This window comes from Vitis riparia, chromosome 19 (assembly GCF_004353265.1).
Source record: "Vitis riparia cultivar Riparia Gloire de Montpellier isolate 1030 chromosome 19, EGFV_Vit.rip_1.0, whole genome shotgun sequence".
Taxonomy (NCBI): Eukaryota; Viridiplantae; Streptophyta; class Magnoliopsida; order Vitales; family Vitaceae; genus Vitis; species Vitis riparia.
The window spans coordinates 3,125,275-3,267,154 of NC_048449.1; the positions used below are offsets into that span (position 1 = coordinate 3,125,275).

General features: G+C 33.3%; 17 protein-coding genes and 1 long non-coding RNA gene across 23 annotated transcripts; 12 read left to right on the forward strand and 6 right to left on the reverse strand.

Annotated features, from left to right (window-relative positions):
* Nucleotides 1-2,960: 2,960 nt before the first annotated feature.
* LOC117908525 (ribosomal protein S2, mitochondrial) lies at nt 2,961-3,893 on the reverse strand. Its single transcript, XM_034822157.1, has one exon. It carries the CDS (start codon nt 3,778-3,780, stop codon nt 3,115-3,117), a length of 666 nt encoding a protein of 221 aa, XP_034678048.1. The 5' UTR covers nt 3,781-3,893; the 3' UTR covers nt 2,961-3,114.
* An 899-nt stretch (nt 3,894-4,792) lies between these two features.
* On the reverse strand, nt 4,793-5,450 carry LOC117909213. The gene has a single exon (XM_034823155.1). The coding sequence runs from the start codon at nt 5,362-5,364 to the stop codon at nt 5,023-5,025; it is 342 nt and encodes a 113-aa protein (XP_034679046.1). The 5' UTR covers nt 5,365-5,450; the 3' UTR covers nt 4,793-5,022.
* Nucleotides 5,451-9,037: 3,587 nt separating this feature from the next.
* Nucleotides 9,038-10,277, reverse strand: LOC117908597 (fe(2+) transport protein 1-like). The gene is made up of 3 exons (XM_034822249.1): nt 9,669-10,277; nt 9,423-9,572; nt 9,038-9,343 (listed from the first exon to the last, which is right to left on the reverse strand). Exons 1-3 carry the CDS (start codon nt 10,275-10,277, stop codon nt 9,038-9,040), a joined length of 1,065 nt encoding a protein of 354 aa, XP_034678140.1.
* An 8,509-nt stretch (nt 10,278-18,786) lies between these two features.
* Nucleotides 18,787-26,011, forward strand: LOC117909165. Of its 4 annotated transcripts, none has more exons than XM_034823073.1 (10): nt 18,787-19,648; nt 19,765-19,767; nt 20,405-20,716; nt 20,944-21,157; nt 21,358-21,467; nt 21,555-21,754; nt 23,425-23,528; nt 23,980-24,167; nt 24,254-24,453; nt 25,457-26,011. In XM_034823073.1, the coding sequence occupies exons 1-10, from the start codon at nt 19,396-19,398 to the stop codon at nt 25,688-25,690; spliced, it is 1,818 nt and encodes a 605-aa protein (XP_034678964.1). In that variant the 5' UTR covers nt 18,787-19,395; the 3' UTR covers nt 25,691-26,011. The 4 variants fall into 4 exon arrangements, with proteins under 4 accessions (XP_034678964.1, XP_034678966.1, XP_034678965.1 ...); XM_034823075.1 differs by having other exon boundaries at nt 18,788-19,648; nt 20,513-20,716; XM_034823074.1 differs by lacking the exon at nt 19,765-19,767 and having other exon boundaries at nt 18,788-19,648.
* Nucleotides 26,012-28,409: 2,398 nt separating this feature from the next.
* Nucleotides 28,410-29,904, forward strand: LOC117908391. Its single transcript, XM_034821966.1, has one exon. It carries the CDS (start codon nt 29,070-29,072, stop codon nt 29,502-29,504), a length of 435 nt encoding a protein of 144 aa, XP_034677857.1. The 5' UTR covers nt 28,410-29,069; the 3' UTR covers nt 29,505-29,904.
* Nucleotides 29,905-30,989: 1,085 nt separating this feature from the next.
* LOC117908073 (cytochrome c oxidase copper chaperone 2-like) lies at nt 30,990-39,213 on the forward strand. Of its 2 annotated transcripts, none has more exons than XM_034821732.1 (2): nt 30,990-31,093; nt 38,695-39,213. In XM_034821732.1, the coding sequence occupies exon 2, from the start codon at nt 38,709-38,711 to the stop codon at nt 38,934-38,936; it is 228 nt and encodes a 75-aa protein (XP_034677623.1). In that variant the 5' UTR covers nt 30,990-31,093; nt 38,695-38,708; the 3' UTR covers nt 38,937-39,213. The 2 variants fall into 2 exon arrangements, with proteins under 2 accessions (XP_034677623.1, XP_034677622.1); XM_034821731.1 differs by lacking the exon at nt 30,990-31,093 and adding an exon at nt 36,079-36,197.
* A 4,690-nt stretch (nt 39,214-43,903) lies between these two features.
* On the reverse strand, nt 43,904-62,693 carry LOC117909078 (vesicle-fusing ATPase). The gene is made up of 21 exons (XM_034822980.1): nt 62,357-62,693; nt 61,855-61,950; nt 61,685-61,766; nt 60,568-60,618; nt 59,514-59,684; nt 59,073-59,227; nt 54,822-54,930; nt 54,184-54,283; nt 54,052-54,107; nt 53,878-53,943; nt 53,673-53,755; nt 52,677-52,810; nt 52,093-52,303; nt 48,211-48,342; nt 48,078-48,138; nt 47,932-47,991; nt 47,561-47,619; nt 47,338-47,425; nt 46,937-47,059; nt 44,563-44,628; nt 43,904-44,331 (listed from the first exon to the last, which is right to left on the reverse strand). The coding sequence occupies exons 1-21, from the start codon at nt 62,527-62,529 to the stop codon at nt 44,188-44,190; spliced, it is 2,220 nt and encodes a 739-aa protein (XP_034678871.1). The 5' UTR covers nt 62,530-62,693; the 3' UTR covers nt 43,904-44,187.
* Nucleotides 62,694-63,473: 780 nt separating this feature from the next.
* Nucleotides 63,474-83,539, forward strand: LOC117908929 (probable ubiquitin-conjugating enzyme E2 26). Its single transcript, XM_034822786.1, has 8 exons — nt 63,474-63,534; nt 74,063-74,430; nt 75,566-75,703; nt 75,807-77,000; nt 77,084-77,147; nt 77,435-77,574; nt 77,680-77,991; nt 82,848-83,539. Exons 2-8 carry the CDS (start codon nt 74,350-74,352, stop codon nt 83,169-83,171), a joined length of 2,253 nt encoding a protein of 750 aa, XP_034678677.1. The 5' UTR covers nt 63,474-63,534; nt 74,063-74,349; the 3' UTR covers nt 83,172-83,539.
* A 3,107-nt stretch (nt 83,540-86,646) lies between these two features.
* LOC117908930 lies at nt 86,647-88,704 on the forward strand. Its single transcript, XR_004650293.1, has 2 exons — nt 86,647-88,035; nt 88,166-88,704. It is a non-coding gene; the product is annotated as an uncharacterized LOC117908930 (long non-coding RNA).
* A 122-nt stretch (nt 88,705-88,826) lies between these two features.
* Nucleotides 88,827-93,326, forward strand: LOC117909070. Its single transcript, XM_034822973.1, has 2 exons — nt 88,827-88,895; nt 90,408-93,326. The coding sequence occupies exons 1-2, from the start codon at nt 88,827-88,829 to the stop codon at nt 93,324-93,326; spliced, it is 2,988 nt and encodes a 995-aa protein (XP_034678864.1).
* A 5,667-nt stretch (nt 93,327-98,993) lies between these two features.
* LOC117909250 lies at nt 98,994-102,219 on the forward strand. The gene is made up of 2 exons (XM_034823204.1): nt 98,994-100,722; nt 100,768-102,219. The coding sequence occupies exons 1-2, from the start codon at nt 99,251-99,253 to the stop codon at nt 102,047-102,049; spliced, it is 2,754 nt and encodes a 917-aa protein (XP_034679095.1). The 5' UTR covers nt 98,994-99,250; the 3' UTR covers nt 102,050-102,219.
* A 1,284-nt stretch (nt 102,220-103,503) lies between these two features.
* On the forward strand, nt 103,504-106,131 carry LOC117909071. The gene is made up of 3 exons (XM_034822974.1): nt 103,504-103,893; nt 103,998-105,658; nt 105,720-106,131. Exons 1-3 carry the CDS (start codon nt 103,504-103,506, stop codon nt 106,129-106,131), a joined length of 2,463 nt encoding a protein of 820 aa, XP_034678865.1.
* A 2,208-nt stretch (nt 106,132-108,339) lies between these two features.
* On the forward strand, nt 108,340-109,935 carry LOC117909072. Its single transcript, XM_034822975.1, has one exon. It carries the CDS (start codon nt 108,340-108,342, stop codon nt 109,933-109,935), a length of 1,596 nt encoding a protein of 531 aa, XP_034678866.1.
* Nucleotides 109,936-109,967: 32 nt separating this feature from the next.
* On the forward strand, nt 109,968-111,088 carry LOC117909075. The gene is made up of 2 exons (XM_034822976.1): nt 109,968-110,482; nt 110,557-111,088. Exons 1-2 carry the CDS (start codon nt 109,968-109,970, stop codon nt 111,086-111,088), a joined length of 1,047 nt encoding a protein of 348 aa, XP_034678867.1.
* Nucleotides 111,089-112,715: 1,627 nt separating this feature from the next.
* LOC117909264 lies at nt 112,716-115,982 on the forward strand. Its single transcript, XM_034823220.1, has 2 exons — nt 112,716-113,109; nt 115,655-115,982. The coding sequence occupies exons 1-2, from the start codon at nt 112,788-112,790 to the stop codon at nt 115,669-115,671; spliced, it is 339 nt and encodes a 112-aa protein (XP_034679111.1). The 5' UTR covers nt 112,716-112,787; the 3' UTR covers nt 115,672-115,982.
* A 2,086-nt stretch (nt 115,983-118,068) lies between these two features.
* Nucleotides 118,069-118,551, reverse strand: LOC117909076 (E3 ubiquitin-protein ligase RING1-like). The gene has a single exon (XM_034822977.1). It carries the CDS (start codon nt 118,549-118,551, stop codon nt 118,069-118,071), a length of 483 nt encoding a protein of 160 aa, XP_034678868.1.
* A 2,275-nt stretch (nt 118,552-120,826) lies between these two features.
* On the reverse strand, nt 120,827-121,306 carry LOC117909077 (E3 ubiquitin-protein ligase RING1-like). The gene has a single exon (XM_034822978.1). It carries the CDS (start codon nt 121,304-121,306, stop codon nt 120,827-120,829), a length of 480 nt encoding a protein of 159 aa, XP_034678869.1.
* Nucleotides 121,307-128,565: 7,259 nt separating this feature from the next.
* Nucleotides 128,566-138,723, forward strand: LOC117909170 (terminal nucleotidyltransferase 4B). Of its 2 annotated transcripts, XM_034823082.1 has the most exons (13): nt 128,566-128,902; nt 129,663-129,775; nt 129,877-129,933; nt 131,313-131,408; nt 131,479-131,549; nt 132,440-132,482; nt 133,757-133,837; nt 133,962-134,021; nt 135,656-135,706; nt 136,741-136,838; nt 136,948-136,996; nt 137,329-137,373; nt 137,806-138,723. In XM_034823082.1, the coding sequence occupies exons 1-13, from the start codon at nt 128,581-128,583 to the stop codon at nt 138,211-138,213; spliced, it is 1,494 nt and encodes a 497-aa protein (XP_034678973.1). In that variant the 5' UTR covers nt 128,566-128,580; the 3' UTR covers nt 138,214-138,723. The 2 variants fall into 2 exon arrangements, with proteins under 2 accessions (XP_034678973.1, XP_034678974.1); XM_034823083.1 differs by lacking the exon at nt 135,656-135,706.
* The last annotated feature ends 3,157 nt before the right edge of the window (nt 138,724-141,880 follow it).

Genomic DNA, 141,880 nt, shown 5'->3' on the forward strand with positions numbered 1-141,880 from the left:
AACGGTCTGAAGATCAAGCAACAAAAATAATATACAAAAGAAGGGACCAAAACTACCTCGACTTGATTAGCGATTAAGTCCTAAGCTGTCAGTCCTTTACAGAGTTCAGTGAGAGGCCTACATGCAATAATAAGGATTAGGATAGATATAAAAATTCAACAAAGGCTTCATAAGAAAATGAAATACAGCACCATGAAGGAGAGAAAAAGACAAGTAAACAAATGAGGATGGCACAAGTGAGTACTGATTCATAGGAAAGTTAAATACGGCACCAATAAAAATTCACAATATAAAATATCAGCCGTGCAAGGAAAGGATTACAATTGTCTATTTGTTTTTTTCCCCATATGGACTAAGTTATAATTTAAGGATAAACATTTGAGGAAATCAACATAGATAAATATAAGGGTTATTTGATTAAAAGGGTCCGTGAAAACCCGAATTTTGAAATTTAACCCTCTGTCCTTTTTTTTTTTTCTCATTTGGACAAAAATACCTTTGTTATTTTCTTGTAAAAATAACATTTTCTTTGAAAACTTATATGTAAATGCTTGAAATGGTAAAGGACATTTATGTTAAAAATGGGCTACTTTCCAAGTAAAAATATAAGAAGGGTTAGATTCACAATTTGGGAATTATCTCATCCCTTTAAACCAAATATTTCTAAATATAACTGCATCTATGTTACCATGTAAAGTAGGTAGTTGGTGTGCCCAATCTATGATTCCTAAGATGCCTCTATTCTTGTTACTTAACATGCAACACAAGAAGTGCATAACCAGTAAATATCATCGGCTTCAGTTTCCTACTTATAGATCTGACTTATACTGTGGAATCAATATGTCCTATAAAAATCATTTGTATTTTTGATATCTTCAAAGTACCACAAAATTCATATCTTTCACAAGAATTACAGCCTTCATGTGCCTAGAATTATGTCCGTTTAATTCGGAGCAACTCATTTCAACTAGGGAAAGCCACTGCCATGTTTTGAAATTTTTGGGCCAATTTCAGTCATCTACAAGGAACACACAAAATTTTATGGATGTCATTAGGAACCCTTTTTTTTTATTTATTATTTTGGGATAAATAAGAGAATGTATTAAAAGTGCAATTAATGCATGAGAGTACACAAGACGTATACAATGAGCATCAAGAGGCCAAAAAAAAAAAAAAGAACTACTCCCTCCCAACCAATCTACAAAGTCAATTAAGGACATAGTGCTTCCATCTATGTACACGTGAACCCACATAAATAGATTGTTAAGGAATTAGCTTTTAAGTCTTTGATCTAACGTCTTGTCATCTTCAAATGCTCTTCTATTTCTTTCCTTCCAAATAGTCCAAAAAATACAAAAGAGAGTGCTCTCCAAGCCTTCTTTTGCCTTCAACCCACAAAGTAACCATGCCACCCTAGGAGAGTGTCCCTTACTGAGGCAAAAAGAACCTAAGGGATACCAAATAAAGAGAACAACAATAGCCATAAAATCCTAGTCTTAGCACAATGAAGAAGAATGTGATCGATGGATTTTGTCTCCTCTTCGCATAGAGCACACCTAGTGACTACTAACCAACCTCTTCTTTGGAGCTAGTCCAAAGTCAACACCTTATCCCAGCAAGCTCCCATGTGAGAAAGCTCACTTCAGGAGGGATCCAGGAGTCCCAAAAAATCCTTGAAATTGAGTGTAACTCTACATTTAAAGATTCCAAAACAAACCCCACCCCAACCCAGCCCAACCCAAATACAAGAAATCCACCCCAAACCTGAACCCATTCCAACCCTGTGTTACTAGTGTCAGAAACACCCATAAGAAAATACCCTTTGACTAGCTAAAAGAACAGAAAAATTAAGAAGATTACATTGTTGGTTTAGTGGCTGCACTTAAGTTTACCTCCTGTGCTGGTTATGCTACTCATGATCCGGGATCAAGCCCTTGATGTGTTTAATGGCCTTCATCTATCAGGTGCAACTACAAATGGTAAAAACATAGGCAACTAGTTTAACTGTTCTCTCTTATGGATTCAAGGTATTATATATTGGTTTATATTTTATTAGAACCAAGTGCCAACATGGGGTGAATGCTAGCACAAGGGGAGTATACAAGGAAACATCCTAAAGAACATCATAAGCTAAGGCCAAACAAATCAGCGCATCAGTAAAACTTTCTACAAATTCAAACAAACATAAATTTTCCTCCTTAGCCCATGACAAAGGAGATCTAAGCCATGGTGTTTCCTCTTTTCCTTGCAAAGAAAATACAAACCCATATCTCGAATATCTTCAACAACATACTGAGACCTTTACACAAATTTAAATTTCCATTTCCATTTTTCGCAGCTAATTTCTACTAAAGTTTACATTCAGAAGCTTAATCAGATAGTGGTAATGAATCTTCCATTCCTTTCATGGATCTAGTTGAAAGCAAAGCTAGGCATTGTTTCAAACACTTGACAGCCACAGATTGCCACTCCCTCCTCTCAACTCTCAAGTAGGCTAGTGGGGCAAACAAGCAAGCAGGCATGCATTTCCCTCATATGGGTTCACTCCACCACCCCATGTCCACCAATCCAAACCCCTTAAGTCTTGCTTACTAGCCAAGAAGCCATTTTTCACACTGCAACCACTACTGATTCCACCCCATAACAACAAACCCACATCAAAACACACTCTTACAACAACTCAACCTTGATATTCTAAAAGAGATCAAGAAAAAAAGGTAAAAAAAAATTACCCTAGATGGGAAATCATTAGGCAGAACCAAGTGGGTTTTGCAGAAATTGCAGAAAAAATTACCATCACAGATGGGGGTGCTAGAATTGCATACCTCATTCATAGTATCCATTCCCCCTCTTCATTTTGTTGCACTTCCTAGCTTCAATCGAGTATTCCAGCCGAAACAAACCGGCAGATGAATCAAGAAGCCCTTTTATTGGAAACCAAAAACAGAACACGCTACCACTGATAATGAATCAAAAGCCCACTTTATTGGAAAACAAAAAGATAGAATATCGCAATTTAGAGGGTTCAGACACAGTTACCCATCAAAATATATAAATTTGAAACCAAAAAGATCCAAATTACAATCAAAATGATTGAAACTTCAAGCACAATTCTCATTTCTCATTTTTCTCTGCCTTCTGAACCGCCAATTTCCGGGCAGTTTCGTCCTCTTTCTTCCCAAGCCCCATTTTCTTTTGCTCGTAAAGAAATGTCTTGGTTATCAAATTACAAAACAAATACACAAACTGCACTGAATCTTTAGCTGGAATAGGATAGGCGATCTTCTTAAACGTGTCCAGCGGCATACTCGGATCCACCACCGAAACAATCGGTATCTCCAGCCGAGACGCCTCCTGAATCACCGAAGACTTCCTTTCGGTATCCAAAATCACGACACAGTCAGGCGGCTGACTCGGGCCGAAAATGATCTTCTTGTTTCGGGACCGAAACTTCTTGGGACTAGAACTGTTGGTGAGAAAGCCGCTGAGTCGCCAGGGGGCGTCGGGGGTGAAGCATCCGATTTTTCGGGTCATCTGCTCGACGATTTCATCGAAGAGGGAGTTGGTGTTGACGAAGAGGAAACGGCCCTTTTGGCGGACGAGCGAGGCCATGAAGTCGCAGGCATTTCGCATGCAGATGAGGGTCTTGTCAGAGTCGATGACGGCGCACCCGTTGCGGAAGCCATAGGTGTAGACCTTGAAATGGTGCTCCACCAAGCGCCGCCCCATATGGGCGTTGGTGCTCAGAAGCTTTTGGATAACGAGAGAATGGATCGTCATTTTCTTCGATGTCGTCTTCTTTTCCTTCAGTTCCGCTCCATTATTGGGTTTTCTCCAAAATATCGAATGCCCAGAAGAGATCGAGATTTCTCTCCTGCCCGTAAATTTTGAGCTCACTCTTCTAGGGTTTAGGGTTTCCTTATTATTATTATTTTAATATTTGCCGTATTTTGACCATTTACTCAACGTATTAATTTCATAAATTATTTTTAAAAAGATTGATGTATCAAAAAAAATTTATTAATTTAAATCTTAAAATTTTTGAAAGTGATTTGTAAAGGTATAATAGTAATTCTTGAAAATATTTTTAATATTTGAATAATAAAATTTTTTAAGTAAATACAAAAACACTTTTTAAAATTATTATCAGATTTTAATTTAAAAATTTAGATTCAATATGTAAAATAATCATTTTAATCAATTCACTTATACATTAAATGCACTAAAAAGGTGATTAATAGGGTTTTAGACCTTAATCAATTGAGCAATTGGTTCAATCGCTCAATAATTTCTTGGTTTTTCCTTAAAAGCAATTTTTTTAGAAAATTATCAAGTAAAGGAAAATTTATTAAAAAAAATATTTCATGTTTATTTAAAAAATAAATTTAAAATAATACATAAAAATAATTAATTTCCTTCCAATATTTCTTCACTTTGTTCTTTCTTTCTAATCAAATATACCCATAATATTTCAAAATTTTCATGGTCCCTTACAAACTTATAAATGTGTAAGAATAATTAAAAAAAAAATCTTTAAAAATGTTTATAAATTTCTCATTCAAAAATCTAGAAAACAAAAATCAAAATCGATGAATCTGAGATTGAACACTACATAAAAAATAATTTAAAAATACATTCTGCATTCCATTTTCTATCATGAAAGAAAACAATGTTCGATCATCTACAGCTCCGGCCATGAGATTTAACAATGTTATGATAAAAATTATGTAAAGCTGTTTCAATAAAACTTCAATGAAACCCTAATTTTCCAACACCGAAGAAAGAGAGAAACTGAAGCCTTAAAAGTTCCTTCGTCACCAGTTATCGCGTTCTTCAAATTGAAGATCTCCTAATTACCAAACAAATATCCAAATTCCAGATACATTTATGCTCTACATTATGAAAATTCATCTATTGTTCGCATTACTAAAAAAATATAAAAAGGAGAAAGTTAGGGCAAAAGTAACCACAACTACAACACAGAACCATCGATAGATTCAAGAAATTGGCGAAGAACACAAGTTATTTACAGTAACGATCGGCCTTCTTCTTGACTCGATCATCGAGCGCCTCCTCCACCGACGTCGAAATCGTCTTGGGATCGTACCCGAACTTCTTCGCCTCCACGGGGAACAACTGATCGTACTTCATGCGCTTCGCGGCATCGATCGTGTACACCTCTCCAGATCCTCCAGCTTCTCCTGAGAGGACTTCCTCATGCTCCAGTGCTTCTTCCTCCGATATGGTTTTCTTGCTCTTCTTCTTCTTCTTTTTCGCTTTGTCTATGGTTTTGCTGCGAGTGGCAAGATCCCCTCCTTTGAAGGTCAGTCTCGCTCCATTAACTTTCTTGAATGGATCCGCCATTGATAGCTCTTTGTTAAGCTTTTCTTCTTCTAGGGTTTTTTTCCTCTCAGAATTTTCCCCAAAACCTCAACTTGATTCTTTCTTCCTGATTTTTCGCTCGAGAATTTTATTTCTGCCAAAGGCACACGTCCTGCACGTGTCATGGTACTAATAAAAGCTAAAAACATATCCGTGGTAAATTACAAAATCTCAATTTAAATTTTAACCTCAAATTTTAAAAATAAAAAATCTAACCTCTAAATCATAAATATTAAAGGGTTGTTTGATTAAAAGTTTCATTGAAAACCCAATTTCAAAAACCTAATTATTTCATTATTTTTTGTCTCATCTCGATTAAAATACCTTCATTTTCTTGTAAAAATAATTATTTCTTTTAAAACATATTTTAAATACTTAAAATAGTTAAGGACATTTACGTCAAAAATGTGTTATTCTTCAAATAAAAACATCTGAAAAGATGAATTCGCAAATATGAAGAATATTTCGTCCATTTTAATTAATTATTTTAATATTAAATAAATCATTTTTAAAGGATTCTTATTAGAAATAAAAGTAAAAATATAAGAATCATTTTAATAAGTTACATAACCAACTATTTAAAATCATCAATAATCTAATACTTGAATAATTATTTTTTTTATAAAAATAAAATTAATAATAGGAGATAATATAAAAATTATGAAAGAAAATAAAACGTATTGAAAATAAAAAATCAATTTAAAGTTAATAAATCATTTTAAAATATTTTTTCAATTTTATTTGAATTTTTTTTTTCATGGTAAGTAAGGAGAAAATAAATTTCTTTAATGCTATATGTAATTTAAAAAAAAAAAATGAGAGAAAATGTGAATAAAAGAAATCAAGATGAAAAAAAATAAAAACAAATTAGTTCTATGTATCTCTTCAAACTTGCTTCATTTATATTCTTTAATTTTATATAAAAGCTAAAAAAAAATTATTAATATTTTTTTCTTTTCTTAGTGCCTTTTGAAAAAAAAAATCGTTTTCTTATTTTCTTATTATTTTCCCAAAAAATGTATTTTCACACGCTCATATAAAAATAATTACAAAATAGGATCTTTTAAAAATAATTCAAATTTCATGTATCTAGTGGTCAAAAGTAATACCCCAGATAATTAAAAGATAGTACATATATCATTAAAAAATAGTATGTGAACAGTCAAAGGTGTTTTGTGATTTTTTTCATATGAATGTATAAAAACCCACTTTTCATAATAACAGAAAAAAAAAAGTGTTTTTGATTTTTATTGCCCAATTGAAATTTTATATTAAATTATTTTGATAAAATAAGTGCAAACAATTTTCTTAAAAATTGAATGCATTTAAAATTGAATCAAGTCATTTGTTGAAATAAATTGACTTCTTTTAAAAAAATAAACGAAATAATTAATTCAAAATTTTTTAATAAAATCATTTAAAATTTCCTGAAAATTAATTTTTTTAAAATATTATTATTATTTTAAAAAATCATTTTGTATAATTCTCTTGTTATTTATTTTGTACATTATTGTAATTAGATTTTATTCCTATAATATTGATATCCATGATTAATTAATTAATTGTCATAATTCTCTTAATTCATTTAATAGAGACCGGTTATATATGAGTTTAGAGGGGTGCGAGGTGTTACTAATCTAATCCCCAAATTCAGATTTGGTTTTTACAGACATATTTTTCAAAATAAGGAGTCACACATGTTTTCTTTTTTTATTTTGTTTTTGTTTTAAAAAATAAAACAAAAATAAATAGTGACTCAAAATCTAAAAAAAAAAATTCACCAAATAAAAATTTCATCGTCCAATGAGGATGCACATAAATAAAAAATGCAAGTTCACAACATTTAAATTGATTTCATTAACAAATCTAACCCTTTAACCAAATTATTAACCAATGGAGGCATTATGGAAAAAGGGTTTTTTGGTAAATATAAATTAAAATCAAAGTATAATAACCCAATTATCCAATTTCTAGAATTTAGATATGGTTTGTTTATTTTCACTTGGTAAATGGAATGCGTGTTTTAATAGATTCTATAATATAAAAAGATAATTACATATATAAATTATATGAGTGGAAAAGGTAAACAAAAGAGAAATAAAAATTTACTGTTTCTTATTTATCATATTGCTTAATTTAATTAATTTAAAAAAAGAAAAAAAAGAAGAATTCAAATGGAACAGAAAATTTGAAAAATGGGACAGAACAAAAAAAAAGTAATCATGTAACTCTTTTTAATTGGTAAGCGACGATATATTTTTTTTTTAATTTTGATTACATATATTTGGGAAGAATTAAAATACTTTAATAAGTATTATCATATTTCACCTCGATTTAATTGAAAGAGATTAAAAAACCGGAAGAATTAAAATACTTTAATAATAAGTATTATCATATTTCACCTCGATTTAATTGAAGAGATTAAAAAACCTTCTCATTGACCCATTGTAAAATTAATTTCAAAATTGAACTTTTCAACTCATTCTCTCTTATCTCTCTTATCTCTATTTTTGTTACTTTTGTGTTGAGTAACTTTTTTCTTATCCATATAAAAATCAATCCAAATAAAAAAATATGAGTTATTAATTATAATTTAATATTTACAAAACATCATGCATGTGAATATATATCTTATATTATACTTAATAATCGTTATATGTTCAATGTTTGAGTAAATTACTCTTAAATATTCTAAATTCATTTTTAATACCCTCTAATATCTCAAAATAATTAAATATTTATTACGTTATTAATATAATAATTAATGCTATAATAACGTAATAAATATTTGGTATGCAAACAAAAATTTAAACTCATTATTGGTATAAAGCCTTTAAGAGAAGGATATAAATAGACAATGTTTAATTGAAAAGAACGTGAAAAAAAAAAAGTGAGGAATGTGAGAAGCATAAATGCATGACTAACCACAACTCCACACATCATATCATATTATTTTTATTTATCTCAAATAACTTGATTTTCTTGAATATTTCCTTAAACTTATTCCCAAAAATTGTTGCATTTTCATCAATAAGATACTTAGATAAAGGAAAATAAAAATAAGAAAGAATAAATATAAATTTAGTTGGAAAATTTAAGAAAAAAAAAACTCAATAAAAATTAAAAAGAAATTAATATGAAAGTCCAAAAGTTTAATTTCATTTATATAAGATTTTTTTTATTTTTTTTATTTTTATGTTTAATAAAACTTTTACAAGTCGATATCTTATTTTAAAAAATGATGATTTTAGCTTTGAGTTCAATTACCCATTAAAGTCAACAAAATGAATTTTTTATTATTATTTTTTATAACTTGTTTTAATTAAAAAATGATGATTTTAGCTTTGAGTTCAATTACCCATTAAAGTCAACAAAAATGAATTTTTTATTATTATTTTCTATAACTTGTTTTAATTAAAATTGAATCAATCTTTCAAATCAAATTTATTTAAGATTGGTTTGGTCAAGATTTAGACGTAAAATCCAATTTATTTTTAAAAATAATTAAAATAACTTGGTTTTAAGTTTAAAATAAATTTAAATTTATAGTTCAAAATATGATAGTTCTCTAAGAATAGATACATCTCTTTTCAATTACTAAGATATCAAAGAATATAAAAAAATCCAAAGATATTAATCCTAAACATAAGGGATTTCACGCCCATATTGCCATCACGGACATACCACCAACGCCCAATATGACAGCGACATAAGCCCACATTTGAAGCTTCATGTTTGATTGCAATTTGGGGCCCATGAAATCAGCGCCCAGCAGGTCCACCAGCGCCATGTAATTCAGTAGCCCAGCAGATGTAGCGTTCAGCACTCCAACCACTATCAGAGCCGTCGGGCTGTCGTCGCTGTACACCTTTGATAAGCCGATTCCCAGCGCGATCCCCAAGGGGGTGGTGACCGAGAAGAAAAACACCATGATGGCCTTCGTCCTTGCCTTGTATTCAGCCTGGGGATGGAGGTTTGGATTAATATATACTGATATTGAAAAGTACATGGCTGGTTTTGAGTTAGAAATCGATCGTCACCTGTAGAATGCATCCTCCAAGCCCCATTCCTTCAAAGAATTGATGGAAACAAAGAGCAGCAATGAGAGGCCTGATTGTACTGGCATTTTCAGAGGCCCCCATTGACAGCCCAATCACCACTGAGTGCACCACAATTCCCAGTTCTAGCACCTGCATCCTCAATGTTAAAGAGCATGATATGAACCCAAATTCTATATTTAAAGTTCTTTAAAAAAATTGGTCCAAAACCTATGTTTCGAATCATACCTGAGCGATAATTTGATATCTCAATAGTTTTGAGGATTCGTCATCAAGCTTCTTCACACCAACTCCATGTCCGTGTCCATGAGAATGTCCCTGATCATTCTCTATGTGATCCCCATATTCGCATTCTGCTCCACTCATACCATGTTTCTTGTAATAACTCATTGCAAAAGAATCCATCATCAGTGTTAAAACCGCTGCAACCATGGCTATGAACGTTGAAAATGGGAATTTGCTCCATGGAGCCTGCGGCAGACATGGAGAAGTCAAGCTCTCAATTGAATCCGGCAGCACGTGAACGTAGCCTGTGGCCAGGATAACCCCCGACGCAAATGCCTTAATCAAAACGAACACTTTTCCATCCGGTTTAAGCAGTGGCATGCCTTGTAGAAGTATGGGAAAAGAGATGCCCAAGATGCTAGCAATCAGTATCGTGAATATTGCTATCACCTTCAGCTTTAAGGCTGATGTCTGTTCCTCGGATCCTCTCTTGGGATCACCGCATTTCGATCCCGCTCCGCTGGCATCTTCCTTGCCGGAAGTTTGCACTGTCAATGAAAGTAGGAGGAGAAGAAGGAGAGTTAGAGCTCCAACGTTTTTCAAGGAAGCCATGACTATGGAGCAATGGAGCAGGAGTGGAGATTGGAGAGTCTTAGATAGCAAACATATGCCTAGGACTAACTATTATATGTGCTTGCTAGAGTCAAAGACCCTTTCAAGTTTGGTATTTTGAATTATCTAAAGTACATTAAAATATGTTCTATTTTCAAATTTAGTGTTTTATATGATTTGAATGTTTTAAAACTAATCTTTCTGGTATTTGTATATTTCACATACTCTTAAGAATTTTTTAAAATCTAAATATTAAAATATTCTTAAATTTTAAAAAATAATGAAAGATTAAATAATAAATTAATTAAATATTAATACATTTTTCACATTGAGTTCAAGTAGGAAAGCACCATACCATTGTGGTTATGGTGGGAAGATGATGTCTTGCTTACATTAGTCAAATTTTGACTCCCAATGAAAATTTTCTAAATTTTCCATAGGAAATACTATAATATTAGAGTATGAGTCAATCAAATATTAAAAAATTTGAATGGTCACACACTTATCCTATCCCTAATATTATTTTTATTTTAAAATTTTAAGGTTAATTATGATACCCACAATATTTCAAATTCTAAAATATTAGTTGAGAAAGGTCGTATTTATTAAATATAAACTTTTTATAAATTATATTTATGATATTTTCATATTGAAAAATGATATTAAGAGTGAGTTTGATGATATTTCTATTTGAAATATTTTTAATAAAAGTATTTCCTTTTGAAGTATTTTTAGAAGAATTCATTGTGTTTGATAGTGATTCTAATAAGAGTTTCTTATATTTTCAACATTGAAATTTTTTTATTTTTTAAGTTTTAAAAAGAAACATTTTCTAAACTTTTTATTTTTTAAAAGTGGGTTTGAGAGTAATTCTAAAAAGTGTTTATAATATTTCTAAATTTGAATATGTTTATTTTCAAATATTAAAAAAGTTAAAAATAGTTAATCATTATCAAATATACTCTTGATAGGTGTCTTTTCAAAAACCACTTATATAAGTAATTTTTTAACAATTGATTGTTTAGATTCCTAAATTTTCTTAGACACTATATTAAAATAAAATCACTATTAAACAAACTCTAACGTGATTCAAGTCATTTGAAAAAAAAAAATATTCATCATTTGAAAATATGGGTTCTTCCTATAATATTAAATAATAGAATATTATTGTATTTCAATAATTAATATTAATTTCAATTATTTACTTTAATATAGTCGACTGACGTGCTTGACAAGAGAAGAGGGACTATTCTACCGACTATTGTCTAGTGACAAGTGACCATCAAGGTGTTGGAATAGACTAAACACATCACGAGCCATCTTTCTTAAGATTTTTTAAATAGGATGGGGCAATGTCAATTGAAGAATACTTAATATTGGAATAAAAAAAAGTAAGGAAGAAAACAAACACTTTCTCCTCCTGTTTCTTCTTATAAAGAAAAATATTCTATTGAATTGACGTAGACAAATACTAACACATCTATATCAAGGGAATTGTACATTGAAATAAGAGTTGAAAAGTGCGAAAATTCGGTGTTTCATATAAGCGAGGAAATCCGGTCTTTCATATAAGCGAGAAAATTCGGTCTTTCGATCTTTCATATAAGTGAGGAAAACCGACAAGAAAGGATAGTGATGAGTAACTAACAACTTGATGATAAGAAGGTGGATTTTTTCAAAATTTATTGCTTGAAACCATGGGTAAAAGAGAGAAGAATAATTGGAATAAAGATTAAGAAAACCATTTTACCATTCAAGAATTATATTCTATTTGTAAATAAATTTTAACTTTTATTCATTTATTTACTATTAGGGCTCTGCTTTGAGAAAAATAATTAAAATGCATTTTAGAGGGTTTTAGAAAACGAAGAAATATGGCTGAGACAATTATTCCCATCCATTTATTGTCTAATTTTATAGGAGTATAACTTCAAGAATATTTAAATTAAAAATAAAATAAAATAAAGGATTTATTTGATATTATTTTTAAAAATGTCTTTAAAAATAGTTTTCAAATATTTTTAGAAATAAAATTTTATTTGAAACTAAAATATGTAAAACAGTTAAATAAATTTTGAAAAATAGTATTTTGATTTATTATTTTCTATAGAAGTAATGTCCTTTATTGTAAAATATAAAAGCTTTTTAATTATTATTTTTATATTCTCAATAATTCCTCATAATACTCTAAAAAACATTTAAAAATAATAAAATATCTTTAAAAATATCTAAAGTGCATTACCATATTTTGTATTTTCAAATTTAAAGATTAAATAATAAATTAATTAAATATTAATACCTTTTTCATATGGAGTAAGAGTCGGAAAGCACCCTTCGTGCTACTATGGGATGATGACGTGTTGCGTACATGAGTCAAATTTTGACTCCTCAGTAAAAAAATTTCTCAATTTTGAGAAAGAAAATACTCTATAATATAATATTAGAGTATGACTCAATCAAATATTAAAAAAAATTCTAAAATATTAGCTGAGAAATGTCATATTTATCACATATAAAATTTCAATTTATTTAAGTATAAATTACATTTGTGGTCTTCCTATAATATTAAATAATAAAATATAATTATATTTCAATGATCAAAGATTAATTCCAAGTATTTACTTTAAATTTTCATTTGGAGAAGAATTGGAACCTTAAAAAGGCTCAAATAATACTTGTTTTAATTTTTTTTTAAATATTATATTTTTACTATTTTTAATCTTCAATATTCAACTATTTTAAATTTTCTCTCAAATTTCTCCCAAATAAATTTTTTAAAAGTGATTTCTAAAATTATACCAAATCCTAACTTCTACAAGAAAAAATACTTTCAAAATATTATATATAAAATATTTCTAATATTATATTTTCTTATAGAATAAGGAAAGTTATTAGAAATACTTTTATAAAAAATCTAAGAGGGGAAAAGATGATGAGATAGAGATGAGTTTATAAAAACTATACTATGTGAATAAAGATGACGTGAGAAATACTGAAAGATACTTGATGGAGTGAGGGGACTCGTGTGGTAAGGAGTGCAGAAATACGAGATGTTTCGAATCTGATGTTTCGAATCTAATAATTGTATCTGATTTTGTCATTTATAATATTCTTTAGGTAGAGTAAAATGATTTTTCTACATTAATATATATAAATATAATTGATTAAATCACGTTAAAACCTCATATACTGTATATATATATATGATTATTTTATCTTTATATTCTTAAACTAACATATTTGCATTAAAATTTCCCTGGGCACATCATTATAAATCCCCTACAACCCTTCTAAAATTTTTCAATCCAATCTTTACTAAAATTATCCATGCAATTCATCTTTTTGGTGTCCATCACCATCAAATTAACGCACTAGAAATTATAATTCTTGCTAAAAATGGTGGGAAATTGTTTTTGACACTCAAACCTTTGAAGTAGGCAAAGCATTACTAATTTAAGATAATGTTGAATTTTGATAAAAATTCTTCCTTTTTTGGTAAGTATAATGTAAGATTCCTTGCACACCATGTATTCAAGCCAAAGGATGGGAGATGTTAAGCTTCATTATTTGCTAAAAAGGGAAAAAAATGGAAAGAAATGGTTTAATAGATAGAAAATTTTGGTCATTTGTTTTTTCAAATTTTAAAACAAATTTCATCATTAAACCCTCTAAATTAAATGTAATTTTTTGTTACTATAAAAAATTTTTGTGACAATTTTTTTTATTTTATTCATTTTTCTTTAAAGAACAAACATAATATTTTATTTTGACATAGATATTGGATTTTTTTTATTCAAATTATAATTCTTTGTTTTCCTTGAACTTTTAAGGTTTTGTTTGGTCACGGAGAGTACAAAGAAAATAAAAAAATAAAATAAAAAATAATATTTTTCTTCATATTTAAAATATTAAAAAAAATAAAATATAATTAAAATTAATAAGAAATTTATCCATGTTTAAATTATTTAATCCTTATATAAAGAAGTTAAATGAGATTGAAATGGTATATTAAAATACTTTATTATTTTTTATTTTTTTATTTATCTTCTTTGACCTTTTTCTTTTTTCTACTTTTCCTTTTTGATATATTTCTGTCATATTTTCTCTCACATTTTTCATAATCAAATATAACTTAAATTCATTATTTTTCTCTTATCCAAAATTCCTAATAATTTGCATTATTTTTCAATTAAATGAATGTTTAATGATATCTTATATACCAAATCGAGCACATTAGGTCAAACTCACTTCAAATACAGATTCAAATTATTGAAAGCCTAATCCAACTCAAATTGTTCAAATCGAGTTTAATCCAAACTCAAACTCAACTCAGATGTGAACCTCTATAGTCAAAAACTTAGTTCAACTTGAATGGTTCAAATCAAGTTAAACCCAAATATATTTTTCTAAATTCATATTGAATTTAGGGTAAGGTTGTTACGTGGATGTTCAAATTGATTGGACTACACAGGTTGGACCAACCATAACAAAACAAACGAACTTTAAATCAATTTAAAAAGAGGTTGACTACCAACTACAACAATTAAATAAAATAAAAACTAATTATATAATGATATTTTATGTCTTGTTAATGACAAAACTAACAAGGGTTAAGATACATAGCTGAAGTGATATATATATAAAGACAATTGATTAATTCTAAAAGAGAATAACTCGGAGCAACATAATAGTAGAAGTTTCTAGAGATGCAATACATTGGATAGGAGAGAGTTTTTTGTGTCATATAAATATAAACTCTTTTTAATCATTTAGACATTTTTAAAATCGTAAGGGTCCTTTAAGTTAAAAATAGACAATATTTACAAGATTGGATGTGACCCATTATAAAAGGTATCGGATTCAATCTTCAACTTTGATGTGGGGGTTAGTTTGATCCTTGAGGTATTTCATGAGGGTTCTATTTTGGACCACGGTTGGGTTTTTTTGGGAAGGGGGGTTGGAAGGATTATTGTTGTATTTTACTTGTTTTTGCATGAATTCTTATATAGTTTTAGGTTTTGTATAATGATTTTTTTTTAAGGAAATATTGTTAAATTATACTTAATTATTGACTTAATTCGTATTTTAAGTATTAAGGTTATTTGATAAACTTAATTTAAAGTTTATTCTAAACCATCAAATTGACATATATATCTTCATGAATTATAAGTAGGGTAAAAGAGGTCAAATAACAACTGAGGTCGTGAAGTAACAAAAAAAATCATGGAGATAATTAGGACAAATAAAAATAAAAAAGTAAAATAAGGATATAAACTTAAGATAAGTTAATTGTTTTTACTTATTACTTAAAGTTATTTATTATTTTAAGTCATATTATTAAATTATTTTACCAAATATACTTAATTTACTTAATGACTTAAATTAAGTTATTAAGTGATCGTAAGTTATTAAGTTGATTTACCAATCACCCACTAACTTTCATGTTTTTGTTGTTATAAGTAATCTTGGTATTTTAACATATTCCAAAATATTAATTCTTATTTTTATTAAATTATTAGTTTTCAAGTATGTTATTTTGTTTACATAAAATAGAAAAAAAAAAAACATAATAATTGTTTTTTGTAGGAGCAATGATATGTAACTACTATTTTTTTTTTTTGTTGGTAAATAAAGATAAATTAATAAACTTGAGATAAATTCAAACATTAAAAAAAACAAATATATTAATTATTTTATTTTTAAATTTCGTTTGTACTAGTTGATTAATTTTATATAAAATTTTAATAGTCAAAAATAAAATAGAAACTATTCTTGAGAAATGTGATAAATTATTTTGGATATTTAAATTGATGGACCCTAAGAAAATGATGTTTAAAGGGAAGGGGAAGCTCACCCTCACTTTCTCCCTCACCATCATTTTGGTCTTCTTCCTCAAATTATTTCTTTAGTGGATTGTTACTTCATGTGAAGCCAAAACCAACATTATCATAAGAGACACTTATCATAGTATAAATTCCCAATAATCTCTTTTAAATTTTATTGGTATATTATATGAAGTGTTTTGTCTTGTCATACACCAACAAAAATGGAGGAATTTTTGAGATGGTACTCTCAAATGGGAAATCACTATTTACAACCACTAACTTATCGAGCTCAATTATATTTTTTTAATCAAATGTATTAATAAAAAGGAAAAAGAAAAAAATCCAAAAAATAGGAAAAATTAGGGTTTGTTGGATAACTATTTTTTATAATAGTTTTATGTTTTTCATAATAAAAAACCTGAAAAATACGTTTAGCAATGGAAAAACTATTTTTTGAATAGAAAATAAGGTATTTTCAAATAATATTTTAAAATTGTTTTCAATTATTTTCACTTGTTTTTTAGAGTTGTTTTAAAAAATAATTATATAAACATGTATAATGATTAAAAATAAAACTATAAACATAAAATATATTTTTAAAACATATTTAAAAATATTAAAAACAGGTTAAAAATATTTCAAATTCCTAAACATACTTTTATTTTATAAAACATTAAAGAAAAATTTTTAAAACTATTTTTTTGAATTATTTTAAAAAACACGGGGTCTTATATTACACCCAATTTTATTTTTCTTTTGTTTGAAATCTTTATTATATAGTAAAGCCCATTGCTAAAATCCCCACAAACTAAAATTTATTGTTACTCCAATTAATTGGAGCCATGAATTTCATGATGTCATGTGATTTCAAAATACCACTGAATTATAGCCAGTTTATTGAAAATTTTGAAGGAAAATAATAATAATAATAATAATAATAATAATAATAAATATGAAATAAAAAGTAAAAGAAAAAAAAAAAACACCTAGATGTAAATCCAATAAATTATCTTTATATGGTTTTTCATATTTATGTCACTTATTTTTCCTTGTTATTTTTATATAAATATTAAATAATTTGAATATGGATAAGTTTTTAATTGATTTTAATTATATTTGATTTTTCCTATTTTTACTAATAAACCTAATATATGAAAATTAATTTTCTTACCATTTTTTTTTTCATTTTCTTAATACTTTCCTAAGTCAGACATAACATTAATATTTCCTTTTAGAAAAAAAACCCATAAATTTTGTTAGTAGTGTAAGACTTCATTTATAATCTTAATAATTTTAGTTAGAGAATTTGAAAATGGATCTGATCTTAATCAGAAGCTTAAATTGATTAAATTTTAGGTTAAAAAATTGTTTCATATTTAATAAAATCTTCATAATATCAATATTATTTGAAAAGACAAAAGAAATATTATTAATTACAATAAAAGAATTATATTGCAAAATACAATCCATATCGAAAAACATTATGAGACTATTTTTTATTTTTTTTACAAATTTCTTTTGTAATTATAATATTAATTAATTTAGGCTATATTTGATTTTTAGAAAATATCGAAAAAAAAAGCTAAAAGAATATATAAATGTAACGGAAAACGAAGAAAAAAAATTATATATATATATATATATATATATATATATATATATATATATATATATATAATTAATAAATTATTCTTTATACTTTTTAAAATTCATTTACTTGTTTTTTTTTATTGTATATAAATTAAATTTTATTTGATAAACCAAATATTAAAAAATTATTTTATTTTTAATTTTCTTGAAACCAAAACACAATAAGACAAAATGAAGGGAAAAATATTAAAGATCTATTTGAGGACTATTTTTTTATAATAATTTTCTATTATTCAAAACAAAAAACAATTTTTGGTTACTAAGCTTTTTTTTCGTTTTTCGATTTTAAGAACAAACAATAAAGTGTTTTTAGATAATATATTTTAATTATTTTCACTTATTTTTCGAGTGCTGATTTAAGAAATAATTATACAAATATGCAAAATAATTAAGGTTTCCAAACATGTTTTTGTTTTAAATAATCTAAATAACAAAATTCCAAAACTGTTTTTAAAAACCATTTTTCAGATTTATTAAGAAAAAACAGTTACCAAATATGCCCTAAAAGATTTTCCCCTCAGTTATAATTTTCATTTTATAGGAAAATTTTATAAATATTTGAAATATATTTTTTGTTTCCTAATAATTATTTTCTCTATTTTGTCACACGCAAACTTTATGATAACCAATTATGGTAGGCCAATAATGTATTATTATATCTCATAATTTATTTTTGCTATTTAATTTTTAAATAATTTTCATAAAATGGCAACATATAATGATTTGTAGAAAAAAAATTGTGGATTTTTAATAATCAAATAATATTTCTTAAAATTAATATGGGTATAACCTTAAACAAGTGACATCCATTTGGAGATTCATGATCGATTAATCATCCACTTTTACTCTTTTGTCCCGAAAATGACCCTACATTCACTCACGTGCTAAGCACGTGACAATTATGAGCACATGGGATTATTATTTATTATCCCTGTCACTTTAAATTTTTGAAGGCATATTGTATATTATAAATTTTCACAAAAAGAATTAAAATTAAATTAAAATTAAAATTAAGAAATAGGCTAGCTGTGAAAATACTGTGAATTTGGAAAGCACGCGGACGGGGGAAGAGATGTACAATGGTGGAATCTGACCTAATTCAGAGAATCTCCAGAATTTGAATTGGGTTTTTTTTTTTGTGGAATTGGAAGACATTGATGGAGGGAGCAATTCATCTCAATATCGCATTTGCATTCAATAAATTTTGATTTTCTGTTGAAATTTCTCACACTTTTTGTTGGGTTGGGAGGTGTGATTTGTGGGTTTGGATCAAAGGTTGGGTTTTGGATTTGGATTTGGGGGAGTTTTCAGACTTCTGGGTTTTGATTTGGTTTTCGTCTGTAATCGTTTTCATACTTTTTGTTTAGTTTTTTCCACAGATGATGTTGGGTTTTCGCGATTGAATTGCGTGTTGGCTTAGATCGAATGTTTGTTTTTCCTTTTTCAGAAAATTTGGCTAGTGGTTCTGCTTTTATGGATTGATTTGTACCAGTTTTGGAAAAGAATTGTGGGTTTGGTAAAGGAGGAGGGATTGATTGGGGGAGTTGTTGAGGCGTTCTCCAATTGGGGTCTGCAGAAAAACTTGTGGGTTTGTGAATGTGAGGGTTTTCTTTGGAGATGAAAGGCGAAGCGGCAGAAGTACAATGACTGGAGGGTTGTTGGGTTTACGTAGTGGAAGTTATGGGTCTCTGCAACATCTTCAAAATGGTGCGTTTCATCCTCAGCCTCAATTTGTTGGGCGCAAACCTTCAAAGATGTTACCTTCTGGTTCTAGGGAAAAGGAAAGGCTTCTTCCCTATCTTTTCAGATTTTTGAGTCGCAGAAGGGTTGGAATGCTTATTTTGGTTGGCTTTGCCTTTTTGGTATTCTTATCAGGTTTCTCAACTGTCAGTAAAGGTTTGTTACTGTATCATTTGCTTATTTTTCTTTCCATTTTTTCTCAGTTCTTTTGATTGTCAAATTCCAGTGTCTGAAGCCTTGCATTATCTCTGCCTAATGGATGTTTTTTTTAGATGGTGAGTGGACACTTGTGTAGTCTTATGTTTATCTTAGCTTGATTGATGTGATTTGCATAGGTTTTTTCCAAGCTGAAGCCTAATTGATGCTATCTATACTATCTTTGATGCTTGATGTTATTTTAATGGATGTTATTTATATGACCTTCTATGTTTTATGTTGTGTCTATTTTTGAGTGGGAAATGTAGGATAACTTTTGATGGCGACCATGGGCAGGCTCTTACATAGTGTTGGAAACATGCCCGGGGTTGTGACTGTTTGTTGATGAAATAGTACAACTTAACCTTATTGTATTGTATTAATCTTCAGAGCAATGAATTTCATTTGGATCGGATGTACCTCTCTTCTAACAAGTGAGGAGTGCAATAGACAGGTTGCTTAGGATCACCGGGTTTTTTTATTTACTAAGAAATGTTGGGAACAGTATTGATCTTATTGTGGCTATTTGTGTCCTTTGAACTGGGTTTGGGGTATACATACATTGTGACTTATTTAGGTTTCATTCTTCTTCTTCTTCTTATTTTTCTGTTTTTTCAACTGTCACTGTGGTATTTTGGTTTTAAGTTTCTCTTGTTATTTGTTATACTTTATATGTTTGAGTAATAACCTATGTAATTGGCCTGTTCTTATATGAAGATGCACCGGAAAGCAATAGTGTGAGCATTACCCAGCATATCCATCACATAAATCCTTATGACAATGGGGAATCTGATCAAGATCTCCCATTTTTTTTGCCGAGGATAGAAGTCAAGCATAAGGATAATGTTGATTATATACCAAGCACTGTGACAGAAAGTGGAGAAAATAATGCCCACCGTCCTCCCCTTCCTCCTAGCACTTCTGCTGTTGCAGCTGTTATAGGGTATACCCCTCCATTGCACCATCCATGTGAAAATTTTGCATTTCCTCCACCTCCTCCACCAGATAGGAAACGGATTGGACCACGCCGTAAGTTTGAAAATTTCTTTTACTTCTATTTTTTTTCCTGCCTTACAGCTGATCCATTCATGTAATGGTGTAATAATTTGATGATATAATTTGAAACTCCTTGTCTAATTATTTGGTTTTTGTCAAATGAGTATTTGAGAAGCTATATTATCAGTTAAAATGACAAAGCTGCATATTTAGTATATGTCCTAACACAGTGCTTTTTACTTTTTGTCCTTTTGTTTCAGCATGTCCAGTGTGTTACATTCCAGTGGAGCAGGCTATTGCTAGCATCCCAAGCTCCTCATCCCCATCACCTCTGCTTAAACAGTTAAATTATGTTCATGAGGAAAACCCAATTAAAACTGAACCACATGGAGGCTCTGAATTTGGTGGATATCCTTCACTAAAACAGAGGAATGATTCCTTTGATATAAAAGAGTCGATGACTCTGCATTGTGGGTAGGTTTTGCTCTTGTTATCAGTTTTGTTTAGATGCATTAATCATATATGGGTATATATATTATCATTGTTGTCCTTTAGTCATGATGGCCTTTGACAGATATTCATTATGTTTGATCTAAATTCATCTTATTGTTCTTCTGCTGGGGCATCTCATTTACAACTTGTGTATATCTACTGTGCATATTCTGTTTTATCAGATTTGTCACAGGAAGTAAGCCTGGTCATCATACTGGATTTGATATCGATGAAGCTGATCTTAAAGAGTTGGAGCAGCCTCATGAAGTCATTGTTGCATCTGCTATATTTGGTATTGAGGATAAAACTGCTCAAATTTATTTGAAAGGTTTTTGTTTTCTGTATAAAAATAACTTTTTTGCATATCATTTTTTCTCAGGAAACTATGACATTATACAACAGCCCAGGAATGTTAGTGAAGCTGCCAGGAAAAATGTCCCCTTTTATATGTTTATTGATGAAGAAACAGAAGCATATATGAGGAATTCTAGTGTCTTGGACAGCAGTAAGAGGGTTGGATTATGGAGGATCATTCTTGTACATAACATTCCATACACTGATGCAAGACGCAATGGAAAGGTGAGTTCACTTGTTAGTGTTCTATTATTTTCTTCCTTTTGGTTTATGCTAGGATGTGCTTTAGATAACTCTTGGTTGTTTTACTGTTCTGGTTGAACAGAATTTGGGTTGTGATGATATGACATGATGCAACTAAACCAGCTAAATGACAATGGTAACATAAAAAATGCATGGGATTGCACTTAGATATCTATGCTAATGTTTTATACTGTGATGAAGCCTTAGTTCCTACCACTTGGTCAACCTGCTTAAATGCTTTTCTCATTTAGCCCTAGCCATATCCTCTTTTAAATTCTTGGCAACATGTATTGAAATTATGTCTTTAAAGGAATGAACTAATTTTTAAGGGTTTTTTTTTTGTTTGGAAAGAACCACCAAGGAGATCGTTCAGCTATTAGTATGAATCATGCCTTAGGGTCCTTGACCTTTAAGGGGTTACTTTGTTTTTTTCCCCAGAGGTTTTGGAGGCAGTTTTTTATACTCTTATTATTACTCAATACAGTCCTTATCACGCGTTGTGTCCTTCTCAATATAATGTTAAACCTTAATGTTTTTTGTGCTCAATTTGTGAACCCAATTTTGATCAATTTTCTTCATGAAATTTAGGCTAGGCATATAAGGACTATCTTTAAAGTGTAATAGACTGCTTTCATGTTCTCATGTCCATTGATTGTGTCAACAACCAAAAAGCCAAACTGGATCTCCTTTCAATGGTTCCAAGGAAGAGGAATGATCTCAACTTCTATTGTTCTTGTTGGTGCAGATTCTTTTAGTGTTATAAATGGATTGGAGGTCACAAACAAGGTGCATGGAAAATTTCTAACATTCTAAAATAAGCAGTTAATCCATCCAAAACCTGACTACATCTTACTTGGTTGTTGCTATGAGCCTGCAAGAAATAAAACCCATACTTAATCTTTGCTAAAAGGGCCACCTTAGCCTTGGCCGATCACTTTGGAACTTCATTTATTTCTTCACTTTTACATAAAATCTTTATTTCCCAATTTTCTTGAAGGGATCAATTATACGATTTTGGGAGACGACATTACTATGTTAAGGCTAAATTACAACCTGACAAAAAAAGGTGGGGCAATTGAGCTTCATTTTGAGGAATTGGATAACTGAACTTACTTCAGAACTGAAATGCTCTCCAAAAAGTAATAAGTTTGGTTTTAACAACAAAAGAGAGTACCCAACATATGTTAGAATGAGATCTTTGACATGCATGATATCAACTGGTTAGTTTCTAATTCTAATGGGCTTACATCCAAGGTTGACATTAAGCTCTTAATTTTTTGCATTGGATATGGATGCAATGCTTATGAATACATCAGAGTCAATTGGCTCTTTAAAATGTCAATGGTATTTTTTAGGTTGTGCATCTAGTGTATGATAAAAATTAAGAATATTTGGGTTGCCTAAGTTATGAAGGATTTTGAGCCAAGTAGATTGAAAATAGGATCCATAAAACTCACCATCAAATAAGTATGATACTAAAGAGGCATTGTTCTTATAATTAGTCTACTTATTTTGGAAGTCACTGTCTTTTCCTTTTAACTTGTAAATAAATAAATTTGGAGTTGTTTTGGGAGCCAAAAGAGGCATACCATATAGCATCGTGATTTTATTACATAAGCAGTACTATTAATTTGCTTGCATGCTTGTGACAGATTCCAAAGCTTCTATTGCACAGAATCTTTCCCAATGTCCGGTTTTCCATATGGATTGATGGAAAACTTCAGCTTCTTGTGGATCCATACCAAGTTCTTGAGAGGTAGATTTTCTCCTGTTTGGATGACTTCTAATGAAATTTGACATAGAATTATTAATTAGAAGATTTGAAAATATCTTTCCTATGATCAAGTTAATAATTTTTTATCCACTTGATCAACCTGATCGATTGATGGTTAAATTTCACAACTCCTTGTCCTTCATGACTTTTGATCTAACCACAAAATAGAGACTTAGAGAAAAAAAATTTGAACTTTAACTTATAGGAATTGAACATCATTCTGCCATTTTGTTAATGTACACTTGCATGAAAGTGACTTTAGCAATTTTAACTTGATGTAGGAGTCATTTTGTTTTAGTCATCTTTCATATGATGCTCATGGATGCATCAAGAACAGTGCATTATTAGGATTTAATTTTGACTATATATCTGTATGCCTCTGCAGTGTTTCTTAGTTTCTACTGTATGATACCTTCATTTATCTATTATTCAGGTTCTTATGGCGTCAAAATGCTAGTTTGGCAATCTCAAGACATTATAGGCGCTTTGATGTGTTTGAAGAAGCTGAAGCTAATAAAGCTGCAGGGAAGTATGATAATGTCTCCATTGATTACCAGATTGAATTTTACAAAAATGAGGGTTTAACACCTTATTCCGAGGCTAAGCTTCCTATAACTAGCGGTAAGTGTGTGATCCTTATGTGTATTGTGTGTGTTATTTTGTATCTTGAAATTGAGGTTTTTGGCTTTATGTCTGAGTTGCTGCAGATGTTCCTGAAGGTTGCGTGATTGTAAAGGAACATATCCCCATTACAAATCTTTTTACCTGTCTATGGTTCAATGAAGTTGATCGCTTTACTTCCAGGGATCAGTTAAGCTTTGCCATAGTGAGGGACAAAATAACGGCACAAGTTGATTGGAACATCAGCATGTTTTTGGATTGTGAAAGACGAAACTTTGTATATCAGGTAACATTTTATGAACTGCAACATTTTAAGGATTTGTGTCATTTGGACATCAAATAAGTAGGATGTAACTCTAATCCTATGTTTAGTTCATGGAAAAATTGAGAGATGATACAATGAAAAGAAAATAAAGAAAAAAATGGAAGGAAAGAAAAAGGGAAGGAAAATGAAACATAGATTAGAAAAAAGAAACGAAAGGAAAAAAAAAAAAAAGAGTGAAGGAAATAAAAAATAGATTTAATGTTAATAAATTATCTTTACATGTTTCTTTTACCTCATTTAACTTAATTTAATTCTTCTATATAAAGATTAAATAATATGAAAATGCATAAGATGTCCAACTAATTTTAATTATATTTAAAAATGTGAGAAACTCATTTTCCTTGACATTTTTTTTTCCTTTTCTAGGAACTAAACATGGTTTAAATGCATATTATGATTATCTTTTTCTTTATCTTTGCTATGAACTTTGCATAGAAGATATGGCCTATCTTTTTAGGTTAGAAATAGAAGGTTTGCCGAATTACCTTCTGATTCACAAACCCATGCATGTTATGATTATATACATCTTAATTCTTGATCGGCTTGGAAGGCCCACAAGGTGGCACCATTTCAGGTGTCATTTACATCTTCATGGATCATCAGTAGTAGTGTAAACCTGTTAGGTTACCATTTCTATCTTCCTCAAACTTGGCTAACACAGGGTTTGGACGACCTATGCCTTGGAATGCAGCAATTATGGGAAATGGAGTCCTCACCGAGGATGATATTTATTTAACATATGGAAACCTTCAGGGGGTTGTAGGAACACAAATAGAAAACACAATGTACTTATCACAAATCCTATCAATAATGCAGAAAACGATTATAAATTTAATTTTGTGGTGAAAAATGATCATTCTTTCTGTTTACATACATATTCTATGTTTGTTTGTGGTTTTTTTTTCTTTAAAAGCCAGTAGAAAATGTATATACATTTTGGATATATTTGATCTTTGGCATACAGGCATACCATAGAGATTTACTGGAGCACATGGCTCCCCCACCACCTGTGGTACATCCACCACCTCGAGATGTGGTGATCCCAGGCAATCGTCGAGGTGCGGTCATCCCTGAAAATGTGGCTGGAAGGACCCCTGCAAGGAAGAACCCCCCCAAACGTGGAAGAGGAGAGAGGAGATCTGGTTCAAGGCGTCACCGCAAAGTTGGCCCTGGCTTTAGGGATAACAATTCAATTTGAGTATATTAGGCAACACAAAATAATTTTTGGTCTTTAATTTCAAATTTATTCTTGATGGGTTAGGAGGATTTGGGCAGATGAGTGCAAGTTTGATTGAAAATAGAGAAAAGATGGTCCAAATTTTTGTTTGGAAAGTGTCAATATCTATTCATTTTTGTTGTAAATACTAAATACCTCAATTCTGAATAAGCTTCATACGAGTTAGCTTCATTTTCTTGTGATCTGGAATGCTGTCATGTTCCCTATTTCCATATTTATGAACTCAAAGATACAATCTCTCTTTCCCTTTATGACACAATAGAAGAGTGACATTCTCATTTACTGGATTCAACTTTTGTTTCTATTTTGTCTCCTTCAAAATTTGTATGCTCTTCTTCCTGCATTAGGTTTACTTTTTAAGGATGGATGTCTTGTTTATGTCCCCTCTAGGTGTAGCTCAACAGTGGGGGTTTTTTTTTTCCCCTTTCAATAAAGCAAAAGTCCCATTTAGGATGGTCTCAAATGTCTGTTCCAATCACTTGAGTTTGGGATAAATGTTTGTGATATCACTCAGGTTTGCTTGTTGAGCATTTAGATAAATATCTTGAGTTTGTTTGAGAATGTTTTTGAAAACTAGTTTTCTCAACTGGTTCTGTCAAGGTAATATCTAAAAGATGTTTTTTTATCAAAATTTTGTTAAAATTATTATTATTTTTTAATTCTTTTTTAAAAATATTTGGACTGGGTGGGAGACTGCATATTATTTTAAAATTAAAACTTAAAAAAATAAAAAATGAAAGGAGTGGTGAGCACGACACAACCTGTACTGAAAGCTTTGCTGGATTGAAATATATGTTTGGAAGATTTTGTCTTTTTGAACACAATTATCAGAGAATCCTCACCCTCACAGCTGTGAGAGTGGACCCATGATTCATGGCATCCTCTGCAGACCAATTTTATCATATAGTTGGCACTGGGTTGGTCTCCAAATTCAAATTTTCAAATAGTTTCACCTTCAGATATGATGGGTTACCACTGATTTGACATTGTAACTAGACATTTCACACCCCCCTTATCATCAAGAATATTTTGAAAAATGAAAGACAAAGGATTTGGTACTCTTTTTTATTTTTTATTTTTTATTTTTTTGGTACCAATTCATAAAACATTTGATAATTTTTTTTTAAAAAAGAAAAACTTTTTTTAAAGTTTATTTTTTTGAAAATAAGTTATAAGAAAAACTTTTTTTGAAAGTTCTTTTTTTGAAAATAAGTTATTTTTTAACAAATTCAAGGTGTTTTTCATTATTTTTTTGAAGTGTGTTGAGTAATAATTTAAAATATGAATAATATTTATTCATATTTGAATTTATTTTTAAAATTAATTAAAAAAATATTTTTATTATTTTAGAAAACCAAATTATACTATGGCACAACCATTTGATTTCCACAATATTCCTCTTTCTTATGGCAATTTTTACCATGGAATTTAATGCTTGGCAACCTACCATTTTAATTTAGTAAGCTGTCATTGAATTGGAATACCAATCAAATGGACTTTCCATTAAATCTGTAAGGATTGGTAAAGAAAGTTGATTGGATTAATGATACTGTCATTTCATTAATCTTTATAAAGAAAAATCACTTTAAATTGTCTCAATCAAGACAACTTTTCAATTCTTTATTCAACTTATTTTTTTTTTCCAATTTTCATTGTTGTTATACCATTTATTTTTTATTTTTTTTACTTTATTGAACCATGTTCAAAATATATACCTTTTATATATTTTCTAAAAAAATGAAAAATATAGGAAATAAATATAATTTAATATTTTTCTTAAAAAAAAAAATATTATTATATAAACATTAAACCAAGTTTAATTTGGTTGAACCTTATCGAGCTCAACCAAAATTAAGCTTGGATTGAAAAAACATAATTCAAATATTGAAAATAATTATTCTTACTCATCCAAATTTTGGGTTAGATTCAGATTAGATTTGGTCAAATAACCTAAATTGCACCCCTAATCAAGTGTACGAGACATCAATTTTTTTTATTAATTAAAATTAATTCTTTATAAACAGAATTTGGAGTAATATCATCTTAAGAAATTTGGAAGATTAACGATCAAATTTGAACATGAAAAGATAGTGAAAACTCATAAAGATCAAATGTATTTAATCATTGTCTAAGGACGGACCGAATAATTCGAGGTTATAAAAATGTGAAAGTTGGCTTCTTTGACAAATCTCATGAAATCTTCATTTTAATATAATGACTTATGGTAAGATGCCACCATTATAGGTCATAATTGTTGAAGTGAAAGATAAAATTTAAGGGATTCTATCACAATATTGAAAGAAGTCATTTTCAGGGATCAAATTGTAATTGATGTTGTGTGGAAAGATCTTAAGGTTGTTGACCTTAAGAAGTTTATTGAACAGATTTGATTCGACCCCTTCAAAGACGAACTTCATTTCCTATGGCCTGATTTCTTTGATTTTGAGAATATCTTAACATTTTTCTATTTAAGACATGAAAATGCTTTTTAGATATGGTAAGGTAAGAAAAGAAAAGGCTGATAATACAATACCCTACCATGGATTTTATCTAAAAGAATCTAAGGCAATGGGCCCTTCTCATGCAAGCCTCCAAGAAAATGAATAAATAAAAGCAAAAATCCAAAATAATTATTAGGTGATAAAAAGGGTGATGTAAGCCCTAAGGTCCATGCCAGGGGATATTCAATAGCTTTGTAAAAGAAGCAAGCATGGCATTTTCTGCATAAAGTATGGAAGCCATTGAAAAAAGACTCTCAACCCATCATCATCGTCATCATCATCATTCATCCAAATCCAGAACCCAATTGCCCAAATAAATCGTGGAAAATCATTGATAGTGCAGAAAGAAGTGGAATTCACCATTACTGGCAATTCCAAAATTCAGTCCTTTCATATCCACAGAAAAAAAAAAAAAAAAAAAAAAGTTTCTCCCAATTTTTAGAAACCCGTTTCAGTTTCAGTTTCCTTTATTGGGTGTTGCATCCGGGTTTGATCGGATCTCCTGCAATGAAATTTGGGTTTGGAACCTGAATTGTTGAAGAAATCTAAATGGCGTTAGAAAATTTTGTCGGTTTCATTGTGGTTTAATTGCTTTGGGCGTGGTGGGTTTTTTTTTTTTTGATCCAATATTTATGTTGAGGTCGGTTGAATTGGAGAGAAAAGATCTATATAGGGTTCTAATCAAGGGATGGTTCTTCTGGGTTTCTTGCCCATGTACAGTTGAATTTAGGGTTGGTATTGAAATCACAGGTCCATTTGTTTGCTTTGGGATTAGAGTTTGGTTGTTAATCTGTACTCTGTGAATTCTTATTCAAGATTTAGAGGGTTGTTTGATCAACATGGGATCAGCTGCTTTCTTCCTCACATGCATTCTCCATTCTGTGATAGCTCTCACTTGTGGAGCTCTAATGATGTTCTACACAAACGAAATCTTTGTGTTTGGGCATGGCCCTGAGATTGCCCGGAAGCTTCAGGGCTCCACACCCCATGATCAGCTCTTAATCCGAACCTCGGATTCATTCTCTGGATTGCTTTTATTCGCCATTGGGTTCCTCCTTTTCATGGTGGCCTTTGTCAAGGACAGAGAGTTTCAGAGCTTCTTCGCCAAGGGCTGCGTCACTCTTCATGTTTTCATGGCTTTGTGGAGAATTTACTTTGAGAGAAAGCTTGAAGATCTGGCCTGGGACTGGCCAAAGCAGGTTGTGGGAGACATTGTTCTGGCCCTTTCATGGGTTTTCCTGGTTGTATACTCTTGGAGGGAGAAGTATGATTAGGATTTTGGAGGTGAGCTTCCATTGATATGGAAATAGAACTTAGATGGTTGCTCAGTGGCTTGCTTCCTTGATCCACCAATACTGAATAGAGTTGAATTGAACAGGAACTACACAGATTTCTCTGTTTGGGCAACTGGGTTTTTCCAAAATTTTCTGGGTGACTGTTGATTTTCTTGGAAAGTGGCAGTAGACGATGAATTGAATGACGGGTCAGTTTGTTTTTTATTGAATTTGGTTGGGAAGTTGTGTTAGATTGCTTTATTCTATGAGGTTTGCAGGATGGTGCTTGAAAACAGGAGATGAGTCTGTCTATAGCTTGTTTTTGCCCCAGTTGGATCTTTGTAATTAGAATTGTAAATTTTCTTGAAATAATGATGAAAATTGTGATTTCTTACTGTTAGATCTTGCTTCCTTTGGTTATGTTGCTGACCTTTTGTTGTTCAGATTCCTTGAAGTTTCCCTTCTTTTCCATTTTTAGTTCACAACATTGTATCATATTTTGACAACCAAAGGCTGTGGGTCAAAAAAAGCTAAAAACTGATACAAGTCCATGTTTTTGCCAAAAATGGTTCTTAAGAACAGCTACTAAGCCCAAGTTTGGTAACTATTTGCCAAAAAATTTCCTGTTCTCTATAAAAAGAAAAGAAAAAAAAAAGAGAGAAAAAGGCTAGTTTCTTATTTTATGTTCTTAGAAAATAGGATGTATTTAAAGAATATTTTTAATTATTTTTTATTAATTTTAGAAGGGCTATATTAAAAAATAATTATAAAAATATGGAAAGTGATTTAAAATGAAACATTAAATATAAAAATTATTTTTAAAATCTTAAAAACAAGTTCAAAAACTTTTTAGTTTTTAAATAAATTTTTGTTTTACAAAATATTAAAAATAGTTTTCAAAAATTATTTGTTAGAATTGTTTTTTAAAACAAATACCAAATCGGTCCAAATTTGTTTAGTAATTGTTTTCAAAAATAGTTTTAAAAAATAATTTTTCAAAATTGTTTTATAAGGTTACTTAAAATGATCTACCTGTTGTTGATTGGAAATTGGAAATTGTTATTCGAAATAAACAATTGCTTAACTACAATATTGATTTCGAAATTTATAGATTTTGTGGTAATTGCGTTGAGTATTGTCTAATAAATTGTTTATCAATGATAGAAGAATATGAACTTTTCACTTATGATCGTCACGAATTAAATTATAATCAAATTGCTTTAGGTGTTTGTTTGAAAACTTTGTATATTTAAAATAACATGGTACTTTCAAGTAATACGGATGTTTCTATTTATTTTCTAAAAATTTTAAAAAATAATTATATAAATATAAAAATGTATTAAAAATAAAGTATTACATTAGAAGTTATTTTTAAAATATATTTAAAAATGTTGCAAAATAGATTTATTAAAAATACTGAATTTTTAAAATTTTAAAATCCAACTTTTTAAACCTCCCCAAATACGATTGCAACCCGACGCCCAACCTAGCCCACCCACCCCTTGTAGCTCTCTGCAACCGGCGATCCCCAACCCTCTCACCTCATCCCTGTGTAGCTCATTGATTCCACGACACCAAGCTTTCTCGAGGTAATTTCTTCATTCTCCTCCTCCATCGCTCTCCATCCGAGACTACACAGTTGGAAAGACTCTCCACTTTTTTTAATGTTTGTCTTGAAATGTTAGTTAGGGTTTTTGTTTTTTAGGATTTCAATAGAGCAGTCGAGTCTCATTTCCCAGTACTTCTCTCTCTAAAACTCTCATTCTCTATTCTGGTTCACATATGCAAGTGCTCTGTTTAGGGTTTTGAGTTCACGTGTTGCAGGGCCGTTTCTTTTTTAAGGAAGAAAAACTTTGTTTGGTGATATCTTGTTATTTAGAGCCCGTTTGATATGGTTGTTGTCTCATTGTTATTAGGATTTTGTGGTTTGTTTGATTGTTGTGATTTTTGTGGTTTGTTGGGTTATTAGGATTTTATGGTTTGTTTGATTGTTGAAACCTAAAGGAAAATATAAGAAAATTTTGGGTTTAATCTTATTGGTTTCATATTATAGTTTGTTGGGTAGAGCATTTGCGCTCAAATTGTTTGTTAGGATGCCCATGAGAGTTCTTAAATCATGTGGAATACCCCCCTCCAAATGATTGAACGCCACTGAAAGCTGCTGAAGAGATGAAAGGTTTCTCAAAGTAAATGGGATAACCCCTGTTAGACTGTTCCGCCCAAGCCTCAGAATTAGCAGTTTCGACAAATGGCCTAAATGGAAGGGATCTGCCCGGTCAGATTGTTCCTTGTCAAGTACTAGCATAGACACTGCACAAAGAGAGGTGTTTGATTAATTGGGCTTGTATTTGTTTGCCCTCTTGGAGAGCCAAGGCTTGGGCACATGAAGTGAGCACAAAACAGAAAGTGTACTCATTGGGGTATAGGCCTTGGTGGAGCAGCTTGTGGTAAATGTGGAGGGAATCAAGTGGATGTGAAGTTTGTGAAAAGGCTTTAATCATAATGTTGTATGAGTATACATCAGGGTTTTGTATTTGCGAAAATACAACATAAGCCAGGTGAATGTTTGGAGGACTCAAAGAGAATGAACTAGCTACAAGTAATCTGCTAGCCGGAAAAGCATCACGGGACATGCCAGTGGTGATCATTAGGCAATGTATTTGATTGAAATGGGCCATGGTTTGGCATTTTGATAGTAAGTATAAAACAGGGTGGTCTAGATTTAGGGGAGCAATAGCAAGATTTTTGGCATCCTGGATGTTGGGGGGTTTTTTGAGTCCTCTTCGTAAGGTTGCAGGGGTTTGGATCATCCAAAAATGGCTCCTGCACTTGCCTACTGTATTGGAGCTGTGCATCATCCTGTCCTGATGTGAAATAGTTTAGAAGGATCAGCCTATCTTGAGCAGCATGGGCTTTTCTATACAGACCATCTGAATAAGCAACTGCAGTAGCCTTAATTAGATACATTCATTTAGGGTCGTGCAGTCCCATTGTGACAAAGTTTAATACGGTTCATTAACAATTAGAACCCAATACATTTTTTATGGGTTTAGGATGAGTGTAATCATATTTGGATCAAATTTGGATTGACCACATAATCTATATAAGAAATAGGTAACTTTTGGATCAACCCACATAATACGAAATTTGATGGAATCAGTCCATTTAATAATCATATTGATTAATCTAATTACAATTTTAAACTATTTGACCATATTTTACTCATTTTAAATTTGATTTAAATAAATAAATCAATTGAATTATAAACATATCTGGTTTGAACAAAAATATCTCTGATTGAGATGCTGCAACCGTCGCAAAAGACCAATGTCAGTGGGGATAGAACCCTGCAAGTTATTGTTAGACAACACCAACTCTCCAAGGAATGTTAAGTTCCCAATAGGAGGTAAGGAACCAGCTAAGCTCTGACCCTCCAACCTCAAGACGGTGACCCTCTGATGTCTCCGACTGCATGTAACCCCCTGCCACTGGCAGAAATGCAGAGAGTCGTTCCAGGAACTCAGTACTCCATGTGGAACATCAACCAGATGATTCTTGAAGACAAGCAATGCAAGCTTGTCAGTTTACGAAACAACAATCCCAAATAAATAAACTTGTAACCATAAGAACTCAACAAGCTGCTATAAATAAACACTTACAAACTGCTACAAATAGACGCTTACAAGAACAATTTATGAAAGAACAAAAACTTGAGTTCAACCATATAATTCTTTCATGGAAGAAAGATTTTAAAAATCAAACAACTCCATGTAATGATAATTTATTTTATGAACCAAATATTTTAAAAGTCAAACATCTTCATGTCATACTTTTGTGGAACATCATATTACTTCCTGTATAAATCCCAACAATTATCAGCCAAGAAACCCACAATGAATCTTGAAGTGAGTGTTTGTATTCTTTAAAAACCCACGAATCATGACAATACTACCATACAGTGTTCTGAGTATATTTATTGAACGTGCCTTAGGTGTGCCCATCGTCTCAGCCTGCTTGTAGTTTTTCAGTTTCAGCTTGCATACCACATTGTTAAGGCTACAACTAACCTCCAGCACGCTACCCTGCTCCTCTTCTTCACCAAAAGAGGAATCATACTCAATGTACTGTGCTGCCTGCATTGCAAAAAATAAAAATGAAAATTACGGTTTAGTAGTTTACAGCCAACTCTTTTCCCGACTCAGATGAACCAAAGGTCTATACTGGATCAATAGTGATCCCATCAGCATCAATGGAAAAAATTATGATTTACAAACCCATACAGACATGAGACCCATCAGCATGTACAAACACCTCCCTAGATAAGAATGAAATCAATGAAAATTAAAGAAATTATTAAATTAAGTCAGAGAAAAAAAATAAAAACTCTTGGCCAATAACAACTACAATCTCAGAGCAAAGATCACACATGCTAATCTGAATAAACCTTCTCCAATTGGAGTGTCATTCCTTCCAAATTATGCCAGCAAACAATTGATTTAAATAGACACTCTCAAATTGGTACAACCCATTTAAAAACAAGGCATATTATGTGCATTAAATATACAGAATCACACACATATTATTTGTAAGCATGGGTACAAGTTACCAATGTATTTTCAGCTTAAATTATTTCCATACATGTGCTATTCCAGCTGAATATGGCACTAAATCAATTTGTTCTCAATTTGTGGTTGTTGAACTACTGGTTAAACTACATTCAGTTCAGTTGCAATGGACCTTAATTGGCATTTGGATGTCATGCTGAAATCTGAAGGATTTCTTGATGTTGAATTTTTTTTTTACTGTATGGTTTAGGATTCCAATCATTATCTCATCTGCATATTATTTGGTTTGGCAATTTCACCATGGTGCACTACCAACTAGTGCATTAAAATGTGATGGACTCGTTCAGTTTTCATTAGATGTCCCAATGTGCCCTAACAGAAAGTCTACTGTAAAATTGGGTTGATTTCTCAAAGCAACTTTAAGGAAAAATGAATACCAATGACCATAAGGGCAATCTTCAGGTTATTTTCAATGGGGCATAGGGATTACATTTATATACTAATGTAATCCACCATAGGCCAAAAAAAAAAGAGGTGTACTCCACGACAAATCTCTTGAATGAAGGCAGAAAAAGTCGTTTTTATAGCTCCTCTCACACAGACATTTTCTCTTTCAAAGATTTCCAAAGACTTCCATTTACGTTGGGATTCAGGCAGCATGGTAGGTACCATTTATGTTTCCATGCAAACCCTATGAATGTTTATTCAAGCCAAATCTTTTTCCATATATAATTGTACAAGATGTTCCTAGATAATTATGTTTATAAAAATTCTAGATTCGGCTATAGTTCAGAATGATATCTGAGAATTCAAAATTTTCAACAATAAAATTTGAAAGGTTAAAAGCATTCAAAGAGAAACCCTAGCCCTCTGTTTGGTTCCGAAGAAAATAGAGCAATAAAAGAAAAACAACATTCTCATTCCTACGTTTTATGTTCTCTAAACAGAAAACAGAAACAGTTAACTGAAAATAGGGGCACGTTTGGTTCATGTTTTTAAGAACTATTTTCTATTCTTAAAAACAAAAAACACAAAAATTTGTTTGGGGAAGGGGGTGTGTTTTTATTTTTTGTGTTCTCAAAGATCACTTTTTTTATAAATGTTTTCATTATTTTTTTAATGTTTAAAGAATAGATTGTTTTTCGTGTTTTCTCTTTTTTCTTTTTGTGTTTTCTTAGTTGTTTTTTGTTTTTCCACAAAGGTGAGTTCCACGCAATCACCACACCTCCACCCCCACCTGCAAACCTTTCTTTTTCCTTAAATTATTAAAATTAATATACTTATATATGATGACAAAGTCACCATTTGTTTAAGAAAATTATAATTAGTGTAAAAATTTTAAAATGAAATAATTTTTTTTAAATTTAAATGAATCGTGCATATGAAAATTATTTATATATTTATAATATCAAGTTAATAGAAGAAAACATTTTATTAATTAAAAAAAATAACTTTCAAAACATGTTTTTGTTTTACTTATTTTAAAACACTTTTTTATTAAATCAACCAAAAATGTTTTTTTTTTTTTTTTTTTTTTTGAGAATAAAAACTGTTTTTCAGAATTTAGTTCTCAAACACAATTTTTTTTTTAGAAAACACAAAAAACTGTTGTTAAAAACTGTTTTTCAAAATAGTTAACAACAACCAAATAGGCCCTAATTTTCTGTTTTCACTGTTTTTAAAAATAGTTTCCAAAGTGGCTTTATTTTCAAGAACAAAATTTTATTTGGAACTCATATGAAAAACAAATTGTCCACTTTATTTTTAATGAAAACAGTTTTTAAAAACAGCAACTGAATAGGCCCTAGTTTTCTGTTTTCACTGTTTTTAAAAACAGTTTCCAAAGTGGCTTTATTTTCAAGAACAAAATTTTATTTGGAACTCACATATGAAAAACAAATTGTCCACTTTATTTTTAATGAAGGGTGCTATACACTTACTATTATAATACAAAAGTTCAAAATTTGGGCCGGCCCGGGTCCAGGACCAGGCCCAGCCCATATTACCTGACTGAACGCATATACCATCCCTCCAAACTCTGCGTCTCGGTCGATACCCGTAGAAGGTGCCGCGATCGCTATCTACACAACCTCCAAACGCTGCACCTCGGTCGATTTCTAAGTTCAAGGTACCATTTCAATCTCTATTCCCAATTCAATTAATTGGATTTACGTGAGTTATAATCGTTTGGATGCTGAGAAAATACAGAGAATCGTTTGAATAGTAATTTTTGCACCATCTAGGGTTAGGGTTCGAGAATACAGAAAATCTCACTTTACCTAAAACCGATATGATTGTATGGCTTAGTTGATCTGATTTTTTATTTATTTATTTTGTTTGCTTTGGATTTTTGGCGGCACGGAAAGTGAGAGAGATAACATAGTAATCGATATGTAGTTTTCTTTTATTTTTTTTCTATGTTTTCTTGGTAAACAATAGGCTGGATTTCACTCTAAGTGCTTTATAGGGGAATGCCATTGTTGGAAGTTTTGAATTCTAGGGTTTCTGTTTGTACGCATTATTGCCAATTTGGATTACAACTCACACTGGAAAAGTTGTTGTTAGTTGAACTGTCGTTGCTGTTTGGGAATGTTTCCTTGTATAAAATAAGTATCTGGAGGTTTGGGATTCTATGGCTTGCCGGTGAATAGCCGTAGAAGTATTGCCAGTTTTGGTTAACTGAAATTTTTGTTAGATTAATGGTCTTTGCTATTTGGGGATGTTTTATTGCATAAAATAGTTTTAGTTTAGATGCAGAGAAAATATGAAAAAAGTAAATAAAATTTTCACCTACCATGATTGGGGAATACAGAAAAATGCCATTTTACTTAAAACTCACACTGTGGGGTTTTCCCCCCTTTTTGGAAGCAAAAGATGACAAATAACATAGGAATGAGAATGTTGTTTTTCTTTTATTGCTCTATTTTCTGCGGAACCAGACAGAGGGCTAGGGTTTCTCTTTGAATGCTTTTAACCTGTCAATATTATTGTTGAAAATTTTGAATTCTCAGATATCATTCTGGACTATAGTCAAATCTAGAATTTTTATAAGCATAATTATCTAGGAACATTTTGTATAATTATATATGGAAAAAGATTTGGCTTGAATAAACATTCATAGGGTTTGCATGGAAACATAAATGGTACCTACCATGCTGCCTGAATCCCAATGTAAATGGAAGTCTTTGGAAGAAAAGGAAGAAAGTACAACCAAAAGGATGAGGAATCTTTATGGAAATCTTTGAAAGAGAAAATGTCTGTGTGAGAGGAGCTATATAAATGACTTTTTCTGCCTTCATTCAAGAGATTTGTGGTGTACACCTCTTTTTTTTTTACTGTTTTTTGTCAATATATTCTTTTTGTTTGCCTATCAAAACAAAATACAATGAAAAACAACCAACCACAACTTTAGAGGGATAAAAGTTTTGCGTGAATCCAAACTAGAATCTGCTTTGCCTCTTAGCAGGCCTTTTTTTTTTTTTTTACTGTGATAAGACTCTTAGCAGGCCTATTCACTTCCTTGTTTGCCAACCTCAGCTTCCAACAGCAAGAATTGCCATACCCAGAGTAAGATGAAAGACATCTCTCAAGTTCTCAACTATAATCATATGGCCATAGCATTTCTTTTCCTTTGCTGGATCTCTCAAAAAATATGATGGTTATATCTTAGATCTTCTTAGGAGCCAAAATCATTATATCATGGTTCTTCTTAGGAGCACCAAATGACTGTAGGGTTTCATAATCTGAAGTAATCATTGGTGTTGACATTCCTAGCTACCAACCATGGGAGAAGTATAGTTCTTATGATTATTTTTTTTGGCCCATTTTTTTTCCTCATACTGTGAGTGAGTTTCTGACATGATGTGGTTTTTTGACTTGTTAGACATCTGAATTCCTTGTGGCTATGCTTCAGCAATTGTGTGGCTGTGGCTGTATAAAGTGATGAATGCAAACTGGAATTTCTTTTGAAATATGTTTTGTTTTCATTTGTTTGTCGTTCACCAATCTCCTCAGTCTTCCTGAGGTGTACGGGATAGCTTATGATTTGCTTTAAGAATAATGATTTCTATACTTTTCTTGACTCTAAGAAATAAGAAGAAAAAGGAATGTGAGTTTTGGTAGAAAAACACCTCCTCTTCACTTGATGAGGAAGCATGAGGAAAATTTTTCAGGGTGTTTTTATTTCTCTTTTGCTGTTGTGTATGTAAGTCTCTTACAATTAAGGAAAAGGATGGAGCATAACTCAGCCCTAGTTTATGCTATGTATGCAAACTCAGTTTCAGTCTTTCAATTTTTTTTGTCTCTCTTTACTAGGCAAGTTTGCAGTAATGCTTACACTTGAATGTATCTCAATGGCTAAATCCTACAAGGGGTTGTATAGTAATATGCATGGCGTAGATTTTTCTTTTAATTGAACTTTAAAGTACGGCCTTAGGTTTTTGAGGAGTATATTTGTGTCTGTTTTTCTGTTTTTGGTTAAGTGTTTAGTGTCTTTAAAAAAGACTACCATTTGGTTGGTCAGCCTATCTTCTGAAGATGTGGATTTTGTTTTGTGTCAGTTTGGGGTTATTCGTTTTCATTCTTCTGCACCCCCTCACTCTGTTTTCATTTTTATTTATCTCCAGGTACTTGTGATATAATGGGTGGTCTTCCTACTGAACAGCCCGCCTCTGCCTTAACTTTGGCAGGGTTGCAGCAAACGCGGGGATCTGAGCCTGTGTCAAAGCCCAAAAAGAAAATCTGCTGTGCCTGCCCTGATACTAAGAAGATCCGAGACGATTGCATTGTGGAGCATGGTGAAGCTGCTTGTGAAAAATGGATTGAAGCTCATCGTAGATGCCTTCGGGCTGAGGGGTTCAAAGTTTGAAATTTGGCAAAAGATTGCAGATTTGATAAACTGAAAATGAAAAAGTTTTGATACCCAAATTGTTTACAACAGGATTTTACTTAAATGGTCAGACTTGTCAATGAAACTTCAGGTTCAGGAATAAAGCTATGCTGGGGAACTTTGTTTACTGTTACATTGAAATTATTGATTAATAATTTATTCTTAACTATAGGGGTTGTTCCCCTTACAGAAATGATGTGGCAAAGATGCTTTGATCAAGAATAATAGTATACCCCTAGAGAATAAATTTGCGAAATCAATAGCCTATTCTTTTTTGCTAGTCTTTTATTTCTTTGTTCTTAATCTGTGCATCTCATTTTATCACAAATTCCATTTTATTTTGATCTTTCATGCTTTTAAGACACTATCAGGATGTTGCATATGAAATCTAAACTCTAGCCAGCAAAATGAAGATCAAGGAGACTTATGATATGTTTGGGAAGCAAATTGAGGAATAATTGGCTCTCAATTCCAGTCAAAGCTGATCCATGATGTCCCAATTGGGCAGCTTTTGTGATTATAAGCTTTGTGAACACTGTAATTTTTACAGAAAAGATGAGTGGTATCTTTTGATACCAGAGCTCTGGACCACTTCCAACTTCTTAATTTTCAAGGTAGTGTTGATGTTCAAGAAAATTTCATACTCAAATTTCAGTGGTAACTAGGTCTTCTGAACATCCTTTTTTAAGTGTATATCTATCTGGGTTTTTGAGGATAGTCCATGCTAGATCCTTGCTTCCTCCTCTTATTTAGATGGTTATTTTTAGGGTTTTCATGGATGATCCACAAATGTTGAAAGCACAGTTTTCATGTTGTCAAGCCATTAATAACAACCCATTGCCCTGGGTTGGGTTGGATGATCTTACCATTGAAGAACAACAAAATGAAAGTTTATGCTATGACAAAACTTCCTTTCCTGCTATATTTTACTCTCCACCAACCTCATCTATTCAAACCCCAACTTCACAGAACTATAGAAAATGAAAGAGAGAGACAGAAGGAGAAGATGATATACTAGTAATGGTAGAGTTTCATTTATCCACGCAACTGAGACACAGACCAGGTCTTGGAGACATGGCCATGGAGAAAACACATTTGACACCAAACACCAAACCTCAAGCCACAAGTAATAATACAAAGGACACAAACTTAATTATTTGGCACACAAGTACACAACCAACATTATTCTTTAAACCCTCAAATGCAATTCCTCCTATATCATCAGCGTCACATCTTATTCTTTCTTATATCATGTGCTTACTGGCCACAGGTGCAGTCAATACAGGCGCAGCTATCACCACACTTGCAGCTGCCCTCGTGCTGGGCTGCTGGAACCTCCATCACAACGGTCCCAACATAGCTGCAAAAACACAACAACACCCATTATCATCATCATCGTCATATCTTCTTTCATAGAAAACAAAAACGGAAGAAGAAGAAGAAGAAGAAGAAGAAGAAGTTGTTTTCTTCCTTGAAATATATTAGGGTTCTTGAAGTACTGCAGGAGGGTTTTAGGTTTACCTCTTCTCGGTCTCTACGATGTCGATTCCATAGCCGTTTCCCTTCTTCCTGAAATCACACAAGATTTATTAGTCCATAGCAACCTTTGTTATGGAAACATTGGCAGAACCTTGATGCTGGGTAGCCATGAAAGCCATGCATAAATACAGACGCTAGTATTGAACCAGTAAGAGTATATGGGGCACTTACACGCACTGGCTCTTGTCAGCGCAGTCGCAGTTGCCGCAGGTCGACATGGTTGAACGTAAAAACTGGGGAAAGTCGGAAGTAAGACAAGGGTGTTTTTAGATGGGTTTATGGGTACTTCTTGCTTGCTATGCCTCCAAGGAGTGATATTTATAGGTGGAGGGGTGGAGATGATAATGGAGAAGGGTGGTGGGGCAGAGGCCATGAGAGGAGCACACGCCTTTCGCCGGAAGCATCCGAAGGAATCTTGATAATGGGAGGTGGTGGGCTGTTATGCTCCTCTCACGTCAACTTCATTTCTCTTCTGCACAACATACCATTTTGAAGATATACATATCCTCCGTCTTCCCTGATCCATCCAAAAAACCTTCTCAGCCCCACACTCCTCACAGTCGGCTTGTGGCACACGCCACCATGACATCTCGATCACAACCCTTCTGAGACTGATTTTGAGAGGTTCATACTATGCTTCCTCGAAAAATATTAAGCCCCTATTTGATAATTTTATTTTGTTTTATTTTTTTAATTTAGAAAACACATTTGGTAAACTTATGATCTGAAAATAATTTTTTTTCTATGAAATAATGTAATATAAAAAATATTATTAACGATATTAATAAAAATATTACATATTAAAAAAATTTAAAATAACTATCAAATAGACTTTTTTAGGCTTATTACATTGATCGAAATATCAATCATTTGTGATTAAAATTTGTTGCATACAGTAGTTGCTTAATTAAGCCCAAGGAAACTTTGATGGGTTTGTGCAATTATGAGGAAGAAAGCGATGCTTAGACAAATTGAGCTAAATGATTTTTGCTAAGATTAGCTGTTAATAGGCCATGAAGCAAAATCATGTTGTGCTTGTTTCTATAAGCTATAGTTTTTAATATGCAACTTGCATTTGTACTTATTTGGAGGATCAAATCCTCTTTTTGACTCCTTTTTTTTTTAATATATATATATATATATATATATATATATATATATATATATATATATATATATATATATATATATATTTTATAATATGATTATTATTTGGATGGTGTCACACATATCATCATTCTTTTACCATCTTATTATAAATAAATTATGATTAAATATAAAAATAATTTATTAAAATTGATTAAATACTTCTTACATTTATGAATTTATTCTTTCATATGTTTTTGTTGGAAGAATAACTAATTTTTTTACATAAATATTTTTAACTATTTCAAATATTTAAAATATTTTTTTTAAATATTATTTTTATAAAAAATTTATCAAAAAAAAGAAAAAAGAATAAGGGGTTAAATTTTCGAAATTGACACCCTTTTAATGAAATGACCTTAGAATATAATAAAAAAAAATTATATCTATTTATTGATATTAAATAATATATGTATATAAGGTAGACATATAATATATTAAAAATAATGGTGATAAAAGGTGACATGATGTATATTTTTCATTATAATTTTGTTGTTAAATTTATTTATTTTTTAGTTTTTAAATTGTAAAATCATTGCATATATCCCACTATTATTCCAGGATATTATCAGTACACCAGGGCACAAATGCCAATGAATCCCCACCACCAAATGTCAGGCTTCCCACATCCCTTTTGAAATATCACAAATTTCACTGATTCCCAGAAGGGATTGGCTCAAACTGGAATGGAACACAATTTTAAAGAAATAGCAAAAAGATTTGTTTCAACTGTGAAAGATATGGTTGGTTTTAGAAAAAAATACTAAAAATTAAGAATGAAAATTAATTTTTACTTGATTTATGATTAAAAAAAATTAAAATAATTTTAAATATTATGTAAACATAATATATTGATTTAAAATTTATTTTTTATTTTTCTTTCTTTTTTTTTTCTTCTCATTTTCAAAAGAAAAATATGGATGGAAAACTAGAGATATTGTTAACAAATGTGAAATTAGAGCAAACAAAAGCTTTATTTGGTAGCCAACCCTTTGAAATCCTCTATTTTCAAGCAAAGCACAGCCTTACATGCATCCTTTCAATCTTTCTATCACCAATGCCAACAAAAAATCATGCGTGTCCTCTTCATTTTCCCCTCCACTTTCTCTTCCAAACATGTCCATTTCAGAATTCTATACGATATCCATGGAGAAAAAGAAGAATGAAAAGAGGAACCAAAATAAAAAAAAGATATGAGTCTTATTCAACCAACTCAATGAGTTAAGAGCAATATATGACTCACTCGGAACATAAGGTGGGAGGAGGCAATAGCAATAATGGAAAATGAATGGAGGGTCGGTCCCCTCCTTCCCCATGAAAGCTGCTTCCATACCTCTGCCTGGATATGATTGCGATCGATCAATCCAAAAGACTGGAAAAGATGAGAATAGCTGACATTTTAAAGCTTGGACTGGAAAGAAGGTGAGCCCAATCTCATGTGAGCTTCACAACATGTCAAGAGCTCAGTTGTCTGAACCCCAAAACCACAAGTGTTCAATCACTTGCCATGGGATTGTCTGGTCATCATTCAAGAAATCAATACCATTCAAACAAGTCAAACGTTCCCAAAGAAGAAAATAACTGAAAAAATCGAAACGAAACAACCACCATGACACCTTATGAGCTGAAAATTCTAAAGATTCAAAATCTAAATGGAGCCTTCAGGAATTAAAGCTCGAGAAATGATCCATCCAGAGAAGAAAGCACAAGAAGTTCCTATAAAATTGGACACTACCCATATTCTCCTCATGAATAAAATCTGAGAGTAATATATTTGAATTGAACTAATTTCCAGTACAGGTTTTGAATGTTAATCAGGCCTGTATGACAACTTTGGAGATTTACCCGTTAGGATAGCCCAATTGATCAGGGCAAACACTAGGAAGTGTGGTCCCAATAAGTGGCACATGGTCTTGGGTTCGAATCCTGCTTGATATCCTGAATTTACCCGTACGAGGCGGTCAGCACCCCGAGGTTTAGGTAGATGCACATATATGTGACAAGGAGAAAGTCTGAAAGATGATTATGACCCAATAGCATTGAATCAAGAGAGTTTTAGCGTTAAAGAAAGCCTAATACGACCAACCCTAATTCGGAATTCCTATTAAAGTTCATTACACCATGTGTTTCTAGTTGCGGTAATTAATATCATATGCACAACACTCCCAAAAGCTATGAGACTCAGTGTGATATGTGTGTGAAGGTGTTCATCATAGTCACAAAAATGAGAGAAGTACCAAGCCAGATCATTTTGACAGGGCTAAGAATTAAACGCACTTGAATGGAATTGAACTCCAAATAAATTTTAGGAGAATGAAAACACAAAGGCTATGTATCCATAGATGGAACATGTACCTTGTACATTGAGTTTCTCAAATCCTGATGAATTCTTTCCTACATTCCCGCAATCACAGAAGATGAAACAATGACACGAAATATCAGAGAGAGAAAATGATATATGATATGAAACAAGCATAAGAAACAAAGCTGTGGTTCATAAACCTGGAGGGCGGTAAGAGCAGCATGTTTACAAACTGGTATAACACTAATATCGGATCATGTCTTGAAGGCAATCAAAGAAATGAGAGATTGCGATTTTTTCTTTGCCTGAATAAATGGCCTCAGCCTCCCCACCGTGTTCTCCCTGGGCGGCCATTTCAATTAACATGTACAGTTTCTTGATTGGCATCTGCAATAGCAACACACCAAATTATGTAAGTCTAACAACCGGGGAACAAACACTCCTTTCAAACTAAAGGTCGCTGTTCTAAAATCCTTCAGGTATATTAGCATTGTGAGAAAACAAGCAAATATAATATTAAAGAAAATGAAAATCAGAAGATATACAAATTTCGATGTGGCTTGTGTGATATACACACACATACAAGCACAAGTACACATGAAGTTTATTCAAGCTTACATCATTCAGGGCCTCTGCAGCAGAATCAATGTCATCATCTGAGAAAACATTTAGCTGTTGTAACACCTGCAGGTGAGGAAAAGAGACAAAAATCAATACTTTGAAGCATAATTAGATGGAAGATTATCATAGTAAGGGATGCCACCTAAACTTGAACCCATATATTCCAAAGTACAATTTAGTTCACAAGGGCTTTTGCCAAATAAGAGGGGAAAAAATCCAAGCTGACGTTATGCATTAATACCTAAGCTGAACCAAAGGAACTTCTTTATAGGAATTCAAACACCGATGATTCCACAATATGGGGACACCATTTCACCTAAATAGCATGTTAACAGTGAAACCGGTGCGGCTTTTTATATTCAGGCACAAAGTTTGATAATTGTAGAATCCTAGGAGGAGCCAAGACATGGAAAATGAAGATCGAAAAGGCACATGCTTTAGAGACAGCCTAAGGTTATATAGCAGGTAGAGAACAAATATTTTCGGTTGCTTCAATCCTGGAAAGTTCTTAGATGGTGTAGAGTGTAGCAGCTCGCTTTAAAGCCTAAGGTTGATTCAACATCCAACAAAGACAGATGCTACTGAGGCTCTTGTAGTAAGAGAGATCAAGGAAAAAAAGTTGAACATTCATTATTTTCCTCCTATTTGTGCTTACTCTGCCTTCCTTTTTTCCCTTTCTGCTTCACATGGTAGATGTTCTAATAAAATGGTAATATAGAACAATTGACATTAAACAATTAACTGTTTATCAATGCCATGAATACACAAACAAACCACACAGTAAACCAACTACAATAGCATCTGCATATAAGAATGCCAACTGCAAGAACAAACTTTCGCACTCATCACCAAGGCATGGTCCAATGGTGAACCAGAAATTTGGTTAAAGAGGAGCAATGTTTAAAACTTAATTAGAAATAGAAAAAGGACTAAAATTAACAATAAATACAAATTGTGATACTTATGAACAATAGATAGAAATATTTATGTTTTTAAGTTTTACATGATTGTTTTATTATAAGCGTCAAAAAAGTTCATTTCAACTATATCCATAAGCAGAGTAAAAACTCATATCCGACCCATCCAAATCATATTTTTTGCTCATCTAAATCCAAGTTAACTCGATTGCCTTTAGTAAGGCTGCAAAGCAATATAGTTCAACTATGTCTCTCATCTAAATCACATTAAAAATTTCAGCGTTGGACTCATTATCACTCCAAGTTTCCTGCATCATCCTGTTACCCTTCTTGGAATTAGAGCATTCAGCAACAATGTGGCCTTAGCCTCCAAATGATAGACTAAACAGTACTGTTCTTCTTGGGAGGATTTATTCATTAGTCCTTGGGTACAGACCTTTTTTCCTTCTTAGAGTCCTTTTTTTTTATTTTTTTATTTTTCTGGCCTTTTGTACTCTCATATATTTCCTAAATTTCTTGGAAAAACATGGTGACCATTCCATTAGACATGAACCTTGAATTTTCCTCATACTCAATAGAGTCAACCTTATAAGTTCTTAAGACAACACCTTTAAACTTCTTTTGTAGAGGCAACTTCATTTCAAATGTTCGCAATGAGACCACAAGCTCATCAACTTAGACAGCATCAATATCCTTGCTCTCCTTGCAGTTACCTTAGGTCTAAACCTCTCAAGGTGAGATCTCAATATATTTATTTCTTACAACTCTAGAATTGAAAATTTTTTCACCAAGGTTGGAACTAGAATTCATAATATCACTGAGTTTATTCAAAAAAAAGGAGGAAAAAAAAGGAAGAAGGAACTGAGTGAACGTTTATCAAATTCTTTACTCATGTTTTCAAACCTAATGTCAATCTGTTGCAACTTTGGATTCATACTACAAGAAGATTACACTTTAGAGATGAATTCTTTATTTACAATTCATATGTTACCAATAAAAACTTATTTTTAGTGGTGGAAGTATAATGTTGCTGCTAAAATTATTACATTACAATGACTGTACATAGTGCAATCAAAATGTTATAGTTAAAAAATGGCAGTAATTTCTTGGCATCAAATTTTAACACTTCGGGAATATGGAGGAAAAAGATATTAAAAACATCGCATAATTTTTTGTCACTGAACATATATGAAAATTTCAAAGGAGTATTTGCACTTCTCAGGCCCTAAGAATCATTTGTCGCTTTCACACCCTCTCAACTATTTCAAAGCCAAGCAAAACAAGAACACCATTTTGGTATCAAAGAGGTTGTCATATTGCCCATCATCACATTCTTTTTCAGGGCTTTAAGCACTCATTTATGTTATACCTATTTAGTAGTAACGCAGGTTCATGCATGATTCCATAATATGATTTGGCAACTGGTAATAATGGTGATGGAGGTCACATTTTACCTTTTTAGCATCTTCTGTCTTTAATGTTGGAACATGGTATGTGACAGAGAAAGCATCACGAATGCCAACTGAATCTAAGAAAGACACTTCGCTTGTTGTCCCGATCACTAACACGTTTTTGCCCTAAAAGAAACAACAGAACAAAATAAGACAATTTTCTAAAGAAATCAATGTTAAGTTGCAGTTAGTTCCAATGCTTTGTAGTAAATTTGAACACCCACAGATAGCCAAAACCGATCAACAAACTTTACCATCTAGTCAAACGGCACATGAAATGTATTTTACCTTATATAGAAGTATTCAAGCAGTCAGAAAAAAATGAGTGGGCACATCGCATTCTTGTTGTGGTGAAAAATGTAACAATATTCTAGTAAAACAAAGGAAGGAGATGTAGGAAAAACCTTTGGAGGAAGCCGCTTGATGAGGACCAACAGTGTTTGGGAAATTATATTTGAAAAACGAGGACCGATTGCAACATACTCTATTAACCTGCATCAATAGGCATAGGATCAACCACTTACAAAGAAAAGGAAAAGGAAGGGTGAGTATATCATTAAAATAATAACAATAACAATAATAATAATAATAATAATAATAATAATAACAATGATGATGATAAATTACCTTTCAATGTCATCAAGAACAATAATGCTTAATTGTGACTTATAAGCATCCTCAAATACCTACAAATAGTTAAGTCACAAATAGTTACAAGAAAAGGATTTTAGTTATTCAATACAAGTCACAAATAGTTAAGTGAGGCAGCAAGCTCCGCATGCTCTCATGTGGTACTGAGCATTCAGTGGCAATAATATCCAGATAGAAATGAATTTAGATATTATTTAAACCAAGTAACCAGCAAGTTTCTGAAAGCACATTTAAAAGAGTGATGTTATATTTTTTTATTTTTTTATTTTTTATTTTTTTTATTTTTTATTTTTATTATGATAAGTCACCTTTGAAAGAGTGATAAAATTCATGTAAATGTATCAAACCTTGACAATCCTTGCACATTTACTGCTTTCGCTAAGGCCTATCATTGATTCTGCAGAAATCTACAAGGAATGATAGATTGAAAATAAGAAACATACAAAAGAAGAGTAAGGACTTGAAAATTCAAAGAAAATAAGAAGCCACTTACAATCTTGACATAGGGGAAATCACTGTCAATACCAATAGTAGCTGCCAGTGAAGTCTTACCACTGTCCAGGACAAAGAACATTTAGGTAAATGAACGAAAAGTAGCAAACAAAAAATAGTGAAACCATAGATACCTGCCACTTGGGCCTTCCAGAAGACAGGTGATAAGTGGGCTTCCTTTGCTCACTTTTACTTGCTCCACCAACAGCATGGCTCTTTGATATATGTGCTCATGTCGTGACCCACATTCAGCCATGCCATTAACTCTGCAAGTCATATTTAGTCAGTGCAAAATGACCAATTTAATTAAATATAAATTTATTTTTGGGAAATGAAGTCTAAAACATACAATTATACTGGCATGAACTGAATTTAATTTTCAGTCATCAAATCTCAGAGCACCAACTTGCCAAAGCATGATCTGAGATAATGATTCAGTAGAAAGCATGAAGCTCTGCCTTGTCTTCTAGGAATTTTTTTTCCATTTAATTTCAAAGGATTTGCCCCTTCCAACTTTTTAACAAGCAAAAAGATGTAGAAACTATACAAGAAAATCTACACCCTAAAAGATCTTATATATGAGACTTAAAAGTTCCCCTGTTATACGAAAATAGAGTACATGCCAATAGCAGTTTACAGAACTGCATTACAAGCACTTGATTAGCCTACCAACAATAAAATCATCTTAGATTTAGCTTCTCACTCAAGAAAAGGGGAGTAACAATCAGCTATTCTCAAAATCTAACACTGAATGAAACATATCATATGAACATCAAAATTATTTTAGATATGCACATAATATAGAACCAATTTTGTGTTTGTGTATTAAGTTTGGCATAACATCAGCAGAAGTTCCTTCTAGAAGTGCCATTTGGCACCTTGAGAGAGTGCCATGATTATCAACATGTTAAAGACAAGAGGGACCTCCTCTAACAGTTTTTGTGTTGACATGGGATAAGGCACTGAGATACCAGAGTCCAGACCAACTTCAACACCAGCTCATCCATTCCAGGACATCATGGTTCCATGCTATCTTGATCCCAGGTTTTCATTCTCCCAAAGGAAAACCTTGATGTTTGGACAGGTTACATCTCCAAACTACCCTACAACTACAGTAGGCAAGCCACTCTAAAACTTGATGTCAGCCTAGGTCGGGAGAGGAGAGAAGACAGCCATATGAGCTGAGTTCTTGTGGGCAATGGACCATAGAAGTATTATATTGGGCAAACATGCTACAACATCCCGCCAACTGACTGTGAAAAGACTTGACAGAGTTGGCTCAGTGCAAAATCTATGAAAACAAAGGCAATTCAAGAAACAACAGTGAAAAGTTACACTTGAATTGAGGTTTTTTATTTTTATTTTTTTAATAAGCATTTGCCACTTTGCAACCAAATGGTGAGGAAGGCACCTGCCACCAGTTAACTTACTAAGGGGAGAAAGGGAGGCACTCCACCATCATCATCATGTTGTCTGACAAGAAAAATACTCTTAAGGCACCCTTTTGTCAGCCTTGCACCTAAGCCTATAGGCCCTACAGTTGTCGGTCTTAAATCTTTACACAAAATAGTTTTTTTTTTTTACCAGGTATAAAGCAAAATATATTAAAAAGCGAATGGAAAAGGCAAACCAAGTACACAGGGAGTATACCAAAATGCGCTGAAAGCAATCAAAGAGAAAAGAGAAACTCACCACAGCCTAATACAAAAACAATGCCCTAAAGTTCCAGAAAAACAGAGGGCACCCATAAATCCAACTTGCAGCCAAACCAAATCTGCCAACTCTTGACCGAACAGAGCCTTCATCTCTCCCCCAACCTCCCAGCCACTCTTTACAACTCTAGCCTGAACACTCAGAATCCACCTTCTGGCTCCTTCTCTATCTTCCACTTGATTGATTGTAATTAAAGGACCTCTCCAACTTCCAAAGCTCTCTATCAAAATGACACATAAACAAAACTCTCCTCTTAATACTCGAGGCCCCCACTGAACAACCCTTTCTGGCTTCTAAAATCCTCAATAAGGACACAACTTCCTTCTCAAAACCATCTATAGGTAATCCCAAAGACTTATTGAAGGAGATGAAATTCTTAAAAGAGGAGAGGCTCCCATCTCCCAGCATGTCCTTACTGGGGCTGTCCTTTCCTGGGGCCCCCTCCTCACTGCACAAATCAATGACTGAACAACTGGCATCTTTGCAAGAATAGTTAATCTTCTTACAAAACAAGTCCTTAGGCCTCCCATCACTTAAAACTTCATGTCAGCCCTCCCCAGTGGCTGAGCACTCCCATATTACCATACTCCACTCTCTATCTTCATCTCAGGTTGATGATTTCCTCAAAAAATCTCAACTATCAACAATCTAAAAACCTCAAAGCTCCACCTACTGGGTTTCAACTAAACTAAAGCATAATAAAAGGCAGCAAACCTACCAATCAAAAAATAAAGAAATAAAAGGTAGCAAACCCAGAGAAAATCAGAGAATGCTTGATATAGCAGCTTCAGGATTAGAAGATCTACAATGGATTGAACTGGTAACAGCACTAAGCAAGGTACATTGTCAACATTACAGGTTACATAATTCCTTGCATTCTGGATTTGCTTGAAAGAAAACAAAGCCACGGGCTGCTGCCTTTTTTTTCTTCCTCCAGTATTCATGGTCAGCAACAAATGCAACAAACAATATCGTAAATGTAAGTCTAGTTCTTGTTATGAATTTATGCAGCAAAGGCACCAAGGATTTTCTACCAGCACAGCAATGCAATATTGTAATTATGAAACTCTTGATTAGACGTCTACATTAATGAAACACAGGATTGAAAAAAGAGTATACATGAGGTAGATTCATCATTATACATCAAGCCCATAAGAATGTAAAAGAAACCAGAGCAACAGTGGAGTAGGATCCAAGTAGCTTTCAAGATGATGACAGCAGGATAATGTGACAATAACTAACCATTTACAATACTTTGAATATGTTGGGACCTATGAAGACCATGTCTGATGAAATAATCAGTAGCTAAGGGAAAACATGATGAGGCAAAACAGAAGTGAATGCCTCATTGCTTGGGGTCAGTGCAACTGTCCAAAGTAAATTTAGTATGCTTGAATTAATGTGTTGATGTAGTGTAAATGCACATAACATTTGTCAGCCTGAAAATTGGAATCTAAACTTTGTGAGGGATTTCAATGATTGGGAGATGGAGTTGGTTGGGGATTTTTTACATATATTGAGGGGTCACAAGCCCTCTCTGGAGGAAGATTCAGTCCTGTGGAGGAAAGGAAAAAGAGGTCAGTTCAGGGTCAAGGAAGCGTATAGCTTGTTGGCGAGGTCTGCTGATACAGATTTTCCTTCTAGGAGCATTTGGGTGGCACGGGTGCCTACTAAAGCTGCTTTTTTTGCGTGGGAGGCGACTTGGGGAAGGTGCTCACTTTGGATAGACTTCAAAGAAGAGGGCTTCAACTTCCAAATCGCTACTTCCTATGTGGTTGTGAGGAAGAAAGTGTAAATCATATCCTTATTCATTGTACAGTGGTTAGAGCTCTATGGGATATTGTTTTTGGTTTAGTTGATGTGAAATGGGTTTTTTCCAGAAAGTGTAAAGGAGGTCTTAGCTAGCTGGAGGGGCTCGTTTGTGGGAAAGAAAAGGAAAAAGATTTGGGACGTCATTCCGTTGTGTATTTTTTGGACGATGTGGAAGGAGAGGAATAGATTAGCTTTTAGGGGAGGTGTGTTGAATGTGCAGAAGTTAAAGCATTTTTTTGTTTGTAATCTTTGGAGTTGGGCCAAATTGTATGTAGGTGAGGAGGCGTTCTCCCTTATAGGTTTCCTGGAGTGGATAGCTTCCAGTTAAAGGGAGGTGATTCTTTTGTTCTTGTTGTTGTTTTTTGTAGCCTTAGCTGCCTTGTATACTCCCTGTATACCTTGTGGCGTTGTGCCTTTTGAATGAATATCCTTTACTTATCAAAAAAAAACATTTGTCAGCCTGAAGAACTGCGAAGTTATTGTAACCATACCTGCACCGTTCAAGGTCATCTGTGGATGCTCCAAATGCAGGAATAATCTCTTGGAGGGCATTCAGAAAATCCTCCATGGTGACTTTTATACTCTCCTCATCCACTGGCTTAGTAAGATCATCCATGCTTAGTTGCCGATTCAAAGCAAATGATACTGCACTTTTTACAACGCCTTCAAGCTCTGCTCCACTATAGTTCTTTGTCCGAGCAGCTGCATTAAGAAAAATGAATTTCTCTAAGACATCTAAATAAGTTCACTAAAAGTCTTCTCAAACAACCTTACATGACAAACATTCAATAGAATCAATACTTAATAAATAAATCATATAACCTATCAAATTACAAGTCTAAAAGTTCCTCTCCTGGTATTTACAAGATCAATGATTGCACTAGTATACAAGATCAATGATTGCACTAGTACATGTTGAACCATCACACTTAGTATTGGGAAAATACAATATAGTATACATACAGGTACAAAACAAAAACCAGAAGTAGTAAGCAGCATAAGGAGAATTTTTCAATGCATAATCTTAGCTTAGAAACAAAAATAATTAAACTCATAAAAAGCATAACCAACATACCAAGCTCTTGCAAGTTCACATCTGGAGCAAGAAAAGAATTTTCTTTCATTTTGTTTGTATGAATTTGAAGAATTTGTAAACGACCATTCTCATCAGGGAGGCTTATCTCCACTTGAACCTCCAAACGTCCAGGCCTGTGAACACAAACAATTAAAAACTAAATAATTGAGTTATTAAATTCAAACACTTCAGAGAATTGTTGCTTTTCAGGAATTTTTCATAAGCAGCAACTTTACATCCTACTTATTTCATTGAAATGATTTTATGTCCCCTCAAAGGTTGAGGCCCTCGCTTGGTTAGTAGTACATGGGAAGGTAAACACCAATGACAAGTTGCAATTGAGAAGACCCTACAAATCCTTCTGTCCTCAATGGTGCATTCTTTGCAAAGCAAATGGAGAATCAATCAACCACCTTTTTCTTCATTGTCCTGTTACTATTGGACTCTGGCACAAGCTGTTCAATTTAGCAAGGTTGGTTTGGCTTGGATCCCTCCAAGGAGTATTATGGACATGATAGTTATTGCTTTTAAAGGTTTGGGGAATTCTTTAAGAGGCAAGACACTTTGGCAAATCACTTGCCTTACTTTGTTATGGATGGTGTGGCAAGAGAGAAACAATAGGATTTTTGAGGATAAGGGGAGAACGGAAGAGATGTTATGGGACTTGCTTTTTTTCTATTCCTCTCTTTGGGCCTCTTGTACTGCAACTTTTAGCGGAGTTCCTCTTAGTGTTTTATAACTCCACTAGACTGCGGTTTGCGCTTCAAAAGTTTGAGAGTGTTGGGGTTTTTCTTTGTATTTAATTTTCTAAAGTTGGGTGTTTTCTCTTTAGTTCAGTTTTTGTTTTTGTGGGAAGGACTTCTCATCCTTCTCTTGTTTTCTTCTCTTTCTCTTGTATCTTTTCATCTTTTAGTATAATTTTCTTCGTTTCTGATCAAAAAAAAAAAATTGAAATGATTTTATGTAGCACAAGAATGTATGAGAGAAAGGACGCACCTCAGAAGTGCTTCATCCAGCAAATCCTTTCTGTTAGTCATTCCGATGAGCAAAACGTTATTCAAAGACTCGACACCATCTATCTAAAAGACCAAGTTAATTCCAGTCATTTAATGTCATATATAGCCAGCAGTAGCTTTAAAAAAGCTATGAAATTCCCCTGTTGGTTCTACCACACAAAGGACCACTTAAACATTAAACTAACCTTTGTAAGGAGCTGGTTAACAATGCTATCATGAACCCCAGTACCATCTCTAGTGGAACCTCTCGACTGCAAATGCAAATAAAACGCATAAATTGCATAACCAAACCAATTGTGAACAAATCAAAACTTATGGCAAGCAATGAAGAACTATTAGGCAACCATGGGAGCTCCTACCTTACAAATTGCATCAATTTCATCAAAAATGATAACATGCAAGTCACTTTGATCACCTAAAACCAGACACGAAAAGCATTATACATAAGAAGGGACAACTAGAAGAATATTTAGCCAGCACATTTCTCTTACCGCGAGTTCTTTGGTCATTCTCGGCATCAGCAAATAAATCTCTAACATTCTTCTCAGTTTCACCAACAAACTTACTTAGCACTTCAGGCCCATTCACAATCTGGAATTCACAAAAGCATTAGTCAAGCTACAGCAAACCCAAAATATAATGAGAAACAACCTTAAATCCACCATACTAACCAAAAACAAAATTATGTTCTATGTATTTATGGAAATCTTTGCAAGGGCAAACTCCTCTGTTTTTCCCTTGCTTTATTGCAATTCTTGCAGTTAGCAGTCAAAGCTTATCAGTGTTGTTGGGAATAAAACACCCCTACAACTAATTCATACCCATTGTTTTGGTAGGTAAAGACAAATAACTACAGAAAAACATAATTCCAGGGGATCCGGCCTCTAAGTAATGTGAGAAGCAACAGACAGAAGAGCAAATAATTTCATTGATGGAGTAAAAGATGTCCACATACCACAAAATTTCCATAAATAATAGTTGATTTTCATTAATGAAGAGTAAGCATTGATTTACAAGTAGACCACGATCAGAATAACAAGCAACATGTAGAGTAATGATTGTTTCAAGCAGCCATCCATCCCTTTCCCCACATTGTTACAGACAACCACTAATAGCTTCATTTTTATACCTTTGGTTCCCTGCCATTTAACATCTTTCCAATCTGGCGAGCCATTAGTGTCTTGCCAGTACCAGGAGGTCCATAAAGCAGCATTCCCTTGACATGCTTGATGCCTAGTCTGCAACATTAGAAAAATTCCAGTCAGAAGCACAAGTGGGACATATGTATATTCTGAATGATAAAGAAATAGTATTGGTTTCATATGATTGAATCTACTTGATCCATAGCCTCCTTGAATATTTTTTTTTTATAAGTAAACGCACAAAAGAAATATATTAGAAGAAAGGGCGCCTTAAGGCTGACCCAAAGCATACAGGTATACAAGAGTAGCCAAAAAGCAAGAACAAAAAGAGGAGGGGATACAAAAAATCACCAGCCCTTATCTAGAACCCAACCAATCAAAAAAGCTTATTAAAGGAAGAGGTCCTTCATCTACAATCGACTTAGTCCAAAACCAAAAATTACATACAAAAGAATTTTTCATCCTATGAATCGAAAGTTCCTCATTTTCAAAAGCAATTCTATTTCTTTCTTTCTAAATGGCCCAAAAAAGACGTAAGGAGGCTGTCATCCACACCTTACTACACTTCTTGCCCATGTTGATACCACACCAACCAATAAGGGTATCTCTAACCGAATAAGGAAGGACCCACATTACGCCAAAAGGAGCAAACAATAACTCCCATAAAACTCTTGCCTTGGTGAAATGAATTAGAATATGATCAATAGACTCTTCTTCCGCACAACAAAGGAAGCATCTATTAGCTAAAGTCCACCCCCCTTTTTTAGTTGATCCAAAGTTAACATCTTAGCCCAAGAGGCTTCCTAAGCAAAAAAAACCCACTTTAGTAGGAACACAAGAGCTCCAAATGATGTTATTTGGAAACTGAACAGCTCTTCTTGAATCTAGAGCACTATAAAGGGATTTGACAGAAAAAATCCCGTTTCTTAGTCTCTTTCCACAACATCCTATCTTCCAAATTAGGAATAAGCCTCCTTCCTCGTATTGTCACAAGTAACCTCTCCACCTCCCAATCATTGAATGGCCTAGAGAACCTAGGACTCCACCCTCCTTCCTCTCCCGATGAGTCCCACAAATCTACCAACCAAGCCTCTTTAGAAGCCGCTAAGGCATACAAAGAGGGGAAAGAATCACAAAAAGCAAAGTTCCCACACCATTTATCTTTCCAAAATTTCACTCTTCTACCATCTCCCACAAAAAATACAACTTTGTTTTGCAAAAGAGACTCTTCCTTCCTGATTTCCTTCCAAAATCCTACACCAAACCCCTCCCTTCTTCTTCCCCAAACTTCCTACAAATAATAAGCTTCCAAAGAGTCTCCCTTTCATTCGCAAAACGCCAATTCCACTTATATAAAAGGGCCCTATTGAGAGTAGAAAGACGTCTAACTCCTAAATTATCCTTGAATACGGAGATATGAAAGTTCTGTATCAAGGGTTTTGGTGCAAGCTATTAGCAATTTGGTTAAGGTTTTTGTCAATTCTTATTTTGATTGAGTGTAATTTGGGTTTTTATAGACAAAAAGAAATACATTAAACAGGCGTCCATCAAAAAGGGGCACAACACAAGCACATAAGATGTATACAAAGAGCACCAAATCTCAAACAAGAAAAAGAGCTGAAAGAAACACATCATTGGTTAATGATGAGTTCAAGCCAACCCCAAAATATTAATAAAATCTAATAATAAGAGACTAAAATCACCCAAGCTATTTCATAGGCAAGACCCTTTGGAAGATTGCTTATCTCATTGTGATTTGAATCATATGGTGAGAGAGAAATGCTAGGATCTTTAAAGATAAAATGGAATCCTAGGTTCTCTAGGCCCTTCAATGATTGGGAGGAGGAGGAGGTGGAGAGGTTATTTTTGACAATTCGAGGAAAGAGGCTAGATACTAATTTGGAGGATAAGGTGTTATGGAAAGAGACTAAGGATGGGAATTTTTCTGTTAAATCTCTTTATAATGCTCTTGATAATAGAAGTGCAGTACGGTTCTTAGCTAATAAATGTTTCCTTTGTTGTGTGGAAGAGGAGTCTATTTTGATCATATTCTAATTCATTGTACCAACGCAAGGGTTTTATGGGAGTTATTGTTTGCTTTTTTTGGTGTGATATTGGTCCTTCCGTTCTCAGTTAGGGATATAAGGTCCTTCGTGGGCAAGAAGCGTAGAAAAGTGTGGATGGCAGCCCCATTATGTCTTTTTTGGTCGGTTGGGAAGGAAAAAAACAGAATTGCTTTTGAAAATGAAGAGCTTTCAATTCAAATAATGAAAAACACTAAGTCAGTTATAGATGAAGGACTTTTACTTTTAATCAACTTTTTTGATTGGTTGGGTTCTAGACGAGGACTGGTGAGATTTTTTGTATCCCCTCTTCCTTTTTGTTCTTATACTTTGGCATCTCTTGCATACCCCCTATATGCTTAGGGTTGGCCTTTTGGCGCCCTTTTCTCTCTTTATATATAATATTTTTCTGTGCGTTTACTTATTAAAAAAAAAAAAAGATGTCAAAGATATTGTGGGATTTACTTCACTAGCCAACTGGACAACTCTAACGAGTTGGGTTTCTTAAGCCATGGAACTTAGGGTTTCTACCTCCAACTAATCTCTTCCAACTCACTAGATGATCATAGTCCACCTATGGTCTTTCCCTGTACATCCCCTTCCTCCTTATCCCAACAACTTATTTACTAAAGAGCTTTAGCATAATGAATAACCAGATTGCCAAAAACTTCTCCTTTGATTTTCTTAAGGACTTACTTTAAAGTCTTCACCTTCTTAGCCAATTTGAAACTTGGGGTTCTATAGAAGCTATAGAATTCTCACCAAGTCTTAACAAAGCTTCCAAACTCACTTTCCTTTAACCACATATTCTAAAATCTGAAAAGAGTTCTCCAAATCTTAATCCACCACTATGAAGAGGATAGAGCAATGATCAAACACTAGTTTAAGTAAAGCAACTAGGACATTTTTGAAAAATGTGTCCCCCGCTTACCATATCAAATAACGGATCAACCTTAGGCATTGATTGATCTCTACAGCCTCCTAAGTTCCTAACCAAGTAAATGCAACAAATACAAGAGATATACCCAACAACTCAGAGTCTTCAATGAATCATAAAAATTCCCCATCGCAGTAGAATCTCTAACAATTTTCTTGTTAGAGATTTTGGTGAATATGCTTTTATCTAAAAGAGAAGCACAAAGACACTTTACAATTTTACACGCTTTGCCGGTGAATCTACCTTCATTGGTTTATCTTCTAGGTGAGTCCCCTACAAGGACTGAAATCTATCTCTCTCCCTACTCTAAATCCCACCATCCTAATGGTTTTTTGTTATAAGTAAATGAGAGAATATATTAAAAAGCACTAGCAAAATGGCGCAACAAAGTATACAAAAAGTCCAAAAGGCTAGCAAGAGAGAACAAGGAAGAGTGAATATCAACCACCCTAACAACAACCAAACAACACCCAAGAATACCAGACTGTCCATGGAGGGAATGATCAGAGAACAACCAAAACCAACACCAAAAGAAACACCTAAAGCCTATAAAAGGCCTAGGAAGGAAAAGAAAACGCCCTTGAGCCCTTCTGCAACCAAAACCCTCAACCAATTTGGGAGCGGATAAAGCAACCTCATATTGAGAGAGCTGAAACCCCACTACTCTTCCCCCTTCCCTTGACCGAGAGAGGAGAGTAATTGTAATTAACCGAACATTCTAGTTTTCGGATTTCCCTTTCCAGACGAGTAGACGAGAATGATTTTCTATTTCCCCTTGAGACCTTAACCCCACGTCCTTTTCTTGACTCCATCTTCCTTAGGAGTGAACTAATTTCCTTTTCCATCACCCCAAAAAGCTGCTGAAATTGGCAAACTCAGTGGGAAGACTAGCAAATCCAAGCTCCTCCCCCTCCAAAATGCAACAGGCCTACAAGGCTTTGTTGGCCTCCAACTCCTCAGCCCTAACCACCATCCTAATGTTAAAAGTTGTACCTGTTGCTTGCTGTCTAGACATTCTAGTAATCTTTTATTTTAATTCCAACCCATAAGACAACTTAAACAAATCATTATTCCATCCATAAATTCTAATTCTACCTTTCCACCAAAACCCATTAATAAGAGGCCTAGAACTGTTAATTACAGGCAGCAAAACCAAGGGTTTCTGTATGTTATTGTCTGCCCTTAAATTCATGACAACAAACAGCATGATCAGAAACAACATTGAAAATGAAGATTACCTGCTGGTCACATGGGAAGGAAAAACTCTAGAGGCAAAAGCTCTTCGAAATATATCCGCAAACTCTGCACTTAGACCACCTATACCGAGTGACTGGAGATTAAACTCTTTCTGCCTAAAGATGTTGCTACTAGCAGCCTCCCGCTGGTTCACAATCTGCATGGAGTACAATGAATATCACTAAATAGTAAATTGCATTCTTTAAAAATGATTAAAATCCATCATGGCAGAGAATAAAGCAGCTAGAAAAGTTAACATAGGAGATGATGCATATGATGTGATGAAAATTGCACCCAGCTGCATGCAGCATAGCTCCTTTTAAAAATTATACAATTTTTTTCACCATTTAAAATTTATTAAGCTGGTTAGCATTAGAAAACCAAGCAAAATCAGGAAAGGAAAAAACACATCTAGGCATACTGCAAGGACAATGAAAAATTACCTTTATTCCACTGGAATTTGGTGCTTCAAAAATAATATACGTTTCAGCTGCAATTATCCCTCTTTCAATACCTTTTGATTTTTCTTGCCCTTCTATGACTGCCTGATTAACTGTGAAAATATAACCATTGCCATGATACTCAAATGTTACCCTCTGTCCTGTTGTCATAACCTACACCAAATAAAACCTGTCATCTTTTCAGGACGTAAACCAGATAAAGAGATATGCTAAAAAACATATATTGATTAATCACTTTGTTCCTTGGGCTAGTTCTGGATGCTCATTTTCTAAGAACACTTTGAATCCAGAGACAATGCCAATAACACAAGGAATGGATTTGCATTTTCTAACTTCCTATTTCTGAAATCGTATTCCTTCTAAATAACTACCATATCATTTGCTTAATTAACTCATGTTTTTTTCCAATTATAAATTTACCATTTGTTGGTTGAATAAATTTCTATGAAAAAAATGGGATTTGACCTAATGGATAAGTGAGAAAGAAAAAGCATGGTAGCATTTATTGCCAAAAGTGCTCATCTGAAAGCCCTCAAATGAAAGTTACTATTATAAGGAACAAAGGAGGACTAAAAGAGTCCAGCATAGAATGTAGTCCACTTTCAAACTCTTTTCATGCAACTCAAATTGTAACATTATGCAGAACACTCCATCTAGATTTTACAATGTACATTCTGAAAGAGCAGCAATCAATTATTGCAGTGCACTCAAAAGCCAAAGTGTTAGGCCATAGCACATTCGCATCCACCATGGATTTGTATTTTTTTTTTTGATAAGAATCCACCATGGATTTGTATACAACATGCAATACAGAAAGACATTCTGAATTGGATAGATCTAAGGTTTCTTATAAGAAATAAAGGAACAACTTCAACTAAAAATACTTTTGCTGATACCTAACCCATGAAGCAAAGGACTTCACATATTCAGATACACTGAACAGAAGAAGCTCACATATACTTTAGCAAATTTGCGCCTGGATGACAACCATGTACGCATGTAAGAAAGTAATTAAGAAAACCATGTGCGCCCTCACCTGGTTAATAAATCTCTTCCTAAGTTGCTGAGACAACTGAACAGCATCAATCTGCAAAAGAAATATGTTTCAGTCACTGCCAAACCATATGGACAATAGCAATAAGTTATAAGACATCGGTATGTCGGGATGTAGTGATGTAGGACAACCCTAGGATGGTTGTCTACACTCAAATAGGTGGGCTAAGGTTTTTATTTTTTAGGGTTTAAGGGGAGGAACAAAGGATAAAGTTTATGTTAGAGAAAAATAAAATTAAAAAAAAAAATAGAGAGAAAGAAGATACGACAAAAAAGAGATAGAAACCTTAGAGTCTCATTAAGGCTTTCTAGGAGTCTTACCTAGAAAAAAATCAATGAAGCCTCACCATTGAGGATTGCAACACTAGCAAGATCAATTACTTTGATTTACATCAATTAACCTTATTAATAGGCTTCTCCAAGAAATTCAAAGTCTACTAAGATTTTAATAACCCATTAGGCTACGTTTCGTTCCGCGAAAACGGTAAGGAAAGAAAAAAATGTTAAGGAAGATAATTTTCTTATGTTTGGTTTTATTATGAAAAATGTAAAAAAAAAAAAAAAAGTTAAAATATATATTAAAATGATTTAATCTATATATAGAAGAGTTAAATTTGTGAAAAAAGTTTGAAGTAATACATAAAAATAATTTATTAATTTTAAATCTTTTTTTTTTCTTTTCTTCTACTTTCCTCTCTATTTTCTTTCCCTTACATTTTCCTTCAAACTTTCTCAGAACCAAACATAGCCATTGTGATTCTAATTCTAACTGTCTTATAACCTAATTGGCTAATCCTAATTTGACTCCAAATACTAATCTTACTTTAATTCCAACTAATGTTAATCCTATTTAAATTTTATTTGTCTTTCCTTTCCTTTCCTTTCTTGAATACACTTTAAAAGGCTTTCCCCCCATCATGTAGTCATGCCTAAGCATAAAACCAAGTAGCTAAATAGAACAAAAAGGTGCCAGGATAGTGATTGTAATGTAGAATCTAGCAGTGCCAAGTGCCAACCTATTAGATTGCAATAATGGAGTGGTTAATGAATCAAAAAGAAAAAAGATTCAGGAAAAAAAAATGATAGAAAGAAAGGCATACCTGTTCATCTTTAGTCCCTTTTTTCACAAACTCCAACTCCAGAGTGAGCAATGCTAGGTTGAAGTCATCAGGTGGGATAAATCTAAGAACAATGCCACCATAAAATAATTAGAAAACTGGAGAACATGCACTAACAACTATCTAAAACAGTCGAGGTATGAAAACCAAACCTGCTCACAGATACTGAGTCCCCCGTAGAAACTCTCGCGTGGCGACGTTGGATAGCATTAAGACCAATATGACCATTAGGAATGCTCTCATGGGCAGTATCTTTTGGTTAAGAAAACAAGAAAGTAATTCTTCTCGATAAAGAAAGATGATAATCATACCATTTGAAGTGGTTAAACATATAAACATCTTTGGAACATGGAAAGGATAACTACTTAGATCTCCTGTGTTTTGATATTATGCCAGACTTTCCTCGATCACCCAATAACATGTTAGAATTAAAACCAGTAATGATGAATTTTCCGATTTTGAGGGCATCCCCCGAATTCTTTCACAAGCTTATAACCTATGTCAACATTTGATTCCACATTTCCACTCGGAACAACGAGCAACCAATCAAACAAACCAACCAAAAAACAACAAGCATACATACAACATTCAAACAAATCAAGCACTCCACAAAAATCAATGCGAAAACATGCAACTATATATAGAAATGGATATGAAATAGAAAGAACGTATGAATCCCCAACCGATGCGAGAGCGAGATTGGATCCATGAACGGCGAACTTGCGGAGATCGGAAGGGGAGCAGTAGGCGAAATTGGTGTAGGCGAGATCTCTAGCTGGGGTGTTGGTGACGATCATGGAGGAATCGTGGCCTGATCTCCCGGCCATTGCGTGGGATCGAAAGAGTGTGTTAGGGTTTTGAAGATGAAGAAAATGGCGTATGCTTCGCTGCTAAGGAATTGAAACAATGGAGCAGATGGGTTTTGGTTCAAAGCCAGTTCAACACGGAGAGAAGAGGAATGGGGACAAACGTACGAATTGAAAGCAAAGGGCCTGTTTGGGGCTATGTTCGCACTGTTATTTTCTTTTCCAACTCATAGAACGAAAAAAAATCAAGTCAAAATTTAGGTATTATTTGGTATTTATTTTTCAGAACAGTTTTATATTTAAAAAAAAAAAACATGTTTCTCAAAAAAAAATCAAATAATATTAATAAATTATTAATAAACGGTTGTTTTAAAAACAATAATTATACAAATATAAAAATAATTAAAAATAAAGCATTACCGTAGACCTTCATTTTTTGTCTATAGGTAGGGGACATTTTTGGAGTATATTTTTACCACTTTTTAGGAGATTTTGGCAACATGAGAAAAGGGGTTGGAAATAACATTTTCTTAAGGCAACTAGCATACGACAGGTGGCATGGGAATATTCTGTAGGGCATTATGGAGGAGCGTAGTGGTAGCTTGGAGGGCAAGATAGCTTAGGGAGGGGAAAATCGACCAGAAGGGGAGGTGAGTATAGAGAGAAAAGAAAAGAAAATTTCAGAGAACGAAGAGATATAAGGATGAGAGGTCCTCCTGGAGAGAGCTGAAACGGGGAAAGAAAAATAAGTTGAACGGTGAGCTTGAGTAGGAGCATGTTTTAGGTGGCTTAAGGGAAAAACAAGATAGCTAGAGAATGGGAGAAGCTTGAAGGAGATTAGTAGAGGGTGAGATAGAGTTGCAGGAGGAGAAAAATAGAGCATGAGGGGGGTATAGCTTGAAAGAGATGAGTTGAGAGAGCCATTCGAGGATGAGAGCTAGCAGAAAATGGGGAGATCTTATTGATCCGTGGGAGGAGAGCAAAGCTTGAAGCCAATCAACTCTTTGCTTAAGGGGAGCTTTCCAGGTATAATTACTATGAGCTTTTTATCTCTCATTTCCATGTTGATTTACTCTTATTTTCAGTTATTTTTTATGGGCATTGATTTGTTGGTTGGTGAGGCTATTTATCATGTTCATTATGAGGCATCTAAAGATATTGGCTACATTTTTTTTGTTTTGAATCGATTTGTGATTTTTCCACCAGTATGAGTCCATTGAGCGATCATGAAATGTGGCTATCATTGGTTCATTTTTGTTTTTTGTTCCTATGCTCTGTTTTCTTGGTTGTCTTCCTCTGTTTTCTATGAGCATTTTGGGTGCATGACATTATGTGTATCATCAGTTGATGATGTTAAAGATTGGCTTTTGGATGTTGTTGGAGCTTGATACCCAAGTCTAGAAAAAGAGAACGGGCTCAGTAATCTCTTATAAGATTACTGTTTCATGGAATGATCGGCTAGTATTGAGGCATGAGTTACCAGAGAATAATGAATATATGGTTTGGGTTTTCATTGAGGCTTTTAGCAAGTTTGGATGGACCGATTGAATGAATTTGATAGGATTGGGTTTTTGTGGAATACGTAGCTGCGCAATGAAGAAAGTCTTTCCCGATATTCTTATTTTTGCTACGAGAGTCAATGTGGGACTCCAACATTACCTATCTTTCCACTTTCTCATCCTACACCATTCATACCCAACGCCATGCCCATTTAATCACCCTTCATACCTAATGTACCCATCATTAACAATTGGTTTCACACCAACCTACCTTCAATCCACAAGGTCGTCATTCATATCCATTTTTAAAAGAAAACTGACCCTTGTTAGACAGGCTTGACTGTATGTATCTCGGTCCATTTCAACAATACAAAATGTGTCATAGAGAGCGGACTAATTAGGTGATGCATGAGTACATGCTTATGGATGAAGAATTGAAGAAAACAAGTTTGGCATAAGATGCATTTGTATTGTGTTGAATCTTTCAAAAGAGTGGCTCAAGTCCAAGGAATGGTGAGCCATATGGGGTGTCATTCATTAAGGAGAAGTGGGATGAGGATGAGGATGTGGTGGTTTTTGTCCTAGGTGAGTTGGTTGTAGAAGTTGTTATTGGTCATGAACCATCTGATGAAGCTGTTGATCTTGAGAAGTGTCTTGACATAGGTCTTCCTCCTGAAAATGATTATCTTCCATTGAATTTCTATTATGGAGATTGCAACAAGTATGTTGAGGATTCCAAGGAATTTAATGAAAATGAACAAAAGCCCTTCATAGGTATGGAGAAAAATCATTGCGGTTCAGGGCTACCTAATGACCATAAGATCTTTGATCTATTAGAGCAGCATGAGGTGGATGCAAAATCAGTCGAAGATGAACATTATGTTGCACAAAGCAATAATGTGAATTCCATGGAAGTTGATTACTTACTTGATGAACCATACTTGGATGCTTATGATAACCTTGCATTTGAGGATGGATTTTTCCTAGAAACTGATGATTTCTCAAACCCTATTGAGGCAGATCTTTCAGGTTTTGACATGCTTGATGAGTGTCTTGCATAGCTTGATGCAGATGGTGACAACTTACAACAAATGGCTTTTGATTCTTTTGAAATGATGGGAAATGAAAACCTTCTTTATAACCTTGCACCACTTGATTAAGAGCATGTGAATGGAATAACTGAGAAAATGTCTATCGGGAGTAAGCAGCTCTTAGAAGCATATAGTGACAGTGGATCTTCTTCAAATAAAAATCCCGAGGCTACAGAATTTGAATCTGATATCCCATATCCATTCATCAAACAGGCAAACTATCAGTTGTGGGGTAGTATCCCTATTCCTTTTACATCTGCTTTGGATGCCCCTACAAAAGATGTGGTTTTTCAGTTGAACTCAACCATGCAATCTTCTAGTTCAGTCCATCTCACTACATCTTCACATCTTTCCAAACCTACCAAACCCACTTCCATCCATACCTATCATACCCATCACCATTCGTGCGCATCACTTCCCTAATCACACCACCCATACCTTCATCTTTCATTACCCATTACACTTATTTCTCTTATTACATGTCATCACTAATAACCCACACCTTTCATACCCACGAAGCTCATTCCTCTCATTAATTCATTCACCGTTTATTTTCTGCTTGGTTATTTTCCATCCTAACCCAATGCAGGTGACCTTTAGCAACCATGGCCTCGAATCTCTTCACCCCTATGTGCATGTTAGCATCACCCACCAGTTCAGGCACTATCAGTTCAAACAGAACCCTAGCTTCATTCTCTTTCAAAGCCAATCTCTTTTCTTTGTACGTCAGTGGTAGTATCACCTCTGATTTCTTCGAGCAGAAATTTTGACATTCGTCTCTCTAATCTTCGTCGTTTTCGGGTTCTCATGCTAATAGATGTGGTGTCACCATGGTCATTCCTTTTACAAGGGGAAATGAACTAAACCGCCTTGTTGGAGTGAACAAAACCTACCACTTTGTGTTGACGGATTTCATGAAAATGTCATTTTCAAATGACACTTTTTGATGCAGTGCTTGCAATAGAAGTCACATGCCATGCACCAGATGTGCTTCATTGTCATAAGGAGATTGGTCTTGGTGACCAAAGCCATATGTTTGGCTATGCCACCGATGAGACTCCAAAGTTGATGCCCCTCAATCATATCCTTGCAACAAAGCTAGGTGTCCACCTCACTGAAGTTTGCAAGAATGACACCTGCCCATGGTTGAGACCTGATGGTAAAACCCAAGTAACTGTCAAATACCACGACAATGGTGATGCCATGGTTCGAATCCGCGTGCACACTGCCCTCATTCCCACTAGCACGATGAGACTGTCACCAATGATGAGATTGTTGTTGATCTCAAATAGCACGTCATCAAGCCTGTAATTCCTAAGAAGTGCCTTAATGAGAAGCCCATATTCTATCTTAACCCATTTCCTCATGACCGCTATGTTAGTTTGCCATTATGCCACCTATAGCAATAGGAGATATGGGAATCAGATTTTAAATGGCTCTGGCAATGGACTTGTTAGTAATGATGCTCTTATGAGGTAGAACCCTGCAATTGTAAATACATCGACAACAAATATGTATGAGGAAAGATCAAAGCTTTCACTTCAGAGGGATCCTTCGGACGATACAACTATGAAACAGAGGTTAGGTGACAATGTGGGCCAACTTATTGATCTGAACCATGTCTCGCTGTTGAAATCAGTTGTAGTCAGTGGCCAACCTCTGGGGCAGACACTACATGGTGCACCTTATGCATGGCCACCTTTGGGCAACGTGTCACTCTTCCATTTATTCATCCTTGATTTTTAAAAATAATTTCCCAAACCTCAGTTTGCCAATAATTTTCCAAATTCTAGTTTTTCAAATAATTTTAATTCTTCAAATTTTCATTCTTAAAATTTTTAAGTCCTAAAAGTCCTGTTTTTCAATAAAATTTGTTGTCATTTTCTTCGGCAAGCAATTTTCACATTTTCTTTGATTTTTAAAATATTTTAAAATAAGCACGAATAAATTTCATAATTTCAAATAATGGAATTCATGAAATTAATTTGTGTAAGAATAAATCGGGTTTTGGTGGGACCCACATATGTGATTTTCTCATGATTGATTGATTGTCATGCTTGATTGATTTGCTTTGGGACACATGTGATTATTCTATGTTCGTTCATTAACCTTTGTTTTCCATGAAGCATTTAGCTCATTACTCGGGTACACTCCTTGACTTTCTTGTTCATTCGATTATTTTTAGATTGATATTCTTTTGGTATCCATGTTTGATCAATCAATTGTCATACTTGCTTCATTTTATTTAGTAGAGACCCGTTTTAGGGGCTTAGAGGGGTGCTACGGTCTTTTCCGTACCTTCCTTATAAGTAACTTGACCCCCGATCCAAGATTTGGTTTTTTGCAGACCGACTTTTCTCAAATAAGAAGTCACACTTAGTGTTTTTTTTCTTATTTTGTTTTCTCTTTAAAAATAAAACAAAAATAAGTGGCGACTCCAAGTCATTTTCTTAAAAGATAAATCATTTTTTTAAAAAAAGTGAGTTCGCCATCGAGTGGAAACGCATGAGCAGAAATGCGGAGTCCACAAAATGGCAACTCCACTAGGGATCACTAAAGAGTCAAGCTTGAACATAAATTGAGGCAAATGTGGCGTTTGATTGGTTGATCAGTGGGTGTCTACCTTTCTTTGTGTTTTTGTTTGTTTGACTATTTATCACACATTGAGAACTCTTGATATCATTATTCTTGGTGCATGCCTTGTTATTGTATTCGTTTGAGGCATTGACATGTTGATTATATTGATTGATCATTTCGACTATCCTCACATATTGACTCTTCTTGTTGTATGACTACTCTGTACATTCTTCTTGTTACTTATCTCGTTCATCTTGACATGATTGATTCTCTTGGTTGTATATTATCATGATTGTTATAGAGCATGCTATCCTTGCCATATATTCATTTCGATTAGCTTGTGTGTAGATTTGGATGATATATACCTATTTTGCATGGTTGTATGGTGCATGACTGCTCTTCTTCTGTGTGATTGCATGTTGTTTGTCTGCGTGGGTCACACATCTATCCTCTTACCTCAAACCCTCTGGTTTCGCTCATTTCCTTCATTTTGACTCTTACTTTTGCAAATGTGAGGTCTTCTATGTGTTTGTTTCTCTGACCGAGCTAGATGTTATGAGTAGGGTCTAGTGACGGGCTATATCTATGTTTGGGAGTATTTTGGAGGTGGTCGACACGTTGATGTTGATCGGAGTTCGACCTTTGAAGACTTGTATAGCCCAAAGCTTAATTTCAGGATATTTGTGTGGCCAATGTGTTTTCTTTTAGTTTCATAGGATTTTCGAATGCACCCACATCATTCACTATGCACCTTAGATTACCACTGAATGCTGAGAGTTGTGAGAGCTTTCACCGTAGGAAACCCCTTGGGATGTCAAGCCAGTGCATATGTAGAGGTGATGATCACCTTGTATGGAAGCACACTGTTTCTTTGGAGGCGTGCAAAAGGTTGCATACCATCGGAGGGTATGATCGCTTTTGCTAGGGATATTTTAAAGTTCACCCATCTCCTTTTAGGGTCACCTTGACCTTGTAAGATGAGTTTATATCCTTTTATTAGGATCCATTCCTCACACGTGGGTGCATCTGAGAGCCTTTAGGACTGCCTTAGTCACTACCTGGATCCAATGTTTTCTCTTTTGGTTTCCAATTGAGAGTGCTCAGAGATCAGTGCAAGTTTAAGTATCAATTGGACCACCTTTTATCATGTAGTGTTGACTTCTTCTAGTCTTTCGTTGAGTCTAGCATATGTTCTCCCTAAGGCTTTAGATAGTCTTATTTTCTTGAGTTGACACTTTCTTTCGATTTGTTGTCATTTTCTGCTTGATGTTTTGGGATATGCTCATTGATCATGCTCACTTTTTTACTTTCTTTCCGTGTCATGGGCTTGATACTTCATTATTTGGTCGATTTGCCTATTTCTATTTTTAACCCGATATTTTCATTACAGAAAGGTGAAAGACATGTTTTCACATTCACATCATTTTTTAGAGGTTCGCCTTTATCACCTTATCATTTTTCTTTATTGAACTTGGGTTGAAAGTGAATCGGAGATATTTTGTTATAAATGAAATATCGATCTCATGACAGTGTTGTTTTTTTTTTTTTACACCTCATTCATTTTATGGATTGCTGATAAAGATTCTTTAGTCACACTTGTAGCCTTCTCACAGTGGACACATTTATGACCTTAGAGTTTTTGTCATTTATCCAGTTTTAGATTGCCACCACATGACCATACATCGTGTGATATGCCAGACTTTCAATATGAGACATCTTTCAATATGCCAATTTTTAGTATTGACTATGTGAGATTTTGAGAGTACGATGTTCGAGGTAGTGGTCAAATGATGGGTGACCATCATTTCATGAGCCCATTTACCCTATCACCCTTACCTATAGAGTTATCTGTTGCTAGCCCATTGAGTCTCACACGAGCACTATAGTATTTTATTTCATCACCTTATTTACCTATTACAACGGGTTGGGGACTCTATAATGCTTGCATACTTTGATTAGATATGTCATGAGTTATAGACCTGACACAGATTCATGCCTTATTTCTCACTTTTCATTGTGATATTTTCCATTTTGACATCATTTCATCACTTTTTTCAGTATCACATATCACCACTTATGATATCCGTTCTTTATATTTTCTCCCATCATTACTTACTAGACATTATCCTTGTTTCACATTGAGTGGTGGCTTTTTACACGTCACTGCATGGAATATTGTCACATTCTTTCCCCCCGTTCACCCCATGGGCAATGATTCAAAGATCTCAATTTGAGATATTGTCTTGTTAGTGAGAATTCATGTTACATCCGTATGTGGAGAGGGTTTGATCATTTGGGTATGTATTTTCATAGGAGGTCATTCATTATTGATCAGAGTATGCGCAATATATATATATATATATATATAAATCTAAGAGATAAAAGATAACACATTTTTCATTGTATTATCCTCTATTAAGCACATGTATGGATGTGCTAGTTTGCTTCATTGGGTTTATGTGTTAGAGAAAGTTCGTATGAGAGCTTATTTATGAGATTCTATCTTAGTATATATTTTGGGTGAGAGTATGAGTCACCCATTCGATTTTTGTGAGAGATGTGAGCGACCTTTCTTTAGGATTTCTAGATCCTTGCCCTATTTGTCGTTACATCCATTTTTATGTGACTTATCTCCATGCTTTGATACAGGTTGACCATCATTCACTTTCCTATTTTTTTGCTTTCTTATATTTTTGTTTTATTACTCCATTTCGCTCTACCTCGTCTAATTTTTTTTTTTTTTTTTTTTTTCTCATTCTACTTGATGTTTGACTTAGGTTCGGCACCCACACTTTATTTTTGCTTATTCGATATGTTCATTCATTTATCATCATTTTTCATGTGGGGATCATTAGGTCTGCGACTCATGATGTTTTCTATGCATTGCATTTCATGTATGAGGGGTATGGAGATTATATCATTGAGATTATTGAGTCTAGTTTCCTTTCATTTCTTTCACCTTAAGATCTTAGCCTACGTTATGTCCCGTATCTTAAGACCACCATGAGGCTATGACTTCACATTGTGCTTGACATTTCACACATGGGCAATACTTGAGATTGATTGGAGATTATTTATTGGAGCATGATAGATGGGGAGTTGAGGTGATGGATTACATTGGGGCATAGCCAGTTATCCTATTCACCTAGGTTATGATGGATTAGGAGTTCTGGGATGACCCTACACTAGGGCATAACCATTTCAGAGAACTTTTTTATTAGAGATAGAATCACTCTACTCGATATTCTACATTAGGACATACTCCACTCATTGGTAGTTGATTTTTGGGATGATGGTTTATTTGAGACACGACTGCCTCAGAGATTGTGCATGGTAGACACAACCACTCTATGTTTTTTTTTTCATGGAACATGGTTGCTTCAAAGAATGTTTTGATTTTAATATTTTTTAAAATATTTGGATTGAGATTTTCATATGGGAAAAGTGGTATTTGATTCATTAATATGAAAATATATGAAAAAAATAATGTCAAAAATTTTAAATTAGTATTATCTTCATCTATTTAAAAATAATTTGAAATATATACATTTTTTATCAAGTCATCAAATTATTCCAAAAAAATGTCATTTTACTTGCCATATCATTTAAATCAATTGACAATTGGACTTCTTATGCATATGTTTCCTTTTATGTTAAATATTTTATTATTATTATTATTATTTTATTGTTTTGGACTTTTTTTTTCTCTAGAAATATTATAAAGTAAGAATTTGAAAAAAAGAGAGAGTTTATTTTATATTAATAAGTTAAAAATAAATTCAATTTTTTTATAATAAACAAACCAATAATAAATTTGTATTTATTATATAATATTAGTAATTGTTGATATAATAGAGATTAAAATTTATCGTAACAGTTTTCAAATATAAAATGTTTTACATATGGTTGTGCTATGATATATAGGATAAAAATAAATAAATAAATAATTATTTTATATTAAATAAATTAATCATAATTAAAATTATTATATATTATTAAATTTATTATTTAATAAACAATCTTATTACTTTTTGAATTGGTAATTATGATTAAATATGATTTGTTTGACAATATTTCATTTTAAAATTATAAGAAATACACAAAAAATATTAATCCTATTTAAATATGATTTTTTTTTGCACAATATTTTCTAAACATTTAGGAAACTAAAATAAAAATCCTACAAAGTGTTTGTTTCTAGAAAAAAAAACCCCAAATAATAATAATAATAATAAAATGAAAGGAAATATCAATACGGAGGAATCTGGTTCTCAATTAATTTAAATAACATGACAAGTAAAAGAACATTGTTAGAAATAATTTGATGACTTATTAAAAATTGCATGTATTTTAAATTATTTTAAAATATGTGGAAATAATATTAATTTAAAATTTTTGAGTTCTCTTTTTCATATATTTTCATAATAGTGAATCAAATCTCACTTTTCCCTTTTCATATTTAACCGTATGACGTTTTCAATTTTCATTATCTTCATTTAAATATTTGACATTGGTTAAAAAAAATTATATATATATATATATATATATATATATATATATATTTATTTATTTATTTATTTATTTGTTTTTATCAAGAAAAATATAAAAGAAAATAAATACAAAAGAAAATCAAATATAATTAAAATTAGTTAAAAATTTATATATTATAAAATTATTTAAACTTTATTAAAAAAAGGAAAAGTGAGTGAAATAGGTTTGAACTAACATATAAAATAATTAATTAATTTTATAAATAATTTTTATTTTCCTTTGTTTTTTATATTTTTATACTTTTCCTCTCTAATTTTCCTCAAAAATTTCACCAATCAAACATAACATTGAGGTTTAATTTTCAATATATAATATTTTTAAACTCATTTTTTTTATCAAGCACTCAAATACAATAATATTTTGGTTACATAAATATTCCTATTTTTTTTCTTTTCTATTATATCCCATTCATTTTGTTTAAAATATAATTAACTAAAAATTAAAACTAAATTAATCACAAAAATATACAATAATTCAAGCAAATATAAAAAAATAATATATATTATCTATTTACGTAATAAGATAATATATTTGATATATCTATATATATATATATGTATTATCTATTCAATGATATCATATTATCTATATTTATTTATTTTTAAATATTAAATTATCTAAGTTATCATGACTAATTTTGATTTAAATAATTATTTAAAGTAGTTATTAGAAAAAAAAATTAAAGTGCCATGTGTACTACTAGTATTGATAATAAGGCTAAGACTTGCCAACGATCATTATCAGCTATCGTAAACTCGAAAACATTTTAGAGTATGTTTGATAGCGTTATTATTTGAAGTATTTTTATTAAAAATATTTTTTTTTTCTAAAAAGTGTTTTTAAGAGAATTAGTTATCAAATATTTGTTTTAAAAATATTGTAAGTGATTTTTCAAAATTTAAAAAATGTTTTTAAAATTTTATCAAATATATGATTTTTGTTAGGCAGCACTTAATCCATAAATCCATAAAATTGTTTTTCATATTTGATTTTGTAAGTAAAATTTTATTTTTGAAAAGATGCCACGTAGGAAAATCATTGTGCCTAAAATAAATTTACCCATTTAATTTAAAAATTGAATTCACTTCCTTGCTCATCACGCCAATAGTTGGTTTATCCGAATCTTCTTACATCACGTGCATGCAGATGTGGAGCCCACCACCAACACTCTCATGTACATGTGTACAGATCAACGGCTGCGGTGAGCGAGTATTAAAACTATTTCTTTCCCCAGACAGTGGGCTCCTGCTCTATACAAGGCCCCGCCGTAGTTTATCAGTCCTAAGGCTGTAAAACGATCGAACGGCTGAGAACGCGCTCGATCAGGATAAGAAACTAGTCGCGACTCGCGACCTATGGGAACCTGGGTTCTTCGTGGCTTGGTGGTTAAGTTTAGGCTTTGATTTTCCTTTCGGTTTCTTGTACGTTGCCACGTCAGCGAGAGGGTTGGGATGCAGGGCAGAGTGGGTCCCAGTTAACGAAACAATGTACTAAAATAATAGAATAATTATTTAAAAAAAAATATTTTATTTATAGATTTATTGAAAATATTTTTAAATTCAAAATTGTTTTATTTAAAAGAAAGATAATTAATGAAACATTAACTATAAACTAAATTTAACACATAATAAAAAAGGCAACCAGCAAAAGTGACGCTTAAAAAAAAGAAAATTAGTAGACTTAAGTGGCAGGATGGTAATTCTAAGGCGAGATAGGGGCATTTACTTTACGACTTTAGTCATCGCAATCTATGGCGATTTCCTTCGCTAGGCGCGAACCTAAAAAGGGAAAAAATTCCTCTCTAAAGAGTTTTTTTTTTTTTTTTTTTTTTTTAAGCCTTCTGCAAACAACAGAATTCACGAAGCAGACGGCGCATAATAGCATATTCAAATCGAGCCGCTAACAGGGCCGCGCCGGAGCCGCTTCCCGTAGTCGTCGTCGTCCTCTTCTTCTCCGTAACCATCGGCTCATGGAGTCGCCGCCGTTTGGCCGATACACGCCTAAATCGAAGTCTCTGTCTCTTTCAGTTTTCTATTTGTTACTGTTTCTCACAATCTGTCACTCACTGTATCTGTGTCTTTCGCTCTAGAAAGCGAGTCTTCGTTGGTAGCAGTTCATCTGTAATGGACCCGGAGGTGGTCGAAATTAAGCTTCCGGCTTTGATTTCTCAGTCATCTGACTCTAAGAAGCTCAAGCAGAAAGAGGTATAAAGCATTTTTTTCACGGATTGATAGCTTCTCTTCTTGTCATTTTTCTTTGGTATTTGATCGGATGATAATTTTTCGTGAAATGGTATTTATCGATGAATTCGAGGATGATTTGTTTGGATTTTTGATTTAATGTTATTTTCTTGGCTTAGCTTTTGGGAATTTGTTTAATGTAATTTTTTTGGTTTAAATTTTTGGAATTTGTGATGATATAACTGAATTGGTTTAATTTTGTTGTAATGTAGTTACTCAATAATGATTAGGGTATTTCATTGATTGTTCATTGAATTTTGAGGATCAAATGTGATTATATATTTAAACTAATTAGGGTTTTTTTGGTATAGAGAAATGGATTGTGAAATACTTCTTTTTGGTTATAGTTGACAGCATTTTTTTTGTGAATAATGTTTAAGGAGTGCCTCTTTTTTCAAAGGACTAATCTTCCTTGTTCTTTTGGATGATTGACTGGATGATGCAACATTACTTTTTTGGCTCTTCCTGGATATCTATTTGTAATCATTACTCTTCTATATGAAGAGTGCACTATGATGAGTTACTAACCATTACTTAATAATAATTTGATATTGGAGATGCATAAAATTTTTGTGGTTATGGTGGAAAAAAATAAATAAAAAATCTGAGTAAGAATGGACATCTAGCAAAAAGGATGAGGCATTTGAGTTCCCTTGGACGTGAAATAAGTTCATTATGGTATAGAAAGCCCTTATGGTTTTTGTTTTCATATAGCAATTCTGGTGAGTGTGTTCCATATATTTATGGCAATTTTCCTAGGGTTTACAAAAAAAGATGTCATTGTAAACTTTTATATATGTAGAGTTGTAAGCGCCCAGGACCCAAAGGTAAATTAGTTTTTTACGATTGCACAAAGTTGTTATGTCCTAAATAGCTTTATGTTTCTTTCTGATTTTTGCCAACTTTCTTTAGCTTTGAATAAAGTTTTTTTTTTTGTTGGGGTGGGGGGTTTGTTGCGGGTCAAATTATTAGTTTTTAGGCAAGGTACATTATGTTATGTGATTGAGTAATGATATGTTAATAAGAAGAAAACCATGTGTCTAGGAATGCTATTCATTGCATATAAATGGTAATTGTTGAATTCACCATTTTCTTGCAGGTTAATCACCATGAAATAATTGATATCGACATTGATGAAGATTCTTCTGATCTTATGATCATTGATGAGAAAGTTGATAGAAATAAAGGCAAGGCAATAAAAAATGTTTCTGATGGTTATTTCAACTACCAAGCCAAGGTAACTGATCTGTAATGATGTGTGCCATGTGATGGTTAATTTGATTTCTTTTCAGCAATCAGTCCTTGCTGTTAATTGCTTATAAAACAATTTTTTTTTTTAGGATGCGGTCACAAATAATCATGCCAGTCCTACTACTGCAGTAAACCTTGAATCATTAGATGGATTTCCATCTTCCAAGAGCTTTGCCCCAGGATTACATAGTTCCATCAATATAGATGGTTTTGTGTCTGATTTATCTTATGATGATGATGATAATACTGATATTTATTCTGATGATTTTATGGATGATGATGAGTATGCAATATTGCAAGCCCATTTTGATAACGTGGATATTCCTCCTGGCGTAGAGGCACCTATTCCCTGGCTGCCAGTTTCTGCCCGAAGTAAGAAGAAGTCATCATCTACTGCAAATATTTCATCCTATGTAAATAAGCAAACCCAACCAATTGATCTGTCTCTAAATCAGTGGTTTCCTGAACCTGCCCAGTTTAAAGCAGGACCAACTTCAGTTAATGGTACAAGCTCACAAATCCAAGTAGATGCTGTGAGTCAGCTACCTAAGTTGGAATCGTCTTCATCCTGGTTATATCCAGAAGCTGGCCAAATTAAAAAGAAGCCAAATCCTTTTGCTGCCTCAACTTATTCAAGTTCACAAACCCAAATGGGTACTGCAAATCATTCTACTGGGTTAGAACAGTCTACAGCTTTGCAGTTTTTGGGACCTACACAAAGAAAAAAGATGCCAACTTCTGCAAATGGTTCTCATAATTCTGAAACTCAGTTGGATAACTTGGATGCAGTGAATTTCCTTCCTGAATGGACAACATGGGGATCTCATTCTCCTGTTGGTGTCGGTATGAAGAAACCAGCTAGTAAGAGTAGTTCAAGTCATTCTAGTTTCCATGCACAGACGGGCTCTCTGAAAATGCTTCCTGGAGCGGAGCAATTTCCATATTGGTGGCCATCTCCTCCCATCTCTTCCATATCGAACAAGGAGCCATCTTTTATGGGCGACCCAGCTTTTTTCAATTTTTATGATCCATTTGATCCTGCACATATCGTTCCTGAGGAAGACGCAGATTATTCTTTGGTTCTGGATCATGCAGGAAGTCCAAAGAATGCAAATGCAACTGCTGCAGGAAGTTCAGCAATCTCTTCTGAAACAATCCCAAACAGGGGAAAGGGCAGGAACAAGGATGATATTCTCAATAAGTTTCTACTTTTCAAACAATTTGACACTGTCCAAGATCATTCGGACCATCATTATTCTTGCAATGGTTCTTCACATACACAGGTAACTGTAGTTTAAAAGATCTCATGCTTTTCGTTCCTTTAGTTCTGAATAGACGTAATCTTTCTTTATTCTTTTTCTGATAGCCATCAAAGAATTGGGCAAAGAAAATTCAGGAGGAGTGGAAGATCCTGGAGAAAGATTTGCCAGGTTAGTTGTTAGGCTTTGTGTTTCTTATTATATTATGCAAGTGGTTGTTCTGGTGACATATTATTGAGTCACTTGTTCTGATCAATTCTGATCAACCCTTTGATTGTTCTGGCCTGTAAATTTAGTTTCAATTGAAATTAAATTTAAGGGATACAGTGCAGGGAAACAACAGTTGAGGGATAAACTATGGCTCGGGGGTTATCCTGCAGCCCTGCTCCCCCTGCTACCTGACTATTTCTGTGTAGAAATTGTCTTACTTTAAGTTTGTATTTTTTTCATGTCTACAGATACAATATCTGTGAGGGTTTATGAAACACGAATAGATCTTTTGAGGGCAGTGATTGTCGGAGCAGAGGGCACTCCCTACCATGATGGTCTCTTCTTCTTTGATGTTTTCTTTCCTGTTGACTATCCTAATGCGCCACCGGTATGTGATTGAAAATTTAATATGTGCAGGTTATGGTTATCCTTCCCCCCCGCCCTCTTTTTTTGGGGCACTATAAGTCTGACAATTAGGTTATTTTTGTGACAGCTTGTCCATTACCGTTCTGGTGGCCTTCGACTCAACCCAAATCTGTATGATAATGGGAAAGTATGCCTGAGCCTTCTAAATACTTGGTCTGGTGACCAGAATGAGAAGTGGATTCCTGGTTTATCGACCATGCTGCAGGTTCTGGTCTCAATACAAGGGTTGATTTTGAATGCAAAGCCCTTTTTCAATGAGCCTGGTTTTGCATGTATGAGTGGTTCTGCCAGTGGTGAGAAGCGGTCCCTGCAATACAATGAGAACACATTTATCCTATCATTGAAGACAATGTTATATTCGATGAAGAAGCCACCAAGGGTAAAATTGCATTACAAATTTTTTAACTGGTGTTTTATGTAGTTTGGGCCTTATTATCAGTCATTTGCACATAAAGATTGATATAAAACAAAAACTTCAAGAAATTTAGTCATTCAATCGCAATCATGGTTAATGTAATCCTTTTATACTAATTGCTGAAAATTTTTAGTTATTTAGGGACAGCCTTAGAGTCGTTGATATAAAGGGCCAAAAAAAATGGAGTTCTACCAAGCAAATAGATTGTTTACCACATGTTATAGTGCATCAATAGCATATTTGTGAGGATTTTTAAGAAAACAGGTAAACAGAAGGAATGCTTATAAATATGTGCCATTCTTATACGCATGGATTCAATAGGACTTCATGGTGTGTGTGTGTGTTTTGGGTGCATTTGAAGCATTTCCTACCAATGGATTGTTAGATAATGTTTGTTATCTTATGAGGGCAGTGTATGGTGTCTCACCTTGGATATTTTTTTAATTTATTCCAAGAAGTAATCCTACATTCTGGTTTGAAGCATTTCCTACCAATGGATTGTTAGATAATGTTTATCATCTTATGAGGTCGGTGTATGGTAGCTCAGCTTCAGAGAGAGATATTTTTTAATTTCTTTCAAGAAGGAATCCTGCATTCTGGTTCCAAAAAGTTGGAGACCTGTTTGGTAGAGGAAATGAAAACTGGTTTTTTCATGTTGAAATTGTAGAAATATAATTACACAGAACTGTGCTTTAAGAGACTGTTTTGAAAAACAATTCATGAAAGTGGGTAAATTTAGAGAAACTTAAATGTGTTGTTTTTTCGTGTTTAAAAAATGGAAGCACTTTAACGATAAACATTACCCAAGATGAACATATTTATTGTTTTCACTTTAATTTCTGATAATAAAATTGTTTCTGAAGCCATTTTCATTTCCCTACCAGATAGGCCTAATGAGTTTTATGGATGGGAAACCACATGGCAATTATTAGTGCTACATATGAAAAGTATCGTCTGTCAGATAGTAATGTTTTGCATTAATAGGTTAATTTAAACATATCATCTGCTCTAACAAGTCATATCAAACTCTCAGGAAATGAGAAAGTCTTCACTTGTTGCTGTTGCTTAAAACTCATGAACACAGAAGGAAAAAAAAGCTTGAACACCTCAAACCAGACTAAGCAGGCCCTTGTGGGTTGCTGTTCTTTAAAAGGGCAGAGGGGCAAAAGAAGTGGCTTAACACACTGAGAGATCATAGTTTAAAACCATCTCCAAACTGCCACACATAGTTTTAAGCGCACCTAGGCCCAAGGTGCAACCACTCCCTAGTTATAGTGCCTCACTTGCCAAGGCGTGTGCCTTGTTGGAGAGAGGCATACCTTGTCTACTTCACTTTTTCTTTTTAAGTATAAACCTTTGAAATTTCTAATTGTTTATTAGATTTTGTATAATTTCGTTACTTTTTGTTGAATGTTTCTTTTAAATGTTTGGAATCTTAAATTTTTCATTGATTAGGTTAGATTTTGAATCATATTTTATAAAATTGACATGCATCCTAGGTCATGTTTCTCTTTGCTCAAGCCCATGCCCTATGTTGCGCTTTGTGCCTAAGCTGTAGTAGAGTTTTGCTTCTTAGGCGTGCCTTGCACCTTTTAAAACTATGCAGCCACAATGATTCAAAGAAGCCACTCTATGGTTTATAAGTGTTAAGACCAAGCAGATAGAGATAATGGGTCACTTACTGCTTCAGTGGGATTTGCAAAAAGGTCAGATTAAGGCTTAAAAAGTTTGGATGAATGAAGAAGTTTAACGTGTGATATGTGTGATGTCAGTGAGCCACTGTGATGCTAGGTTGATGTTGTGTTCTAGGGTTTGGATGAATAGGACGGAGATGGAAATAGGAGGAAGGAGGGAGGGAGTAGATAATGCATTTTCTCTAGATTTTCGTAATCATGTTTATTTGAAAAAATAAATTTACAATATGGCTTAGGGGAAAATTATTTGTCTTTTAAATAAATGAAACTTCATATATTCTCATGCATAACAGCATTTGTCATTGTGGTACTGCATTTGGACTTTAGACACCTGAATGGTATTTCATATGGTTGTTTTCTATATATGCTCTATCAAACTTTGCCTATGTGACAGTAATTATTTATTAAGGGTTTTTTGGCAAGGTTTTGTTTTTAGATTGGTCATTACCCTTACCCTAGCTTTTCCTAAGCTTTCCCTTTCTCTACTTATATTTTTCCTGAACTGTTCTTTTCACATTGATATTGATATCCTGCTATTGATAAAGATCTCCAACACTGATATTCTCTTGCTTTGGTACTTGTAGGGGATTGTGTGCCAAATACAAAGCTTAGGCTTGTTAGAGCTAGTCATCGATATAGGAATCACAGTTTACGTGAGAGAGTGAAGATAATTTGTAGCATCATATTAGTGGGGTTTCTAAGAATTATTTCTGGGAAGAAGAATAGGGTCACATCTTATCTGCAAAAGTAGAAAGTTCTCCTCGAGTCATGAAAAATATATTGCAAGGTCTTTTATAAAACTTTCTATGTTTTAAATCTTCTCCATACCTCTAGTCTCTTTGATTCATGAGATAGAATATTACATGGTTTCAAGAGGGTTTGTGTTTTGAATTGTTTTCTAGCTCTAGTTTAATCATCCATGATGTATCTTTTTACTTCAAAACACATATTGGATAATTTTGTGATTAGTAGCATGATTAGACACTAACAACCAAAATCAGTTAACAGAAATACTCAGAAGAAGGAGAATTTTAGTGACCTATCAGAATACCCAGTAGTGTTACTGAATATTATGAACTTAACTTTGTTATGCTTATTTTGGTGCCTGGGTATGACAGAGAAATGAGCTAATTTTGAAAGACTACTTAATAAAGTCTCTGTTTAAGGTTGAGGATTTGTGGGTGTTTGGAAATGTGTTTTTTAATTAGGATTTTATGATAGTTTTCAGATGTGTAAAGGCAATTCCTACACTCTTTGCCCTGCCCCCAATTCCTCATATGGATACACAGCATTAGGTTTGACACCCCCTTTTCTAGGCCTGATTTGTAGGTGAACAACTTGTTTTCCACTGAAAAAGGATCATGAAATGAAAGCTTACCAATGTAATAGCCACAATAGTCTGGCAGCCTCCCTTTTTCTTGTATTTTAAATTTGGATTGGTTGTGCATCCTGGTCAAGTTCACATTTAGTCAATTTCTTGTTCTTCTTTAAAAAATTTCACTGGCTTTTTGGAATTATTGCTTTTCTTACACTCCCTATTAATTTTATACTTGTATCTTGGTCATGGGCGTGGTTCTTTGTGCATGCATGTTTTTTTTGATAAGTGGTTCTTTGTGCATGCATGTAACATACATATCTCAGTCCTAAAAGTGTAAAAATCTTTAAATATAGATAATGCTAGAATAACCACTGAAAATAGAAAGCTATTATTTTGATGTATTACCTTGTCCTACCTTTGATTTGTAGCATGATAACAAGGGAAGCTTTGGTCTGTTAGGGATATTGTTCATATGGAAATAATAATCTACATGTAGGTTTACTAGTTAGTTAAATAAGTAATAGATTAAGCCCCTGAAGTTTGGGATTAATTGGCTAGGGGTTGGATGGGGACGAGTAGGTTTCAGGCTCAACAACATGACAAAGGGTTACCTATCGTGAAAAAATGAAAGGAGATTTGGTGATCATTGATCGATATTAGTAACATCTCAAAGTTAAGTTCTAGCAGGTGGTTACAGTAGCATTTTGGTACTGTTCATGATATTATAACAATAAATTCTTAGTTTTCCATTTTTATTTATATTTTCTTGTGTTCCTACGTCTAGGTTTAATCAGGGAGTGGAAGCAGCCTTGCATTTAGAACATTCTAATCTTTTTGGAAATATGGCTCCTATTTGGTTATTGTATTGACTAGGTCTCTTAATAGAAGTTTACTTGCGTAAAAAATTGTTGGAGTATATGGATAACTTCTTGAATGAATAAAATTGAGTCTGCTTTATGAGTTGGTTGGCTGGGAAATCTTATAATTGCCTGTTACCCTATTGCTCTCTCTCACCCACCCACTCACACCCTCATAGACACATAATGATTTTGTTCTCTCAAGAAATATCCTGCTTACTCTTTGTGAACTTGTGCCCTTATTTCTATAAATATCTCAGCATTGTCCTTTGCAAGACATACATTGATCCGAAGGTTCAAAAGGCCATTGCTCATTAACGGTATTAAATCATATTTCCTAAATCATTACACTTCCTATGTAGTAGAGATATGTTCCTGTCAATGGCATACAGTATGCTATTATGAATATGGACAGCTGCTATATACTTACAAAAAGTCATGCACCAAGAGAGGTATTGGTTTTGTTGGACTACAACAAAACTACCCAACAAAGTCACTTTATTTAACTCAAATGTAGTTCTTATTACCTTAGCCAGTACAGTTCATGCAATTGTGGCTAATTACTGTTTACACTGTATTATGTGGCATGATACTTATACACAATCATAGCAGTGAATAATTACTGTTTTATTTTTATTTTCTGTTGTTTCCATTCAAGGTTTAAGTAATTTTTTCTTGGATTGCAAATTACCCGAGTAGGATCTCACTTGCGTGCCAATTTCCCATCAACATGTGCCACCACCACCGTATTTTCTGAATTACATAGTTTTTCATGTTCTCTTGCAATTGGCTACTGATAGAATTTAACTACAATTTCTGGGGTAAAGGCTCTGTCTTTTTGCCCTAGAACAAGGGTCTTCATATTGCGAGAAGTCCACAATGGGGCTGCTTTCTCTTTCTTGAAATTCAGTATCTAATTGCACTGATTCTGTAATTCATGTTTGGCTGCAGCATTTTGAGGACTTCGTTTTGGGGCATTTCTGCAAGCATGCTCACGACATCTTAGTGGCATGCAAAGCCTATATGGATGGTGCCCAAGTGGGTTGTCTCGTCAAAGGTGGGGTTCAAGATGTCGATGAGGGTGACAAGAGCTGCTCCAAGAGGTTCAAGGACAATCTGGCTGTGTTCAACAACTTGCTTGTGAAAACCTTCACAAATATTGGAGCTACTGGCTGTGAAAAATTCCTAACCAAGGAACCTGAGAAACCCCCTCCTCCAGAAAGATTAAACAGACGAGCGGGCAAGTCACTTAAGGGAGTAATTATCGCCTCTTGATTAGAAGCCGTTTTTCCAACTTGGCATAAAAGCTTTTTTCAGTGTATTAAGACATGGAGTCTTGAATCTTCTTATAGTTTAGACTAAATTATGGAGCATGGAATGCTGATACTAATATCGGTATAGAAATGTTTATGGATGGCTGTAAATAGGTGTAGATATATGGATGGGGGCTAGAGAGAGTCCATTATCTCATTTCCTAGTATATAATAGAAGAACTGATGCAAGAGCTCCTAATCTTAATCTATAAGATGCTGCTCATCATTGTTAATCCTTCTCATGCTAATGCTTTAATCCTGACTAGTTGTCATGGACCGGATCGGTTTAGAATTGCAAATCCAAGCTTAAGACAGTTTGTATTGTTGTTATTCATGTGGTTGCTGATAAACTGTTCTTAAAAACAGCTGTTACTAGGCCGATTTTCTTCAAAGATGAATGGGCGTATAGATTATCTACTTCTTTTGGCTTTTAGGAATTAGACTACGTTTGGAAATTCAATTATGAAAAACCGGTTTTCTTGACTTATTTTTCATGAAGCTACTTTATGTTTATGTATAATGTAAATATTTTTAAAATATTATCTTAAATATCTTTTAAAAAATAATTAAAATTATTTGAAAGTTTATATATTTTAAAATTATTTAATAATTAAATTCGCATTCGGGAATCAAACGTGCCCTTTGAAAATGGAGAAACCAATAATAATTTCGGCGACATTTGGACAATAAGCGACGTCGTTTTTTGAAAGGGAGCAAATCCTAAAAAAACCCAAATGGAGAAAAACAAAACGACCCCGTTTCGGATAGTACAAAGAGGAACGGAGAAAGCGATACGACGACGTTTTGAAATGCGGAGAAGCGTCAGCCAAAAAACCGCGAAAACCAAATCGACCCGTCCGGAAGGTGATCGGAAGAGGGGTACAGGAGAAAGACAGATGGCTCCGACAAATCCTCCGGTAATGAACGCTCATTTCAATTTTTCAGGTTCAATCTCAAACTTTTTCATCATGATTGAATGCTTTGGGAACGTGACTGCCATTTTCTGTTAGTACTTAGTAGATGTTTTTGCAATGTCGCAGAGTTTCTCAAATTTTTGTGATTTTTAGTCACATGATTGTTAACACTAATTCAGTACAAACCCTAAAGCTTTTGCTCTTAGGGTTTTGGAAACAAATTCAGATAAGATATAAGTTCACAAACGTAGAGAAAGGTGAGATTTTTATGTGTTTTTGATTAGTCACCAACTAACGAAATAAAATTCCATGAAAGAGAGACAAATATGGCAGTATGATGATTGTGTTGGGATTGAGCCTTATGGGCCCACCATGGTTGGCACTTAGCACCTCCGAAGGGAAGGCCAGAGGCCCAAGACTCTGACCCCTCAATCACACCAATTGTTTATTTGTTCCAATAAAAGAGGCATTCTCAGGAATTGAACCTAGGACCAAACCCTTAAAGTCCACCTAAATGTCACCTAGGACCAAACCCTTAAAGTCCACCTAAATGTCAATCCTGGTACCATCTGGGAACAAATAAACAATTGATGTGATTGAGATAGCCTAGATGGTACCAGGATTGACATTTAGGTGGACCTTAAGGGTTTGGTCTTAGGTTCAATTCCTAGGGATGCCTCTTTTATTGGAACAAATAAACAATTGATGTGATTGAGGGGCCATGGTCCTGGGCCTCTGGCCTTCCCTTCGAAGGTGCTAAGCGCCAACCATGATGGGCTCATGAGGCTCAATCCCAACAGATTGGGGATAGATTCAGAAGGAAGAGCAATTGAGCAAACTTGAAAGGTTAACAGCATGTCCACGGACATTTTGGTCATTCAGATGCTATTTTCGGTATTTTTGGCCTGTTTGTAAATCCAGTAGTTCTATATATATCTTCCAACACTTGAATAAATTCTTCCATACGATTCCATGTGCCTGTATCTTTAATTTCATTAAAAATCACACCAGTGTTCTTTAATCGGTCAAAGAAGCCATTTTGATATTTAATTTTTCTTGTTTTCCTTTTGTGAATTTTAAACTTCTTGTTCATATTTGACTGTATCTGTTGTTGTTTAGCTGTGGATTGTAAGTCTTTATTTTGTTTTTCTGTTTTGTCAACCCTTTCCTTTTTGTCCCTTCCTCATCTTGTAAATTTCCTAAGATGTTGAACTCATCTTTATTTTTTATTTCTGGGAAACTCAATACGCTCATGACTTTAACACCTTTCCATTAGGCCAACTGTATAAACCAAAACCAATCCTATTCTCATTGACTTGCTGTGAACTATGAATAACTTGTGTTATGTAAGAAAAATGATAGAAAATGTTTTCATTTACCTGATAAATAATTAGTGTTTTTCTTAAACTGATGCTATCATTGTTTACTGATCAAAGTGGATTTTTTTGTATTCAGATTTTTGTTTTTCTTTCCCGGGGCATCTTCCCTTTTAAGTAAATCTTTTAGGGGTGTAGTTCTATGTACCTGTTACATGGAGTTATCTTTGGTAATGGAGGAATTTATAAGAGAAAGAGAAATAGGAAGAGATGCGTGATATTACAACCATTATGGATAAAAAATATATATAAATATCAACTTGAAAAAGAACCTTCTTAAATCTCTTTGTACAATTCCATAGAAACAACTTTTCTCCTTGAAATAGGCATACTTGCAGTAAAACTACCCACAATAATATTACGAAAGATGATACTTTTACCAAATAAGGTCTTTGGCAAATAAAATGACATGCTTTATATTTAATTTTTTTTATTTTTTTATTTTTTATAGTAAAGTTGATGTATTTTTGCATTTTGTCTCTGGGGAAAGTTTAGTGGGTGAATGCAGCATATTGTACTGTGCTTTTTTCTAATTTGACTCTTAGCAATGAGATGAAAAATCGACATACCGGTAGAGCGAGTTTAGCTTTATATAACAGAGGATCAGATATTCACAGAACGATGGTGAATGACTCCTCTCCTTCTTAGTTGAAGAAGTCTATCACCATATGGTTATAAGTTCCTATTTGATCACCTTTACACAAGGGCACTCTTGTCCAGCATGGCTTCATGCTTTCCTATTTTTAGTTGCAATCTCAGATTGTCACTCTGAAGTTGAAATCTCTTACAACCATCACTGAGTCCACACCGACTGCACCTGAATTCACCGTTCCCCAACTTCCACAATTAGAAAGCAGTTACTATGTTGGTCCTGATAGAATTGTAAACCAAAAATTTTTCAAGCTACTTGTCACATCACTCAAATCCTATATCATTTTCCACCCACAAAATCTATAGAACCAGAACCAAAGGTGTGTTCAAGGCAGAGGGGCAATTATACCTTTCTCTGGAGGGGGACCTGAAGTATGGTCCATCATCCTATGCTGGTTACAAGGGTTCTGATCAGAATCATCTGGGAAGCTTTGCATGGTTGGATCAGGATATGGTTACTTGAGAGAAGGTAAGTTGCTTCATCTTGCTGCTGTTCTGAGTATAAATGAAGGTTGCAAATTTTGGTAAATTTCCAATCTGATGAATATTACCGAAGTTTTCATCCCAATATGACATTGGTTGGGGAGGGATGGTGGGATGTCAAGAAGAATCAGATATATGTTGTTGCTTGCCAGATATTGAACACAACAAATTTTCTGGCTATTGCTCATGTTGGAGGTTGTTCAATTAGGTTGAGCTAGAGATTTCCCAGAATCTGGTCAATCAGAAACAGGAGCATGATGGTGGGACAAATTTGGGGTAACAAAACCATAAATCATCCAGGATACTTTGGCAGGATCATGTTTCAAAGTTCCAATAATAATTTGCTGGGGGTTCAAGGTTTGAAGTATGAGTACACTAAAATTGACAGAGCAAAAAATTTATGCCAGAAAAAGAAGCCTGAAGGCAAGGGGTTAATATATCCAAATGTATATTCTATTGATATGCATTTTGGCACGTCAGTTAGAAATTCTAAAGGGGTAAAGGCATGGGATTATTCAGAACCCCTCTTTGTGGGTGATAAGTTCTGTGACCCTTATAAGTATGCTATACCTGTCTCAGAAAACTCAAGGTCTTCTGTGCCTATCTCCACATCAATGCCAGCAAACTCTGAAGTTGAAGCAAATACTGGTGATAGTAGCCCACTGAATATCAGCTACAAGATAAGCTTCAATCTGGAACCTGGTGCTGAATTTGGTGGTGTATCCATCCATTTAAGTCATCATCAAGGATTAATGCACAAGTAGAAATTTATGCTGAAGGGATTTATGATATGAAGACTGGAGGCATTTGTATGGTCGGCCAAAACTAAGCTCCATGATTCAGCAATTAACAGACGATTCTATGGATTGTGAGATTGTTGTGGATCTGCAGTTTTATCCATTAAATTCAGAGAAAGAAGGTCGTATTAATGGAAGCTTTGAAAGCAGACGGGAAAATCTGACCCTCTTTACTTTGAACATCCGGACTTGTCTTCAACTTATAATTTTTTTGAGGCAAGACAATCAATTTGGAGGATGGATTTGGAGATCATTATGGTTCTGATGTCTAACACATTTTCCTGTGTCTTTCTGGGATTGCAACTCTTCCATGTGAAAAAGCAACCTGAGCTGCTTCCTTCCATGTCTCTAGTCATGCTTGTGATTCTTATTTTGGGCTACATGATCCCTCTTGTCCTAAATTTTGAAGCTTTATTCTTGCAAACCCATACTCAGCTAATTGTTTTGCTTGGAAGTGGTGGATGGATTAAAGTGAAAGAAGTGATTGTGGGGGTGGTCACAATGGTAGTTTTCCTGTTCCTATTCTGTCTTCTCCAGTTCACATGATCAGCAAGATTGACTGATGAAGAAAAAAACGCCTTGTGGGTTGCTGAGAGGAATTCTCTGTATGTGTCTTTACCATTATATACATCCAGTTGCTTAATTGCCTTATTTTCAAACTGGAGGAAGAAAGAATATGGTATTATGCTACATGTATCTTATCTTATAGCTTACCCGCAGCATTCTCATTGGCAGGACTTGAGACCTTATGCTAGCATGGTCCTTGATGGTTTCCTTTTCCTTCAAATCCTACTCAACATGCTCATGAACTCCAGAAAGCAAGTTCTCTCTCATTCATTTTATATTGGAATCACTTTTGTTAGATTACTGCCACATGCATATGATCTTTACAGAGCTCACAATGATAAACACAGTTTTGTTGGGTGATATGTTTATGCGGTTCCTTGTGCTGACTTTTACTCAACTGCTTGGGATGTCATTATTCTTTGTGGGGGTGTGCTGTTTTCTGCATTCATTTTCTTGCAGCAGAGGTTTGGCGGCCATTTCATCCTTCCCAAGAGACTTAAAGAGTTGGAAACATATGAGAAGGTGACAGTGGTTTGTGGTAAGTTAGAGGAATCCAGTACTTAATAATCTGTTGTTTTTATCTCTGTAAGCTCCAATCTGGATGCACATGAGTTTGAATAATTCGGTCTTTAGTTTCTCTTGTACCTTTTGCTTGTAAGAGAAGTTGTATTTCCTGAACCATTATTGGATGCTGCTTTATTTGACAACTCTATCACCCATTAGAGTTACTTTGTATGTTCTTTTACTTCTTCTCCTTCATGCCTAACTTTAGCAAATTTATAATGTCAAATGAATATAATAATGTAACACTACCACCCTTATTGAAGATATGGCTGACATTCAAACTGTGATTGGGAAATGGCTACCAGACAGACAGATGCCTTCAATGAAATCTCTGGTAATGGACTCTATTCCATTTTTTTCAAGTCTAATCTCCAAATTTCTCATCAATTGTCTTTCTTATTTTCCCAAGAAAAATATCTTTGCCATCAATTTCATTTTTTATCTCTCTCTCTCTCTCTCTCTCTCTCTCTAACTGTTGAATGCATTTTTGTTGATAGAACTGCCATTTTACAGTACTAAGAGTTTTTTACTGCATTGAATGGATTCTAATATTTTTGTCAATTTTCACAACATGAATGTCACTAATTAAGTGAAAGAACTTTTGTGATTAGGGTTTTCAAAAATAGTGTGGTTACTGATGCAAAGAAAATCCAAGTTCAGAACCTTGGAGAAAGGGGAGATTTTAACTCAAGAAAGGCAATTCCACAGGATAAAGAGAGAAGAAGCTCACTAACAGTCACAAGTCATTCAACTAGGAATTTTAGGGTTTGTTTTGTTTTTTTCTTTTCGGTGGCTCGTGGATTGAGTGATGCTACATCTTTCAAGATCTTCAACAAGATTTAAATGCATAAATATCTTTAATTCTACAAAAAATTACTCAACATGTTAGTTAAGCCATGGAAAAAGAATGAATGCCGGATGCTTACATTTTTTTCTTGTTAATGGTAAACTTCTTATTTCATATTTTGCCATATCTGTTGTTTTTTAGTATGGCTTGTAAGAATCTTTATTTTGTATTCTTGTTTTGTTAACCTTTCTTTCTTGTCCTTTTCTTCATCTTAGAAATTTTCAAGGATGTAGACCTTATCTTTATTTATATTTTTTCTGGTAAAGACTATATCACCATGACTGTATCAACTTTAAATTGGTCCAACTAAATAACTCAAAACTAATCCTATTCTTGTTGACTGGGTTACCAATGTTTTTATCTATCTGAGAAATAATTCAAGATAGTTACAGAATAGTATTTTTCTTCAACTAATTCCAACATTGTTTACTGATCAACATGGAATTCTTCTGCATGGATATTTTTTTTCTTCCTTTTTCTGTCATAGCATCTTTCCTTTGAATCAATTTTCTAATGAGTGTAGTTCCGTGTACCCATCAACTTCTTCCTTTGGCTAATTTTAGTTGGGACTTATCTTTCATGACGGAGGAACCTACAAGAGAGAGAGAAAGAGATGTGTGATAGGACACCCTGTATGGATTTGAAAAAAAAAAGCATATACAAGTATAAAATCAACATCACTCTGTACACATCTATAAAACAAATTTTCTCCTTTGGAATGAACGGTACTTGCAATATATAGCAGATATAGACATGCTTGCACAGTTAGACCTTTGTAATTAGGGAGTTTCAAATAAACTTACTAACAATAATAGAATGAAAGATGATGCTTTTACTAATTGATTTCTTGGACATGTATAATTATATGTTTTGTATTTTTAGCTTTACTTCTACAAATCAGAGTTTTTTATGTATTGCATTTTGAGAAACTGTTCACTAGGTGAATGCAGCATAATTTGCTCTGCAATTGCTTTCTAATTAAAACCTTACAGAAAAAAGTCAACTTCGCTGGTTTTACTGGTGGAGAGAGTGAGGAGCATATATGACAGAGGCTCAGATATTCACATATTGATGCTTATTGATTCTTCTTCTTCTTCTTCTTCTGCTTCTTCTTCTCAGTTCAAGAAATTCACCACTATGGTTTTGGTTTCTTATTCAACCACCTCTTCACAGAGGTGGTTTCCACTAGCGTGGCTTCATGCTTTCTCACTTCTATTTGCAACCTCAGTTTCATACTCTCCAGTTGAAGTCTCTTACAGTTATCACTGTGATTCCATTGTCCCTGAGTCCACCCCAACTTCACCGGAATTTACCTCCTCCCTACTTCCACGATCACAAACTGGTTACTCTATTGGTCCTGATACAACTGTAAACCGAAATTTGTCTCGCTACTTCTCACGTTACTCATATCCAGTATCATTTTACACACGAAATATCTATAAAACCAAAACTGAAGGGGTGTTCAAGGTGGAGGGCCGATTGCGCCTCTTTTTACCATGGAGTCTGAAGTATAGTCAGTTATCCTATCCTCATTTACAAGGGTTCTGGTCAGAGTCTTCTGGGAAGCTTTGCATGGTGGGATCTGGATCTTCTCGTTCAAGAGAAGGTAATTGGGTTCCTCTTTATGCTGTTCTTAAGCTCATTAATATAAAAAATTCAAGTACTATTACACATTCAGTTAGTGGTACACTTGAGAGCTTGAGTTCTGTTAATGATTTCGATTATTTTGAACCAATTACAATACTGTTGTTCCCTCAAATGAATTACAAGTATACTTTGGTTCCGGAAGAAAATGATACTGGTTCCACTGGTCGGCATAATGTTCCAGAGAGATCATCACCTGATACAGGGTTGATCACAGGTATCTGTTCGATGCTCAGACGAGGTTATCCATTTGAATTGGAGTATGCTCATCACTGCAATTCTTCGCATATTTGCACTCCTTTTGGTGGGGATATTGAATATTTGCCTCACATCATTTCCACAGAAGCAATTCAGTGTTCAGAGTATGAGCGAAGGTCGCTAGTTCTGGTAAAATTTCAATCTGATGAGCATTACCAACCTTTTCATCCCAACATGACGTTAGTTGGGGAAGGATGGTGGGATGCCAAAAAGAGTCGGCTATCTGTTGTTGCTTGCCGATTGTCTAACCTGAAGAACTCTCTGGCTAATGCTCAGGTTGGGGATTGTTCAGTTAGGTTGAGCTTGAGATTCAACACAATCTGGTCAATCAGAAACATGAGCATGATGTTGGGGCAAATTTGGAGTAACAAAACTGTGAATGAGTCAGGGTACTTTGAAAGGATTGCTTTTCAAAGTACCCAGAATGTTATGCTGGAGGTTCGGGGCTTCAAGTATGAGTATACTGAAACTGACAGAGCAAGAAGTTTATGCCAGAAAAAGAAGCCTGCTGGAAACAAGGGGGTAGCTTACCCAAATGGGTATTCTTCTGATATGCAATTCCACATGTCTGTTAAGAATTCCAAAGGTGTAATGGCATGGGGTTTTTCAGCCCCTTTCGTTGTGGATTATAGGCTTTATAAGCCATATCAGTATGCCATACCTCTGTCAATTAACTCAAAATCATCTGTGCCTGTCTCCAGATCAGTGCCAGCAAACAGAGTTGTTGAAGCAAATACTAGTAATAGCATCCCAATGAATATCAGCTACAAGATAAGCTTCACGCTAGAACCTGGAGTGGAATTTGAAGGTTTTGTCTCTTCTTTGAATTCATCCTCTCTAATGCATACACAAGTAGAAATTTCTGCAGAAGGGATTTATAATGCCAGAACAGGAGGCCTGTGTATGGTAGGCTGTAGAAAGTTAAGCTTAATGACTCGGCTGTCAACAAATGATTCAATGGACTGTGAAATTCTCGTGAATTTCCAGTTTCCTCCACTGAATTCAAAGAAAGGTTGTATCAAGGGAACCATCAAAAGCAGACGGGAAAAATCTGATCCTCTTTACTTTGAACATCTGGACTTGTCTTCCACTTCTTATACTGTTGTTGAAGCCAAACAATCCATTTGGAGGATGGATTTGGAGATCTTCATGGTTCTGATATCTAACACCCTTTCATGTGTCTTCCTGGGATTGCAACTCTTTTATGTGAAAAACCAACCTGATGTGCTGCCTTCCATCTCTCTACTCATGCTCGTAATTCTTACTTTGGGCTACATGGTCCCTCTTGTCCTGAACTTTGAAGCCTTGTTCTTGCAGAATCATGCTAGACAGAATGTTTTGCTTGAGAGTGGTGGATGGCTTAAAGTGAATGAGGTGATTGTGAGGGTGGTCACAATGGTAGTTTTCCTGTTGCAGTTCCGTTTACTCCAGCTGACATGGTCAGCCAAATGTGGTGCCGAAAACCAAAAGGGCTTGTGGGTTGCTGAGAAGAATGCCCTGTATGTGTCTTTACCATCGTACATACTTGGATGCTTAATATCCTTGTCTCTCAACAGGACAAAGACCGAATATGTTGCTGTGAAGGGCCTGAAGTCATCATCAAGCCTTATCAGTTACCAGCAACATTCCCATTGGCAGGACTTGAGATCTTATGCTGGCTTGACCCTTGATGGTTTTCTTTTCCCTCAAATCATTCTCAACACGTTCATAAGCTCAAGAGATGAACCTCTTTCTCGTTGGTTTTATATGGGAACCACCCTTGTTCGATTGCTACCTCACGCATACGATCTTTACAGGGCTCATAACTATGTTAGCGGTTTCAATGGGTCATTCCTTTACGCAAATCCTGGTGCAGACTTCTACTCAACCTCTTGGGATGTCATTATTCCTTGCGTGGCGCTGCTGTTTGCTGCTATCATCTTCTTGCAGCAGAGATTTGGCGGTCGTTGCATCCTTCCTAGGAGATTTAAAGATTTGGAGGCATATGAGAAGGTGCCAGTGGCTAGCAGTGAGTAACAGGTAGAGGAATCCAGGACTTAGATATGTTGTTTTTGTTGCTTTGAGGTCCATTCTGGGTGCAGATGGATTTGAATAATTCTGTCTTTGTTTCTTATGCACTTCATGCTCATAAGAGTAGTTTTATTTCCTGAACCATTACTCTTAAGTACTCTCTTGTTTTGACATCTCTATCACCTGTTAGGTTTACTTTGTGTTCATTTTTAGTTCTTCTCTTCTATGCTCAATTTTCGCAAATTTATAAAGTTAAATGATATCATACTTTTGAGTGTCTCAAATTCCTATTTAGTAGAAAAAACAAAAGGTTAAGTTATGGTATCAAAAATGCATTTTGGTACTTTAAAATGTCAAGTAGTAAAAAATGTCTCATTGATTTGTACCTTCACAATGGTTTCATTGCTTCATATTTATGTTAGATTCCTTTGTATTTAGGCCTCATTTCTTCATATCTTGGTCCCTTTTTTTTTTGAACTCAGAGTTCCATTTCTTGATACCTTCATTCAATGGTCCAGATATAATCATCATACACTTCCATGACCTAGGTTTTTAGTTTTGTGTGGTACCGATTTAGTATCTTTAGAATTTTTCAAAATAATATTGAATTAAAAATTTAATATATTGATATATCCTTGTAAAAGTAGGTTTTCTTATAAAATAAGTAGATATATTAGAAATATTTTAGGTTAGGATGGGAACAAATTATGAGGAGATTGAGAAGTGATTTGTGCCCAAATCTTAACATACAAAGGTACTAGTACTGTGTTTTTGGACAGGACAGGGAGCAAAAGGGATATCTATTGTGACATAGAAGGTATGGATATTAGAAGGGGCGAAACATAGAAGGTTTTGGGACACAAAAGTTGTTTACTTATTTATATATTTTACCTTTTCTTTGTAATTTTTTTTTACTATAAAAATTTTTATATTGACTTTAAATTTTATTTATTTATTTTTCTCCTACTTTTTATTTTTATTTTATTTTTTTCTTATTTTCTTTTCAAGTTTTTTGAGAACTAAACATGACTCTTTGCGTGGACTCGCCATGCACTTGTATGGTTTGAAGAGACTTACTTGTCTTATAGTTTAGGTGCTTTATCTGTCTTTGGTTTTATTATTTGTTGCTTTGTTTGGTTCAATAATACCGCTTATCCTATTGAGTTTTATAGGCCTCTTAGTAGGATAAGTGGTATTATTGATGTATATTCCAAATTATATATGACCAGATATAACATTTTATTGATGTGCTTGCAAGATATAGTTTCACACCAACTCGGAGGCATTGGAATAAAGTCAAACATTTACTACGATATCTTTATAGAATAAGAAAGTTTAGTTTGTAGTATTCAAAAGAATCAAAATTTCAATTGCTTGGATATGCATATGTTAACTATTTTTCAGACTTTTATAAAGTTTGGTCTTAAATGGGGTATGTCTATGGTAGTACAACAATAGTATCAAGATCAATCAAGTAAATAATGGTGATCACTTCTTCAAATCATTCAGGGATATTATTTGTTCATGAAGTAAGTCATGAATATGTATAGTGAAGTCATTGATCTAATATATGCGGGAATCATGTAGACTATCCTTTATCAAAGGTAATTTGATCAAGTTATACGAAAATAATATTGCTTGTATTACACAAATTATAAAATGTGAGTATTTCCCTAAGTATTTTTTGTATTCAGCAGCTCCAAGAAAATGGTGAAATTGATATTCAATAGATCTCATTATGTGATAATCTACTAAATCTGTTCATAGAAGTGTTACAATCAACTACATTAAAAATTGTTAAGATACAACATTTGAATATAGACATTGAAATTTCTATTAGTTAAAGTGTTGAAGAAAATATAGTCATGTCTATATGAGAAGGATAATATTGATGTAAATATGTTACATTATTTTTTTCTTGACAAGGTTATTAACAATCCAATTATAATGATCAAATTATTTGAAGACTAGTGTACTTTTTTTTTTTCCTTCACTAAGATTTTCCCATTGAGTTTTTCTTATTAAGGTTTTAACAAAATAATATTCTTATGATCATCTAAGCAGGAATGTCATAAAAAATGAGAATCCGTTGTGTTATAGGAACTAGTGGATGATAATTTATATTAATGTAAATCTCTTTTTAATTCTATAAAAGGGGAAGATCTAATGAAATTATATTATATTTTTCTTTAAGTATTTTGATTTATTCTCTTTTCGTTTTTTCTTCTAATTCTTTTATTTTACAATAAAAATAAATAAATAATAAAAAATCTATAGTAATTCTTTCATTTTACAGAAAAGAAGAAAAATAATAATAAAAATTCTATTGTGAAGAGGCAAATGACATTTTTGATGTTGGAAGGGTTTATTTGGGTGTTGTGAGAGTGGGTGCAATGATAAAAAGAGAATCAAACATGCCATCCTAAACTCTTTCTATTCTTTAAGGTTTTTTTTTTTTTTTTTCTAATAACTTAAAGAGGGAAATGACATTTTTTCATGTTTGAAGGATTGTTTATAGAATTTGGTTATTTTATATTTAAAGATTTATTTTAAAAAGTGGGAATAAAGGATTTGCCTTTTTATTAATATTATTAAAATCAATGTTTTGAAAATTGAATTCTTCATTAAATTGAAAAGTTATCAGTTCACGATTCAATTATTAGACCAATGGTCGAACAAATTACATCATAAATATATAATTTATATTTTATTAAAATAAAAAATAAAATCAATAATATTTATTTTTCATGTTTGATATTCTTAAATATAAATATGAAAATACATATTGAAAATAAAAATAAAATTATATTATTTTATTTACATATTAAATATCCAATTATTTTATAATTTTAAAAGATATTAGGTTATTTTATTTGTATTATTTTCAAATTTATTTTTACATAAATAAACATGATATATTTAACTAACCTTGCAATTTCTATATAAAAAAAAAATGCACTTTTGCTATATAGCCTATATTGGATATTACTTTTACTCATTTTGTTTTTATATTGAATTTTTTGAAATTCAATTTTGTACCAATTATGGAAAATTTAAAATTATTTTTTTTATGAAAATATTTTTTTTAAAATGATTATATTTGTTCAAAAGTTTGGAATAGAGAAGGGATAGTAATCTAACCATTCACATCATAGGAAAAGTCCCTTTCTGCTGAGCTGTGTTTTTCCAATTTTTCTTTGCCGTCTTGTTTGGTCTGGTGATGGCCTAGTCCTAAGTCTTCATTGACATTGATGTGTGAATCATAAATGAAGATGGAAAATTGCCAAGTCCAAGTCTTCATCCTCTACTCCAAGTCTTCCTCCCTAGTCGTCTCAAGTCTTTGTGGACATTAGCAACTTTCCTTATCTTTTCATTATTTTTAATTCTAGCCACTCTATGTATGGATTTTTTAATTTTATTTTCTTAATATAAACAAAGTGTAATGCATTAATAATGATGATAGAATGTATGACTTTAATTGATGACTTCTAGCAATTAAAAACAACGATTTTTCAAATCCGAAGATGGAAAGTGATTCAAAAATAGTGATAAATGGTTATGAAACAAATAATATCATTTTTAATTTTAGGATATTTGAAAATTAACTTAATATCTGCATATTTATGATTATTATTTTATTTATACGAGATAAATAAAATATCTATTATTTAAAATGAATTTGACGGTGATTTTGAGAAATATTTTTAACTTTTTAATACTTAAAAATATTTATTTTTCAAATATTAAAATTATTAAAAATACTTTATAAAATCAGTGTGAAACACACTTTTAATTAAAAAGTGTTATAAAAAAATATATTTCTTTATTGAAAATTATTGTACTTAATCTATCACTTTCAATTAGTTTGGAATAAATTTTGATTAAAAGTTTTTAGTTTGTAATGTTGTTGTTAATAATATATTAGGAGTATATTTGATAGTATTTCTTATTGAAGTGTTTTTAGTGAAAATATTTTTTATGGAAATGTTTTTAGAAGAATCATTTATAAAATGTTTTTCTATAAAACACAACAAGTGATTTTTTAATATTATAAGTGATTTTTCAAAATTTTAAAAGTATTTTCTAAAATTTATTAAACACCTTAGATCTATTTGATAATTGTTTTTGAAAACAATTATGAAAAATAGTTTTTGAGGAAAGTTTTTTGAAAGTTGTTCTTTGATATTTGTAGGACAAAAGTTTGTTTAGAAATCTAAAATGTTTTTAATCTGTTTTTTATATTTTTAAATATGCTTTAAAAATAATTTTTACAAGTAATATTATATTTTTAATCATTTTACGTGTTTGTATAATTAATTTTTAAAACAACCCTAAGAAAATAATAGAAAACAATTAAAAATGCATTTGATAGTAATTTTAGGAAGTGTTTTTAGAGTACGTTTAACAGTGATATATAGTAAGTATTTTTAGTACTTTTAATACTTAAAAGGATAAAAATTTCTTTCTTAAATCATTACCAAACACACTTTTAATCTTTTCAATATTTTAAAAATAAAAAATTTTTAAGTGTTAAAAAAAATGCTTTTAGTAGTGATTATTGGAAATGTTTTTAACATTTTTAATATTTAAATGATGAAAATTTTCAAGTGTTACAAATGTTAGAAACACTTCCAAAAATCAATGTCAAGCACACTCTAAGAGTGCTTTTGACAATAATTTTAGGAAGTGTTTTTACTCTTTTTAACACTTAATTTTTTTTATCTTTCAATTATAAAAAATGTTAGAAATACTTCATAAAATCACTATCAAACGCATTTTAAAAATGCTTCTTAAAATCACTACCAAACATACTCTAAAGGATGTTCTCTAGAAACACCATTTTTTGTTTTTAAAAACAGAAAATGATTTTTAGGAACAGAAAATGGTTTTTAGTTGCCAAACATATTTCCTGTATTTTTGGTTATGTGGAATAAAAACTGTTCTAAAAAAGATCCCCATTTTTTTTAAAATATTTTTTTAATTAAAAATACTTCCTAAAATTATTATGAAATATATTCTAAATAATATAAAAGTAAAAGAATCATACTGAGACGATTTTGTAATATTTGTCCTATAACTGAATTTTATATAAAAAAGTATTAAATATAAGAAGTGCCTTTAACCCTCTTAAACTAAGTTCACAATACAAAGTCAAGTAAAAGTATATTTTAATTATTTTTTAAAAATATATATTTTAAAATAATTAAAAATAAAATATTACAAATAAGAATTATTTTTAAATGATTTAAGAATATTTAAGTTCTCACACAAACTTTTGTTTCAAAAAATATAAGATAATTACTTTTGAATATTATTTATCGAGAATTTTCTTAAGAAGCCTCCCCCAGCAAGCTCTACCTACACAAGGCATTGAACTTCAAATCTTCCATCATTGAAAGTGTATAAAAAAAATTTAAGTAAATGGATGAAAGTATATAAAATGAGACAAAGATATAAAAAAATTAGGATAAGGGTTTGTGACATAAAAAAATGAGGCTAAAATACCCTTCTTTCTAGGAAAGGGACCTTTTTTTTTTAAATAGGATAAGGGTTTAGACATAAAAAAAATGAGACTAAAATATAGTCAATGATACCCTTGTTTCCAGGAAAGAGACTATGGAAGAGAAGTAACATGCTAGAAATAAATTTTCCTGCTTAATTCATGACTTGATAGACTTTCATGGAGGAATCTCTAGAAGACTCTTAGTGATACATTGGATTACTGTCGCTCGAGCTTTACTCCACCTTTGCTTTCTTATCAGACTTGTTGAAAATTCAAATTTGACAGTTTTTTTTTTTTTTTTTTTCATTTCTTGTGGCTATCCACAGGGAGTCAGCTATATATCTTGAAATCTGCAGAGCTCTACTCACACAAGAAGGGAGATTTCTTCTTCTTCTTCTTCTTCTTCTTCTTCTTCCTCTTGATCACCATGGTTTTGGGTTTCTGTTCAACCACCCCTTTACAGGGGTGGGTTCAACCAGCATGGCTTCATGCCTTCTTGTTTTTAGTCCTCTCCACAGTCTTTTCTGCAACTTCAGTCTCTTCCTCTCCAACCCAACTCCCTTACGGGGAACACTGCGCTTCCATCGTACCGGAATCTCGCCCAACTCGACCGGAATTCACCACCTCAAGATTCACCGGCTTCAAGGTCGGTTACTTTACCGGTGGCACTGCAATTCTAGGCCAAAACTCGTCTCCTTACTCATCACAATCCTCAAAGTCTGTGTCGTTTCGAACCCGGAGCCTGTATGCAACCGAAACCAAAGGCGTGTTCAAGGTTGAAGGGCGTTTGGTCCTTGCAAGCGATGGTATGTACTATTTTGAGGGAGATTCGAATCATGGCAGACTGTCATTTCCCCAGCTACAAGGGTTCTGGTCAGAATCTTCTGGGGAGCTTTGCATGGTGGGGTTGGGTTCTGCCTACTCCAATGGAGGTAACTTGCTTCGTCTCTCTGCTGTTCTTAAGCTCAGTAATGTCAAAAACTCAAGTACCATTACTGATTTGGTGACTGGTACTTTGAAGAGCTTGAATTCCGCTCATGATTCAAACTATTTTGAACCAATTTCGATATTATTCTTTCCTGAAATGAGTTACAAGTACACTCTGGCTTCATCTGGTACTGGGTGTCCTGGTGGGGCTGATGTTCCAAAGACTGCATCACTCAGCACAGACTCCATGAACGGTATCTGTTCCATACTCTCCATGGAACGGTTTGGATTGGAATATGCCCATGACTGCAACCCATCTCAGAATTGCAGTCCTTTTGGTGGGGGTATTGGGTATTTGCCTCAATTCATATCCTTTACAGGATTTCAATGTTCAGATGATGAAGAAAAGCTACAAGTTATGGTAAAATTTCAGAACAGTAGCTATGGTTATTACAGAGCTTACAATCCCAGCACAACACTGATTGGGGAGGGATCATGGGATGTGAACAAGAATCAGCTCTGTCTTGTTGCTTGCCGAATCTTGAATGAGGGGGATTCTCTGGTTGATGCTCGTATCGGTGATTGTTCGATTAAATTAAGCCTGAGATTTCCCTCAATCTTGTCCATCAGAAACAGAAATACTGTTGTGGGGCAAATTTGGAGTGACAAAACTGTCAATGATCCCGGTTTCTTCAGTAAGATCATGTTCCAAAGCATCAGGAATAGGATGACGGCGATTCCAGGCTCGAAATATGAGTACACTGAAATTGAACGAGCAAGAAAGTTGTGCCTGAAAAAGAACCCTGCTGAGAAAAAAGGGGTGGCATACCCTAATGGATACTCTTCTGATATGCAGCTTGACATGTCTGTTCGAAACTCAACCCATCAAATGGGATGGGCTTATTCAGAGCTCATAACTTTGGGTGATAAGTTCTATGATCGATATGCCCAATCTATAGTCAGCATAGAAGAATCTAGTGTTGCAGTGGCGACTTCCTCTGCCTCAACGCTGGAAAACTCTTTAGAAACAAATGCCAGTGATAGCAGACTAATGAATGTGAGCTACCGGATAAGCTTAACACTGGAACCTGGTGTTAAATTCGGTGATATGATCATCAGCCCCTCTAACTTTTCAGGTATATACACACCAGTAGAAATTTTTGCTGAAGGGATTTATGATGCCAAAACAGGATTCCTGTGTATGGTGGGCTGTAGAAAGCTGAGCTCACCAGTAAAAACATCAAGCAATGACTCCATGGACTGTGAGATTCTTGTGAATCTTCAGTTTCCTCAATTAAATTCAAAGAATAGAGGTTATATCAAGGGAAGCATGGAAAGCACAAGAGAAAAATCTGATCCTCTTTACTTTGAACATCTGGACTTGTCTGCAAACTCTTTCTTTGGAGCAAGACAATCGATTTGGAGGATGGATTTTGAGATCATCATGGTTCTGATATCTCACACACTTTCGTGTGTCTTTGTGGGACTGCAACTCTTTTATGTGAAAAAGCACTCTGAAGTGCTTCCTTCCATCTCACTGGTCATGCTTGTGGTTCTTACTTTGGGTTATATGATCCCTCTTGTACTGAACTTTGAAGCCTTATTTTTGGGGAGCCATGATCAGCGAAGTGCCTTGCTTGAGAGCGGTGGATGGATTAAAGCGAATGAGGTGATCGTGCGGATAGTTACAATGGTGGTTTTTCTGCTGCAATTCCGTCTTCTCCAGCTCACATGGGCAGCAAAATTGAAAGAGGGTCACCAAAAGGGCTCATGGGCTGCAGAGAAGAAGGTTCTCTATCTGGCTTTACCATCATATGTAGCTGGCTGCCTAATTGCCTTGTTTTTCAACAGGGGAAAGAATGAATATGGTGCTGCAGTTCAATCCTATTCCCTTCCAGATTACCAGCAACATTCCCTTTGGGGGGACTTGAGATCTTATGCTGGCTTGGTCCTAGACGGTTTCCTCTTCCCTCAAATCCTGCTCAACATGTTCACAAGCTCAACAGAGAAAGCTCTTTCCCATTCATTTTATGTTGGAACCACTTTTGTTCGACTGCTGCCACACACATATGATCTTTACAGGGCTCATAACAATGCTATCAGCTTTAATGGCTCATACATTTATGCGAATCCTGGTGCAGACTTTTACTCCACTGCTTGGGATGTCATCATCCCTTGTGGGGGTCTGCTGTTTTCTGCTATCATTTTCTTGCAGCAGCGGTTTGGTGGTCGTTGCATCCTCCCCAAAAGATTCAGGGAGTTGGAAGCATATGAGAAGATACCAGTGGTTAGCACTTAGCAGTGAGAGTAATAGCTAAAGGAATCTAGAACTTCAACTCTGTGTTAAATTCTGTTGTTTTATCACTGGAATTGAGTGATTCTGTGTTTTGTTTCTTCTGCATTTTCTGCTTGTAAGAGAAGTTGTGTTTTCTAAACCATCCTTTGAATGCTCCCTTTGTTCTGTGACTTTATCCCTCTCATTTACTCTCCATTCTCTATATGATTATCTCGATTATTCGCTTCAGCTTCTACAACTGTCTACCTTAAAGACCAATCTAACTGCTGGTTCTTAACTTTCTGGACACCCCAATAGTACATTTACGTCCAAGTTTTGTATGCAAAATCATTCTCAACCTCGCCCTCTAGGTCAATCGAATTTAAGGCTTTTATCAATCTCTTGCTCACCAATATGGTTCTGCTACATCCTGGATTTGGATAATTTGCTTATGTTTCAAAGATTAAATTCAAGAGGATTCCTTCAAAGCAATAGTCTTTTGGTAAAAAGGTCGGTGTGCACTTTTTTATTGAAGCTCTTCAGGTGGGTGAAGACTTCTATAAGATAAGATGGATCTTGATAAGTTTCCCTTGTATAAATAAAAGATATAAGAATTAAAAAATACTGGGCAACAATCCTGAATTACTTTGATGCTGATTTGATTCTGGTAAAATAATCTGTCTTCTTTCTTTATAGCATTAACATGTATAGACTGTCCACCACTTTCTAGGAATAACTCCCACTGAGATTATTGAATCTATGAAGGATTGAATCAAATGCATTTGACTTCTTCAAATTTCTAGTATAATGAAAATATTGAAGAATTGAAGTCAATGAAGATGAATCAGGGGATGATAACTTTGTACAAAATGATCCTTCCTCTGTGAATTGCTTCTCTCCCTTTTGCTATTCTGCAAAATCAAGAGTAGCCTTTTGTTCTGTTTGATTGAAGAAATGTCTTGAGAATCAATTTTGCTATTTCTAGATTCACACCGAGTCTGAGATATACATTGATGGATGATCAGATCCTATAGCCCAACAATGGTGATTGGATCATCCTCTTTTTCGTCTTCTCCTTCCTGGGATAGATCTATGAATATTCTTGTGAATTCTTGCAGAACCACCTCTTCACAGAGGTGGTACCAACTATCAAGGCTTCATTCCATCTTCTTTTTAGTCTTCTTTATTGTCTATGTGCTCTCTATCACTTCCTCTGCAGCTCAAATCTCTTACAGTGATCAGTGCTCTTCCGTTGTCCCAGAATCGCCCCCAACCATACAGGAGTTCATCACCTTACCATTTTCTCGCATACCAAATGGCTACTGTATTGGAGGTGATAGAATTATAAACCAGGATCCATATCACCACTCTGCAAACTTCTCTAAAGTAATAACATTTGAGACCCGAAATATATATATAGAACTGAGGTAGAAAGTGTGTTCAAGGTTGAGGGGATTTTGAACCTCCTAAGCAGGAACATGTACTTTTCTGGGGGAGATTCAGGAGATGGACGATCATCCAATTTCCAGGCCATCCCTCCAAGCTCCTGGGTTGGTTCTGTGAGCTTTGGCCTAGAAGGGTTCTGGTCGAATTCTTCTGGCAAGCTTTGCATGGTGGGATCAGGTTCTGCATACTCCAGTGAAGGTAAGTTGCTTAATCTTGCTGCTATCCTTAAGCTCAGTAATGTAAAAAATTCTAGTACTGTTACCGATTTGTTTAGTGGTACTCTGGAGAGCTTGGATTTGACCGGTGATTCCAATTATTTTGAACCAATTTCCATATTGGTATTTCCTCAAATGAACTATGATTACACTTCGATTTCCGAAGAGAGTGGTACTGGGGTCCTGGAGAGACTAATGTTCCGGAGGGTTCATCACTTAGTGCAGGGTCAATTTGGAAGATCTATTCAATACTCTCAACGCCAAGCAATTGGCTTGAGTTGGAGTATGACCATGACTGCAATTCTTTACAGAATTGCACTCCCTTTGGTGGGGCGATTCAATATTTGCCCCGTATCATGGCCACAAAAGGAATTAAGTGTTCAGGGGCTAAACAACAGTTGCAACTTCTGATAAAATTTCAGAACGTTGGAAAACTTGAGTATTACCGACCTTTTAATCCAAGCACCACATTGGTTGGAGAGGGACGGTGGGATGCCAAGAGGAATAGGCTATGTGTCGTTGCTTGCCGAATCTTGAACACTACGAATTCTCTGGCTAATGCTCGGGTTGGGGATTGTTCAATCAGGTTGAGTTTGAGATTCCCTGCAACCTGGACAATCAGAAACAGAAGTAGCATGGTGGGGCAGATTTGGAGCAACAGAACGGTGAATGATTCAGAAAACTTCAGTAGGATCATGTTTCAAAGTCCCCAGAATATTATAGAGGTTCCAGGCTTGAAATATGAATATACTGAGATTGACAGAGCAGGAAAATCATGCCAAGAAAAGATGCCTGTTGGAAACAAGGGGACAGCATACCCAGAAGCGAATTCTTTTGATATGCAATTCGACATGTCGGTTAAAAGCTCTACAGAGATAATTGCATGGGGTTCCTCAGCCCCCCTCTTTGTGGGTGAAATTTTTTATGACCCTTTGGTTAGTTTTGAACCATTCTCCCTCTCAAGCTCAATGCAAGAAAATTCAGCAGTTGAATCACATAGCAGACGGATTGGTCCAGAGAATATTAGCTACAAGATGAGCTTCAAATTGAAACCTGGGCCTGAATCTAATGGTATCATCAATCCATTTAGTTCTTCTTCTTTGGGTATGTATCTGCAAGTGGAGATTTCTGCTGAGGGGATTTATGAGGCCAAAACAGGATTTCTGTGTATGGTAGGCTGCAGAAAGCTGAGGTCAGAGATTCAGATATTGACAAACGACTCCATGGATTGTGAGATTCTTGTGATCCTCCTCTTCTCTCCATTGAACTCCAGGAATGGAAGTTACATCAAGGGAAGTATCGAAAGCACACGACATGAATCTGATCCTCTTCACTTCCCAAGTCTGGCCTTGTCTTCAGCTGCTTTCATTGTGGTGGAAGCCAGAGAGTCCATTTGGAGGATGACTATGGAGATCACCATGGTTCTGATGTCTAACACCCTTGCCTTTTTCTTTGTGAGCCTGCAACTCTTTCATGTGAAAAAGCAGCCCAATCTTCTGCCTTCCATCTCACTGATCATGCTTGGAATTCTTGCTCTCGGGTATTTGATCCCTCTTGCACTAGACTTCAATGCCATACTCCTCGGAAGCCATAGTCATGAGAGGATGACTATGGAGATCACCATGGTTCTGATGTCTAACACCCTTGCCTTTTTCTTTGTGAGCCTGCAACTCTTTCATGTGAAAAAGCAGCCCAATCTTCTGCCTTCCATCTCACTGATCATGCTTGGAATTCTTGCTCTCGGGTATTTGATCCCTCTTGCACTAGACTTCAATGCCATACTCCTCGGAAGCCATAGTCATGAGATGATTGTGCTCGGAAGGGGCGGATGGCTTAAAGTGAACAATGTGTTTGTGAGGGTAGTGACTCTGGTAGTTTTCCTGCTCCAATGCCGGCTTCTCCTGCTCACATGGTCAGCTAGATTAGGCCATGGAGACCAAAAGAGGTTGTGGGCTGCTGAGAGGAATGGTCTGTATGTGTCTTTGCCATTATATGTAGCTGGGTTCTTAATCATTTGGTTGCTAAATTACCAGCAACATTCCCTTTGGTGGGACTTGGGCATCTTATGCTGGGTTGGTGGTTGATGGCTTCCTTTTCCCTCAGATTCTGTTCAATGTGTTCATGAACTCAGGAGATCAACAAGTTCTTTCTCAGTCTTTTTATATGGGAACCACTTTAATCAGACTGCTCCCTCATGCCTATGACCTTTACAGGGCTCAGAACTATGCTCAGGGCTTTGATGGGTCATACATATATGCAAATCCTGGCGGAGACTTTTACTCAACATCTTGGGATGTCATCATTCCTTGTGCGGGTCTGCTGTTTTCTGCTATCATTTTCTTGCAGCAGCGGTTTGGTGGTGGTTGTATCATTTCCAAGAGATTCAGGGAGTCGGAAGCTGCATATGAGATGATACCAGTGGTTACAGGTGAGATAGCCATGTGACATGAATTTAGATTGCTTTTGTTGTGCTTATATTTGAAATGTTTTTATCGAAAGTATTTTTTCTAAAAACATTTTTAAAAGAATAGTCTAAAATGCTTATTTAGGATTTACGAGAAGTGATTTCTAAATTTCATCAAATAACTAATTTTTCATAAAAATAAATTTTTATGTTAAAAACGCTTTCTAAAAACAATAAAACGAACGAAACCAAATCAAATCTCATTCTCATTAAAATTTTGATTGATATATATTGTGATTCATCGATTCATTCCCATTCTCAATCCCCAAGTACCAAAGGCACCCCGTTTCTCCATCAGAAAATGGAAGCAATTGGATTCCAACAGTGTTGTACATTTGTATCGGTGCCACATTGATCCATTCCCATTCTCAATCCCCAAGTACCAAAGGCACCCCGTTTCTCCATTAGAAAATGGAAGCAATTGGATTCCAACAGCGTTGTACATTTGTATGAGTGCCAAAGCGACCCAATTTTTGGCTCTGGTGTCAAAACGACCCAGAGTGACCTCCCCAAGATTCAAACTCAAGACTAAGGTCCTTGTTGTTTCCCTTCTAGTACCATCTGAACAAGTAGGCCACTTTGGATTTGCTTAGATGGTACCAAGAGGGAAATAACAAAGACCTTAGTCTTGATTTCGAATCCTGGGAATGCCACTTTGGGTTTGCTCAGATGGTACCAGGAGGGAAACAACAAGGACCTTAGTCTTGAGTTCAAATCCTGGAGAGGTCACTCTAAGTCGCTTTGGCACCAGAGCCAAAAATCGGGACAAAATGAATATCCAAAGATCAATTGCACACAATGTGAAAATGAATATCCAAAGAATTGGAAAAATGGGAAGGGGGTGTGGGGAAAGCACTTGGGAAACTAATCCAAAGTTGACCATATTTCTTTGGTTGCCCACCCCATTCGGTACATTAAAAAAATGTACAATGTTGGATTTAACTTAGTGGACATGCAGAATCTCACAGGATAGGCCTAAGATTACAACTGAAGCACAAGCGTCTGAATTACACACATACTTATTTCTCTTCATCAATCAAGTGCTCCTTCCACTCGAGATGAGGATGAATTTGTGGTGGTGAGTCTTGGAAGAACTTTGGGTGTTGTTTTGCCTAATCACCCCATCACTTTAATAGTGCGTTGAACAAGTGTTTTTCTAAAAAAGTATTTTTAGGGTAATCACTTAGAATACATTTGAAAATGATTTTTTTTTTAAAAAATAGTATTTTTAACACTTAAATAATAAAAAATTTCAAGTGTTACAAATATTAAAAACATTTTTTAAAATCTCTATAAAACAGGTTTTTATCACGTAAAAGTGATTTTTCAAATTTTTAGAAATGTTTTCTAAATTTTATTAAATATCTTATTTTTATTAAATAATATTTTTTTAGGACAAGAAATTTTTTTTTTATTAAAAGAATTTCAATATCTTTTGATGATAAGTTGAATGTATGAATATCCCCCAAGTTTTTATAGTAGTCTTTAAGCCCTGTTTGGATTTATTTTTTTAGAATAAAAGAATTTTTTCTAAGTTTAATAAAAACTTTTATCTATTTTTATTTAATAAAAATTTTACAATATTGTTATTATCCTTTAAAAATTATAATTTTGAATTCAACTTTAACTTACGATAAAAAAAAAAAAAAAAAAATACACTTGAGATGAGACAAGTGTGCCATTAAGAAAAGTACTCTTAGAGGTGGGCATGACATCTATGATCAGATCATATTGTATTAGTAGAACAGGACGTGCGAATGTGATTTGATTCCCATTACACGATTTTTCTTCTTGCCACATGGGCATTGACAATAGAATATGGACCTCCACTCTCTTGGAACCACCCTCAAAATGAAATTTAATAAACCTCTAATGGCCTACATTTCATGTAAATGAAGCAAAAATCGCAAGTATTTTATCTAAAGGATATATAATGAAATTAAAAAAAAAAAAAAAAGTCCAAGATTATCAACTAACCTTAATCACTAGAAAAAATCAATCCTTATCAAAGATGATATTTTCCTGAAAATTTATACTTGGGTTCATTGGAGAAGCTGTAACAAATGTGTTGGAAGGCCAAATTTTTTAGGTATAGACTTGGAGAGAGTCAAAGCTATATATTGACAGACTTAACAAGTCAGAGGTCGTCGTCATCTTCATCATCTTCTTCTTCTTCCTTGAGGAGATCCATGACTATGATTCTGAATTCTTGCACACCCACCTCTGCAAACAGGTGGTATCTGTTATCAGGGCTCCAAGCCTCCTTCTATGTAGTCCTCTTCATCATCTGTGCAGCCTCTGTATCTTGCTCCCCATCTCAAATCTCCTACCTTGATCACTGTTCTTCCATTGTCCCAGAATTTCCCCTCACTGTTCTGGATTTCTCCACCTTACTGTTTCCCGGAACCCAAAATGGATACTGTCATGGGGGAGATAGAATTTTAAGCCAGGATTCCTCTGACTACTCGGCAAGCATCTCTAAACTTCTGGCATTGCAGACCCGGAAAATATACAGAACTGAGGCTGAAGGTGTTTTCAAGGTGGAAGGGAGTCTGAACCTCCAAAGCAATAATAGGTATTACTATGGGGAAGATTTGAGAGAGATGGAGAATTCCTATTCTGGGGTTCTGCCTACAAGCTTTTGGGGTGGTTCAGTGACCTTTCTTCTACATGGGTTCTGGTCAGAATCTTCTGGGAAGCTTTGCATGGTGGGAACAGGGTCTGCCTACTCCAGAGAAGGTGAGTTGCTTGATCTTGCTGCTGTTCTCAAGCTCAATAACGTAAAAAATCTGAGCACTGTTACTGACTTGGTTGGTGGGACTTTAGAGAGCTTGAATTTGGCTAGTGATTCCAATTACTTTGAACCAATTTCCATGTTGGTGTTTCCTCAAATGAATTACAAGTACACTTTGGTTTCTGAGGTCGGTTTGGAGTCAAATATCAGTATCTGTTCAATGCTTTCAAGGCCAGATAATTGGTTTGAATTGGAGTATCCACTTGACTGCTATTCTCTGCAGAATTGCACTCCTTTTGGTGGGGAAATTGGATATCTTCCCCATTTCATAAACATAAAAGCAAGTCAGTGTTCAGAGGATGAACGGAGGTTGAAAATTATGATCAAGTTTCATAACTTTAGCTATGTTGACTATAACCAACTGCCAAGTCCCAACATGACATTGATTGGGGAGGGGTGGTGGGATGCCAAGAACAATCGGCTATGTGTCGTTGCCTGTCGAATCTTGAACACCATGCAGTCTCTCGCTAATGCTCACATCGGTGATTGTTCAATTAGGTTGAGTTTGAGATTCCCAGCAATCTGGTTGATCAGAAGCAGAAGTAACATTGTGGGGCAAATTTGGAGCAACAAAACTGTAGATGATTCAGAGTACTTTAATAGGATCATGTTTCAAAGTCCTGAGAATATAAGGCTGGAGATTCCAGGCTTGAAATATGAGTACACTGAAATTGACAGGGCAGGAAAGCTATGCCAGAAAAAAAAGTGTGCTGAAAATAAAGGGGAAAGATACCCGAATCCGAATGACTTTTCTTTTGATATGCAGTTTGACATGATGGTTAAAAACTCCACAGGAGTGATGGCATGGGGATCTGCAGCCCCTTTCTTTGTGGGTGATAATCTTTATGACCCTTTTGAGTATGGCATTCCTTCCTCAAGCTCAGAGCCAGGAAGCTCTGTAGTTGAAGCAAATGCCAGGCATATTAGCCCAGTGAATATCAGCTACAAGATAAGCTTCACATTGGAACCTGGTGCTGAATTTGGTGTATGATCAGCCCATTTAGCGAATCTTCGGGTAGGCATATGAAAGTAGATATTTCTGCTGAAGGGATTTATGATGCCAAAACAGGAGGTCTGTGTATGGTAGGCTGCAGAAGGCTGAGCTCAAAGACTCAGATTTTGACAGATGACTCTGTAGATTGTGAGATTCTTGTGAACCTTCAATTCCCTCCATTAGGTTCAGGGAATGAAGGGTATATCAAGGGAAGTATTGAAAGCACAAGGGAAAAATCTGACCCTCTTTACTTCAAACGTCTGGATTTGTCTTCAACTTTTTCTAGTAAGGTTGAAGAAAGCTGGTTCATTGGGAGGATGGAATTGGAGATCATCATGGTTCTGATGTCCAACACCCTTACATGTTTCTTTGTGGGATTGCAACTCCTTCATGTGAAGAAGAGCCCTGAAGCCCTTCCTTCTATCTCATTAGTCATGCTTGTAATTCTTACTTTCGGGTTCATGATCCCTGTCGTGATGAACTTTGAAGCCTTATTCTTGGGAAGCTTTACTGATCAAAATGTTTGGCTTGACAATGGCAGATGGTTTAAATTGAGCAATCTGCTCATACTGGCTGCTTTTCTGTTGCAATTCTGTCTTCTCCATTTCACATTATCAGCCAAATTAGGCGATGGAAAACAGAAGGGCTTGTGGGCGGTTGCAGAGAAGAATGCTCTCTATCTGTCCTCACCATTATATATAGCTGGCTGCTTAATTTCCATTTTTCTGAACTGCGAGCAGAACAACCTGCCTTTTCTCACCTTATGAATTACCAGCTGCATTCTCTTTGGAGGGACTTGAGATCTTGTTCTGGATTGGTCCTTGATTGGTTCCTTTTACCTCAAATCCTGCTCAATCTGTTCATAGACTCGAGAGAAAAAGCTCTTTCTCATGCATTTTACATTGGAACAACTTCCATCAGATTGCTCCCACATGCATATGAATTGTACAGTGCTTTGAGCTTTGCCCGAGGCTTCGATGGGTCATGGAGCTATGCAAATCCTGGTGCAGGCTTTTACACTACTGCTTGGAATGCCATGATTCCTTGTGGGAGTCTGCTGTTTGCTGTGGTCCTCTTCTTGCAGCAGAAATATGGGGGTCTATGCATCCTCCCCAAGAGGTTTAAGGGCCAGAAGTATGTGAGAATGTAGGACTGAGTTCTAGGCTGATAGAAGAGTCTAGCACTTAATAATCCCTGTAAGCTCCATTTTTGTGCAGATGGAATTCAATGATTCTTTGATTTCTTGTGTACTTTCTGCTTGTAAAAAAAGTGGTACCTTTCTGAACAATCTTCTTTGATAGCCCCTTGCTTGAGTATTTATCAGCTATTAGGTTTAGTCTTTATGTTTTTCTATACTTTTGTATCATCCTTGATTTTAATGCTAACTTTCTAACATATGTACTTCAATCTTTTTACAATCTGATTGAAAGTTGTTTAAGAACAGTCTCTGCTGATTCATGTGTGTCTCTTCAACCCAAAAGCTTATTTATTCTCCTTGTTCTGTATGCAAAATCATATTCTCAACCTCCCCTGTTTGAACTATGAGTGGAAGAAACATACCCGAATGGGGATTCTTATGATATGAAATTCCACATGTCTGTTACAAATTCTAAAGGGTTAATTGCATGGTAAGTTGGAGAAAGCTAGCTTCAAAGTTTCGTGTACCAAAAAAACAAGATTTTTAACATCCACCAAATTAATCAAAGGAAAGAGAGAGGTTAAAAGGTGAACACTATCACTATCCCCTTAACAAAAATGAAACCCGATTAAAAATATAATATGAGTAAAGACAAACTTGACAAAGAGTTCAACCCAGCATCAAGAGCTCGACCCTAGCATCCCTTGTAGAGTGAATAAGACCGATTTAGGCTTCACAATTCAACAAAAATGATCACTTGCAGAATATAATAGTGTAATAAGATTAATGAGCTCGACCCTAGCATCCCTTGTAGAGTGAATAAGACCGATTTAAGCTTCACAATTCAACAAAAATGATCCAACAAAAATGATCGTCGACAGAATATAATAGAGTGTAATAAAATTAATTCAAGTTTCACGATCTAACAAAGATGATTCTATGTGCAGGAAGGGGGTGTTTGATAAAATTTAATTATTATTTAATGGTTTGAATTGACTTTAAGTTAAATTATTCTTAAATTGTTAACTTAAAATTTATTAGTTATTATTATTATTATTATTTTTAAGTATAAAGGTTGTTTGGTAAAGTTCAATTAAAATCTATTCTAAATCATGAAATTAATATTTTTACTCTTATTAATTTTAACTCATATTTATCCTTATTATTTTAATTCAAATCTATTTTTATTAACTTTAATTAATAAATTTATTTATAATATTTATTATATAAAAAAAAGAGTTATGAATGCGAAATCATAACTCTAAAATATACTTTAACTAATGTAAGCAAATTAGATAAATAGAATTTGAAATTAAGAATAAAATAATTATTTTTTGACTTAATAATTAAAATTAAAAATAACTTTTAAGTTATTTTATCAAACATATTTAATATTTTTCATAATTTAAATTAAATCATTAAATTGATTTACCAATCACCCTCCAAAATTCTGATCAATCTCTGATTCCCTCCACCTACTTTAATATCTTGATTTTAATTTGTGTATACATATGTTGTACCAGAATTTTTATACCTTAGCATATCGGTGGCAAGTCCCCAGCCTCAAAGTGTACACGTGTCATACAAAGAACGGATCTCTTAAACCCTACACCCTCTCACCTCCCTATATATCGAGCCCTCTCTCTCTCCGGTCTCCTCTGTCCCTCACTGCTCGCCTCAGAGACTGAGAGTGACCTCTCCACCGATCTCAATGGCCAGCAGACAGATCATCGCCGACAGCAATGCTCCACTCCGGCGACTAATCCTCAGCCGTATCACGAAGCAGTCCCACGCCAACGGGCAAGATCGCCTCCTCCCTCTTCTCTTCAATCCCAATCAGACGGATCGTCTCCTTCGCCCAATCTGGGAAATGAATCAATGCCCACGCACCGATGTCGCCGCGGTTGTCCAAGACCGGTTCGGCCATTGGCTTCGGCAGCCAAAGCAGACACGTGTGAGTGCACGTGGGCGGCAGATCCCTAAGGAGGATGATGAGACGGAGGATTCCGATGAAGACAACGATGAAGTTGACGGTGAGTTCGATGACATAGATGATTCTGATGATGATGACGATGATGAGGATGGTGATAAGCATGATGAGAAGTGAATGTATGCTTTCAATCATCATCATCACCATCATCATCAGTATAAAACGGTCATGCGATTGATAGGAATCAGTTTAGGGATTTAGCCGATTTTTGAGCTAGCCGTTAATTTCATGAATTATTTGTGCTGCTGAAATACTTGGGCACTCAGATCATGATCTGAGATCAATAGTATCATTAGTCTAATTGTCATGCATACCGCCCATTTATATTTACAACCATGCCTACATTTGATTATATTTACAAAAATGCCATTCATTATGTTTTCTCTTTTATAAATATTGATTTTAATTTTTAAAAATTTTAAAAAATCCATGGTTCTTGATAATATACTTTTAAAATAAAATAAAATAAAATAAAGCACTAACCACCTTTAATTATCTTTTTTTGGAGGCAATTTTTTTTGACAAATAATTAAAATTAAATTTCATCCTATTTTTAGGAGTTTGCAATTTCGGTAAATGCGTGGTTTTCGGGTGAACTTATAAATTGATCCATTTAATAATCATACTAATTAACTTAAGTATAACTTTAAATTATTTAATTAATATTTGACCAAAAATAGACATTAATTATATAGATTTATATGACATCTAATCCAACTTAATGATCAAATAAAAGAATCTTAACGCAAATGATTTGATCTTAACACTTGTTGTATACATGTATGTGGTATTAGGGTTTTGCAATTTGATTCTGACTCGGATTGTGATTTCTATCTTGAATGGGATTTGGAGGATTAGGAATTAGAAAAGCACGTTTGTTTCCAACTTTGTAATGTTTTTGTTTTTTTATTTATATTTGATATAATTCTAATATTTTTTGTTTGAATATATTTATGATTTTTTTTTTTGTTTTTGAAATCAGAAAATAGTAATAATCTTTACTTTTTTGAAAGTACTAAAAATTACTTTTTTTTAATCTCTATAATAAAATATTTTTAACAGAAAATAATAGAAAATTTTTATATAGAAGTTTTAGGGTTCGTCTAAGCTACTATATTCTTAAAAATAATGTTTTATACTTTAGAACAAAAAATAATTTCTAATTTCAAGAAACATTTGGCAAAGCAGTTATTTGAAGAATGTGGCAAAATTTAACATGAATTGTGAATAATTTGAGTTGATTCAAGCCAAATTCTTATTGACTTATATAACCAAGAATTTAACTGAATTGACTCATTTAATAATTTCACTAACTTAATTATATCTTTATTTAATATATTTTAAATTTTTTTTAAAATAAATAAATTAATTGAGTCATAAATATATTTAGTTGATACATTAATCATATATACATGTATAAGATCTAATTTAACATGATTATTAAATGAGTTAAATGAGTTATACATTGTCTTAACCGTATAATAATTATGTAGTATTTGAGTTTATATTTTTGATATGATTATTATTAGTTTTGAGTTTAAGTTGAGTTATATCATAAAATACTAAGCTTTGACATGACACGAATACGACGAATCAACATGAATTGTCACCCCTTTACATTTGGACATATATTTTAAAATTTTGTATTATAGATAAATCCTCGGACCAACTATTTTTAATATATAAATTTTCAAATAAAATTGTATTTGTTTTTAAAAATTGTCATTTCCAAAAATATTTTCAAACAAACCCGTTAGAATCCAAGTAGGCCCGTCTTAAAGTGCCTTTGTAATAATTCTAAAAAGTATTTTTAATATTTATAACACTTGAAAATTTTCATTTTTCATTTTTTTAACTATTAAAAATACTAAAAACACTTTTTATTATCACACGAAACGATTACAATACACAACCCACAAGGTCGCCGAGCCCGTAGAAATTCCCCCACACACATTGTTGTCTTCTCTTTTCTAGAGCCCTTTCTTCATCCTCTCTTCTTCAATATTTCACTCTGAATCGCTCCCTCGTACTTAGGAATGACAACAGGGTGGGTTTGGGATGGGTCGCCCCCATCCCAACCCTGCCCCATTTATTAAAAACAATTCTCATACCCGTCCCATTTAAAAAATTAAACGGGGCAGGGCGGGTATGGGAAATTAGCTTTTTTTTTTTTTTAATTACTTTTAAAATTTTTAATTACATTAAAATAAATATATTTTATAAATAATAAAATTATTATATTTTTTATAACTTATTTTATTAAATTTTTTATTATCTATATATTAAAAATAGTACAATAAAATTTTAAATTAAATTAATTTTAAAATTTAAATTTAATTTAATTTTAAAATTAATTTTATATGTAAACGGGGCGGGATGAGACAATATTCGAACCCGCCCTGGGTTTAAAAAAAATCTCATACCCATCCCAAACTCGTTTATTAAATTTAAACCCCGTCCCATTAAGGATGGGGCGGGACGGGTACCCGAAAAAACCCGTCCCTTTGTCATCCCTACTCCTTACTTATTGTTTGTGTGCTTCCCTCGTCGTGCTTCTTGTCATCCTCTGGCTGATCATCATGTCCCGGAGAATCCACGACCCTGAGCTAGGAAGATCAGATTCTGAAGAAGTAGAGATCGAGACGAGAGTGCTGGTGAAGAGGTTATTCCAAACAAGGTTTCGTCTGGCATTGGAACAACTCCCACCGCCCACAAAGAACAGAAGCCGCCGCAGCAGCAGCAGCAGCAGCCAAGGCACGTCCATAGATGGCGGCTGCCCCATATGCTTGGAGGATTTCGAGGAGGGTGAGGCGTGTCAGGTTATTCCGGAGTGCAACCATATTTTCCACCTGCCATGCATTGGGGATGGTTGGTGAAGAAGCAGATATGTCCGGTTCGTCGTCGCTTGCTATTACCCAGAAGGAAAGCATGTAAATTTCCGATTCCATTGTATTGGACCGCATACTCGCATGCCGAGATGTGGAGATCCCGTATCCGCACGTGGAGATATACAAATATTGGCAATTGTAAAAAAAAAAATGGTAATTAAAAAAACAGACATGTGAAAAGATTCAAATACAATGCCCCCAAGTATAGGTGCAATGTTGAATAACAAATTTTTTTAAAAGTTTAAGTTCATTGGATTTGGATTTATAATATACGATTTATAATATATGTTATAATGACCTTTTTGTTGATTGCTACAAGTCCCTTTAAAATTGATTCACATATGAAATTTAGGATTTAAAGTGAATTCCCCCTTTAATGCATCGATTCAATTAAATTGTCGGTATATGGCAAATACATGAAATTTAATTTATCAATTATTCAAACCCCTTTTCTTTATTTAAATATATTAAAGATATTACTTTTTTTCTTCTAATTATGATGATTTGTTTACGATGATTAATTATAAATTAATTTTTTTATTTTAAAATACATAGGAAATATAAATTTTACTCTTAATTTGAATAATGACTTGAAAATTATTTGAAAATATCACTTAATCTTTTGTGATGGTCTTTGGGGAATATTATTTGAAAATATTTTTTTATGCCAAATTGATTAAACATTAGGATTTATTTATTTTGTATTTCTTATATTGCTAGTTCCTACTATAAGCCATTGAATGGAAAAAAAAAAAACATTATTTTCAAAAAATTTAATTTAAAAATTTATTGGATCTTCAAAAAAAATTAATATTCAATCTCTTATCATTGTTATTAATAAATATTTTTATGTTAATTTTATTAATAAATTTTATGTTATTAAACTTTTTTTTTTGAAAGTTAGAGATGTTTAATAACATAATTTTCATCTTATATATTATTATTTTTATAAATAAATATATAAAATTTTATTGTTGAATAAATGTTTGAGTCAAAATTCTTAATATGATTCATATTTATATACTTTAAATATTTGAATATGGTGGAAGATGAAAAATAAATAAATAAGATATTGATTCAAATTCAAGTCACTCTACCCTTTTTCCATTCCAATTCATATTAATAAAAAAAAAATCATTAATAAAAGGATAAGAAATTGGAATAGGTGGTTCTCAATCATTTACCCAAAAATTCAAACTTTGATTTTTTTATTTGTACTTTGCATTAAAATATATTCAATTAATAAATTATTTATACGAACAGATAATTTAGAGAAACTTTATAATTATAAAAACCAGAAGTTAATAAACCATAGAGCAAAAGTCATTAAATATGAGGGATAAAGTACATGGGAAATATGTGAAATTTAGGAAAGATAACTCTAAGGCTATGTTTGGTTTCAAAAAATATTAAGGAAAAAAAATTATATAATTAAAATTAGGTAAAAATTTTTGAATTTTTAAATTATATAATTAAGGAAAATATGTGAAATGAATTTGAAGAAACATACAAAAATAATTTATTAATTTTAAATTTATTTTTATTTTCCTTCATTTTTTATTTTCTTCTATTTTCTCTCTCTACTTTCCTTCCAATTTTTCGAAAACCAAACATAACCCAAGGGTATGTTCAATTCTAAAAAAATATTAAAGAAAAAACATAATAGCGAAAATGATTTTTTCATTTTGATTTTATTAGGAAAGAGACAAAAATTCAAATATAATTAAAATTAGTAAAAAATTTATATTCTTTAAGATTATTTAATCTTTATATAGAATAGTTAAATAAGTAAATTAAATTTATAACAACATATAAAAATAATTTATTTACTTCAGTTTTATTTTTCATCTACTTTTTATAGCTACTTTCTTTATCTCGTATTTTCTTTCAAAGGACCAAACATAGCTTAAATAAAATATGAAAGAAAAATTGAATTATAGAAAATAACGATTATTTATTGTACTTATATCATGAAAATTACATCATAATAAAATTTCCAACACCATAATAAAATCAATGTTGTACGTATTCACTGTTTCTCAATAATGCAATGCACATTCTTCCTTTGTTTTTCTTTTCTTAGAACTTCTACAAACTTGTATATATATCACAGATCAGTAAGAAGGAATTGGAAATTTATATGCTTCCTTTCTGGGTAAAAGCAAGCGACGACAAACTGGACATGTCTGGTTCTCCATCAACCATTCTTCAATGCATGGCCAATGGAAAATATGGTTGCACTCCGGAATAACCTGACACGACTCTCCCTCCTCGAAATCCTCCAAACATATGGGGCAGCCGCCATAAATGGATGTCCCTTGGCTGCTGCTGCGGCTTCTGTAGTTCGTCGGAGGTGGGAGTTGTTCTAATGCCAGATGAAACCGTGTTTGGGACAGCCTCTTCACCTGCACTCTCGCCTCAATGTCATCTTCTTCAGAATCTTGTTCAGAATGTGACGATCCTCCCATCTCAGGCTCGTGGATTCTCCGGGACCTGATGAACAGCGGGAAAAGCCAATCCCAGAGGAGGAGGACAAGAAGCAGAATGAGTAAACAAAGCAAACAATAATAACCGATTATGATGGGGTCGAGATCCATGGTGTGAAATATTGATCAAGAAGAGAGGATGAAGAAAGGGCTCTAGAGAAGACGACAATGTGGGTGGGCTGCAAATTCTAACTCTGATCGTATATTTAATATTGGGGTTTGGTAGTTTGACTAGGAGTAGGAGAATTAGGAAACTATTTGTGGGGATTATGGATTAATAGATTTGGTTTCTATTTTGATTGCTAGGCGTATAATGTTTAGGATTTTGTGATTGTGGTCTAATTCTAAATATTTGCCTTTCAGGGGCTCCACTATTTAAGGTTTTAGTCTCTAAACAGATGTTCTTCTACTGGACTCTAATGCTTTAGGTTTTGTTTCAAAATATTTTAAACAAAAAAGATTTTCAAGGGCATTTTTTAAAAACAAATAAAATTTTATTTATAAATTCAAATATAAAAAAATAGAGGCTTGTTTGCCATGTGCTTTAAAAACAGTTTTCTATTTATAAAAATAGAAAATAGTTTTTAAAAATTCATAACATTGTTTGATTAGTGTTTTTTAAAAATAATTTTTAAAAACATAGTGAAATTTTAGAGAATAAGTAGGAGTTTTTTTCACCAATTTTAAAAAACATAGTCCCATCGATATTTTCTAAAACTTGTTTTTAAAAACAGTTTTTTGTTCTTTAACTTATAAATAGTTTTAAAAAACAAATTTAAAAAAATATGGTCAAACAAACCCTAATTTTCTCAATACATCCATGCCTCCTTTATTATTATTATTATTATTATTTACTATTTTTATCTTCTTCTTATTGTTGTTATATAATGTATAGTAAATTTTTAAATTGAAAATTTTAATTTAAAAGTTTAGTTTTTTTAAAGTCCATTTTTTATATTCTATTTATTAAAAGTTTTGAATTTGAATAAAATTATGTATTTTAAATTTTTTAGATTTATTAAAATTTTTAAACTGAAAAAAAAATATTTATTTTATTTTAATATTTTAAATTTTAATTTATTAAATATTTTAAAATTCCAGTAAACCTAAATTTAAATATTAGAATTTCATATTTGTAAGGGCACTTTGGTCTTTTTATTAACAGTAATATGTCTTTTGGTACTGAAAAAAAAATCAGAATTCAAGTGTAAAAACCTATTTCTAGACCCTGATAATTAATCAAGGAGAAGAACATTTGATGGGTAAGATGAGGCGATGACAAACTGGCGAGGTGAATGGAAAGTATGGATTCATTCTGGAACAACTCGGCAGGGTTCCTCCACCAAGCATATATAGAAGGGGAGTTGATCAACATGTTAATTTTTGGGATTTTCAGTGGAAATTTTATGGCCTGTGAAAAACTTCACCGGCCCCATATTACCCATATACTTGTTGTATACATGTATGCGGTATTAGGGTTTTGCAATTTGATTCGGACTCGGATTGTGATTTCTATCTTGAATGGGATTTGGAGAATTAGGAATTAGAAAAGGACGTTTGTTTCCAACTTTGTAATGTTTTTGTTTTTGATTTATATTTGATATAATTCTAATATTTCATGTTTGAATATATTTATGATTTTTTTTTTTGTTTTTGAAATAAAAAAATAGTAATAATCTTTACTTTTTTATAGTATTAAAAATGATTTTTTTTTAATCTCTATAATAAAATATTGTTTAACAGAAAATAATAGAAAGTTTTTATATAGAAGCTTTAGGTCGTCTAAAGCTACTATATTTTTAAAAATAATGTTTTGTACTTTAGAACAAAAAAATATAACACAAACCCAATACATTTTTCAAAAACTTGAGTTGATTTGAGTCAAATTCTTAGTAACTTATATAACCCGTTAAATAAGAATTTAACGGAATTGACTCATTTAATAATTTCAGTATTGCCTTAGTTATATCTTTAAATTATTTAATATATATTTAACACATTTTAAATTTATTTTTAAATAAATAAATCAATTAAGCTATAAATATGTTTAGTTGATACATCAATCATACATATATATATATATATATAACCTAATTTAACTTGATTATTAAATGAGTTAAATTAGTTACAAGAGTTAATGAGTTACATGATGTGTTACCCGTTTAATAATTATGTAATGTTTGAATTTATGTTTTTGATATGATTATTTATTATATTTGTATCAAGAAAATTACACCATAATAAAATTTCCAACAAAATCATTCCTAAAATTTCCAACACCATAATAAAATCAATGTTGTATTCATTGTTTCTCAATAATGCAGTGCACATTCTTCCTTTGTTTTCTTTTCTTAGAACTTCCACAAACTTGTATATATATCACAGATCAGTAAGAAGGAATTGGAAATTTATATGCCTTCTTTCTGGGTAAAAGCAAGCGACGACAAACTGGACATGTCTGGTTCTCCATCAACCATTCTTCAATGCATGGCCAATGGAAAATATGGTTGCACTCTGGAATAACCTGGCACGACTCTCCCTCCTCGAAATCCTCCAAACATATGGGGCAGCCGCCATATATGGGTGCTCCTTGGCTGCTGCTGCGGCTTCTGTAGTTCGTCAGAGGTGGGAGCTGTTCTAATGCCAGATGAAACCGTGTTTGGGATAGCCTCTTCACCTGCACTATCGTCTCAATCTCATCTTCTTCAAAATCTTGTTCAGAATCTGACGGTCCTCCCAGCTCAGGCTCGTGGATTCTCCGGGACCTGATGAACGGCAGGAAAAGCCTATCCCAGAGGAGGAGGACAAGAAGCATGACGAGGAAACCAAGCATACTATAACGGATTATGATGAGGTCGAGATCCATGGTCTGAAATATTGATCAAGAAGAGAGGATGAAGAAAGGGCTCTAGAGAAGACGACAATGTGGGTGGGGGGGAGGGGTTCTCAGGTGCAAATTCTAACTCTGATCGTATATTTTATATTGGGGTTCGGTAGTTTGATTGTGAGTGTGATTTCTATTTTGAGTAGGAGTAGGAGAATTAGGAAACTATTTGTGGGGATTAATAGATTTGGTTTCTATTTTGATTACTAGGTGTATAATGTTTAGGATTTTGTGATAGTGGTCAAGGGGCTCCACTTTTTGAAGTTTTAGTGGTTTCTATTGGATTCTAATGCTTTAGGGTTTGTTTCAAAATATTTAAAACAAAAAATATTTACAAGGGCAATTTTTAAAAACAAATAAAATTTTATTTAAAAATTCATATATAAAAAAATAGAGGCTTGTTTGTCATGTGCTTTAAAAACAATTTGTTATTTTTAAAAATAAAAAATAGTTTTTAAAAATTCCTAACATTGTTTGATTACTGTTTTTTAGAAATAATTTTTAAAAACAAAGTGAAATTTTAGATAATAAGTATGAGTTTTTTTCACTAATTTTTAAAAACAAAAGAAAAACATAGACCTATTTAACCATATTTTATGAAACTTGTTTTTAAAAACAATTTTTTGTTCTTTAACTTATAAATAGTTTTTAAAAACAAGTTAAAAAAAAATGGTTAAATAGACCATAATTTTCTCAATACATCCATGCCTCCTTTATTATTATTATTATTTATTGTTGTTATATAATGTATAGTAAAATTTTAAATTGAAAATTTTAATTTAAAAGTTTAGTTTTTTTTAAAGTCCATTTTGTTTTGAATTTGAATAAAATTATGTATTTTAAATTTTTTAGATTTATTAAAATTTTTAAAAGTGAAATAATTATTTATTTTATTTTAATATTTTAATTTTTAATTTATTAAATATTTTAAAATTCTAGAAATCTAAATTTAAATATTAGAATTTCATATTTGTAAGAGCATTTTGGTCTTTTTATTAATAGTAGTATGTATTTTGGTACTAAAAAAAATCATAATTCAAGTGTAAATATATTATCCATTTTTTTTATCCCTTTTATGAAATAGGTTAATCCGATGATAAGATATGAGATATAAATATCCTATGTATTAAAATTTTATTTTTCTGTTAAAATTTTATTTTTTAATATACTCATTTTACAACATAATTTTTTTAATTATAAATTAAATTTCTGATATATAAAAATTATTTTTATATATTAAATAACATAATATAATTTTATTTATTTATAAAGTTTAAATATTTTAATCATGGATATTGTTAAAAATAACAAAAATTTCATTTTTTTAAATAAAAAATATTTGAATGTGATATAATTTTATTTTAAACATTGAAAATAATATATATTTCATATTATTTTTTTATTCATTTCATAAATTAAAATATAAATATAATATAATATAACATATCTCATCGAATTACGTACCTTCAAATATCGTATTCCATTGAAAATCATATCTTAGGATGTACATATTCTATCGTATCTCATCCCGTCAACCAAATGTAGCCTAAGGGTGCTCAAATGGGATTAGTTTGATACTTAATTCAATGTTTAAATTTTGAAATAAAAACTCAAGGTATCGAATGAGTATATATCAAATTCAATTTTGAGATATTTAAATACATGAAACGTTTAATTTATTAAATAAAAGCACAAATATATGACACCAATATACAAGTACATGAGATCAAAATATAAATAAATCTTATTAAAATAAAAAGACTATGTTTGGTTCTCGAAAAATTTGAGGGAAAATGAAAGGGAAGAAAATACAAAGGAAAAGTAGAAAGAAAGAAAAAGTAGAGGAAAATAAAAAATAGATTTGAAAGTCAATAAATTATTTTTATTTGTTACTTCAAACTCATTTTACTTATTTTAACTCATTAATATAAAGATTAAATAATTTAAAAATATATAAATTTCTAACTAGTTGTAGTAATATTTGATTTTCTTTGATATTTTTCATAACACAACCAAACATGAAAAAATCATTTTCTTTTACATTTTTTTTATTTCCTTAGTGTTTTCCAAGAACCAAACATAATCAAACACAATGAGACTCGAGTATAAAATAATGAGAGCAGAATCATACATGTGGGGACTCGAGTTTCACGAGTAAAACCACATAATTAGTGGTACTTTTGATATAAATAGAAACTAATAAAATGTTTTTCACAATAACAATAGGAAACAAAGGATATACTTTCTAAATTTTTTAATCGATAACAAACAACCTATAAATAGGCTAATACATGACTGAAAGCAACATGAAAATAGACACTATCCCACGTTAAAAACAAACTTTTATGACTAGGTAAACAAACTCACTAAAGACTAGGATAACCCACATGCAAATTATTAAATTTCCTCAACAATCCCTCCCTGAAACCGATATTCCAGACATAACATCTAGTTTAATAAGAGTTAAACTTTGAAGCTCCATCCCTCAAATTGAAACATTTGAAGTACAAACACCAAGTAGTTTCCTGAGCTTCTTAAATGCAGGAAACTTGAGAGACTTGGTTAGAATATCAGTGATATGGTCTTCATTTTTGTAGTAAATAAGATTAATGACTCCATCATTTGTGAGATCCCTCAAGAAATGATACTTCACATCTATATGTTTGCTTTAACCATGTAAAACTGGATTTTTGGAAAGCTTTATTGCTAAACTATTGTCACAATAAATCTGAGTAGGTCCATTCTCTTTGAAATGCAGCTCTTTAAGGATTTTCTTTAACCAAATAGCTTGACAAGCACAAGTTGTTGCAACAACAAATTTAGCTTTAGTGGATGATAATGTGACAATAGGTTGCTTCTTTGATGACCATGAAATAGCTCCTACCCCCATCATGAAAACATACCCAGATGTGTTTTTTTGATCATCTAAATCTCCTGCATAGTCATTATTTATAAAGCTACACAAATTTGACTTTTCTCCATTCTTGTAAAACAACCCAAACTCCTTAGTATCTTGCAAGTACCAGAAAGTTCTTTTTGCAGCCAAGAGATGAATCTTTATAGGACATTCCATGTACCTGTTAATCACACTTATAACATGCATTATATCAAGTCTTGTTGTCGTCAAATACATTAAACTCCCCACTATTTGTTTGTAAAGAGTGTTGTCAACCTTTTTTCCTCCATTATCTTTGTTTAGTTTCATACCAAACTCAAATGAAGTATTTATAGGATTACAATCCTTCATCTGAAACTTGTCTAAGATTTCTCGCACATACTTCTTTTGAGAAATAAAAATTCCAATAGAAGACTGCATAACTTCAATGCCAAGAAAATAATGCATTATGCCAAGATCAGACATCTCAAATTTAGCCATCATGGATTTCTTAAAACTTCCAAACATGGTCGTATGATTTCCAGTGTAGATTAAATCATCTACATATAAGCAAACAATGGACATTTTTCCTTCCATATTCAATCTTTATAAAAAGCGTACGGTCATAAGGACATTTTTGAAATCCTTCATTCAAAAAATGAGTTTCTATATGATTATACCAAGCCTGTAGAACTTGTTTTAATCCATATAGAGTTTTCTTTAACTTATACACTTCATGCTCATTGCCAAGTTTTACATAACCAGGAGGTTGATGAATAAATACCTTTTATTTCAAATCTCTATGGAGGAATGTTGATTTCATGTCCAATTGAAAGATAGGCTATGAGTTTTGAGCTGCCATGGCAATCATCAATTTGATTGTATCATGCCTTGCAACCGAAGTAAAGACTTCTTTATACTCAACACCAAACTCCTGTTTGCAGTCCTTAGTTACCAAGTGTGCCTTGTGCTTGTCAACCTCACCATTCTCCTTTAACTTTGTCTTGTAAACCTACTTTACACCAATTGTCTTCTACCTTTTTGGAAGATCACATAGCTTCTATGTATCATTTATTTCAATGGCTGTAATTTCAGTATCCATAGCCTTTCTCTATTTAGGTTCTTTGACTGCCACTTAAAAAATGGTAGGATCACAATTTGAAAACAAAGCAAAATGTGTAAGTAGGTCATCACCTTGGTCAACTCCAGTTACCTCATAATTAGTCATCCATGCTGGTCTTCTTCGAACACGTTGAGGCTTTTGTGACTCAACTGTAAGTGGGCTTTGATAAACTATTGGAACATTTTGAGTGACTTCATTTCCTTGGTCATTCCCCATAGGTTCCTGTCCTTTTTCATCACCACCAAAATCTACAAGAATATTTTCTTTAACACTCTTTTGATTCCATAACCAGGTGTCTTTTTCATCAAATACCACATCATGGCTGATGACAATTTTCATGGTGCTAGGATTGTTTAGTTTATAAGCTTTTGAATTATCACTAGCACTAAGAAAAATGCATTTTTCTTCTTTGTTAGCTAGTTTCCTCATTTTCTCATCTGGAATATGGGCATAGGCAATACACCAAAAAATCCGAAAATGATCTTTAGTAGGTTTCCTTCCACTCCATGCTTCTTCCGGTGTCATATTTTGAACAACAAGTTTGAGACTTCTGTTCAATATATGAATGCTCCAATAACTTCTTTAGGCCATAAACTTTTTAGAATGCTAGTTGTTGTCAAAAGGTTTTGCACCATATTCATAATAGTGCAATTCTTCCTCTCACATACACCATTCTATTGGGGTGTATAAGCTGTTGTAAGTTGTCTCTTGATTCCATGGTTCTCATAAAAAATTGCAAATTCATGTGAATTATATCCTCCACCATGATCCGTGCGAATAACTTTTATTGGGTTGCCAACTTCTTTCTCAACAAGCGCTTTATAGCTTTTAAAAGCTACAAAGGCTTCAATTTTTTCTTGCAAAAAATAAACCCATATCTTACGACTATAATAATCAATGAAGGTAATTATATATCTTTCACCTCCTTTAAGAATGTAGTGTTATTGGGCCACAAATGTTGAAATGAACAAGCTCCAATGCCTTCTTCGTTTTCCAAGATTTTCCTTGTGGGAATTGAATACGGTGTTGTTTGCTAACAACACATTCTTCACAAAATTGAGAAGAAGTTGTAATTTGAGGAATCCTCGTCACCATGTTTTTTTGTTGTAGTGTTTTCAATTCACCAAAATTCATATGAGTGTCATAGTCAGGCCTCATCTTTTAATTTTGCTGAGAAGCATGGATGAACAATGTTGTGAAGATAAAATGGGAACATATGATTCGCCATCATGTTAACTCGAGTAATTAAGCCCAACTTTGTGTCTTGAATCTGACATACTCCATCTTTGGTGAAAATCTCGTATCATTTTTCTTGTAATTTTCCCACACTAAGCAAGTTGGTATTTAATTTGTCACAAAAAGAACATTAGCGATAGTGTGGGTGGAATTTCCTTTGGTTTGGATTGTTACATTTTCTTTTCTCATAACAAAAATTGTGGAGTTGTCACCAAACTTAACAGAGTTGCGAAATGATTCATCCAAGTCAGATAATGCCTCATTCTCTCCACACATGTGGTTGCTGCAGCCAGTATCAAAATACCACATGTTTTGTTGAGTTTCTTCCTTCATGTGACATACCATCAAAACAAACATCTCTTCTTCATTTTTTGCAAAGTTAGTTTGATATCCACTTTGTTTATTCAAATTAGCTTGACATTCTTATTTATAATGGCCATACCTATGACATCTGTAACATTCAACATTGAACTTATCTACTGACTCTGATCTATAAGTTGTTGAGTGGTGGCCTCCACACCCTCTGTCTCTTTCTTGAAATTGACTCTTTTGATGATGATGATTTTGTTGTTGGTTCCCACGATCATTGTTATTTCTGTCTTTTCTACCTCTTCCTTATCCTCTATCAATTCTACTGGGTGTAGAGTGATTTTCTGATAAGGTCTTCAATGTTTGTTCTTCTTTTTTCCTACTAGTTACTTTTTTGCTCATGAACCAACAAAGAACTTTGTAATTCATCAATTGATAGTAAATCAACATCATTAGCTTATTCTATAGAACACACAACAAAATTAAAGTTTGGTGCCAAGGATCGAAGAATTTTCTTAACAATGAGAACATCCTCTATTTTGTCGCCATGGATCCACATCTTGTTAATGATTGCCAACGTTCTTGAAAAATAGTTTGTAGTTAATTTTACTGACTTCATTCGAAGCATTTCGAATTCTGAACGAAGTGCTTGAAGTTGCTACCTCTTAGCCCTTGTTGTACCTTGATACTTCTTCTTCATGGAATCCCAAATATGTTTGGTGGTGTCCTTGCAAAGAATGGTTTCCAAGATTGAGCAATCAATAGCTTGGAAAAGATAATTCTTTGCTTTAAGATTCTTTAACTTCAGCCCTTCAAGCTCTGTCTTTTGTGCATTTGTCAACACAACACATTCTACTAGTTCTGCTACTTAAAAAAAAACAACTGTCCAATATTCTTTGGACCTCAAGAAGTTCTCCTCGAGCATGCTCCAATGGTCATAGTGACCATCAAAGCCTGGAATGGTTGGCTATTCAAAACTTTCAGAAGCCATTAATTTCACTTTTATTCTCCTCGGAACTTGCTCTGAAACCACTGATATAAACATAAAACTAATAAAACGTTTTTCACAATAACAATAGGAAGTAGAGAATATACTTTCTACATTTTTTTTATTGATAAACAACCAACCTATAAATAGGCTAATACATAATTAAAAGCAACATGAAAATAGACACTATCCCACGTTAAAAAAAAATTCCTATGACCAAGTAAACAAACTCACTAAAGACTAGAACAACCCATGTTGCAAATTATTAAATTTCCTTAACAACTTTTCTGTAGTTATTGAATCAATATTGGAGCAAAGCATTTAGATATTTTCATATTCATTTTTCACTTTTTTTTTTAATTTAACATTTTTGTTTATTTCAACTTAATATCTAAAAGGTTTTCTTTATTTTGTTTATCTTTTTAAGAAAATTAATCCCTAATCTAGTTAAATTGATATTGTATAAGAAATTCAAAATTGATTCTAGCTTTTTCTAGTCCTATGTTGAAGAGCATCTCCAACATGTCTCTCCTTTAAATAAAAGTTTTGGATTCTATAAAAAAAACAATCAAATTTAAATCAAATTCCAAAAAATAATAAGAAAAAATATAAAAAGAGGGGCCCACACCGCTGGTTCAGAAAATCATTTTGTGCAGGGGCGCCAGATCTTTCCATGTATATAAATACTGAAACGGCGAAACAAATGGAGCAGAAGGCGAAACCAAATGGAGACCGCCTCCTACTTCTACGAAACCCTATCCCCTCTGTCTCCTCCGCCGTCAGATCGATCTCCGCCGCCTTCCGATGAATCTCAGCCCTACTACGTGTACCGGAATCAAATCTCCCTTTCTTCTCTCAGTTACCCTTCGCCGGAAACCGCCGCCCCGGACTACTTCTCCCTCGACGCCCGCGCAGACGTCGAGGAGCCGAGCCCCGCGAGGTTTCGCACTCCGCCGCCGGCTTCAGAAGAAGAGGCGCCGGCTGTCGAGAGCGGGTGGTTCAGAGGGAATAGTCGGTTGAGAAGCCCCATGCTGAAGCTCCATAAAGGTTAGTGAACCTTTTGTTCTCTGTTTGGTTAGTGACAATGTAGAGAAGAAAAGAAAATGGGGGGAAAATTTGTAGTTATATTCTTTCCCACCATTTTTTTTTTCCGTAAAATTCTTTACAAACTTGGCGGTTTTCTGGTATTTTTAAGGTTTCCAAGCCACCAGAAGGTGCATTATGCACTTCATTTTTATATGATTATTTATGCTTGTGTTTAGGTTAAGTATGCTTTACAAGCTTCAAATTTTTGTTTAATGGAAGAGTTCGATTGCAATGTGTAGCATCCTTAATTGTTAAAAATGTTAGCTTGAATTACTTATTTATTTTTGGAATTTGAATATGGGAGCTATGTCTAGTGTGACTAAATTAATGAGCATTCACTACATATGTTCTTTTGGAGTTCTGATTTCAATTCCAAATAGATTTTGGGTCAGCTGTATATTGCTGTAATTGCTATTTCTATGGTTTTTTTGTTATTACTCGAAGCATGGATTGTTTGGTAACTGATCCATCTGGAGAAATTTGCTTCCTTGGGCAGTTGAGCTTTTTATCTCTTGGTATATGCAGTTGTTGGCTATAGAGATGAAAGCCCCAAGGGTGGTTTTCGTTTGTGGGTTTTTGACTGTGGCCTGAATTGATTTTAGAATGTTAATTTTGGTTGATACGAGCATCATGGGGCCTCTCAAAAATATCTGTACCTATATAATAATTATAATACTTGTTAACTGGTTTATACCTTGTCTAATGATGGTGGGTGTTGCAGAGATATTGGATTTCTCTGACTTTCTTTCTCCAACCCCCGAGGAACAATCTGCACGGAATGCAGCAATAGAATCTGTCTTTAACGTAATCAGATATATATGGCCCAACTGCAAGGTATAATCGGCTGTCTTTCTATCCTTTCTCAAATTTCAATTTTGCAGAAAACTGGGAATTTGGGGAAGTCATGTTATTAACTTATTACTATTACATTGTAGGTAGAAGTTTTTGGGTCATTCAAAACAGGGCTTTATCTTCCAACCAGTGATATTGATGTAAGTGCATTGCTTCCTGTTAGTGTGTTTTATTTTATTTTATTTTTTAATCATGATGTGATAATAGCTATGTGTTTATCCATTTTTTTAGCTCCCATTCTTGTTCATGCTGCTTGTCTGTACCATGTGTTCTCATTTCTTGTTTAGTTACACATTCACTATTATAGTTTTTTATGAACTGGATTTTAGCTTGCTTCTGACAGCTAGTATGTTTACTGAATAGAAGAAGCGAAAACAATGTGGTCCTGTAGATTTTGGAATTAATTCACTGAAATATTTGCAATTTTCTGTTTAGTGAATGTTCTTGTCTTCTCTCAGAAAATTAGGTGAACTACCTTTTGGGTTTGGGTCTTATCACTGAAGCCACACTAAAGCCAAGGCCATTACGATTCTTTTTCCTGGAATCTGGAAGGGGTTGGATTGGTAATACACCTTCCTTTAGCGTTTTTGTATTAAGTCCCCATGGCACACTTAAACTTCTATGTTTACACAGCCCCTGTTGAACTTGTTTCAAGGGAAAATGGACGATGAAGTAGCAAAATACCTCTAGCAAGGAGTCACGTCCTGTTGAACTTGTTTTTAGTAGATGCAATACATTGACAGTTCTCTATCACTTGAAAATATATCTAAGTCATTCTGGACAAGTCTGTAACTCTAAACATTTCCTAGTGGTGTTTTTCAAATTTTAAAAACCAGGCCTGTATTTAGAAATAGAACAACCGAGACATAAAGATGCTCTCAATAAGAAGATATGTTGTTAGTTCTGTGACATTGTTTTTTGGAGCTTATCTTCTCTTCATCCCCACAACTGAAGTAAAAAGGTGAGATGGAAGTTTTTCATGTTTCTGTATCCCTCTTTTGATTGTCTGAGTATGCAGCTATGAAACATAGATGAGTACTTTGCTATATCCCTCTAGCACCTGTTAAAAATGCACCAAACAAAAAGGGGATGCACCTTGTACATCTGGGATGCACCTTTTTATTTATTTATTTATTTTTATTTTTTATTTTTTAAATTATTAGAATAGCTTGTGATCTTATTTAAAGTAGGGAAAAGAACTTGAACTTGTGGCTCAATTAATTGACATTCTACTAGTGGAGGTATAGGTTTATGATGAGCACAATTTTGGGCATATTTTCTAAAGCAGAATCATTTCTTGTACAGAAGATCAAATATTATCACACTTTTTTGATTTCTTGCTAAAAAAAATATTATATTATTAGGAAAAAGAAGATCCTTCATTTCTTGTTGCAGTTGATCTTCTTTGTCATTTTTTTAACTATATGATGTTACAATAAAGGGTGCATTTGTAAAGAATTGGTGAATTTAATTATTTTCTAGCTAATTTAAGCAATTGGGCAATTGCTATTAATTGTAGGTTGTGATTCTGGGTTCAGATATCAAGACTCCGCAAATTGGGCTGTATGCTCTTTCTAGGGCATTGTCACAAAAGGGAATTGCAAAGAAAATACAGGTGCACTTCTTCGACGATTAGACTACCACTATCATCTAATTTTCATCTAACATGTTTTCTGCTAATTCAGGTTATTGCTAAGGCCCGTGTTCCAATTATTAAATTTGTAGAGAAGAGAAGCAGTGTTGCTTTTGATATAAGGTTTATAAATTTTATATTTTTGTTTTTGCATTGGATATTTAGTTTCCTAATAAGTTGTTCATTGATGCTGTTGTTTTGTACTTTCATTTCTCCTCAAAAAGCATTTTTTTTTTCAAAAAAGAAAACACAGAATAAAATAAATTGCTTATGATTCTAGTTTAGCCTTTTGTTGGTTTATGGTTAGTGTGCTGTATTCAGCCTTAAGTTACATGCGATAGAATTCCATTCTGTTTTCTTTTAATTGGGTGTCCTGTTCTTTTCATATATTAGTACTATTTACTTCTTGTGGGAGTAGTTTAATACCCCAGGAAAAAAAAAGCCTTCTGTATCTTTTCCTCTTCTAGAAAATCATAAGCATTTTGTTCCCTTTAGATTCAATATCTTTGAAGCAGATATTTGGCATGGATTCCCTTAAAACTTTAATTTTAAAATAAAAGAGACAAGTATAAGGAGAAAGGTGCTATTACTAAATTTGTTAAATGCTCTATGTCGTATTGGTTCTAGTCAGCCTTGGCATTTGCATTTATCAAACCCACATGTCATAAGGTTCAGTGCGATAGTGCCTTGAAATTTTTCTGTGTATCACTAGTACAAATTCAACCTGTGAATTGATACAGATGATTTATTGGACTATGGAATTTCTTTGTTTTTAATTCAACTGCATAGTTAAAAGCATTATATCTAGGAAGAGATTTGCAGCATTTTCTCAATATTCATTTGAACCAACATAAGTTTCTTTTTTAACAGCACTTTCTGATATTCAAGTTTCATGTTGAATTGATTTCACGTGAACAAATACATATCCAACCAAAAAAAAGAAAAAAAAGAAGAGAGAATTCCATGTGCAAAAATATGCTGCTGACTTTCATGTTTTGTCTCTTGGGTCACAGTTTTGATGTGGAAAATGGACCAAAAGCTGCTGAGTATATTCAGGTTTGCTGCCTGCTCTATCCTCTCTCTGGTCTCCTATTTCTTAATTTTGGTCACTGATGCTTACAAAGAAGGAAGTGATACTCATCCTCTTCCCCCAATGGAGGTTAGAATGATCGAGTTTGCTTCATATCTGAACTATCATATTCATTTGATAATGCTTGAGGTGCTTCGGTTTGGTATTTTTGTTATGGGACATGTTGCCTCTTGCACTGTCTTACTAAAGCTTTTGTATTGAATAAAATCCTTTGCTAAATTTCATCAGTGCTCAAGTAAATTAAAAATAGTAATAATAAAATAAAGAAAGAATGATTAATTAAAAATTAAAAACTAAATAAAAAAGAAAAATAAATTATCTGTTTGCTTATAAAAAAACAGAAATAAAAATAAAAACTAAATAAAAAAAAAAAGAAGCACTTTTCTCATGTGTATGATATACTATAATGATAATGCTTGGACTTGTTTTTGATGAATTTTCTTTTGTTTAACTTGTAACATGTGAACTCAATATTGAAAATTAATTTCTTATTGTAACTTAAATGCCAAAAATTATAAGTTTAGATGGAAAATTCAAGTTCTAACAGATTCTTGCAAATAAGATGAGCTAAGGTATTAATTTCTAAATCTTTTTTTCTTTTTATCAGAATCATTAGTGTCAAGCAAAGATTAGTAAATGCTTGGATAATGATTGCCAACTTAGCAAAGTGAACATACAAGTTAATTAAATTTATTGAACAAATATAAATGCAAATAAGAACACTAAATTATATGGTGAATAATTAGAGAGATAGTTTTCACAAAAAATATTGAATTGGTGAAAAATACATAGTCTAAACTAAACCCATGAGCTTTTAACTTTTTTTGGATATTTCTTGTTGAAATCTGACTTGTTAGAGTAATTGGCTGGGCTTTTCAAGTCGTGCACTGAGTTTTAAAATGGTGATTCAAAGGGCAAAAGCTATAGTCATGTCACATTTAGCAAACTAAATCTTAATCCAAATGAGTTCTTGGAGAATTAAAAAATAATAATAGGGTGAATCTCAACTTGAATACCTTTGTTAAACCATTGGCCTTCACCTTGCCTGTCTTCACCTTGCCTGTAAGGGAAGAACCAACACTCTTTCAAATGGAGGGTCATTCCACTTTCATTTGGCTTGGATGAATGCTATATGCTTTATGAATTTATGATTGAATAATTGCCTATTAGTACTAACATGTTTGTTGATTTTCCTTGTCAATGAATTTTGAATTTATGCCATCTGTGATCTTCTTTTCAGGATGCTATATCAAAGTGGCCCCCACTGCGGCCATTGTGTTTAATCTTGAAAGTTTTTCTACAACAGCGAGAATTGAATGAGGTGTGGGCCTTTGTTACCTTTCTTGTGATATAATAATATGCCTTATTTTCTTTCTTTCATTTTTTTTTCTGGTGAGTTTTCCTTGTTCCAATCTGCATCTTTTGTGCTTCCTTTTATGCTGTAGGTCTATTCTGGTGGAATTGGTTCTTATGCCCTCCTTGCTATGCTCATAGCAATGTTGCAGGTATGTAACTTCAAAATCTTACATGTTGAATATTAACCTTTTTTTTTTAAATCAGAAATGCTAGACTTTGAATATCAATCAAATTCTTCCAGGTGTGTACACACAAACACATGCTTATCTTTGAGCCCCTTAACAACTTGCTATTGGTTGGCCAGCCATAATTTGCAATGTCTAAAAAGAAGTGAAAAGGGAATAATGAGAAATGTTAGCAACACACAATAGAACAGTGAAAGGGGGAAATTTATAGACTATGAAATATAATATGGTAAAACTATGTTAAACTACTTCTACGATCACGTTGTTTCTGACTTGTTCAGGATTTGGATATTAAATCTACGATACTATTCTTGAAGTGTCTATAACATAACAATAGTATCTGGTACAGACAACTGCTTCAGTGAAGCCACTGCTAAGTACCAATAACTGATTCTCATTCCTTTCTATATCTTAGAATTTAAAATGTGACGACATGGTAGTAAATCAATTTTTTTTGAATCCTCACTCTTCCCTCTGTGAATTGTACTGGACTTTGGAGCTTGTGCCACCCCAAGTGTAAATTACTGGACATCATCTTCCCCTTCAATTTAGGTGTTTCTTTTTGATTCATTTAACTAGGTTGACATTTTAAAATGAAAAACAAAAAATACCAGCGATTTAGTACTCTATCAAAGGAGCATTTTTTTCCCTCCAATGATTTCCTTGTTAACTTTTTCTGATCTTTTTGGATAATAATTACCACTTGGTTTGGAATTCACTGTGGTTATATTTCAAGTTAAATGAGAAGCATCAAAGTGATTTTTGACTCTATATTAAGGAAGCATAATTTTTTACTTCTCTTCGTATTAATCTTTTTTTTGGGATTGCTAGAATGTTGTGATTTTGGATATGATTGGGTTTGAGTTTTATCGGTATTGTTTTATCACGCTACCTCTATATAAAATATTTAAAGGCTGTAACCGAATGTAATCTGAACAGGAGCTTGGTTATATTTACACTGCCATTGTCAGTTAATGCTTTAAAGTTTATATCTTGATTTGCTCTGTTCAAAATTCCCTTCAAGAATGTGGACAGGAGAAATCTGAGTAGGGCTTTGGCTCAAGCTTAAGTGGAAAGGGGGTTGGGATGGGGTTGTGGGAGGTTCCAAGTTCACGTTGCTGAGGGAACATTTTAAAAAAGAAAAGAAAAAAAAAATTACCTATCAAAAAAAATCCTCTTGGTCAGGTCCATATTTGTGCTATGGGATCTGAACCTAGCAGGGTCTTATTCAATAAGGAATGATGATCGAGCTGTATGTTTTCATATCAAAAGGAACTGGACCCTATTTGATTAATGGCAATGGTAAAAGTGGATGTAGGGTTTCCTGTGATTGCATGTGGGGTAAATTTTTCCTCTCTCCATGTAGGATTTGGTTAATCCACTTGCACCTTTGAGAAAATGCACTTGTTTTTTCTTAATAGAAAAATGCACTTGTTGAGAAAATGCACTTGTTTTTTCTTATTAGAACCATTATTTCCACTGCTGCAAATGCTGTGCAATCCTTGGATAAATGCAATATATCCCATGCTTTTTCTATTAAGATTTATCATTTTCTTTTTCATGATTTGTTGCCTTTTCTGTATAATGCTTGGGACCAGAATCTCCAAGAGTGGAATGCTTCTGTAGAACATAACTTGGGAGTCCTTTTGGTATGTGTTCCTCTGCTATCTGTATCCTCTGTATGCTCTCTTTTCCCTGTATTGTTGTGCTGAAATTTATATTGTTAAATAACAAAAAACTTGGAAAACAAGAATTTCAAGTCCAAGCTTGATATTGAGTTATGTTGCACTGAGTGATATTAAGAAATGAACAAACAAGCAAGAAAAAATCCTTATCCCCACCCCCACACCCCACAAAAGAAAAAAAGCATGTTTTATGGTGTTGCATATTTTCATAGTTTTCATTCTGATGAATTGGTATGAGATTCTTGAGCTATGGGACTTTGGAATTTAGTTAATATTCTTACCTTTTATTATGGGAGTTGAATTTGTTTAGATTTTAAAGATGGAAAATAAAATGAGTAAGCTGGACCTAATTTGTGTGGTATTCTCTTGTTAATCTTGTTCTGCAATTGTGTTTTATAGCAGTAAAGCATAGATGTAGAATAAAAGCACACATGGTGGATTTATGAATTGTGCAATTAGAGATTGTAAAAGAAGTCAAATGTGGATACACAAAGTTGTAGATGGTTGTTGATTTTGGCATGATTAATTTCTGATGTACTGAGTGACAAACTGGGATTACAATTTTCTTCATTTTAGTTTGTGATCGGGCACTTAAGGTTTAATAAATCAGGGGACAAAAAGGGTTTTCACCATTGTTGCATGTGGTAACTCTGCTCATAATACTTGAATTTATAATCACTAATCACAGTTGATCCATACAAATGCATTAGGATACTTCTTGGAGGTAGGAAATGGTTATTGTTTTCCTGATGCCTCCTTCCACTTGGATATCACAAGAAAGATAAAATCATATGCAGTGGAAGGTAGTATGATGCTGAGAACTTAACTCTTTTGTAAGTCCAAGTATATTTGCATATGGACCATGGATTGCATTTTGTTTAGCATTACTTTTGTATGGTTATATCTTCACTTTGAGAGTTTAGCCTTTGGTTTTTGGGGGAGGGGGGCAGGATGTCAATAACTTCTACATTCTTACCAAGCTGTTACTTTGGAGATAGGTAAACTTCTTTGACTTTTATGGACGCAAATTGAACACTGTGGATATTGGTGTAACATGCAATGGGCCAGGAACCTTCTTCTTGAAAAGTACCAAAGGGTAAAAAAAGAAAAAACCTTTATGATGTCAACTGATCCCCCTTTTCTTCCTGTCTTAATTTGTGATCTATCTCTACTTATTACGTTCCTTGGTTTTACTCTCTCCTTAGGTTTGTAAATAAAGGGCAGAAGTTTCTTATCTCCATTGAGGACCCACAGGTTGCACTGCTCTCTCTCTCTCTCTCTCTATCTATCTATTTCTCTCTCTTCCTTTCTCTCCAGAACACAGCCTGAGTGTTGTTCTGCTGGTTTTGCCCCATAATTATTTTTTATTATATTTCCTGAAAGAGTGAGATTTGACAAAAGCAAGGGATGTTTCACTTCTTGCTTTTCCATGAAATTATAGGCTTGTATTTCTGTATCTTGTTGCAATCCATTGTGATTGGGAACAGAACTAACTGTAAAATGGGAAACATGAGGTGACTGTTGCCATATAACCATTTTTTTTGCCATAATTATTCACTGAACACATTCGTTTCCCCTTGAATCAGCTACCAGGCAATGACATTGGGAAAAATTCCTTCAACTATTTCCAGGTTTGTTATGCCATATTTTATTTTTGCTCCATTCTTCTGCTTTTCTTTCTTTGTAATGTTTATCACTGAATTTTGTTGGTTAGGAGAGAGTTTTGGAATTCCTTTTGGTGATATGCTTGTTTTTATTTTTACTATACATAAAATAATCTGAGCAGTATGGTTCCGATGATCACACAAATATTCTAGTAGTTCCAAGATGTTCAATATATACTCGAAAAACAAAATAGTAGTATGGCCTTAGTGAAGAGAATGAACATTTTATGGGGTTACTTGTTCTCCCATAATTGTTTTAATTTTATGTTTCCCATCGGTCTCCTCATGTCACATCTACTGCCATCCTCATGTGTTGGCAACAAGGATGAGCTATTCCTCATAAAGTGACTGTAGTCCACTTCATTGATAAGCTATTTTCTACTGTCTTTGCTGTTGCAGATTCGATCAGCTTTTTCTATGGCTTTCTCGACACTGACAAATGCAAGGACCATCTTGGGCCTAGACCCCAACCGGAGCATTCTTGGTACCATAATAAGACCAGACCCAGTCCTGCTGGAACGAAAAGGAGGTTCTAATGGGACCATGACTTTTGACCATTTGCTCCCTGGAGCAGGGGAACCATTGTCGCCACAAACTGGGGGCCAAGAGTTATTATGCAACTGGCAGGTTGAGGATGCAGAAGAAGAGCCACTGCCACGCAGCAATCCAATTGCAGGGGATGGCAGTGCAAATTCTTCAGGAAAGAAACGGAAGGCTTCCAAAGAGAGACTTCGTAACAAGGTGAAAGAACACGCAGATATGGAGAAAGACAAAAGTAAAAAGAAGAGAAGGTGGAAACATCAATGAGATGCTGAAGGCAATGATCTTGGCTGTTATACGCTGGCAGGTCAACGTGGAATGGTAGATTACATGCTTGCATCTTTGGCTGCAATATCCAGTTTCTGCATCCCCACAATCAGGTCCTGAATGCAGTATGCTCCAACCACATCTTCATGGCTTTTGCAGATCTGCAGGGAGCGCAATCCCTCGGGCATTGGCACAGACCAGAAGGATTCAAAGCCCCATACAAGGCTATGTTTTTTGGGTAGATTTCTTCAAAACTGGAAGACTTGAGTTATTTTTGAATTAGTGCTTTCCCCCCCTTATTTATGGACAATTTACTTTATGATGGGTTTGAATGATGAACCCAACCCATCACCATTACAAAATATACACCAAAATCCTAGTGTCTAGTCCTGAAATCTGTTGAAGAAGTATAGGGTTCACACCTGCTGATTTTGCTTGAACATGTACATTGAAACATTTTGATGTAATGGAAGCTAAAAGGATGGAGAAATTTTGTATTTTTCTTCTCAACATTGATTTTTCAGTTACCTCTCACTTTTCCTACTTGATAAATAACCAATCTTTAACCTCTATTTAAATCTATTTCATGGAATTTAGAGTGTCTTTACCTATGGCATGTTTCCCCCATAACTGGTTATTCTAAAATGTGAGAAAATAGAAAAGGAAAAAAAAAAAGGGAAAAAAGATTGAAAGATAACAAAAATGTAATGGCAAACTAAACTAAAAAAAAATGGAAAAAAAAACAAAAATTTTAAAGTATGATATAAGAGAAAATATGAAATATGAATATTTATATATTTAAAATCAAACATTATCTTTATAAAGAATGATATAGATATTTTTTGGTTAGAAATAAATCATAATGATAGTAATAGAATTCATTTCTTTATTATTTATTATATATATTTTTCGGGATTTGGGATCTCCTATACATATAACTAAATATTAAACTCATTTCAAAACTAAATCTAGAGTATTCATGAATTTACAAATTTAGGTGGTGTTTTTTTTTACTTAATTTTAAATAAAACCTTAATGTTTAATAGTGTTAAATATTAGATTGTTTGTTTTTGTAGTATTTTATTTCTATTAAATATTAAAAAGTAAAGAAAAATCAATATGTTATTTTTTCTATTTAAAAAAAATTAAATATTTTGGTTTTTTACATTCAGTAAAAATTTTATAATAAGTCATGAAAAAGTAGAAAAACAAATAATTTAAATTCTGAAAACAAATTGTTTTGAGTAAAAAGTAAAAAAAAAACAAGCACTCTCTTAGTCTTACCCTTACTCTTTTCCTTTGGTTTTAAAATAATCTCAATAACCATATCCAAGACTCTATACCATTAAGTACCCAAGACGATGTAGTATATAATGAATGAGTAAACTTCAATACTAGAACATGAAAATATTTGCACATGGAAAAATACTTGAACATGGAAATATCTTAACTTGAAAATTACAAGGATAAATAATTTACAATGGAAATTTTGAAAATTCTTATGCTTTACATCAAAAGAAAAAGATGGAAAAAAATGAGAGAGGAAAGATTGGTTCGTATGGAAATATGTGAAATCTTTAACTTTTGTGTTAAAAATCTTATTGTCGTCATGTGGACACCAATTTTATGAACATCAATCTTTCTGTAGACATATTCATTCTTATGCTTTAACTCTGTAAACACCATGTGAAACTTAAAATACCTTAACTTTTGTCTAGAAAATCTTCATATGCACTCTTCAGCTTTTGTCTGAAGCCTATCTCAATGACTATTCTAAAGAATCTCAATGATTGAACTACTATTGTTTATCAACTTGATTTTCTCATGGAAGGAAAGATTTCTTTAGTCATATTTATTCTCTTGTAAATAGAATGTTGATGGAACTTGTGATCCAAATTTTTTCTTGTCAGTCAACATCATCTTCCTCTTTGTGTGAAAATAGGAAGAGATTATCCTTAAGGAGCTTCTAGTATTTTTTCAAGATTTTTGCAATAAAGGGTTAGGCTTGGATATGTTGTTTTTTAACGAGAAACAAACATATACCATGACATGTAATATTATATAAAATTTTAATTATATTTTTTTCACTTTATATTATTAAAATTCAGAACCAACCAAGATTCTACAAATATAATTTTTTAAAAACCAATTCATTTTTTTCAATCAAATAAATTTTCAAAGAATAATATATATTATAAAAAATATTTTAAGCTAATAATACTTATAAAGTAAACAATATAAACCAAGTCAACTACAAAAGAGAAGTAAAATTGATAAGTTTGATAGTTTGTAAAGTTGATAAGTTAATTAGTGTCCATATGTAAATTAAATTTCAAGCATTATGAGTATGTATTTTTTTTCTTATCAAAATAAATTCAATTAAAATTTTTTTTAATGTTATAAATAAAAAACAAAATTTTCTCTTGGTGATTGTTTGAATTTATAAATAGAAACTAGAAATATCTTTGTCAAAGATGAAGGCATTATTTAATTTATTTTTTAACTTTTTAATCGCATAATAATTGAAGGATTTATATAATTATAGGATTTTATAATAATTTTTAAAATTAAATTTTAGAGTGATAGATAACCTTCAAATAGTGTAAAATTTAGAGTAATAATGTCTGTCGTAAAAAAAGAAATTATAAGATGTGTCACAAGGGCAAAGTTGACCAAAACATGAAAGAAAAAAAAGGTATAATAGAAAAAATAGAAAAAAAAATGGAAGGAAAAAACATTTAAACTATAAAAGAAAAATTAAATGGATAATGACACAATGATTTTTGTTTACATTTGTTGGATTGTGAATCCTGAATCAGTTTTGTTATATTTAGTTTTTATTGCATTTTGTTCGGGATGTCAATGTTAAGTTGTCCAGTCAGCTAGCAAAGGTTGAAGAGGGCAGTACCTATGAATTTTATTTTATTTTAGTTTTTTAATGAATGACGAGTTTGCCCGTATTATATATATTTAACCCTTTTATGTTTTAGGGTTTGATTTTTGAAATGGTGCAACCATAATTGAGAGGTATTTTTTAGAGTTTCACTATTGTATTCTTTTGTATATTATTTGATTAGTGGATTATTAAATGTTAGTGCACTCCATGAACGGTAAGGATCACATTGATCTCCCAATCACGTCAAAAAATTTATGTTCTTTTTTTTTTTTTTCTATTTTGTGTGTGTGCATGATTTGGTTAACAACATTTACTCTAATATTTTATTTTATACAAGTAAAACAAGTATATTATATAAAAAAAAATTATCAGTGGGATTGCCGATTAAAATGCCTATTTTGAAGGACAAACACATTACACGTTGTTTTTGAACTTTTGTAATCCCATGATAATTGTAAGTTTTATATAGTTATAAGAGTTTATACTAATTTTTTAAATCAAAATTTAAATTGATATATAACTTATTCATAGGGGAAAAGAGAAAAAAATGGAACGTAAAAGAAGAAACAAATAGATAAGTAAACTATAAAAGAAAATTAAAATTAAATAGATAATGATATATTAAGCTTTTTTATTTTCTTCATCATCCCACATCGATAAATACTTGACCAATTTATACATTTATTATAATGGATAACAACGAAACTGCACGCCGAGCTTCCTAACGAGAGCTTGTAACCAAGTGGGGCATTAAGGTGGTTGGACATGGTG

What these genes read in the sequence shown, in the direction of transcription:
- LOC117908525 (XM_034822157.1), bottom strand. Translation starts at nt 3,780, where the DNA reads ATGACGATCCATTCTCTCGTTATCCAAAAGCTTCTGAGCACCAACGCC.
- LOC117909213 (XM_034823155.1), bottom strand. Translation starts at nt 5,364, where the DNA reads ATGGCGGATCCATTCAAGAAAGTTAATGGAGCGAGACTGACCTTCAAA.
- LOC117908597 (XM_034822249.1), bottom strand. Translation starts at nt 10,277, where the DNA reads ATGGCTTCCTTGAAAAACGTTGGAGCTCTAACTCTCCTTCTTCTCCTC. An exon ending in GATATCAAATTATCGCTCAG is followed by an intron (nt 9,573 to 9,668) that starts GTATGATTCGAA and finishes TTGAGGATGCAG; the next exon opens with GTGCTAGAACTGGGAATTGT. An exon ending in TTGGAGGATGCATTCTACAG is followed by an intron (nt 9,344 to 9,422) that starts GTGACGATCGAT and finishes CTCCATCCCCAG; the next exon opens with GCTGAATACAAGGCAAGGAC.
- LOC117909165 (XM_034823073.1), top strand. Translation starts at nt 19,396, where the DNA reads ATGACTGGAGGGTTGTTGGGTTTACGTAGTGGAAGTTATGGGTCTCTG. An exon ending in TCGATGACTCTGCATTGTGG is followed by an intron (nt 21,158 to 21,357) that starts GTAGGTTTTGCT and finishes CTGTTTTATCAG; the next exon opens with ATTTGTCACAGGAAGTAAGC. An exon ending in CCATACCAAGTTCTTGAGAG is followed by an intron (nt 23,529 to 23,979) that starts GTAGATTTTCTC and finishes TCTATTATTCAG; the next exon opens with GTTCTTATGGCGTCAAAATG.
- LOC117908391 (XM_034821966.1), top strand. Translation starts at nt 29,070, where the DNA reads ATGGGATCAGCTGCTTTCTTCCTCACATGCATTCTCCATTCTGTGATA.
- LOC117908073 (XM_034821732.1), top strand. Translation starts at nt 38,709, where the DNA reads ATGGGTGGTCTTCCTACTGAACAGCCCGCCTCTGCCTTAACTTTGGCA.
- LOC117909078 (XM_034822980.1), bottom strand. Translation starts at nt 62,529, where the DNA reads ATGGCCGGGAGATCAGGCCACGATTCCTCCATGATCGTCACCAACACC. An exon ending in ATTTCCCCTATGTCAAGATT is followed by an intron (nt 47,992 to 48,077) that starts GTAAGTGGCTTC and finishes CATTCCTTGTAG; the next exon opens with ATTTCTGCAGAATCAATGAT. An exon ending in CTGCAGAGGCCCTGAATGAT is followed by an intron (nt 44,332 to 44,562) that starts GTAAGCTTGAAT and finishes TTGCTATTGCAG; the next exon opens with ATGCCAATCAAGAAACTGTA.
- LOC117908929 (XM_034822786.1), top strand. Translation starts at nt 74,350, where the DNA reads ATGGACCCGGAGGTGGTCGAAATTAAGCTTCCGGCTTTGATTTCTCAG. An exon ending in AGAAGCTCAAGCAGAAAGAG is followed by an intron (nt 74,431 to 75,565) that starts GTATAAAGCATT and finishes ATTTTCTTGCAG; the next exon opens with GTTAATCACCATGAAATAAT. An exon ending in ACTATCCTAATGCGCCACCG is followed by an intron (nt 77,575 to 77,679) that starts GTATGTGATTGA and finishes TTTTTGTGACAG; the next exon opens with CTTGTCCATTACCGTTCTGG.
- LOC117909070 (XM_034822973.1), top strand. Translation starts at nt 88,827, where the DNA reads ATGGCTGACATTCAAACTGTGATTGGGAAATGGCTACCAGACAGACAG. An exon ending in TGCCTTCAATGAAATCTCTG is followed by an intron (nt 88,896 to 90,407) that starts GTAATGGACTCT and finishes TACAGAAAAAAG; the next exon opens with TCAACTTCGCTGGTTTTACT.
- LOC117909250 (XM_034823204.1), top strand. Translation starts at nt 99,251, where the DNA reads ATGGTTTTGGGTTTCTGTTCAACCACCCCTTTACAGGGGTGGGTTCAA. An exon ending in TCTATAGTCAGCATAGAAGA is followed by an intron (nt 100,723 to 100,767) that starts ATCTAGTGTTGC and finishes AACGCTGGAAAA; the next exon opens with CTCTTTAGAAACAAATGCCA.
- LOC117909071 (XM_034822974.1), top strand. Translation starts at nt 103,504, where the DNA reads ATGTACTTTTCTGGGGGAGATTCAGGAGATGGACGATCATCCAATTTC. An exon ending in AGAGACTAATGTTCCGGAGG is followed by an intron (nt 103,894 to 103,997) that starts GTTCATCACTTA and finishes AATTCTTTACAG; the next exon opens with AATTGCACTCCCTTTGGTGG. An exon ending in GCTGCTGAGAGGAATGGTCT is followed by an intron (nt 105,659 to 105,719) that starts GTATGTGTCTTT and finishes CTAAATTACCAG; the next exon opens with CAACATTCCCTTTGGTGGGA.
- LOC117909072 (XM_034822975.1), top strand. Translation starts at nt 108,340, where the DNA reads ATGACTATGATTCTGAATTCTTGCACACCCACCTCTGCAAACAGGTGG.
- LOC117909075 (XM_034822976.1), top strand. Translation starts at nt 109,968, where the DNA reads ATGAAAGTAGATATTTCTGCTGAAGGGATTTATGATGCCAAAACAGGA. An exon ending in TGGCTTGACAATGGCAGATG is followed by an intron (nt 110,483 to 110,556) that starts GTTTAAATTGAG and finishes TCACATTATCAG; the next exon opens with CCAAATTAGGCGATGGAAAA.
- LOC117909264 (XM_034823220.1), top strand. Translation starts at nt 112,788, where the DNA reads ATGGCCAGCAGACAGATCATCGCCGACAGCAATGCTCCACTCCGGCGA.
- LOC117909076 (XM_034822977.1), bottom strand. Translation starts at nt 118,551, where the DNA reads ATGGATCTCGACCCCATCATAATCGGTTATTATTGTTTGCTTTGTTTA.
- LOC117909077 (XM_034822978.1), bottom strand. Translation starts at nt 121,306, where the DNA reads ATGGATCTCGACCTCATCATAATCCGTTATAGTATGCTTGGTTTCCTC.
- LOC117909170 (XM_034823082.1), top strand. Translation starts at nt 128,581, where the DNA reads ATGGAGACCGCCTCCTACTTCTACGAAACCCTATCCCCTCTGTCTCCT. An exon ending in TGCTCATAGCAATGTTGCAG is followed by an intron (nt 134,022 to 135,655) that starts GTATGTAACTTC and finishes GCTTGGGACCAG; the next exon opens with AATCTCCAAGAGTGGAATGC. An exon ending in TTCTTGAAAAGTACCAAAGG is followed by an intron (nt 136,839 to 136,947) that starts GTAAAAAAAGAA and finishes CTCTCTCCTTAG; the next exon opens with GTTTGTAAATAAAGGGCAGA.